This window comes from Ciconia boyciana, chromosome 6, assembly GCF_034638445.1.
Source record: "Ciconia boyciana chromosome 6, ASM3463844v1, whole genome shotgun sequence".
NCBI lineage: Eukaryota > Metazoa > Chordata > Aves > Ciconiiformes > Ciconiidae > Ciconia > Ciconia boyciana.
In genome coordinates, this window is record NC_132939.1 from 62085213 (window position 1) to 62192945 (window position 107733).

General features: G+C 44.8%; 2 protein-coding genes across 5 annotated transcripts; both read left to right on the forward strand.

The window, feature by feature from the left end:
- The first annotated feature begins 23157 nt into the window (after nucleotides 1-23157).
- Nucleotides 23158-83650, forward strand: CEP170B (centrosomal protein 170B). Of its 4 annotated transcripts, XM_072863894.1 has the most exons (19): nucleotides 23158-23277; nucleotides 24879-25014; nucleotides 37011-37100; nucleotides 40192-40270; nucleotides 42788-42846; nucleotides 44204-44342; nucleotides 53047-53148; nucleotides 54284-54760; nucleotides 57921-58684; nucleotides 60797-60985; nucleotides 61179-61287; nucleotides 62742-64517; nucleotides 67800-68049; nucleotides 70232-70391; nucleotides 74872-75015; nucleotides 76554-76642; nucleotides 77209-77302; nucleotides 78681-78732; nucleotides 79489-83650. In XM_072863894.1, exons 2-19 carry the CDS (start codon nucleotides 24910-24912, stop codon nucleotides 79722-79724), a joined length of 4914 nt encoding a protein of 1637 aa, XP_072719995.1. In that variant the 5' UTR covers nucleotides 23158-23277; nucleotides 24879-24909; the 3' UTR covers nucleotides 79725-83650. The 4 variants fall into 4 exon arrangements, with proteins under 4 accessions (XP_072719995.1, XP_072719992.1, XP_072719993.1 ...); XM_072863891.1 differs by lacking the exons at nucleotides 23158-23277; nucleotides 24879-25014; nucleotides 37011-37100; nucleotides 40192-40270 and adding exons at nucleotides 57005-57067; nucleotides 74277-74315 and having other exon boundaries at nucleotides 42794-42846; XM_072863892.1 differs by lacking the exons at nucleotides 23158-23277; nucleotides 24879-25014; nucleotides 37011-37100; nucleotides 40192-40270 and adding an exon at nucleotides 57005-57067 and having other exon boundaries at nucleotides 42794-42846.
- A 5196-nt stretch (nucleotides 83651-88846) lies between these two features.
- Nucleotides 88847-103102, forward strand: PLD4 (phospholipase D family member 4). Its single transcript, XM_072865176.1, has 11 exons — nucleotides 88847-88944; nucleotides 91930-92019; nucleotides 93667-93875; nucleotides 94566-94749; nucleotides 96143-96263; nucleotides 96631-96758; nucleotides 96933-97133; nucleotides 97530-97669; nucleotides 100223-100388; nucleotides 101423-101519; nucleotides 102848-103102. The coding sequence occupies exons 1-11, from the start codon at nucleotides 88930-88932 to the stop codon at nucleotides 103054-103056; spliced, it is 1560 nt and encodes a 519-aa protein (XP_072721277.1). The 5' UTR covers nucleotides 88847-88929; the 3' UTR covers nucleotides 103057-103102.
- Nucleotides 103103-107733: the final 4631 nt, after the last annotated feature.

Genomic DNA, 107733 nt, shown 5'->3' on the forward strand with positions numbered 1-107733 from the left:
CTGGAGGCGACTCCTGTCAGAAGTGAAGGAAAGATATCCCTTCAAGGAAGATGTTATGTGTCACCCAGGCAAGTGGATCACCATGGAGAGAGGTATTCAGTACCTGAGGGAATTAGCCATGCTGGAGGTGATTTATGATGACCTGGACAACAAGCAGTTATCCAAAGAGCCAGATGAAGTCAAGTGCACACGACCCACATGGTGGAAGTTTGTACAGAGCACACCATCATCGTATGCCAACTCATTGGCAGTAATGACCTGGAAAGACAGAGGGGGACAAACGGTGGATGAATTGCCTGTCCAACTTTGACAATACTAAGAAAGTCTCTCTTCCTCCCTATGGGCCTGCGTCTCAGCTGTGGAGAAACTGCCAGACATGCTAGCTGAGAAACTGTCCCAGGAGTTCCAACTATTCAAAGAGGATATGTCCTGCTCCCCACCTGTACAAAACAGTATCTCAGCTATTAGGAGTAAGCGTTCCTCTGCTTGAGAAAGAGGATACAGTGGGTATACTCCATGGGCCACGCTGTGGTTTTACCTGTGTGACCACGCAGAGGGCATGAGGAAGTGGGATGGAAAACCTACCTCAACCCTAGAGGCACAGGTACGTGAGTTGCAAGGAAAAACAATCACAGAAGGGGGTTCTTCCAGGAAAATTGCTGCTCCAGTTTCCAGTGGGCAGTTCCCCAGACAGAGTAGAAGGGCTGATCTTACTTCTGATCTTACTGAAGGGACTTCTGACTCATATTTACAAGAAGTGGGTAATGAACACTATGACCAGGATTAGGGGGCCCTGCCTCCAGCCAGGTGGAGGAAGGTGACAACCGGGTTTACTGGACTGTGTGGATTCGATGGCCTGGCACATCAGACCCACAGCAGTATGAGGCTCTAGTGGACACCAGTGCACAGTGTACCCTAATGCCATCAAGCTATACAGGGGCAGAACCCATCTGTATTTCTGGAGTGACAGGGGGATCCCAACATCTGACTGTATTGGAGGCTGAAGTGAGCCTAACTGGGAATGAGTGGCAAAAGCACCCCATTGTGACTGGCCCTGAGGCTCCGTGCATCCTTGGCACAGACTGCCTCAGGAGAGGGTATTTCAAGGACCCAAAAGGGTACCGGTGGGCTTTTGGTATAGCTGCCTTGGAGATGGAGGCAATTAAACAGCTGTCTACCTTGCCCGGTCTCTCGGAGGACCCTTCTGTTGTGGGGTTGCTGAGGGTTGAAGAACAACAGGTGCTGATCACTACCACAACGGTGCACCGGCAACAACGTCACACTGACCGAGACTCCCTGATTCCCATCCATGAGCTGATTCGTTGACTGGAGAGCCAAGGAGTGATCAGCAAGACTCGATCACCCTTTAATAGTCCCATACGACCAGTGTGAAAGTCTAATGGAGATTGGAGACTAACAGTAAACCATCATGGCCTGAACGAAGTCACACCACCACTGAGTGCTGCCGTGCCGGACATGCCGGAACTTCAGTACAAACTGGAGTCAAAGGCAGCCAAGTGGTGTGCTACAACTGATATCGCTAATGCACTTTTCTCAATCCCTTTGGCAGCACAGTGCAGGCTGCAGTTTGCTTTCACTTGGAGGGGCGTCCAGTACCCCTGGAATCGGTTGCCCCAGGGGTGGAAACACAGCCCTACCATTTGCCATGGACTGATCCAGACTGCACTGGAACAGGGTGCAGCTCCAGAACATCTGCCATACATTGACGACATCATCATATGAGGCAACACAGCAGAAGAAGTTTTTGAGAAATGGAAGAAAATAGTCCAAATCCTTCTGAAAGCTAGTTTTACCATAAAACAAAGTAAGGTCAAGGGACCTGCACAGGACATCCAGTTTTTAGGAATAAAATGGCAAGATGGATGTCCTCAGATCCAAATGGATGTGGTCAACAAAATAACAGCCATGTTACCACCAACTAACAAAAAGGAAACACAAGCTTTCTTAGGCATTGTGGGTTTTTGGAGAATTTTTTCCAAATTACAGTCTGATTGTAAGCCCTCTCTATCAAGTGACCCAGACAAAGAATGATTTCAAATGGGGCCCTGAGGAATGACAAGCCTTTGAACAAATTAAATGGGAGATAGTTCATGCAGTAGCCCTTGGGCCAGTCTGGGCAGGGCAAGATGTAAAAAAATGTGCTTTACACCACAGCCGGGGAGAATGGCCCTACCTGGAGCCTCCGGCAGAAAGCACCAGGGGAGACTCAAGGTCAGCCCTTAGGGGTTTGGAGTCGGGGATACAGAGGATCTGAGGCCCACTACACTCCAACTGAGACAGAGATATTGGCAGCATATGAAGGGGTTTGAGCTGCTTCAGAAGTGGTTGGTACTGAAGCACAGCTCCTCTTGGCACCCCGGCTGCCCGTGCTGGGCTGGATGTTCAAAGGGAGGGTCCCCTCTACACATCATGCGACTGATGCTACGTGGAGTAAGTGGGTTGCACTTATCACACAACGGGCTTGAATAGGAAACCTCAGTCGCCCAGGAATCTTGGAATTGATCATGGGCTGGCCAGAAGGCAAAGATTTTGGAATATCGCTGGAGGAGGAGGTAACACATGCTGAAGAGGCCCCACTGTATAATAAACTACCAGAAAATTAGAGCAATAAGCCCTGTTCACTGGTGGGTCCTGTCGTATTGTAGGAAAGCATTGGAGGTAGAAGGCTGCTGTATGGAGTCCTGTATGACAAGTCGCAGAAACTGCTGAAGAAGAAGGTGAATCCAGTCAGTTTGCAGAGCTGAAAGCCATCCAGCTGGCTTTAAATATTGCTGAATGAGAAAAACGTCCAGTGCTCTGTCTCTATACTGACTCATGGATGGTGGCAAATGCCTTGTGAGGGTGGCTGCAACAATGGAAGCAGAGCAACTCGCAGAGCAGAGGTAAACCCACCTGGGCTGCCGTGTTGTGGCAAGATATTGCTGCCCGGGTAGAGAACCTGGTTGTAAAAGTACGTCATGTAGATGCTCACGTACTCAAGAGTCAGACCACTGAAGAACATCAAAACAATGAGCAGGTGGATCAGGCTGCTAAGATTGATGTGGCTCAGGTGGATCTGGACTGGCAACATAAGGGTGAATTATTTATAGCTCGGTGGGCCCATGACACCTCAGGCCATCAAGGAAGAGATGCAACATATAGATGGGCTCATGATCGAGGGGTGGACTTGACCATGGACACTATTGCACAGGTTATCCATGAATGTGAAACATGCGCTGCAATCAAACAAGCCAAGCAGTTAAAGCCTCTCTGGTATGGATGGCGATGGCTGAAATATAAATATGGGGAGGCCTGGCAGATTGATTATATCACACCCCCACAAACCCGCCAAGGCAAGTGCCATGTGCTCACCATGGTGGAAGCAACCACCGAATGTCTGGAAACATATCCTGTACCCCATGCCACTGCCCAGAATACTATCCTGGGCCTTGAAAAGCAAGTCTTATGGAGACATGGCACCCTAGAAAGAATTTGGACAGCAGGACTCATTTCTGAAACAACCTCATAGACACCTGGGCCAAAGAGCATGGCATTGAGTGGGTATATCACATTCCCTATCATGCACCAGCCTCCAGGAGAATTGAACAATACAATGGAATGTTAAAGGGGTGGGACATTCAAACATTGGGATACACATTTAGCAAAAGCCACCTGTTAGTCAACACTAGGGGATCTGCCAATCGAGCTGGCCCTGCCCAATCAAAACTTTTACGCACTGTAGAAGGGGACAAAGTCCCTGTAGTGCACATAAAAAATATGCTGGGGAAGACAGTCTGGGTTACTCCTGCCTCAAGCAAAAGGCAAACCCATTTGTGGGATTGCTTTTGCTCAAGGACCTGGGTGCACTTGGTGGGTGATGCAGAAGGATGGGGAAGTCTGATGTGTAGCTCAAGGGGATTTGATTTTGGGTGAAAATAGCCAATGAACTGAATTGTATTATGTTAATTGCTATATAATAGCAATATAGGTATAACAGCAATATATAGGTCATCACTTTTATGGTTGCTATATGTCATATCAATGGTATCACAGCAAGAATCACCCAGATTAATGAAGAATGAACTTTGATGAAACCAAGCAAAGTGCAGTGGTGGTGGAACCAGAACTGGCTTCAGCATGCAACAGTCCAACACCACACACCATCTCTCCTGCCCTGAAGGACTGTTATAACAGATGGAACCCAAAGTGGTTCTAAATGGACTTCATTGGACTTCATGGACTAAAGGGACTCATGGACATTTTATGAACTCATGGACATGAACTAAACGGACATTTTAGATGGATGGCCCATAGACCAAGAGAATGATATCTGTGTGTATATATCAAAAGACAGGAGAAGTGGTGGTGATTAATTGGAATGTATCGGAAAGTGTAGGACCTGGATATGATGTAGATGGTATAGAATAAGGGGTGGATACTGTCCTGGTTTCAACTGGGATAGAGTTAATTTTCTTCCTAGTAGCTGGCATAGTGCTGTGGTTTGGATTTAGTATGACAATAATGTGATAACACACTGATGTTTTAGTTGTTGCTGAGTAGTGCTTACACTGGTCAAGGACTTTTCAGCTTCCCATGCTCTGGCAGGTGCACGAGAAGCTGGGAGGGGGCACAGCCAGGACAGCTGACCCCAACTGCCCAAAGGGCTATTCCATACCATATGGCGTCACACTCAGTATAGAAACTGGGGGGAGTTGGCTGGGGGGCAGCGATCGCTGCTCGGGCACGGGCTGGGCATTGGTCAGCGGGTGGTGAGCAATTGCATTGTGCATCACTTGTTTCGTATATTCTTTTATTGTTATTGTTGTTATTGTCTTGTTCTTTGCCATCCTATTAAACTGTCTTTATCTCAACCCAGGGGTTTTACTTTTTTTTCCCTGATTCTCTCCCCCATCCCACCGGGTGGGGGGGGAGGGGGAGCGAGCGGCTGTGTGGTGCTTAGTGGTGACTGGGGTTAAACCACAACAGCTGTGAAAACCTACTTTATATTTTCAGTACCAGTAAGCAATTTTCCTGTACTGGGACATTTTGATTTTCACTGCACTGTGAAAAATGGTGCATAATGAAGAGTGCAGCTAAAGATTTTAAAATAGCCATTACATGGCTATTATGCGTATTTATGCTATTATGGTATTATATGACACAAATCTAGTCCCCCTGTGCCTTATTTTTTCTCCTGTAAAATGGAAAAAAGGCTAATTTCCCTGCCTCAGAAGGCAATAAACCTATTATCCTGAGTGCTCAGATAAAAGGTGATGGGGAACAGTATAAATATTACAGGTGGGTGGACACGTGGCCAATGACAACATATTACCTTCCTAAGTCTGGACAGGAGAAATGATGCCATACTTTCCTTCCCTGCCCCACTGCACCTTAGTGTTTTGGCTTTCCTCAGCTAGCAAACTACCCCTTTCCAATAAAGCCATGGCACTGACACGGTTTCCTCTTGCCACCTCCTTTTGCAGAAAGTCTACTGCAAGCCTGACTCTGTGCACATATGTGAGCATGTTCATAGAATAGATCATAGATCATAGAACAGTTTGGGTTGGAAGGGACCTTAAAGATCATCTAGTTCCATCTCCCCTGCCATGGGCAGGGACATCTTCCACTAGATCAGGTTGCTTAAAGCCCCATCCAGCCTGGCCTTGAATACTTCCAGGGATGGGGCATCCACAACTTCTCTGGGCAACCTGTTCCAGTGTCTTACCACCCTCACAGTAAAGAATTTCTTCCTAATATCTAATCTAAATCTGCCTTCTTTCAGTTTAAAGCCATTACCCCTTGTCCCGTCACTACACTCCCTGATAAAGAGTCCCTCCCCATCTTTCCTGTAGGCCCCCTTTAAGTGCTGAAACCATCCTGTTATCAGGATGGTTGGTTTTTTTGGTTGTTGCTGTTGTCCGCTAAAAGCATATGGCAAAACATTACTGAAAACTTCTGCGTTAAAGGAAGGCAACGCATACACTCTGATTTGGAGAAGAGCAGATATTAGGGCAAGTAACATGCTCCATTTGTGCACAAACTTGAAAGGAGTAGAGAGGAAGGGTGAGATCAGGACAGCCACAGGTTAGATTAATCTCACCTCAGTGGGATGAAAGGCTTTCAAAGAAACTTTGAAGGGGTGAGCACTTACCGACATGGAAGCAAAGAGAAAATGAGATAACACCCAACAGAGCTTCCCCAAAGCCCACCATGCCAGCCTAACCTGTTAGTTTTCTTTGATAAGAGAACTGATCTTCCAGATAAGATCTACTGCATGCATACATTACCCATCTTGTCTCTCAGAGCAGTTGATAAACTGCCATTTGGGAAATTATGCATTAAGATGGGAATTAGTAGGAGTGTTTTGGTGGGGTAAGGAACTGGCCAGGGCAATGTGAGTAGCAGAGAAGGCCTTGGGGGAAACTGCTCGAGCAGTTCCTCAAGGAGACTGGGAAACCATTGCCAGTACAGGGGAGCTCGTGTGTGGGGCACAGATGGAAAGAGTAGGAGAAGGGAATGAAATTCAGTTGCTGTGAGCGTCAGCTCATGGACTAACAATGGAGTTTCTTCTGCAAAATGTGTGCTCAACGCTTGTGAACAACTGAGAAGAACACCTCAGTGCCTCCTCTGAGCCACCAACATGCCATGGCCCTGACGATGGTGTGTTCACTCCTAGGATGTAAGAAGGGGTGGGGATGTATTTCCAGAAGATACAAGTCCATGGTACAGGGGCTGGTGAGACTTCACCTGGGATACTCTACTCAGTCTGGTCCTCTGTGTGAAAGAAAGAATAATGTAGGAGGCAATGACAGAGGAGTGCTTGAAGCTGATGTGACCACCAAAAGGAGCAGTCCTGACATTGAAGACTTATCCTGGGCTAAAACAATGTGTTTTGCTCTTTTTTTTTTCTTTTTGTTTATGTGACCAATGTGAATTTTGCACTAGCACAAGCAAGGAGTATCCAGGGTGGGAAGCAGCAGCCCTGGTGAGGAAGAGGAGGGACGACTATTTCCAAGATGGTGTCGCACTGCACAGCATGGAGCATGCTCTTCCACCATCACTTCTTGTGCAAAAGATATTGGAGATGGCCAGTGGGGCCCAGTCAAGCAAACTGGAGCTGAAGAGGCCATGGCTACATCTCTGGCCACACCGCTGTGGTGTGGTGTGGTGCTGGGACCATGCGCTGGGGAGGGTGAAGGGACTGGCTTCTGGCTTCAATGCTGGCACCAGGCTCAGCAGATCCAGGTTGTCGCATGAGTAGCTGTGGCTGGGAATGAGCCAGCTTCTAACTCTTGGGGCTGGAAGACTGTCCTTGTGGGGATGAGTATTGGGAAGAGAAGCCCAGAGTGATTTTCAAGGTAGAGCCTGATCCATTTATATGTAGGGTGTTGTGATGTGGTTGCCTGAGGCTAACAGAGGACCAGGCTCAACCTGGGAGGTAGCTAAGCTGTATACTACACCTAAGGAAGTCTATGCTAAAAAAAGAGAAATGAGGAAGGGAAAAAGACCTGAAATTTGAGAACATTTGTTTTTAAAGGAAGGAACATGAAATACTGAGCAGCAAGAAAGTCAAATAAGGCAACTTTGAGCAACTGCTCTGAATTGAACTGATCATCTGTGTATCCCACGGTGAGTATGGCAGTCACAGGAGGGCTCATTTTAAGGCATTCCCTGGTGCTGTTTCACCTCTGTATTGCATCCTAGATGCAATCATTCCGGTGCAGAAGCAATTTCCATTTCTGTTTCTACCTCTTTACCTATACTGGCATCACTATGAGAGACAATTCCTCACCCATCTCCCTTCTTCACGCAGGCACAGTTTTCAGTATAAAAGGGATTGTGATAATTCTTGTATTTATTTTTGGAAGGGAAGATGGCTAGACAGGTATAAGCCACCCTTACACTCATGGGCTGCTTTACGATAAGTTTATTTAGCTTTCAAAAAATAAAGTTCACATTCTCAAAGATTCTTTAAGGTTGAGGTTTTCTTTTGATTAAGGATTCACTAGTGTATATAAATATTTATATATTTGTATTTAAAGCAAATCATTGTGGTATTCATGTGCTGCCCTGTACAGAATCAGTGTTGAAACAGCTGAAGGAATCACAGCAAAAGCAGGAACTTAGAAAGTCCGTTATACACAAGGGAATCTTAAAATCCCTTACTTAATTTAGACACTCTCCAAATTATTTTCTAAATATGAATATCTCCTGATGTGATCAAATATATGAAGGAACAACTCTACAGCCTATTACAAATCTTGGAGAGGACTGAAACCACAAAATGTTGAGCTCAGTTGACATAATACCTTTTATAGGTGAGTTTGGCAGTGCTACTTCTAACTTCCTCTCATAAACCCATTTTCACTTAGTTATATTCTGTTTAAGGCTTAGTCATTTGAGTTAAAACCCTCCATCCTCTCTTTGCCTCAGGCCCAGAACTGAAGTCAAGCTTCTTTTTAGTTATTTCTAAGAATGACTAGAAGGGAAAAGAAATGCTGGCAACCCACTCTCTTCGGAAACTCTAGCAATGTGCTGTGTTTCAACAAGATGGGGAGATCTGGCAGGAGCTTGGTCTTCATGCCTGCCTCTCTTCCACACCTGACCCATATTCCTCACTCAGACACACTCACATATGACCAAACGGAGATGACCAAGTTGCTACCTATCCTCCTTCTGCCATTTCCCATTGCCTGAGTCTTCAGAGCAGACTCAATGATCTTAAGGTCTTTTCCCTAAATGATTCTATGATCACGAAGGAGCAAAACAGCACCTGGATGAACCCAGAGCACCTGAATATGGCCCAGTCCTTACAGCTCAGGCTTCCTGTCCCCGTCTACTTTTACACTACTTCAAGTCATGACAAAGCAGGATTTCCAGAAAGCCATCTTCACTGGCATCAAGAAACTTAAGTAAATTCAACGTAAGGCAGGTGCTTAGCATGTCAAATTTTAAAATAAATGTTTCTTGTGATAAAACTACAAGTAAGATGAGTAAAGCCCCATCTACTGGGAGGTACTGGGCACATCTACTAGGCAAGGCAGGTGGCTCTGGGGAGCACATGCATAGCTTTTTATATGCAAACTTTCTATACCTTAAAGAGAACTGCTAGGCATACACCACAGTTTGGAGCTTACTTCTTTTGCTGTGATTTAATCAGGTCATGGAGCCAGGCACAAGATAAACATGTTCAAGCCACACAGATCTTGAAAACCAAAGCAGAAATGTTCATATCACCAAGGCCAATCTGGATTTTGCCTGTTCAAGGTGCCAACTGAATCGCAGATTGCTGAGTTTTGCGGACTGATGTCCTCCCATCTGCAGCTGGGGTTGTTCTGTGCATTGGGCATGTAAGTGTGTGTGAATATTTGCCCATGGACTTGCAGGGCTGATGGCTCACCTCCTGCCCTGCCTTGTCCCTATATCCTCTGGGTAACTTATTGCAATCCCACCTTGAGAGCACACAGACAACATTAAGTTTATACTGGCAGTGGTTTCAGTAGGACAGTATGGACAGGAGAGGCATTGCAACTCATGTATATCATGAACAGACACAGGTGGGGCCAAATGATGTGTCATTTGGTCAGTAGAAAGCTTCTTAATAATACTTGATCTAGATTGTAGAGCTGCTGCATAACAGTGGCGAGGGGAGTTGTAGCCAGAGTTATTCATCCAACTTTATGCAAAATCTTGCAACCCCTCACCACGTCCAATCACACCCTGCTGAAAAGAGCAGCGGCTTAGCTGCTGATCAAAACGGGTGTTGGATCGGGTGCTGGTGAATGCCGTATTTTCTTCCACTCTGTTTTAACAGGTAATGCCACCTGCAGCACTGACTGCTGCTTTGCTCCCTAGAAGTCGAGTGATGCTGCATCTCTGCTGCTTTCTTGGCATTTCTCTGCCTTTTGTCTTTCTAACCAGGTTTTTACCCATCCCTCCGACTACGCTATTTGCCCCATGCCTGATGCAGGAGCGTGGGCTCTGGAGTCACTTCTGTGTTGCTCTTTGGCTCCTTGGCTTCTGTCATTTTTGTGGAAACCCATCCTACCTTCCCAACATCCACCCCTGTCTCCCAAACCCAGCCTTCTAGCTATGCTGTCTCCCTTCAGGTCTTAGATATCCAGAAAGCTGCTTTTCTTCAGCAAAGGAGCTAAGCTTGATTTATAAAGTCTATGGTTGTGATCAGTGCAGGCTACTGCTGAACTTTTTAAGCCTCTCCTTTTCCCTAGAAGGCTTAGCAGTTGCAAGATCCTTTGTATTCACCTCGCGGGCTTGCTGAGCACAGCGATCGCGGTGGGAAGCCTTCCAGAGCCACGTTGCCTTGTGCATGACTCAACTCAGGTGAATCATTAGCGCTCAGTGCCAAGAAATCACAGTAATTGCATAAAGGCTGGAAGAAAAACTCAGTGCAAGCTGATCTATAACAGCCTTCAAATACAGTAAGCCCTTCGAATACAGGTGTCCTAAATCCCCTCTGCCTCCACCAGTACCAGGGAGCCCACTGTACCCCAGTGAAGGAAGGCAAAACGTGACCCCATGTGCCTTATATCTCTTCGGTGCAATATTGTATTGCAAATGATAAAAATTATCCTGAGCTCAAGGAGAGGCTGGGCAGATTCACAAAGGGCTGTTTAGTAGAGGGAAACCACACAGACCTGAGGAAGCCCCTGAGCTGTGAACGGCTGGCAGCTGGGTGATACCCAGGGCAAGCAGGTATTTTTTTTGCATTTTTCTCCAGGAATTCACTTTGCCTACGGCCAGAGAGGCACTGCTGCCTAGGTGGCCCCTTGCCTGACAGGGTATGGCCATTCCCAGGAAAGCTGTCGCTTCCCAGAGCACGCGTGAGCTCCTGGGCCTCTTGCTTGTCACGGACTGGCTCTGCCAGCGCGTGGCTGCCCGGGGTGGGAGCAAGGTCCCCGGGGCATCGGGAGCCTTTGTAGCCTGGACCTTCCTGCCTCGCGTCAAGAGCAAAGCAAAAGCTGGTGTGCTGCCCGAAACGCAGCTGGCAGTGCTAATTTTAGGTCAAGAGCTTTAAGTTTCCCTTCAAATAGCAAAGACTGCAGTTTAAACCTTTCCCTGAGCGCGGGGCGATGTGTGTCCCTGACAGGCAAGGACACAGCGTGTAAAAACTTGCCTCACTGAAGTCAGCAGGAGTTTACCCCTTCACTTGAACGAGGGGCTTTTCTGGGCATCCCCTACCTTTCCATCGCGAAGGAGCAGAGAGGTGCAGTCCCACACAGCAGTTGCAGTCAGGAAATCCTCCCGTTGGGAGCAGTGAATTTATGAATTTTCATGGTATCCATTAGTAGTAAGCAGAAGTTGCCTTGAGACAGGCTTTTTGTTAATTAACCTTCTGAACACGCACTTTTGTTTCTAAATGGTGAATGAATTTGGGGTTCAAAGCCTTCCCCACATGCCCCTGCTTTTTCTTTTTCTCTTCCAGATTAATGGCTTTGTAATCCTTCACGGATAGTAAAATAATTACCAGGAAGCAAGAGAGGTAATTACACAGAGCAGAATAAATGCAGGTCAGACCCTCTGCTAATGTAAATTGATTCTGAGGGATCTATTCCTACTAGATGAGGGTGTTCAAAGCCTGTCCTGTGCTTCTTCCTCCCCCAAAGAGGAATTTGGAGCGTAACTTCTCAGGGATGTGAAATCTCACTCTGTAAGGATGTTAACATCTCCATGTTTACTTCTTGGCTTTTTATTTTTACGCTGTCCAGCAAAAGCAGTCAGAGCACAGACGAAGCACTCAGCTGTGCTAAATATTCCCAGCATGACTGCTTTGGTGACCGAAAACCAGAATGCCAAACACTGAGCCTCTTGCGCTCCCATGGGTCCGTGAAGACGGACTGCGGCAGGCAGGGCTGGGAGGTTTCCAGGAGCGATGCACGAGAGGGCACGGCCCGTCTTCGGCCAGCGGGCGATCTCCTGATCTGAGAGGGTCGGAGGGGGACCTGGGGGCTCTGCACAGGCGCCGAAGTGGAGCGGTTCAGATCGACTTGCTTCTGCATCCGACCACAGCACTTGTCCCTTCTGCCACGGCCAGGAGAGAGGCCCCAGGGCTGAGCTCCTCCCCTGCACATGCTCTGGATTTCGTATACCTGGAGGGACCAGCTGCAGCCCAGTTATACGATGATATTTTTTCATAGCCAGCTGCAGAGGAGGCAGTGGTACAAAACCAGCTTCAGCTGGCACTTCTATAAACCGTGACATCCCCATTTTTTTAACTGGAGTCCGTTTTACACAAACCGCACAAACCACTCACCTTAGAAAAAGCAGCTGGGTGATGTTGGCTGCAGTGTCAGGACCTGGTTACACTTCTGTTTCTCGCTGAGTCTTTACCAAAGTCTGTATTTTACTTAAGACTTGCCAGTTTGTCAGTTCTTAATTTACTTACCCGATACTTTAATGTTATTAGTTATTGTGGTAATTCATAATGACAGTATGGCAAATGATCAAGCAATCTACAAAAGGCAAATATCTTACATCTATTTAGTAGCTGTTATCAGCCAAACCAAAAATTTAAGGAAAAGAGAAAATAAAGTTTCTTTCACAAGACTTTTTCCCTGTAAATCGTGTTGACCCCTATTATTTCCACTGACATTCTTCATTTGCTGACTCCTATACTAGTATTTCACTGCTTTGCCCAGAATTGCTAAGCTGACTGGCTTAGAATTACTTTGATTGCCCTAGTGATATTTTTTTAATGATTTGCCCAAAATGCAGCATTTCTCCAGTCCTCTAAAACATTTGCAGTCCTCCAAGATTAAGTGGGAGTGGGTCAGAGGTCCCTTGAGCCAATTCATTTCTTTTGTGAGGGTGCTAGTTGTCTGGACCTGTTAAGGTAATAATGTTTATCTCTAGTAATGCTGTTTAATAGCCTCCTTGGTTACTAATGGGATGGAAAGTGCATTGTCCTCATGACATCAGTGCATGATTCTTCTTGTTTCCAAGTTCAGAACAAAAATATTTATTGAACAACTCAGTCCTTTTCACATCATCATCAACAATTTTACCATTTCCACCTAGTGATGCAAGTGCTTTTGAAGCGAGCACCTTAAATGTAAACCAGAGCCAAATGCCAGCTTATTGCCCTGCTGTATGTCACGTACTTGTGACCGATTTAGGACCTGATTGTTCAAGACTGCAGCAATATGAAAATCCCACTGAAATCCTAAAGGATCTTCAGGGGTGAATTCAACCTTCCAGGATGTTGGTAGAGAATCATAGAATGGTTTGGGTTGGAAGGAACCTTGAAGATCATCTAGTTCCAACCCCCCTGCCACGGGCAGGGATCCACTAGATGAGGTTGCTCAAAGCCCCATCCAGCCTGGCCTGGAACACGTACAGGGAGGGGGCATCCACAACTTCTCTAGTGTCTTTGCTACTGCCTGCAAAATGACTTCAAAGATTGCAATGGGCAATGACTGACACAGCATACGGTCTTATCGATTTTGTTAAAGATAAAAATGGCTGCAATTCAAGTTTTAAATTAGTCTGAAAGGCAGCACAGGACTTTCTTAAGCCAATGACATTCTTAAATTTATTTTACAACAGCAGGCATCTTTAATACTATGTTTTTAAAAGCTGGTTTCTAGGCACCATCCGCTCTAAGTGCTTCTAATGTAAAAAATCAGCCGTAGTGCAGAGACAGAAGAAATGTGTTAACTTTGATAGCACAGCACAGAAATGGCACAGAGCCACAAAAGTGCACTGTGAGGAAGTGCCCAATGGCCAATGACATCATCGCTGCCGCTGTTAACGTCTATGGTCTATGACCTGATCTTGTGATTAGGGCTCTGAAGGTACCGACATCACTTCACGTGGGTTATGTTACGTCAGGTAGACTTGTGTCTTCCTGGACACTCTTGGGCTCAAGCTTCGTGCTGCTGTGAGCGGGGCAGTGGGAAGGGGGCCGCGTTCCTGCTGCTTAGAGGGTTCCTGGGGTGGGAGCACGCCGGCCCCACCAGTGCAGTGCCTTTCCTCCTACTCACTGTGTGGGGCTCTGTGGTGCACTAGGAATGATACAGTCACTCTCGTCCTCCGACTCCATCCCCCTTTCTTTTAAGGAAAAATGAAAAGCATGTTTTAAAAGATAGCTATTTGGGGTGGTTTTGGTTTGTTTTTTTTTTTTTTCTTTAAAGCAGGAAATGTCATCTCCTTGAAAGCTATTGTGCCCCTTACTGTTTGCAAAAGCTGATCTGTAGGGGTGAGGAAGCCTAAGACATACTTCTGTATGACTTGTTATTGTGCAGGGTGGAACAAAGACACCTGGCAAATAATTGGCCAATACACTAGTCAGAGTTCAAAATGCTTTCAAGTATTAACTGGAAATTTCAAAAGTCCCTTTGTGCCACCAGGACAGTATTGTATTGCTTTTTTTCCTCCCTTCAAGTACTTGCAAAAGACATTTGCATAAAGTTTGCTGAATTCACTGTGAAAGAGCATGGCGAGCTCTCTGCAGAGCGTAGTTAACCTCAGCTCCTCTCCTTGTCCAGACGCGTCCCGAGCAATCAGCTTATGGTTGAACAACAGATCATAAGACCAGCCAAACTACACACTGGAGAATTTCCTATTCATCTTCTCCTTGTGTTAATAAGATGACTTGTTATAAATGTGATCATTTCAGTAAAAGATGTTGCTCAGGTTTTTTTTCTGCTGAGCTATTACTAGTCCATCAAAGAAAGAAATTATAGACCACGTCATCAATCTTAACTATACCATCATCTCTCTTGCCTGCTCACTTTATTGTCTTCACAGTTAAATTCTAAGAAGATGTTATCTGCCGTTTACCTAGGGTCTCCAAGGGATCTGATTTTCAACCTTGCCAGCTATACATTAGCTTCTATTGAATGATTATTTGTATTAGAGGAGTGCTGACAAGCTCAATGCATAGTACAAAGAAAGTATTAAAGACAGTTGCTGATTCAAAATGCTTGCAGTCTACTTGGGTACCAAAGACGACAGGAGGGAAAATAGCTGCAAAGTGGGACAAGTCTCATGTCCCATCTGCTCTCAGTCTTGTACAACACCTAGGTGTACAGTCCTCAGCCTTTTTCTTGCTCTCCTTGCATTTTCTTTTACGCTTGTTTTTTCCTGACCATCCAGTCTCAACCACAGCACCACACCATGAGGAGAACCTCTTCATGGCATCTCTCTGCTGTGTTGGCTCCTCTGTTCTCCACTACGTGTTTGAGCCGATGCATATGCAGGCCCAAGTACTGAGAAATGTCTAATGTAGAGGGAGGAAAATAACCCTTGAGAATGAATGAGAAATTAAGATAAAATACAGTGCTAATGAATGTCTCTATTTAAATTCAACTCATGGTGAGTGGGTGGAAAGCTCTAGGATGTTTCTTCAAGATCCCAAGAGAAGAAATTTGACCTGTAGCAGCTAGTGGCAAAGGCAAAATGAAGCTAAACAGGACTGAGATGGTGATGTGCCATGGAGAAGGCTCTGCCCTGTGATGTGATGCAGAAGCTATTCTGCATGTCCCAGTGCAAAAAAGGATGGCTGCAGTCCCTCAGTGAGATTTAGTAGTGTAATCCATTCTCATCCCTAAGTACTCAACTGTTGGGCAAGTGTGACAAGCAGTGACTGGTGTTACAGTCACTGCGTTTTCCTAGAGGCACTGCTTCCTGGTGTTATCTGCCTCCTTTTCCCTCTGGAACCGGTGCCATGGACACAAGTTGTTGAAAAAGAGGAAACCTGCACAAATCTGCTGTGTCCCAGGGAAAGGAGAGGCATCAGCCAAAGCTGATGGCTAAACCCTCCTCTGAGAGGTCCCATGCCCTCTGATATTAGATCTGGCCAGTGAGCTACAACATCATCCTTGTGCCTGCAGCAGCCAGATGCAATCAGTTCAGAGTTAATTCTGCTAAAGCTTTTCCTGCAGAAAATGCAATTTATCCCCACACACTGAGGCTGATATTAACAATGGCAGTCAGATGGTGCTGTTATCTCCCAGCAGGCATCCATCCTGTGGGTATAGGTATTGAAAGGGCCCAGAATTTTATTCATCTCAAAAAAATACTGCAAGATAGTGAAACTCAGTGGAGGTGAGAGGTGTTCTGAGTCTCTTGTGGATAATTTAAACAAAGCAGCCTGTGTACATAGGGAGTACACACTTGCTTCATGCTCAGCAGATAACCAACACTGTGGTACCTCTGGTTCTTCTTCAGATGTCACTTTGCCTTCCTCAACCAATTATCTCACCTTCCCATGACTCATTTTTGGGAGTTAATTTCACCAGCATGGAAATACCCTGGAACCTGAGACTTGTCAGGAGTGTTGAAATGATACAATAATCTGTGCCCAGCTTACCTGAGAGCTTGTGTCAGTTGGGAACACTCCGTTTACCTGAAACGGATGGAGCTTCTACTTATAAAATCTGTGGTGAGAAGGACAGCAGCAAGCATGTGTGTGCAGTTAGCTAACATGCCTATTTTGCAGGGTTTTAAGATGATTTAATGAATGTGGAACACATGGGAGTTCATGCACCTGCTGACTAAAGAAGATTAACCCAAAGTATCCTGAAGCTTTTAAGAACTGGCATGTAACAAATCCCCTACTAATACATCTTGAAAATACTGCTCTGCTGGTCCCCTTCTAGTGGCTTTTATTCTCCTATGGTGCTGCTAATCCAACTGTTTCCCCAAAATAAATAAATACTGCCCTGATGAGTTCTTTTAAAATGCTCGGCAAGCATATAAATCTCCAACTGATGGCTTGTATGCTATAAATTACTAAAGCTGCCCCTACAGTTGACCCCATCGAAGCAGGCTGGCTTGTTCTGACACTGCTGACCTCTTCATCCATACTCATAATGTTCTCCCCCACCATTCTCAAGGGAAGGAAGAGCATCGCTGAAGATCAACACACTGGAATATGGATTTAACTTCACAGGACAGAAAATGGGTGAATCTCCAATTGATGTAGTAAATTATTCCCTGCAGGCCAGCAAATTATGAACCTTCTCTCCCTGTAAGACCTTCACCTCTACATTGGATGTTACTGTAGACATATCCTTAAATTTAAAGGGTACTATGATTTTTTTTTTAAAAAAGTATCTGTTAAATATTTCATCAAAGCTTTTCATCTTGCAGGCAAAAATTATAATGCAATAGAATGCAAGAAACCAAGAAGATGATAGTTTCAAGCAGAACTGACATTTTCATTAAACCGGAATGGTAGGATCTAGTATCGGTCAGCAGAGCAAACACTTGGCTGCAGAGACAATACCAAAGATTCCTCTAGAAATGCAACTGTCTACTGTAACCTAAAATCTCCCTTCTTTATTTGCCTTATTTATAAGGCCAGCAAAGAAAGTTCAGCAGTCTTGGATTTCCAGTAAAGTACATTAATTTGAACAAAACATATAGGAATGTCTTCTTTTTCACAAGTTCTCATTCACCTGTTGCTGAGTCTCTAAGTCTTGTCTTAGTAAGTCTCAGGCAAGGAGTAACTTTGTGCAGTTCATAAATCAGTGAGCTCCTGTTGAATGACAATTTCAGTTTTCTTTAGTGTAAACTGGTGTTAAATTCAAACGAGGATTTTCATCCTCTTCATGAATATCAACCAAATGGTCCCAGTAAACTAAATATCAAGAGGATTTTCCTAGAAAGGCCTGGAATTGATCCAATGGGATAAATTCCATAAAGCATCTTCTGAACAAGCAAACCCTTGGGACATCAGCTGCAGAGAATGTACTCCCAAAGGAAACCTTGGGCTGGGTCTGAAAACGTGCAACTGCGTGAGCGGAGTACTAGGGTAGAAGGAAGGAAAAGAAAAACACAAGTGGTTACTGGACCAAAACTGCTTAAGGAAATCTTGCATCTCTAGTATTCAACCAAATATTCTTGCCTTACCATTATAATAACAACCACACAGGAATGGGAGAAGGAATTTGCTCACGGTTTGGAGGGCAAAGTACAGCCCTCTGGCCATGCATGTTTCATTGGGTTCTCCAGGCCATGTGAAATCCTTTTTTCTGTCTAAGGAGGCTTGCAACCTTTCTCATATGAAATACGCACATACATGAAAATTAATTGAACAAATAAGAGGAAAAAACTGAAATAGAGATGATCTCAAGCTTCCCCTTGTTCCCATTCTCCCACACAGGAGTCCTCAAAACCCTGCTGCTTCTCTTATGAAACCAATCAACTTTCCCTGAGAAGCTATTTCTTTAAATGTGATATCGAAATAGCTCTGACTTGCCATAAGGTGATTCCTATTTAAGATGCCACACCATACAACCGTGTATCATCTGACCTAATCTCATCAGACAGCACGACATCATCATTGCTGAGCTTTTACTAATTAAAAATGCCAAATATGAGATCAGTTAAGTGTATATTTTTAATTCTTTCAGCAAAGTTTTATACCACACAAATCCTAGATGAGACATTCTGACAATGTTCATACTACACCAGCTCCACTCTTTTATTGCATTGATATTTCTTCCTGCCCCCCCTCGAGTTATGAGGGTCATAAATTAAAAATAGCTCTACAATTTAGGCTACATAATAAAAATAAAATAATTTCTGTGGCACAGCACGGGAATAAAACAGGATGACTGGAGAAGGCCATACTGCACATTCTGAAAAGAAGTGTTAACACATATAGGGTTTTATTTTAGTAAATTCCATAGTAGTAAAATTAAATGTCATTTTGGTACATGGGACTATATTGTGGGTAAAAAAATACAGGAAAAACTCTCCAGCTGGTAGAAAACAAGGATGCCAAACTGAAGCCATTTTGTGCAATGCTACTACACTCCAGCTAAGAATCTCTCTCTATAGCTGGTTGAAAAGGGGTTACAAATACTAGTCTTGTAAAAATCCATCTTGCAGAACCATCCAAATGACAGAGGCCTGTCCCAGTCAGACTGTATCTCTGCAAACATTTGTGCAAGTGAATAACCATGCACATGAATGCTCTTATTGTTTTCCAGTTGACCAGGCAGGATTGGGGCCTGTTCCCGGCTGCACAGGAGACGGGAATGTTGGCAACCAGCACAACTGAGATATTGGGCAGAGTGAAAGATTGATGCTTAGGCAAAGAGGAGGGGCAGATTGCTTTTGCTGGTCCAAACTCAGTTCAGCAACGTTGCTACACCAGTCTAAGTAAAATTTAGATAAACATCCATACTCTCGACAACTACCTAGTCATTTAAAAATCAATCAATCAACAAGAAACAAAAAAAATCAAGGGAAAGATTTTCAAAATGGCACTTAAAAAGGGCATATTCAGAAGGGGGATTATTTGCATTTTATGGTGATCCAGCTTATGCCGATACCCAGAACCAGTGATGAAAAGCTTTGGTCTCAGGCTCTGTAGGAAAGGGCTCAATCCCACACTTTCCATTGGCAGGCAATAGCACCATTAGCTGTATAAAGGACACAGGTTCAGACTTGCAGCGTCCTCTTGCAAAAGTCCACAGATCTATCCTGCTCGCATTAAAAATCAACACAGAAATCCTGATCCAAAGTAAGAACGCTGCAGGCATACACCAGGAGCGTACGCAGCTCCCTGCGGCGGGGCCCAAAGAACTGGCCTGGCTGCAATTTTGGCTTTCTGAGAAAGAAAGTCATAACTGAGAAGCAGAATTCATCTGAGTGCAGAAGGGGGTTAAGAAACCCTGCGTGACCGACTTGTGAACCTGTCCTGATGCATCTCAAAGTAAGTTAGCAAAGAGCAAATGAAATAAGCTTGGGGAATAGTGCCTGACAACTACTTCTACGGTCTCTTCGATGCAAAGCAGTCAGGGATTCACAAGCTGCACACGTGCCTGTGAACGTATGTGCACGCAGCTGTGCACACTGGATTTCAGCCAGCCTGTGACAAGTTTATCAGGCAGAGTTCACCTAGCAGTCCTGCACATCTTTACTTATAAACTACCCATCATGTGAATTTCTAACCAATAACCCAAATTATTTATTTCCCTTAGCACACGCACAGGGAAAACTGCCCTTCAGCGGTGAAGCCACATGCGATACCTGGATCAGAAATGACTGGTCTGCAACAGAAGCCTCCTCTGTAGCAAGATGCAGCAAAATGGTTCATGTTTGGGAATTCTGTCAAAAATCTCCCTTACATCAGAGCCTGGCAGAAAGAGCTTGATTTAGTTCAGCTCCTCTGGGGATGGTGGGATCTTTGTTTTGAAGCAGGGATCTAAAGTGGTTCTGCTCCAAGCTGTGATAGCTGTGGGTTCAGGGTGTCAGAAAAAAGGTATTTCAGTAGAGCTGATTCAACAGCTCTGCATACAGAAATCTGGCTTTCCTATAGCCCTGTGACCTGCTGTTATTCTTCTGCCTGGACATTTTATCTCACCTTCAGGCTCCTTGATACTGGGAATATGAGTGCTGTGGGACAGGGACTGGTCCTTGCTCTGCATCTGCACAATGTACAGAACAATGAACCTCCTGCCACCTCGTGCAGGGTCGTGCAGGTTACTACAGCCGTGGGCATGTCCCTTGTAGTTGAAGGTGACAGTGCTGTAGATTAATGGAGAGAGATTTGCATGATAAGCATCTTCTGTTGCAAACTTAGTGTGAGCTGCATTGTGCTGCTGCTGCACCCAACTTCTTGAGGTCTTTCCCAGGCCTTCCCTCCTCCCTGCGGGAAGAGATGGTTATAAGACACTTCTATAGTATCATATTTTCAAAGGCAGTTGTGTGTTTGATCAGCATTCAGCGTGAGCTAGAGCAGCCTATGGGTTGCAGTGGCTGCCAACGGGGCTTGTTCCAATAGGAAAAACCCTAAAAATCAAAGTACGGCAGTGCAACAGCTTCTCTTTCCCACAGAGGCACTCTCTTCCTGGGATTTAAAGACGACAGTATAGCACCAGGCTATTCTGCAGCTCTTAGTGCTTTGGGAGGGGTGAAGAGAAAGGAGAAGGAAGGACTCCGCTTATTAGCTTTCTTATTCCCTTTAGATCACTGGAATAAAATAAAGATGCTGTAATGCAGCATTCAGCCAGGCCCAGTGTATTGGCCTAAACTGCATCTTCAGTCAGGTCAGAAGACACGTGGTGGGAACAGGAACTATTCTTCTTCTCTATAAATAGTGAAGTACTGACTGCTCAGATAAATACACATGTATAAACAAATGGTAAAACCAGGCTTAAAGAGAGACTAAAGCAAACACTAACCTTTTTATAGTAACTTATAACAAAGATTTGCCTAGATGGCAGGCTTGTATAAAGAAGTAAATTATCCTACTTCCTTACAGCAGTATAGAGATGCTCTACAGATCAGCTCACAGAGCAGCCTCTCCAGTAAATAGATATGGTTCAGAAAGAAGTGAATAATATTTATAAAAACTTAAGCTATAGGTCAGTTAAATCAATAATAAAATATCACTCAATGACAGGAGAAACTGGCAAATATGGTGGAAATCCATTTTTATTTATAAAGTATTTCTTTATGGCAGCGCTCAATGCAAAAGCCTTCAAAGCTCCCCAGAAGTGGTGGCTGCTCGTCCTGTCCTCCTGCCTGGTGTCCGAGGGACACGGCGTGCTGCAAGGGTGTGGTGCTCCACTCCGAGGCGGTAGCAAGAGCACTCCAATAAAACACAGATGCTGCAGCCTCAGCCAGCTTTGAAGCCTTTGAAGATAATCACACCTTGAAAACACACTGGGGCATGATGTATTTGCCAGGGAAGCAGTCAAATGTTGATTGAAGAAGGCAGTAATACTATTAATGAAATAATAACAAAGTCCTACTCTCTTCAGAAAGAGGAAGGAAAAGAAGAAATGCTGTTTTCCTTCATCCTCCCTGGCTCTCCAGCCTTGCAGTGCATGACCCTCCCCATCACCGTTCCCAGGGGATGGGTCAGTCCTGCTGCTGCCTGGGCTGTGGTGACATGAGCCTGACTGGAAGCTGTAGGCTAGGAGCAAGGCCACAGAGTGATGCTGCTGTAGGACTGCCCCTTGCGAGTGGTGGACCGGACCTATGATTTCCATGCCATCAGACACTGTTAAGGTTATATCCTGAGCCAAAATTCTAGACGACAGCACTGAAGACACCTAGGGAAGCACCTGCAGGTCACTGAGAGACTATACTCAAATCCAATTGTACAGCATATAAATGCAAAGACATCTCTTCTGGCTGGAATTGGAGCCTGGGGAAACATCACTATAAACTTGTCATCTTCCTAGAGTCTTTCCTTAGCAGCCCATGCCAGCTGGAGCCAGGGAGCCAGTGTGTAGCTGCTGCTGTTTGCAGCTCCGCTGACTTCTGCAGGAGGTGGGGGCTCTCTTGAAAAAACTTTTGCATCGGCAAATAGTTGCATCTGTTATCACGATACTCAGTTTTCCTCTCAATGGGTCAAAAAGCATTTATTGCTCTCCATACTTACTGCTCTTGCGGAATGTTCTAGTTACCTACAAGAGAAAAGAACCCATAAAATGGCGCGTCCTTTCACAGCACCCATTTCAGGATCTTATTCCATGCCCACATCCCTGAGGTTAATTCAGTGCTGTCAACCGCCTTTAGGTACTGCCCTGCAAGAGGACCTGAGGGCTTCATGTGTAGGTGGATGGCAACCTACTCCCTGAAGCCTGGTGGAGAGTGAGGGAGAAGAGGCTGGTGCTGGGACCTGGGTTGGAGAAGAGGCTGGTGTAGGGACCTGGGTGGGAGAAGAGGCTGGTGTTGGGACTCAGGCGGGAGAGGAGGCTGGTGTTACGGCTTGCGTGGGAGAGGAGGCTGGTGTTACGGCTTGGGTGGGAGAAGAGGCTGGTGCTGGGGCTGGCTCCAGCGGCTAGAGGAGGCAGCATCTCCTGTCCCCCAACCTCGGGCTCGCCTGCTGGGCCTCCCAAGGTCGGAGACAGCCACATCCACATGACAGAGGTGTCGCGAGGCTCCCCTTACGTTCAGGGAGCCCCTCAGAGAGCCTGAAATGGGGGACGCTGAACCAGGACAGGGCTGTTGCCTCACCGCACTGAGGAGCCATGACCCAGATATCCCGTCAGCCTCTGTCACACCTGCCGTTCAGGTGCCGGGCTCCCGGAGGGCCAGCACCGGCCACGGCCCGAGGCCGGAGCCGGCCTGGCGGGGGGGCGGGCCGGCCCGATGGGCCGGGGCAGGGCCGCGCCGGCGGAGGCGGTCGGGCCGCGGCCGGGCCCGGCGGCTGGAGCCGCCTCCTGACGTCGGGAACCTGCCGCGCGCGGGGGCGGGGCGGGGCGGGCGCCGGGAGCGGCCCGCGGGGCAGGCAGAGCCGGCTGGCGGGGCGCGGCGCCCGGCCTGCCACCGCGCCGAGGGCCGCAGCAGGTAGGGCGGCGGGGGGCGGGCGGCTCCCGCCGCACCGGCCGGGCGGGGGCCGGGGGGGGGGAGCCGGGCCCCGGCAGACAAAGGGCCGGGCCCGCCCCCCGGGGGGGGGACCCCGCGCCGCACCGCACCGCAGCGCAGCGTACCTGGCCCGCCGCGGCCCCTCGGCGGCTCCGGCTGGGGCTGCCCGCCCTCCCCTCAGCAGCGAGCGCGGCCCGGCCGGGGCCCTGGGGAGGAGGCCGGCCTCGGAGGCCGCCCCGCAGCCCGGCTCGGGGCGGTGCGAGGCGGCCACGGGGCTCGGCCGGCGGCTCCCGGCTCCCCTCCCCGGGCGCTTTGTCGGGGAGGCGGCCTTTCCCCGGCGGGGCCGGGCGGCGGGCGCGGTCGGTCGCATGTCGTGACACGGGCACGGCGGCCCGTACCGCCGGCTCCCAGAGCGGCTTTGCATGTCCGCAGCGGCAGAGAGGGCGGCGGGCCGTGCGGTCCTTCCTCGTCCCCCCCCCCGCAGGCCTGCGCCTTGCCGGGGGGGGAGGTCATTCATCCTCTCCGCGGGTGTCACCTGCGCTTCCCCGGGGCCGCTGGGGCGGGGGAGGCCGGCGGTGAGGCCGGGGAGCGCAGCGCAGCCCAGATATAAAATTGAGATCTGCTTCCCTCGGTGCATTTAGGAATGCAGCTTCGATCCCGGGAGGTGGGTGAGGGGAAGGCGAGAGCCTGATGTGTGCCACTTTATTTTCCTTCAGCCAGGGAGAGGAAGATGCGATATTGTGGGGAGGAGAGGCCGCAGGAACAGGCTGCCTGCAGCCGGGCTGTAGCAGCGGCAACAAACAGGTGTGGCTGGGAGAGTTCCCGATAAGTGCCGCACGCCGCTGCTGCCCTCGCAGGTTACAGCTGCCTGCTCTTCTGCCTGTCGCGGGGGAAAGAGGGGCGGTGTACACCAAAACCCTGCGGTGGGAATTGCAGCCTGGGTTTCCTGTCTTGGGGTAGCAGCGTGGTTTGGTTTTTGGACCAGCTCATGCAGTGAGGAAGGAAGGAAGGAAGGAAGGATTTGTGGGCTCCCAACTTCTATCACTGTGGAAGTGGGATGAGCAATAGGGAGGCTGTTCTCCTCCCAGCACCGGTGTGACTGCTCCTGGGAGTGTACCGTGAAAGGTTATAGGAGCCAGGTTATGTCACCTTACTGATGTGCTGGTCCAGATCTTTGATGATGGGGGAAGCTCAAGCTGTGATTTGTGCACAGTGCCAGTGATGAGGAAATGTTCTGGAAAAGATGTCTTCCCCCGCCCCCCCACCATATTTCATCATTTCATTGATTGGACTCAGCTGTATGCTTCATTTTCGAAACAATCCTTTCTTCAGACCCTTAGTCTTACTTTACTGTGGGAATATTTCCAGGGCTGCAGAGCTCCTACACATGGCACATGGGCAGCAGATCCTGGCACACACTTCACAACCGCTTGTTGCCATGAGACATTTAAGACATGAACACAAAGTGCAAGAGGCAGCGCTGGGTCCCATGGCACAGGGAAATTTGGGAACTTCAGCTATGCACTGGTGTACTTGCACACTTCATTAATAGCTCACTGTGTGTTGTGGTTTTTTGTGTTTAGGATGTATAAAGATTAAGTGCCAAGCGCCAAAATGAGCGTGACTTCGTGGTTCTTGGTGAGCAGCACTGGCATTCGCCATCGGCTCCCTCGGGAGATGATATTTGTTGGCAGAGATGACTGTGAACTGATGCTCCAGGTAACATGGCTTTTTTTTTGTTGTTATTTCTTCTGAAGATGCAGTAGATGTGAATGTAACGCTGGGGATCTGTAGAGATGTTGCACGCTTTCTTCAAATGACATCTTTGAAAAGGAGCTTCCTTTTTTATGTTGAGTCTGCGGTTCCCATGAAGACTTCATATGTTTGTGAAAGTGCAAGTGAGGTTTCTTTCAAATTGCTATGTCATCAGATGGATAGGAGCTGTAATGGTGGGAGATTAATCAAATAGATTAACTGTCTTGTTGCTACTAGAAGTAGTAAGCAGAGACATACCATTGTCCTGATCTGTGATTATGCTGCTGTTTTTTGTAGCGTTTAATACTTGCACTGTTTACTAGTATGTGTGATTTGAACAGGGGCAGGGGTTTTTGTTTGCCTATTTTTCCCTTTAAGTTTGTTTAAATTGTCAGTGCTTGTATGTCTCACTGAGGTTTTTTTATCATGGTAGGAAATACTGATGTTTAGCAGAGAAACTCTAGCTGTTGTGGTGGGGTGAGTAAAGTGGTGACCTCTTCCCAAAGTAATTGTGTTACTTGGGCAAACTTGCAGCTTCTATTAGTGCTTCCCATACCAGTATGTCCCTCTGCTGGACCTAGTCCAACGTGTCTGAAGTGTCTGTGGTCTGATGTTTGACAGGATAATGTAATGGACGTCACTCAAAACAAATGGAGCTGGAATCCTGCAAAGAGCTTTTGACAGGAGCAGATTAGCTCAGGAATTTGTGGAAGCTCAGAATTAAATTAGAGTTTCTGCTAGACCCATCCCATGAGTACTTAAATGCAAAAAAATGTTTGATTGCACCTGCCTGTCCCCCTTTTGCCCCTTTACGAAGGTGGCAAATGTGCCTGTTGGTGGCAAAATTAGGAAGCTGCACAACAGGAACTCCCTCCCCTGTAGTTACGTCCTAAATGCTTTGCTGATGTTCTACCAGGCAGGCTGTGTCTGTAGTTACTGCAGGGATTTTGTATCATATGTTAGCGGGAGGTCTCTTTAGAGGGGTAGAAGCTCTTGTACGAGGTGTACTTGGAAGGCAAGGTGTTGTCTAGCTGTAATAACATGTTAGTGTCCACAAAAGGAGGGCTTGCAGTGTTTGTACTGCTCTGCTAGCTGGTAGTGCTGCAGTGGTAGAGTCTGAAGCATACTCCTGTTTGACAGCAAATCATTTGTTTGGGTTTTCCTGTGAATCACACTGTCTTTTATTTCATGTTTCTACATGTCTGACTGGTGAAGCATTTAAAGGTGGGACATTAAAAATGTGTTCTCTCGTGACCTGGAGGGATAAAACATACACTGTGGCCTTGGTTTACAGAAACAGCCTGTTTTAGGGTGCCTATCTTAATACCTTTTGAAGGTACTTGAGTTTTTTTTTTACTGTCAGGGTTCAACACTCTGAGAATCACATGTCTCAAGTTGTGCACCCTAAAATAAAAGTACCAAAAGTCATGCTTAAAATGCATAGCTTATTTCTCTGGTTATTTATGGGGTTACCTGGACAGCGTGGATTGTGAGCCACTCCATACCACATGGAATATTTCATGCTTCTTTGCAAGTCTGAGCTGGCTTGTCAGTGTTACGTGTGGACTAGCAACCTTGTGACACGCTACATTTGCCATGCTCTTTTCTACAAGGTAAATGAATTGGGATTACTGGAGGAGCCAGCAGTATCTGTGAGAGTGAAGCGGTTGTATTTGGCAGCTCATAGGTGGTGGTGGTATTAAAGGGGGTTTTCGTTATTTCACCAGAATGAAGGCTCTGGATTGTCTGTAAAAGCTAGCTGCTTATGTTCATGGGGTGAGTTACATGTGACTGTTTATAAACATATTAGTTTACTATCTCCAGTAATAAAGCTTTTTCTAGGATCACATGTAAGGTCTTATTTTGAACAGCACAGTACATTGTTTTCCTAGCCATTTGCTTATAAAGATGTTTTCCCGAGCTACCTTGGCCTCCAAATGAGATGACTGTAGTAAGTCTCAGTGCGGAGGAGAGACTGTGAACAGAGACTTGATATTCAAGCAAAGTTGTGTGTGAGCAGATGGAGGATGAGATCTAAAAATAGACTTTTTTCCTACTGTGACTGTCCATGTCACAAAATCGTTGTGCAGACTGGCACAATCATTTGTCTTGGGGAAAGCTTAAGAAGCAGGGCAGTTATCAGAGCAGATGGACAGAACTCTTGTGACAGCGTTCACACCTATAGTATTTCTGTGGTACTGACCCTGAAACTCTATATTCACTGCACAGTTATTTTGCTTATATATTTCAAGATATTGGCATTTAATCCCTTAAAGTGCACAACTGGGAGCAGACTGGCAGTGTCTGGGGAATGGACTGGATGACCTGGTCCGTGTTTTTTCATCTCTAAGACTGTTACTGTGTAGTGATTTCATTGTGATACGGTTTGTGGTTCCCTGTTGAGATCGTGTGTATTAGACGGTGCACAAACATATGACACAGATAACCCTTGTCCTGGAGACCTTGCAGTCTTGCCTTTCTCATTTTACTGTTTTAGGAGTGTCTTGTCTTTTGATATTTTCTTGGAACATGTTGTCTCAAGGTATCAGATCCCTAAACAGCAAAAAATGATGGCTTTGTCACCAAACAATCAAGCTTTAGTTTTGCCTGTGTTTACTTATTTCATACAGGTACTAGATTTGCTTTCTGGTTAACAAAGAGGTGAAGAGAACCAGAGTCTTCAAGCTTAAAATTAAGTAGGTTTGATAGTGGGGAAACATAATCTACCTTGAAATCTTCTATACCTACTAAGAGGATTAGAAATATTTTAAATGTTTTTGCAGCACTGTAAAGCTTCTAGTACAAGTAAACGTGAGATTTACATTGGGTTTGAATGTTAATGCATGGGTGAAAATGCCATGTAGCATAGCTTGGCATGCACAGCTTTGTTACGCAGAGTCAAGGGCTCAGTTCTGCCCTTTTTCTGAAGAACAGTGCTTGATTTCTTCAGCAGTCTTGCTGGCTCCCTTCAGGTAACAGCCAACAAACAGCAGGAGTGTGGAAATCTAGAGCTTCACTAACTTGCACTAGAGTGGTTTTTTTCTGTGAAGCTTGGTGGTGGTAGGAAGTAATTCTCTGAAAAGGTTTACTTTTTTGTAACGCCCCCCTCCCCCTTCTTCTTGGGGAAATATAGTTGCCATTTTTATCAGCTTTGATCATTTGCTTAATGTGATGGGTACTTACTCAGGGGCAAACATTTTGCAAACTCAAAATTTTAACTTAGCCATTAAAACCTTTCCCTCTGCCCCTAAACAAAGCCTCTTTTGCATTTTTGCTAAATGTAAATATTTAACAGAAGGGAAAGCTGGATCATGATTTCCCTGTTTTTGTTTGAGGGAGATATGTTTATTGGAAAATTTGGGAAAGCAAAATGTTTAACCAGTCCTCCCGTGCGTATTTCCCTCCCTTTAGAGCGATGATTTGGGCATGCTATTGTCCTGTGCTGGGTGAGGTTTTACATGTGGGTGTGAGTTATAGCAGGAGTAGGTGTGGATGGCATGATGCTTTCTGTTTTATGGCTTTGTCCTGTGTGCCTTTTAAGACAGCTAGCTTGACACTTCCTATCAGGAGATACTGTTTTCAATCGCTTATAACTCTGCTAAACTTCGTAACTGTTTGGGATGAGAGTTTATTTTCCAGGTGTCTGTTTTAGGCAGTGTGTTCTGGATGCAGTCAGCTCCCTTCTTTGGTCTTAACTGTGAGCAACTCTGAGAAAAATGCCATTTTCTTCATGTAAAATATTTAAAAGTATGTTTAACCTGTTCTTTGAAGTTCTGAAGTTCTGGCGTTGTAGAGCTGGGGGGTGATTTTTTCAAGAGTGAATGCCTAGGTCAGAGGTGATTTTTTTTTTTTTAAATCACACCTCTCCCCCCCCCCCCCCCCAATCAATAATCTAAATGTGTTTGACCAAGTTCCAGACGTTTGAAAAAAAAGTTGGACCTTGCATGTGGTCAGCAGGGACTTGCTTGATACTATTGTCTTAAGTCATGTTTCATCTGGGAGTGAGGTTGGTGAGGGGGATGGATTGGAGAACAGAACTGTTGCAGGCTGGGCAAAGAGGAACTAAGTGCAGGGATGCACAAGGCTGGGGTTTAGATGTAAGAGCAACTGTGCTAGATTAGATCAAGGTGCATCTAGCCTGGTATCCTGACTCAGACAGTGGTCAAAGCAGCTGTTGAGGAAAGTGTGAGGACAAGCCAAGAGTATAATGATACTTCCAGATACTTCCTCAACCTCTTGCCCTGTGTTTCAGGAAGCCAGAGGCCAGATCTTTGCATTTAGTCATTGGATTTCTACTCTATAAAACCTTACCAGGAGATTAAGATTTGTCTGAGCAGGGAGGCACAAGGAGTCTGTCATGTGCAGAGTGAGAAGAGGAGCAGCAGACCTTGGAAAAGTGGAGGGTGGATATAGGGCAGAAGCTGTTCAGTGTGGGGAAAGTGGGCATTACAGGACATGACTGCGGAGCAGCATCTCCCTTAGGCCTGAGATGGACTCAAAACTCACTTTTATTCTGGTGTCAGCAGATAGCTGTGAAAGGTACTAGCCAAGCATCTGTCACTGGTCCATATGGGACATCGCATGCTGCTTATGGTATCAATTAGTCAGTTCAAGTGCTAGGGGGCTTGCGAGCTGAACGTACAAGTTCGTTCTGCTGGTGAATTGGATAAATGGTTACTTGATACTGCTTGAATAGGCATTTCCCTCTTTTAGCTTGCTTTGGTAAAAAGCTAGGGAATTACAAGCATTCTAGGCACTGAAGGAACATTCTTATGGCTGCTAAATCAAGTGTTTATAACTGTGGAGCAGTTACGACATACCAGTGTGAAGATTGCCTGTGTAATCCTGCTTCTGCCCCTGTGTACATAGGCATGAAGATGCAATCTGTTATTGTGTCGTTACCGGATATTTTTTCCCCGCAGGATCTGTTCCATGTTTGGTACGCAGGCTGTACAGCGCACTCCACAAATAATACAGTGCGATGACGAACTCTGCGTGTATGTGACATCTGGTCAAATTAAGGTTTCATTGGCCTGACGTATCCTACCTTCCCCAGGCTGTACTTGATAATACGATGTCTCTCCTATGTAGTTTAGTAAGTGTATACGTAAACAAGTGCGAATAGGTGTGGTTTAGTTTGTCTAAAATATTATGCTGGGAGGAAGCAGACAGTGTGAACTTGGTAGATTATCTTTTTTTTGGTACGTCTAGGTGAATTCACTGCGGTGCAGAAGTCGTATCCCTCCATCACTCAGGTATTTCCTGCATTGGGAGCTCCCAGTAGAAGCCATGGGGAATCTCTGCTGCCTTTTGTGTCCCCATCTCCTTTCCCGTGGAAGCGTGGGGCTGGAGTGGGAAGCTGTAGCTGGGACAGGGTGGAGCCCCACTTGTGCTCTTTTGCTGCAGTTATCCAGAGGGTGTAAACCAGCACCTAAGTCAGTCCCTGGGCGTTGGGAATTGCAGTGATCCCGAGACAGTCATTCATTAGGTGTCACAAGGGAAGTAGGTGTCTTACAGGCAGAAGGGAAAGGATCTAGCCTTGGGAAGGCTCTGCTTTTTGACAGGTAGTGTTTCCAGGTGCCTGGGCAGCACCTGTGGGAGGAAGGATGCACATCCCGTATTTCCAGGCCTAGAGTTGTTTTTTTGGCTCTTGCCTCTCCCATTGTTTTCTGTTAATGTGCACTTGATGGGAGGATTACGACGTCTGACGAAATGTGGGTTGAGGAGGCTGGAGGCACGGCAGGACTGGCAGACCTGGGAGGGGAGTTCATTGCTGGAGGCAGGGTAGGGAGAGAGGCGATGGTGGCACTGCAGGCAGGTGGTTATTAGGGGTGAGAGGGCTGCACATGCCTGGCAAGGTGCTGGAAGCCTGGCCTGTGGAGGGAGGGTTTGCCCCTCTCTGGAGCGGGCGGGGAAAAAGGGGACCCCTTCCATGTCTGAGATCCTGATCCAGGCACTAGCACGCAGCTCGGCTGCGCTATAGAAATTCAGGTTTCTGCCCCACGTAGGATGGTGCTTTTCCATGCCTCCTGGGTGGCCATGTAAAATGAAGGGAAAGCCAGTGCATCTGTGGGCAGCATGTTCCCTGCCTGCGGTCAGGATCTGACCCTGGGTCACTTGAACCAAGGCTCAACTTTGGGAAAGGGGAACCAGCAAGCAAAAACCCATTCTACCCCAAAACAACGGGTTAAGTTGTTATGGGAACTATGCCAGCCTTCCAAATCCCTTTGCCAAGCTGTGGGATTACAGTTTCATTTTCCTGGGGGATTTCTCTCTTTTGTTCAGTGTCTTATTTTTTGCATGAATCCTGAGGCCCTGGTCCTGCCACAGATCCGCTAAACCCATGATCTTGACTGCAGCAAAGCTCAAGGCAGGAGCTTCTGCAGCATGGGAGCTGTAATGTGAGTTCAGCTTCAGGATGAGGTGGCTACACCTCCTGAAGAGACATTTGTCTGCTTAGGCAGAGTCATTTAGAAACCAGCAACACATGCTGCTGGGAGTGATCAGGCTGCCTCTTGTGGGGGTGTCTCACTTGCAACCAGCCTGGGGCAGGACAGAGCATTCACTAATATTCTGGAAAAGTACTGAAGTGGCCAATATACACAACTCTGTGAAATGCATCGTGGTGAAAGAGGGAGACCCAGTGTTCATATCTGTCATTAAATGTTATCTGGGGTTTTACTTTTGAGGAGCAAAAATCATATTTCAGGCCAGAATGTAAGGGATTTTTGTTGTGGTTTTTCTGTTTGGTGGTGTTTTTGGTTTTATTTTTTTTTAAAAGGTGGCTTTGCCTGTCTCCCTTCTAAAGTGGGATGCTGGGAGAGGTTTGTATTTCCTTACTGGGACACTTGTGCAGAGCACAGTACTGGCAGAAATGTAACCTGTTCACTATGGAAAGTATTTGAGCAAATGTTTATTGCATGCTGCCACCAGAATGCTGCAGTTATCTTGTGCCAGACGTGCACAACAGACTGCAGTGAGGAATAGGGAAACTGCTCTTGTTTTGTTTATTTTATCTCCAATACCACGATGTCTCACGGCACTGGCAGGGCTGAGGCCCAAATCTCAACCCCGAGCAGCAGGTTTTTGCCTATGGTAATTCTCCTGGGGAAGAAGCAGCATCTGTATCTACGTAGACAGCTGAGCTGCGTCTGCTCCCTGGCCCTGTGGGGAAACGCAGGCTGTCTGGCTGTATTTCTCCTCCTGCCTTCCTAAGCAGGTCTTGTTTCCTTGTGGGTTTTGCTTGGCGTCTCTGCAGCTCGTGGTTTCATCTTGGGTGCCCTGTTCTATGTATTAGACCCTTCACCAAACACAAAGCTCTAGGGTTATCTGCAGCACACGTCGCCAGCGTGATATGTACCTCTGTGGAGGCTCTTGTGTGCGTCTGAAGCTGCTTTTGCTGCTCCCATGCAAAGCAGGGGCTTTTGCTGATTTGATACATGCAATTTTGAGAATCACAAACGAGCTGCCTGGTTGCATGTCTAATTGGAGACTGATGATCCAAGATGTTGGTACTGGTGTGGGACTGGCAGACCCAGAGGTGCCATTCCTATCTGTGAATTGGACTATCTGTTTAATGTGATCTTGGTAGAAAGAAGGGCTATAAAATACCTCTGTCTTCAGATACATGCCTCATGTGCATTTTTTTCTAGTAGGTATTTAAAACATGATGCATTGTAGATAGTATGATGGAGAAGCAGGACAGCCTTATATTAGGAAGTGATTTGAATGTCTGGAAATGCAAGCCCTGGATGAGCTTACTGTAGTAACAAATCAGTGTCCATGTTTTCCCTTCAGAGAAGTGTAAATGTTGTTAATCAGAAAAGCACACACTGTGTTTTCCCAAGGGTTGCTTTCATTCGGTAACAGGTCCAGTGTTGGGACATGGTGAGAACGCTGCGTTCTTCCTTCATTCCCAGCCTCTCCGAGTGTAGCCTTATTTCTTGCCTGCAGATCACTAGTTGCTTAGGAGGACACCTCCCTTCCCTGCATTCTTTTCCCCTTCTCAGTCTTATCTCAGGTGCTCTAGCTCTGGTTTTGTTGTTTGGATCCAAGCAGAATCTCAGTGATCCTTGCCATAGCTTAGGAGTGCTGCTCACCCCATTGCAAGTGCTTTTCTGGTGAAACAGATTAATTGCAGGGTGTGCCAGTTATTTTCTGCTTTTGACATCTGGGTATAGGCACTTCAGGTTTTTTTAACACTTTATTGGAAATTAATTTTTTTTTTGTGCTTGGACCCCCGTGTCCCCTCCTGACAGATGGATCAGTCTTGCCTTTTGTTGTGGAGGTTGTGACTGATCATAAGCAAGGCTCAGTATTTGGTGCAAGTGTGCATTTAAGCTAGGGAGTCCTCTTATACTTGTGATTCAGTCAACTTAATTGCAGCTTTTCAATTAATAGATGCCTTAAAATCTTTCCAGTGGAGTTGCAGACCATTGGGAGCTCTGCACCTGTGGGCTGCTCTGCAATATGTGTCGACTCAGGCTTCTTAAATCACTTTCTGTGATTCAGTGGGTCATGCATTATAAACCACTGGCCTGCTGGGCTGAAGTGACTTCTGCAGGACTGTTCTCAGGCTCTGGACTGTTACCAGTCTGGAAACTGGTTAGTCTTTTCTTTGGAAGTGGGATTGAGGCAGTCTGCTCCTCTCTGAGAACAAAAGCACAATCAGCCGCTGGGTTGCTGCTGTCACTGCACACAAGAGCTGTTTATGTTAAATGTGACTGATGTTGAAATAAACCACACCTCGCTTCTCAAGTAAGAGTGACCTTTGGCAAGTCTGCATCAAAATAAATAAGGTGTGATTTTAGCTATTTTAAGTTGAGTTTCCTTGGAGACAGGCCCTTAGGAACTCCTGCTGCCAGTTCCTGTGATGTTTGCTGGTTTAACATAAAAAAAACTAAGAAAGTTCCTCTCTTCTCCACAAAAGCATGAAATTTCACAGAAGTGCGATCTGTGTAACAGTTTGCTGTCTTCCTGGTGTGCTCTTTAAAGAGATGCTGTGAGGTTGTATCAAGACTGTGGGTCAAGATTTTGCATATAATTTTGACTCCTTTTGCAAAGGGCTGTTGTGAACACAGCTGAAACTTCCTTGAAAGATGGGAAGTTTTGGCATAAATTGGTTCCTTTGGTGACCTCTTCCTGCTTTTATGTAGGGGAATATCATGCTGCTGGAATACATCTCTGCTCCCCTGTGATGACCCTTGTCTGGTTTGGGACCCCTGAGTGGCTGTAGTCAGCTGTTGTGAAATACAGCAGCCCAAAGGCTGTGCTGACTTACATCAGGGTCAGATCCAGGGCAAACTGGATTTCTGGGAGACAGCTGGTTCCCAGAAATAAACCGTTTTTTAAATGACCTGTGACTTGGTACCAGATAAAATCTACCCTAATTTTTTGTGTGGATTAGCTTTTTGGGGTAGGAGCCTTTCTACCCTTGGAAGGGGGCTAGAGGGATTGTTCTGCCTTTAAATTCTGTTAATCTTTAAATGAGTGTCTGTGACGTGCTGTAAAAAGCTAAAGCAAACACTGCTGCACCACTTAATCAGTGTTCCCTCACATCCCGTTGGGAACAGTGATGTCCACAATTTTGGGTAGCAGAGGGACCAGGGAAGACCTTGCATCTGTGCTGTGTAGGCAGGACCCCTGTGCACGGTTGTCTTTGAGTCTATCAGGATTAAATGTAGTTATATAAATGCCTATGGATGGGGAAAGGAGATTTCTACCCATAGTGTGAGTGGGGACTGTCTTCCCCCTCTGCTTTGTAGGTAAGGTGTGGTGAGCCCTCTAGGAGCCCCAGCCCAGGGGCAGTGCCTTATTGTTGTGGGGATGAACCCTGGGCAGGCAGGGCGGTGGTAGGAGACCCTCTTGTATCCTCCCAAAAGGTGTCGGGGCTGTGTGGCAGGTCAGGTACAACCCCAGCTCGTGTAGCATCAGCTGCTGCAATATGCGAGGCTGCAGCTGGAGATGTTCCTGTCCTCAGGGCCATGTGCAGAGGTGCAGGTCCTGGGCAGCATCCCTCAACCATCCTTACCTGGACCATCGTTCCCTTACGCTGCACATACCTGCCACAGCCACTTGGGCGATTGCAAATTGGACTGAGGGGCTGCATCTAATGTGAACAATAACAGAGAAGCAGCAGCTTCCTACTGCAGATGCTTAAGACCTGCCCTACCTTGAGGTCGGGACTGGACACCAAGCATGGGGATCGCATGAGAGCGAGGGGGTTGTGTGTGCCCCTCCTGGGAGGGCATTGCTGTGCGTCGCTTCCTGCGTTTAGGGCTTGGCGTAGCAGGAGATATGAGTGGGGTGTCCCCGACCACATTGTCTCTGCCTTTCCCTCCGGTTGTTGTTTGTTTCTTTGGGGAGCAGTTGTTGTCCGAGCAGCACCAGTTGGGCAGCAAAGCGTCAAGTACTGCCTCATTTTTCAGTTGGGACTCATGTGAGCTGACACCTTAAATTTAATTCAGCAATGTATGGATAACTATATTAGTGAGGCAGCTGGAGGCTTGGAGTCACCTGCCCCTTTCCTTGCTGCCTCTGCTTGCGGTGGCATGTCGCGAATGGTGTAAGGGACATCGCAAGGTGGAAGGACAGTCTTCTGGCCAAGTATGTGCTTGCTTCATACTGGTACTTCATGGTTATTCTGGAGGACAGGTCTCCTGGGCTGACATATGCTCTGCAGGTGGAGGAGGTGCCATTTATCAGCTGTTGGGATATTACCAATGTGCTTGACATTGGCAGGGGCAGAAGAAATTCCTGCAAATGGTAGCAGTTTGTCCAGAAAAAGCCTCTGTGTTTTCACCAAGGAATTCCTCTGAAACTATCTTTACTTCTGCACGCTTGCAAGGAAGCAGATAATGGCTTGCTGAGAGCCGTGCTGTGGAAACCAGCATGTTTATACTTGGGAAAAGGGAAGGACTTTTCACCGTGAAGTTGTTGGTTGATGCCCAGGAAGAGGAGGATTAGCTGACTTAGAGCCTGGCTCGTCTCCCTGCTCTGGTAGCACGCCCTACCCTCCCCTGGCCTGAGATACCAGGGAGGTCTCAGTGTCACGTGTGCGTGCTGATGGAGTGACCGGTTCCAGTGACTGGTTGAGGTCAACTGCAGCAAGAATTCAAGTTAGGAGAGGCAGTAGGTCTAAATACAGACAGTCTGGTGTCTTTGTAGCTGTAACATGCCATATTTCAAAATTTTTCCGAGATTTTGTTCTAATACTTCTTCCTCAGAAGTCTTATGCTATTCCTGCTGAAGTGTCATACTCTGTTTTGAAGATAAGGTGCGTTTGGTACTTGTGCCACTGGCTTTGCCACCATGCACCAAATCACTGTCCAGTTCAGTGTTCTCAAACCTAACTTTAAATTTGAATTTCCCTAGAGTTGCTTTCTTTTTCATCCCAAGTTTACTAACCTCCCTCCAACTTGGAAAACATCCTAGAATTTAAATCAACTCCAGGACATAATCCTGGGAACAGTATACATTGTTGTGAATAAGTTTGGTTTGTAACTGAAGAAAATTATTTTTTTCTCTTTGAAAAATAGGAAGAAATCATCCCAAATAGGAACATCCCTAGTGATGAGGCCACCAGCTTCAGCTGGTGAAAAATGGAGCTCTTCTAGTTTGCACTGGCTGAGATCCTGCCCCTCAGGCTTTCAGTTTGACTGGTTTTGTTTTCAGTGTGTATTGATATAATTTATTGAAATTATGGCATAGTCTTGACAGCCTTCAGTGATTCCCCCCCCTGCAAATAGTTTATTGTCTTCAGTGAACTGTTAAAACAACCATGGAAGTGTTTACTGTTTATCCTTCTGTTATTTATAGTAGTAAATAATATTTAATTCTTTCTGCTTTTCCCCTCTCTCCCCCTACCCCATATCAAGTTAGTTTAATGTCTAAATGTTGCTTTGATTAACGGTGTCTCTTATGCCTGACCGATCTCACATTCATTGTGCTTTCATTGCCAGTCCCGCAGTGTCGATAAGCAGCACGCTGTAATCAACTATGACAAGGAGAAAGATGAGCACTGGGTGAAGGATCTTGGGAGCTTAAACGGCGTAAGTAGCAAACCTCCCAGCTGATGGAGGTGAACACGCGGCGTGCTGAGTCTGCAAGCGCTTGTGCACTTACTTAATTCTACTGTTAGACCCTTTTGGGTCACTGCAACTGTTGGCATGAGTTAAGCTAAACATACATAATTATTTGCAAGGCCTGAGATGGAGGTCATGTAGCATCTCATCTTAGAAGAGAAAAGCTTTGGTGAATATTGTATTTCTTTTTCCCTTTCTTCTGGTGTCCTTTCAGAATGCTTCAGGGCTCACAAAATCATAGACCCTCTTGCAAAAGAGGAGGAAATAAATTCAGTCTCATTTTGGGGATGTTAACATTAAACTGGTGAAGATTCTGGAGCAGCTGTTCAGCATGAGCAGGGTGACCTTTTGGCAATTCAGTTGTCAGTGCACGGAGTGATTTATGGGATGATGAGACATTTAATTTCTTTGGGGAGAAACTATTTAAAACCACCTCTTTTTTTATAATAAAAATTGCTCTTTTGCCTGCCTTGAGCGTGGTTTGCGTGAAGACCGAGGGATAATGTGAGCCCAGAACAGGGAGCTGAGCCTGCCTGAATCTTAACCCTTGCTCTGGTCCCAATTTATGCAGTGGTGTTAGGCAGCTCGGTGAGGACTTTGTCTGCCCACCTGAACTCTGTGATTTTTAAATACACCATCGTAGTTAAAACTGTCCTAATGTCATAGCATGCCTCTCTTTTGGCTGTTTCTTCATACCAACGGAGCTATTCCTCTGCTGGAGCAGGTCTAAGCTAGATTCACATAACTGTCTTCTCAGTAGGGGTTTTACTGCAGTCATTGTTTTGGGCTTAGAAACAGAAGCCCTCCACCATCACAACCACAAAACCACAAGATGAACCCAGAAACTTGTACAAAAACAGTGGCTAAAGCAGACCTCAACTGTTCTGCCTCTTCTGGCATCTGAAAACAGCAAGAATGAATGTTAATCCTTTGCAGCCTAGTAGCTGAAGGCACAGAGCCCTGCTGAAATGGGAATATTTCCAGTAACTAGTCTGGGCTCTAGCTGGATCCCTGGTTCAAAACCTATGGTATTTAACTCATGGTGCAAAATAGCAGCTGAAAATTTTGCTTGCAAGAGGGGGAAGGCTTGTACCACTAATTCTCTTCTATCTTCACATGCTAAAGCATATGAATTTAAAACATTTTAATAATAGACTTGTGCTCAGAGGGACAGTGGGATAAAAGGAGTTATAGCAGTGCCTGTCTTCTGCAGCTGGTCAAACACACTTCTGTTGGAGAAGACTGTTGTGGCCAAACTGAATTTATTTTGTGTGAAAGAAACATAGGTCCTTATTTGAAAATTTTCATGAAAACTTGTTTTCCCCCCTGAAACTAAAGAAGTCACTTTTGAGGACCTTGATTTTGATTCCATTTTCAGAATTTGCTTTCATTTTGTATTTACTTTATGGCTTGTCAACAATGCATTATATAGCTTTGCTGGAAAATCTGGTTCATATTAATTGTCGAAATGTTTTGTATTGTTTTTATTATAATGTTCAGCTGATTCTGCAGTCTCTATTAAGGGTCTTTTGGTTTTGAAGGTAGCGTTTCTATCTGCAATAAGCAGTTTCCTTGGGTTATTTTATTTGAAGTAACCACGGACGAATAGGTAACAACATCAAAATGGGGTTTCTGGCAGACTTTTGTTTTGCAGAAAATTCAGCAAATAATTATTCCTGTTCCAGATCTGACTGTTGTGGGATTTTTAAATATTAAAAAATTTCATGCAAATAGGAATGCCGTGCCTTTTAAGCAGCTTCACTGCTTTTATTCTGAAATTACAGGCTTGTTCCCCAGCTCTTCTGTAAATTGCCAGGAAGCTGGGAGCTGTTGTCTGCTGAGGTTCTAGTTTCCTGCTCTAGCATTTATTTTTCCCCTGTGGTTAATACTTGGTCTTATCATGCATGTTTGGCTTGGCTGAGGTAAGAAGGCAGAAGGAGAAGACTGTGCCTCAGTGGTGAAAGCATGTAAATTCATTTTCTAGCATAATTTTGATTCATCAGAGTGTAGCTGCATTTGTATTGAGGCTATAAAGACCCAGCAGTGGGTTCCTGGTCTGTAAGGCTGGGTGAATCCCACCTTGTGAGGTAGGGTAACTCCTGGTGTCTGTGACTGCCCCAGGTGCAACGGAGTGCCTAATCCCCATCAGCACGCTGGTGCTTCTTCAACTGAGTTCCTGATTTATTTTTATTTGGCCTAGGTTATTACAAAAGTACATGGATTTATTTGTGAAAGATGTCCATGAGTGCTTGATTTGTTCCTCCGTTGTTCTGCGAGAATTGTTCCTTAGGGGGTCCCCTCGGAAAGCAAGCATCTGAGACATCCGAGACGTTTGTTCACAGCTATGAAGTACATTTCTTGCACCTTTATAAGGATAACTTAAGTTTCTTTGGGCCTCAGTTAACTGCCCGGAGCATAGGAAAAATGAGTATGTGAATCTTTTGCACGAGGCGCCTGTTGTACTGATATATGCTGTCATGGACAGTGTGGCCTCAGACATCATGGTGATGCCACTGCAAATGCTTGTGTTCCTGTGCATTTTCATTTCCTCCTTCCTCTGTGATAGGCTTTGCTTGTTAAATTATCAGGCCTTGGGGCTGGCACCAGTCGTCTTTGACATCCAGTGGAAAGCTGATTCCCAGCTCAGTAATTAGAGTCTGAGGTGCACCGTTTGCTGCTCTTGCTGGTTGTGAAGGGTGGAGGAGACCCGAGAGCATCTGAAGTTCCTAACTTCAGGCACCTCATTTACGTGTTCAAGTCGGGGACTAGAATTTCATTTGCAGTTGGTGGAAAGGTAAATCTCCCTAGAGGTCCCTTCAGAGTACCTTGCTTTGAAGCATAATTGGGGTGCTCTAACTTGCCCATGGGAGCTACTTGCTGGTGTTGATTTTTCTAGGGAATTTAGCTCCTTGCCTGGCTGACTTTGTGCTAGTGCACCCTGAATGTGTGCAGTGCCATTGACAGATGGGCATGGGTGCCCTCCAGGAGCCCCGTCCATCTGAGATGCATCACCTTGATACCCTCAGTCAAAAATCATTCCTGTGCTTCTTTTCTGCAGACGTTCGTCAATGACGTGAGGATTCCTGACCAGAAGTACGTCACCCTAAAATTGAATGATGTCATTCGCTTCGGCTATGATATCCTTCTCACCGAAGAGGGAGTGGGATGCGGTCTTTGATTGGGTTTTGTTCTGTTTGCTGCATGGAGAGTTAACAGTGCTAATTGTGACTAATGAGTAAGGGTGTTTGTTTTGCCTCCTGGAGCCTTTGGATGGCTCATAAGCTTTTGTTTCTCCACCATGGACCTGATTCAGAGCATATTAATCATGGTGCCTGCTTACCTTCATTGGACTTTGAATCAGGCCCTGCACTGGCAGTAGTGACTGTGGAGGTAGTGACTTTTTCTTTTTATTTGGGTGGCAACTGTAGCTGGTACCAGCCGGGGAGCAAACATATTTCATATGCTTTTGTATGAACTAACGTCTTCCTATTTTCTTGCATCCAACTTGTGTGTTTTTTGTTAATCGTTTCCCTCAAATCCTGCTAGTGTCTGCTAAAACACCTTTGCCTTCGTCCCTTTCCTTTTTATTCTGATGTGACTGTATGACTGGCTATAAGCATAGATGTTGGAATGCCTTTGTGAGCCTGCAGAGCAACAGTAGTAAGTAGAGGCTCCTATTGCTACCTTTTCATGTCATCTAATCCTTTTTTTTCACTTTGTTCCAGTTGCTTCTGTCTGCCAAACTTTACCCACTCAGGCTGAATTTAGAAGTAGCAAGTGTCTTCTCCAGGTTTCTTTTTTCTTTTGTGGAGAAATTTCAGTTAAAACAGTCCAGACATTTCTGAGAATAGAGGCAGAGACTAAGTTTTACCATTGGGGAGGGGAGGAAGTGTTTGGCTGGAAAACTTGTGTGCATCCTTGACCCCAAGGCCACATTCTTGTGCCTCTTGTTGTGCCCATGGTAATCAGTTTGTGCTTGGCCATGCTGTAGCCCTTGAAAGACTCCAAACCTTGCTGGAGCCCAGAGAGCTGAAGCAGCGAGGAGAGGCTGAGCTCCCCTGTTTTCCAGGGATCTGGGTACCTTGGCTCTAAGCAGTGACAGTGCAGGAGCCCTCACTGTTGCAACAGGGATGCTTAAATTGATGTGTGTGCAATCCTGGAAAAGAGGGTTTTCGAGGCCTTGTGTAAGATCATACTTTCGGTCTTGGTCTTGCTCTGTCTCTTGCTATTTTAGAAATAAGAAATCCTTGCTTCACAGTGGTATTTCTTTTTTTTCAAAGGGAGGTAGTTCCTGAATCTTTAAAAAAAAGAAAAAAAAAAAAAGGAGACAGATCAGTGTTTGAGCAGGGTGCAGTTGTTGGGAGTTCAGGCATACATGGGGGGGGGAAATACGGAGTAGCCCCTTACTGAGTGCTGCCCAATAAGAACACTGTCATCTGGGATCACATCATTAAAGGTGGCGTCTCGGTGCACTGATGAAGCCTGTTATAGTCCCATAGGCAACCTCAGTTCTAGCTTTTCTTGACTTTGCAACTTTGCAAATGTGCTTTTGATGTAGCTGGTTATGTGTCTTATGGTCTCTAGATGTCTGGGGAAACTCGTAGAAGATTTGCTGTGAACTCCAGTCTAGCGAAGGCATAAGCCACTGCCTAGAGAGTGGGTAGGTTTTAATGGCTGCGATACAGGTTTAAACTTTTTATAGAAAGCAATTCTGAGCACTAAGCAGCTGAGTTGAAGTGTTTAGTCCTGCAGCCCTTACATGGATATTCATGTGCAATGAATGATTGCATTTATGAATTGTAGAATTTATTGCCCTCAACAGGAAAACTTTAAAGAAGGTAGTTTTTAGAGTCATCTTTTTACTTCAGCTTAGTTGATATGGCAGTTACAATCTCTTCCTGTCCTTTGCTGCTTCAGTGCCACTGTCTTCAGCAGTGCTTTCTGTGCATACCGTGTTCAGCTCAGTGTGGATGGCAGCATCTCCTGAGGTCTCGGTCAGCTGTGCGCTGTTGCATAAGAGCGTTTGTCTCTTTTCCATTTACAGTTTCACTTACAGACTGTGAGGAGTTTCCCTGCTATGCCAGTTATCACTTGGTTTATTTTTAGTCTAACATTTTCCATCTTTCCTTTTTCCTCCCCTTTGCTTTGTGCTCTGCTGATTGGATTGATCATCATGACATTGCCAGATGCTTCCCTTTTTTTTTTTTTTTGTTTTTATGCAGTGTCGCTGAGGATTATTGCCTAGGCTCAACCATGCTGAACGCCTCCCTTCCTAAGAGGTGACGGCAGCTCATGACCTGATTTCCTTTTCATCCAGGAAACTGCAGTGGCTGAAAGGCCTTGCCAGGGCAAGAGAGCACCATAGTCCCAGGCATCCCTGCACAGAGCTGCTAGCGCTCCCCCAGGCTTCTCCTGCCTTGCTCCCCTTGTCTGCTGCCCTTCAGTTGGCGTGGGTCTGGCCAGCAGACATGATTGCACGCTCTCTTGCAAAACATGCACAACAAAGACCATGGTGGGATACAGCGCAGACAGCTTTTAGTATCCAGCATATTTTAAGCTGCTCTGGTTTTATGACATTATTTTCGTTCCGTGACCAAATGCTAGTTTTCTCTGTCCATCCAATTCCTTTGCCATTTCCTTAACGAGTTCTGTACATTCGAACATGTATGTCCTGGAACAAATTCAACACAAAGTCCCAGAAGAAGCATTAAAGGTAAGGCTGTCTGTATGCAGGTGTATTTTTAAAAAAATTTGCTAAAGTGCTCTAGGAATGGCCAAGTAGACTGAAATATTAAAATAGTCTTGACAGCAGTGAAATGTTCCATGATGTGAGGCTCTCCTTGGACTGGGACTTAATAAAACCTTCGTTTGAGGAGAGATACATTTCCCAGTTATCTCAGCTCTGATCTCTCTTATCCCTGTGCTAACATGTAGATGAAGTTATTTATGATTTCATGACTGCCAACAAAAAAGGTTACTAAAGCTGTAACGTATTAAAGAACGGTCAGCACATTAGCTTGTGGGTGAAGCACAGCAGAACTTGTTCCCTCCCAGAAGTGGAGCGCAGATGCCTTTTTTGAGCATGGTGACTTAGGCCAGCTCCATCACACTTCCTCCAGCAGGCTTAATTTATTAAAGTGAATTTATTAAAGTTTGCTTAATTTATTCCTGTATATCATCTCATTTTTGCCTTCAAGCTCCCGATTTTTATTTACTGAGCAGTCCTCTTATGAGTGAGGTGTTTTTTAAACAAAGAGTTCAGTAGCAGGTATGAAATATTCAAGCGTCCTCTTACCTAAAGCAGAAAAGCAACCCCCTCTAGGCAAGAAAGCTGTCATGTTCAGCTGAGGGACTGGGCTATCAGTGCCAAGCATCACCTCTTGGCTAGCAGATACTGTCTTTTTAGCCCTGGTTCCATGTTTAGGACTTGGAGAGGATCAGAAATGTACGAGCTAGAATTGGGCAAATGATTCATTGAACTTACTCAGGGGTAATCTGGATGGGTATACCTTTTTATTAATTTACTTGTAATAAACCCACTTTTAAATAGCTCATTTACTATGTTAATGTGGAGCCTGTTCTAAGGCAGAATCACTTTCCTAGCTGGAGAGAGGGTTTGGAGAGAAATAATTAAAATGTATTTTAATTGCCTTTGCTGAAAAACTGAGATAATGCAGATGAGCACCCTGAAAGAATTTATAATGTTGCTTTAAGAACAAAGGGGATTTCAGGATTTGAATCCTGAATGGAAAATGGCCTAAGTTCTGATTCTTCAGTTTATTCTTTAAAGGGTTTCCTAGTTAGCTGTTTTGCAGAGCTAAGTCACAGTGACCTTCTCGTGGACTAGAATTGTCACTTAATGTCTTCCAAATGGGGTATTTGAAAGCCTCTCTGCTGGCATTTCTGCTGTTCTGCAGCCTCTACTCAGGCATGCTTTCTTTTTGCTGCAGAACATAGCTGCGGTATTTGCCTTTGCGTGATCCGTTTGCGGGGAAGGGTTGTTTATCTTTTCCAATGGGGTAGGACACAGATCGATGGGCATCCTGCAACTGTTGCTTGTGTCTCTGCAGCATGAGAAGTACACCAGCCAACTTCAGATGAATTACAAAGGCACGGCAGTGAAGAGGGCGGAGCAGCCCATGGAGCACAGTGTCTACACTGAGTCCCCGCAAGCAAAGCTAGAGAAAGGAGAGAGGAAAGCAATTACAGGTACTTGCTCAGGAACCAGTTAATCAAGATTCAGAACAAAATGCAGCTTGAGCCCTGCACTGGGTCATGATTCTGACAGTACAGTGTTGTGGGTTGTGTCTAGGAGCAGTTCCAGAAGGGTCATCTCTCTAAATGTCTGAATTCCAGACTCAGTTTTTGGAGATTCAGCCTCCAAACAAAAATCAGCTGGCGTGATGGCTCACACATGCCTTGTCGCTGTGTGTGTGCTGGAGAACCTGTGGGTTGAGCAGGTTTGGTAAGTTCTTTGGCACCTGTCTGGTCTATTTTTAATTTCCTAATCGTGAGCTGGTGTTTGAACAGAGACGGTGACTCAGAGTAGAAAATGTATGGCTGCTGTGGCGTGGTGCTGGCAGGCAGGCAAGCAGAGAAGCAACAAGCCATTTCTTTCAAAAAGCCCTGTATGGTCTTAAATGGCTGTATTTCCTAATGTGCCAATATGTGGGATTGAAACTGACTGCCAAACTGGGAGACATTTGCTTCAGGTTCACTGTTCCCCAGCTGCAAACCTTTTCCATTTTAAAAATTCCTTCTGTTCTCCATTTCTTTACCCCCTGCTGCCGTCCTGTAAAGACCCTTTGTCAAACTTGTTTCCACCCTGTTCCCCATCATGATGGGCCAAGTCCTCCCCAGCAGTCTTGTCTCATCCATCTCACCCAGCTTCCTACCTCCTGTACATACTGCCCTGGCAGGTCTCTCCCCAGTTCTGCTCAGATATCAGTTGGTGGCTTTCTAGAGCTTGATGATGCACAGGAGGAACAAATACGGTTTTAAAGCATCCCAGTGACGGATGACTGCCAGTGGTGGTCTTGTGGCACCAGGATGGCAGAGCGATTGGAAAGCTTTAGGGATAGCAGAGAGACTGCCCACTGGGTCTGTTGGAGGAAGAAGCAGGGAGGTGAATGGAAAGAGGATGGGCGAGTAAGAGTGAGACAGCATCTTGGGTGAGGTCACCTAGAGATAGATAACAGCAGCTTTCTAGAAAAGTGTACAACTTTGGGTGAATCCATTAAGGCTTCATGATAAGTAGTTGGAGTGGGTTGGCTGACCTTAATCTCCCATGTATTGTCTTTGTGAAAATCCCTCTAAACTGACATAGTGTACTAAAACAGCATAATTTTTCTCCCCGGTCTCGTTGTTGCCTCCAGCTGTGCATGGAAGCACATGCACAGGCACCCACGTGCCCGACTCCCATTTTCCACACCGCAAAACCTTTCTTTGTGTTGCTTTGTGTTGTGTTGCTTCTTTGTGTCTGTTTGTCGCCCTCCCCCATGGATGTGGTGTTTGTGACTTTGCCTCACAAGCGTGCAGTTAAAGGGATGAAGTTGGTAATGATTAATCATGACACCGCGGAGGGTGAGAAGAGGTGAACCTCACTGGGGGGAGAGCTCCCCAGCTGCCTGTCAAGGGGCATGGGGTTCTTGAAAAGCTTTGCCAGTAACTGGGCCAGTTTGTGTTTGCTGCTGCCTGGTTGCATGAACATTCTAATTTTTATTCTTGCCACCTTCCAAAATACACGCTGGTTGGTTTTAACCTGCATAGCGTAAGCGGTTGATATTTGGAACATCTTCAAAGTCAGGACGTTGTTTGAGTAAAGAGTTAGAGTGACTCTTCAGCAAGGTGACCCATTTCTCTAGCGTGTGGTTCGCAGATCTGCATTTCTGTCGTCGTTAGTGGTCACAGACCATTGGTCCCAAGGCAAAAAGGGCTGTAAGAAGTTATTGGGGGCTAGTGCTGAAGTATGTCACGTGCAGCGGGACTGATGGATAGATACGAAAAAAATCTGAAGTGCTGCTAACCCCGCTGAAAAGATGGAGGAATTCAGGACTTTTTGTTGGAAGTATTTTGCTAGGTTGGACTGAAGCTTGTGGAGGGTTAAATCAGTGCCTCGCTCTCCAAAAAGCATCTCTGTCATGTGAGCAGAATGATCATTGGGTCTCTTTTTCATCTGCGATGTGACTAATTCACCTTGTCTTCAGCTGCACACATGCACGGTTTCTCCTTGGTTGCTCAGGGGAGTGGCAGCAATTTAAAATGATTAGTGTAAAGAAGAATGTAGTATTCTTACGGGGAGTGGGCTTGCTTAGTGGCAGCAGAAAGAGGCTTTGGGGAAAGAGCTGTTTTGCTAAGCCCGTAGGTATTTAGGAATTTGCATTGACTAATTAAAGCAAGGTCTGGGGTGACAAAAGCCTTTAGAAGGATCGCTTCCCAGGGCCCGGGTGGAAAAGAGGCAGAGGGAATGCAAGCTTTCAGGGAAAAGGTTTAACAAAACAATGTGAACAATTAGAGCTGCTTAGAAATGGGAGGAGGTGAGGGGCTGAGGATAAAGAGATCCAGCAGAGTGAATGGGAAACAGCTCAGCCATTTAGTCTTTATGCTGTTGAACTTGCAGCTTTTGGGTGTATGTTGCCTGTAAGCAGAAAATCATCAGTCTTTGTGAAATGTTTGAGGCAAGGAGCTGGTAAGCCCTGTGGGTTGGATATGGATATGAATAAGAAAAGTGCCCACAGTTCAGCTAGTTAATGCTAAAAATAGCCATCAGCTCTCATGTTTAAAGCCTTAAGTGATCAGGAGGCCAGGTACAGCCTTGAACTGCGCAGATTTTAAGACTGTCACAGTCCCCATCTGTTGCTACCTGAGCTGAGGTGTACTGAATGAGATAAGCTACTTTGTGGTCTTCTGTTCTCAGTGCAGAGCTAATCCTCAGGCTGATCTTAATTTATTTTTTTTTTAAAGCCCTCACAGGCTGATGGCACTAGATAATGCCGAATCTGATGACTAACCTCTGAATAACTGCTGCAGGCGTGAGTTTCCAGGGGTGGAGGCTGCCCGCAGCGTCCAGCTGAAATGGGCATCGCCGCCGACTGCAGGAGCAGGACTTGAGCTTCTCCTGGGATCTGTGAAACAGGCTCGCTTGCCGGGTTAGCATCGGTGTCATTAGGGAGTCCCCTCAACAGTGGCCGACTTGAAAGTCTTGTTGGTGTCCAGAGCTGAGGCCGGCAGGCAGTGTGGATGGAGGCAGTGGGAGTTGTGCCCAGTTGTGAAGTGGTTTCCATGGTCTTTGGCTGCTTTCCCCATGAGATCATGGTAATAGCTATTTACACACACAGCTCTACCCTAGCCTTTAATTTAGGGGAGTTGTGGTGGTGTATCTGCTTTTCGTCTGAGCGAGGGTGGTGGTACCTGCAGCATGTTACAGGTTTGACTATGTAATTGATACAAATAAATTTGTGATTATCAGCCTGATTTGAAAGCCTCTGGGAGTTGTGTATGTTCACAGCAGGTACAAAAGACCAGGGCTTAGGTTTGCCACACACATGTGAAATAAATACTGCAGCAGAGAGTCAGAGAATTGCTTTATGGTTATTCCTACTAGGTCTGACTTCTCTATTTTGGAGAGGAGTTAAAAAGCAGAGATGTAAGGAATTAATTTTAAAATGTTATAGCTAGATCATCTTTTTTTTTTTTCCCCCCAAGGCCTCTGCCGTAAGAAGCCTACTCTGCATTTTCTGAAGATGGACATTATTGGTATTAATAATGAATCAAAAATGGTTTGACTTAAAGCAAGCTGGATTTCTCATGCTTTTGTTATGACTTGCTGTAGACAGCTTCAAAGCTGCGTGTGCTTCTGTCAGCAAAGAAATTTGCTGTTGCTGTCTGTCTCTCTCTCCTGACGGTCTGAAGCTTTGCGAGGACCTGGGCGAAGCGCAGCCCTCAGTTCTGTCCCAACCACGGGGAGGGGACGCCTTCAAGGGAAATCAGACCCCTCTGCGGTGGGAGCTGCGTGCTCATCATGAAAGCTCTTCTGCCCACTCACTGATAGAAAGCAGCATTAATACAGGCTTTCTCCTTTCCCTTTCATCACCTGGACTGTAATTTTGGTCCTGCCTTTGTGGTGTTCTGTGTGATTCATTTCTCCGTAAATACATCCTTTGTATTGACACATCTCGTTTTGTCTCGTTGTGGTGCCTGTCTTTCAGGTGATCAATAGTTCTGTTTTAATTTAACAGGCCACATTCTTGTCAGACTTGTTAAACAAATAGACTTCCCTTGTTCTGTGCTAAAAGAGCCTTCATTTTTAGTTTTGAGTGACTGCCCCAAAGACTGAAATCCAGGAGCAGAACATGTGTATGTCAGTGGTCTTCCCTGTATTACACCGTCACCAGTAGCTCAGTATTTATCTGGCTGAATGCTTGTGCTGACCTCAATTCAGTTATCTAAAAGGATGGGTTTTGGGCTGTTTGCCTGAATTGATGAGCCAAGAAATATGTCTAAATGAATTTGCACCATCTGGGCAGCCTGGCACGGAGTGGAGAGAGGTGGTAATGAGCTGCCATCAATTGGAGGAAGTCTCATGTCATTAAAATGACCGAGCAGTTAGTTTTCATTGGTGTTCCTTGCTTCACCGCTGACTTGGACAAGCCCCGAGTCTCTCTGCTGTTGCAAGAGCTTCCATCTTACACTAAAATATAACAGACAGGTGGTGGCTTCAGGGTGGTATGCCTGTCTTGGGACACAGGCAGATGCGCTGCTCTGGATGCTGCAGGTTCAGGTTGAGGTTGCTACCTAAAATGCATCCCAGCTGGTGAAGAGCAAAGCCCCCTGGCACAACTGCATATGTAGCTGCTCCCTGGCCTGCTTCTGTCACAGCCATCTGGTTTAGCTGCCTTCCTATCATGCCTTCCCCCCCGCCCCTTTTTATACAATATTGTTGTGTTAGAGCTGGAGTGGGGAGAGGCGTCAGGTCGGTTGTGCTAGCAAATTAGAAGGGACAGAAGCTTCTGACATGAGCAGGGCAGCAAAGTCATGTAGCTCTTCTGAAGTCAGGGAAATTTTACTTTGGCTCAGGATCTGGCCACTTTCAGCAGTAGCTGAGAATGAGGGTGTCTGTGTCACTTGATAATGTTATTCAAAATGCAAATTAATGTGAAGTCTCAGTGGAAACATTAATTGCTCTTAAAATATTGAAACTGCCCCCAAATAGCAAGATACTGACTTCTCAGCTTCCCATCTGTGCTTTTTGCAGTCTTTAGAATGAAGTTCCAGTTTATTGTGGAGGCTGGGAGAGGGAAGGAATGAAAAAAAAAAACAACCAAAACCTGCACAGAAGTGAGCAGATGCGTTACACGCGCTGTAGCGGAGTGTTGCAGGTGGGGCCGTGTGAGCTGTGTCCTGCACAGGGGGGGCAGGAGGGACCTTCTGCCGCCATGCAGTGAGCACAATGGAGCGGCTCCCAGCCTGGAGGCCCCGGGTCGGTGCACTCTGCCCAACCTGATGCACTCTCTGTAGGTGCTCCTTGATGTGCCCTGGGGTTTTGGCTTTGTGCTAGCTTTTGTGAAAGGGGGAATTTGGGGAATTTCCAAGCATCTATTAGGGTTCTTTAGGGTAGAGGGGGAAATTTGAGAAGGCAGAGGAACTGGCTCATTATTGTTTAGAAATCTTTTTTTTTTCCTTCAGCTTTCCTTGTAATCCCAAAGTTCCCCATCAACAGAGAAGTCTGACCAATGTTGACTTGCTCCCCTAGCTGCCTTCTCCCTGTAGCAGGATAGTTCGTGGAGGACAAAGGCAGTAGCTCCTGTGTCCAGTACACAGGTGGGACACAGATCTTGGGGCTGGAGCAGCTTCTGGGAAGACGTCTGTCCTGCAGGATGGATGTGAGCTCTCTTAGCTCACTTCTGCCACTTTGGAAACAAAATTTTCTTGAAACAGATAACTAGAATCTTTTAGACTAGGGGGCCTTTGGGATCCTGTGAGGGGCTGGGATGTGCTGGATTGATGAGCTGTAATGAGGTAACTTCTTGCAAAGTGCAAGCAGTAACAGCACCTGTGCTTGGGAATGGTGCTGCTTGTGCAAGAGTTGAGTGCGAGATGGTCTTTGCATTTCATCTGTAGGGTAGTATGCTCAGGATTTGTTTCACCGGCAACTTAAAATAAACCACTGATGAGCTTTCAGAATTGATTATATTAATCTGGAACAAGTATCCAAAATCTCATGCGTTTCTTCAGGGTTGAGCCCTTCATTGTGCCTCATTGACCTTTAGGCATGAGTTACCCCAGACATAGCTGGCTGTTGTTAATGGATTTGTCCATCACCCAAAGGGATGGGTTCTCCTTCTCCCAGCCCTGACTGCCTCTTGGCCATCAACCCTAAGATCAATACTGAACTTCAGAGGGTAATAGATACTTCAGAGATAATCCATTGCAGTGTGTGCCCAAAAGAAGTGCCTGACATTGGCAGAGCAGATCCTGCATGGCTGGGGTGGGGGTCTAGTGGGCAAGTCGTGGCATGAAGAGAGGGTGGTAGGTTTCTGCTAGGCTGTGTGACAGAAGGTCTCAGCCTAGCAGAGACCAAACCCTACGTTTGGGTGCTTCTGTTCATTGACAAGCTTGGGAATAAGTTTTCTGCTTTGTTTTTTTTCCTTCCCCTCTCCCTGAGTGGTTTATCCATCCTCAGTTATGAAATGTATTGCTTGGCAATTCCAATTTATTCGTGGTGAGAAATGCTTCCTCCTTTGAACTTTCAAAGGCTGCCTACATAATGGGAACACAATTTATCTTCCATGCACTCTAGGCAGAAAGGAGAGTAATACTTTCAGCCTCTTTTGATCCTCAGCGTGAATGGAGGCAGCATGGTTAATTTTGAAACACGAAGAAGATCCCTTGAAAAGGGCCTGTGGGCTGCATCTGTAAAGCAAAATTTTTGCCTGTGGACTGTCAATGTATGAGCTTATATATCTCTGGAACTATTCTAGAAGAAAGCCATCTGAAGTAGTGGCCATTGGGTCTGTGTAGCTTTAGAAACAGCAGCATAAAATCAGCCTTATTTTTTTTTTCTTTGAATTATTTAATTCCCCTTCCTCTCCCGACTTCCCTTATGCTAACGACTACTTTCTGTCATGTCTCTATTAAAGTAGGGAATGCAAAATTGCAGGGCTGTTTGAGGGCTGCTTTACACAGAGCAGCATGTGGTTTTAAAACCACAAGCCGAGCGAGCAGCAGCTGGCGGTAGAAGCCTGGCTACAGCTCTGTAGCTGGAGCCAGGGTTTAAGACATGGCCGGTAAAGCGTGTGCTGATGGCTGTTATGGGTAGAGGCAGAAGCAGCTAACAAAACTGGAGCTTAACCTCAACCCCTGACCTATCCATGTGTCTCTATCACCTCTAGGTGAAAGAACAAAAGCTACTTTATTTGCTTCTCTTAAACTATTATAAAACATAATAACTGTACCACAGGTAAATTGAGGTGTATTCTTTTTACATGTTGCATAAACAGCAGCAGCCCAAGGCACCGCTGTCGTGGTTTAGCCCCAGCCGGCAACTCAGCCCCACGCAGCCGCTCACTCGCTCCCCCCTGGTGGGATGAGGGAGAGAATCGGAAGAGCAAAAGTAAGAAAACTTCAGGGGTGAGATAAAGACAGTTTAATAGGTAAAGCAAAAGCCGCACACGCAAGCAAAGCAAAGCAAGGAATTAATTCACTACTTCCCATGGGCAGGCAGGTGTTCAGCCATCTCCAGGAAAGCAGGGCTCCATCACGCGTAACGGTTACTTGGGAAGACAAACGCCATCACTCCAAATGTCCCCCCTTCCTTCTTCTTCCCCAGCTTTATATACTGAGCATGATGTCATGTGGTGTGGAATAGCCCTTTGGTCAGTTTGGATCAACTATCCTGACTGTGTCCCTTCCCAGCTTCTTCTGCACCTGGCAGAGCATGGGGAGCTGAAAAGTCCTTGACCAGTGCAGCAACAACTAAAACATCTCTGTATTATCAACACTGTTTTCAGCACAAATCCAAAACATAGCCCCATACCAGCCACTATAAAGAAAATTAACTCTATCTCAGCTGAAACCAGGACAACCGCCAAAACACAATCTTGTTTTGTGGGAGAGAAAACGAGAAGCAGTGGATCAGCTCCTTTGGGTACCAGTAGTTGCAACGAAGACCTGATCTTTCAGTGAGTGCTCTTTGAGCAGAGACAATGATAAAAGTCTCGCTCTTCTAGGGGAAGCTTCTCCATGAGAAAAACCTCTGTCCTGCAGTGACTCTGGAATCCACTTGGTTTACTTCAAGCTTTTGAGAGCAAGAGTTTAGTACTTCTTTATGTATGTGTAAGGAGATGGTTTTACCATTTTCCCTAAATTTGTAACCCTTCAAGAATTTCCTGTTGTGGGATGTGTGTCACTTAGAGTGGGAGTGGTGAATAGTTGGAAAAAATGCCTGGCCTCACAACATCTGAGTACATGGTGGGGCAAAAAAGGGCAGAGCTAAAGTCTTCCCAGTCAGAATCAGGAGAAAAGTCTGATTTTCACCTGAATTGCAGGTGAGTTGCAGACAATTTTGTGGTTGGTATTTTGCAGTCTGTCCTGCCAAAAATCTTCCGCTTCCTGTGAATAATGAGGCTAGAGAGGGCAAAAAGCCAGTATTTGGGAAGTGCAGCTATGAAAGACCGTGAAGGGAGGTGGAGTCAGCATCTTGCAGCAGAATGTAAAAAAGAAAAAAGGGGAAAAAAAAGAAAAGCCTGAATGTACTTATTATTATGTATAATTTGCTGTTGTTATAACTGCAATGTAACAGGTACATGATCTCATCTGACCCTGCTGTTTTTCCCTTTTTGGCATATGGCTGACTTCTGTGAACCTGGTAAACTGATATTTTATGTGTAAAAGTATTTGCTTATCCTCTTCCTAGAGACCAATACTTACCGCACCCCTCTTTATGGGCAGCCCTCCTGGTGGGGGGAAGATGATGCAAATAACAAGGAGGACAGAAGGCAAGAGGAACATTACTCAGGTAATGGAGGTGATTTGAGGTGGGAGAAGATGGGGGGGGACAAAATTTCTGCACATTTTTGATCTGTACTGTGTGAAGCTTTTTATTACCGCTTTTTTTGTACTCGTATTTGCACATTCCTACGTGTAGATTGCTGCCAATGAAACCAGCATAAGGGAAAACTAAAGTGTTTCCCCTAAAATATTTGAATGTTAGAAAATGGCAGTTGTGGAATAATTCAGTATGTGTAAGAGAGCCCTCACTAAGCTTGTTTGAGACCTAGTTAAACAGCAGTGCTGTATCTGTGATCTTATGGAGCCCACTTGAATAAACCATCCACTGTCTCTCCCAGAAGCTTCCTGTCTAAGAGGCACTTTGAGCTGATGCATTGACTGGGTTTGATTGATGTGGAAGCAATCTGTTTCTCACCTCATCACCCTTGGAAGCCATTTAGTATTACCACGCTTGTTGTTGTGATTCTCTATGCATGGAAGATGCATCTTTTTTTCACTTGTGCCATAAACCTGATGTTTCTATCAAGCATATGCTTTACTGCACAAATAATTTTTTTTATTTCAATGCACGTGCAGTGTATCTCTTCTCTAGCAGAGAGGGGTGGTGATTAGCAGCCCTCCTGAGAGGTTGAAATAAAGTAAGTGACCCTCCAGCCAAGAAGTTTGGGTACTACTGAAAAAATGTGTTTTTATCCCTGGTGATGTTACAGAATTAGGTGTTGATCCAGCAAAAACATACCTGTGATTAGCTTTGCACGCTCAAGCTTTTCCTTTGAACTGTAGAAAGTTGAGTAGGTGTGCATGTAAGTGAATTCAGCAAAGTGAAACAGGATATCTTCCTTCCAGATCAGCCCAGGCATACAGAAGCCTTAAAATGCCACCAACCACATAGGTTCTGCCAAACTGTACAACGGTGCGTGTGTGTGTGCTCAGCTCTCTCTCTGGGGAGCAATGGAAGAAAGGACAAAGTAAATGTAACAAATGTTGGTCAGACTGCAGCAGTGCAGTAAGCGCCGATTTCAGTGATAAGGCCAGAGTACAAAGCTGTCTAAAACAGAACTTGTATTTTTTCTTTAATCCATTTCAGCTAATGTTTGTGAATTTAAGGTTTTCTTGCCTTTTTTTTTTTTCCCCTTTTGTAGAAAGATCAAAAGAGATAAGCCAACATGAAGAGGAACTGAATGGTAATGTTTCTGCTTATAGAGATGCCCAAGAACAGTCTGTGTTTGCCTTCCGGAGAGAGCCAAGTTACTTTGAGATTCCAACTAAAGAATTTCAGCAGCCATCAAAATCTCCAGAAACACAGGTCCATGAGATCCCAACGAAGGATATTGATGCTGTAGTAGCCCCTGTTGTACAGAGTCATGCCTCTTTCACCATTGAATTTGATGATGGTACCCCTGGTAAAATAAAAATAAAAGACCACGTAACTAAATTTTCGCTCAGACAGAGAAGACCATATAGTAAAGAACCAGCTCATACAGAAGTGATGTCAGCGGAGAGCAAAGTGGCTGACTGGCTTGTCCAGAATGACCCAAGCTTGATGAGACGGCAGTCTCCAGGAGATGATGTGTACAGTACAAAGAGTGACCTGCCAGTTCATGTGAGGACGCTTAAAGGTGAGTGAATGTCTTGTCATATGGACGTAGTTCTCTGTTGGCCGTGCAAATGCAGCATAATAAAGGGGGAAAACCCTTCTCCTGTCAAGGAGAACTGGACTTAATTATCTCTGCTCCAGATTTGCAAGATGAAGAACATTTCTTTAATGACTGTTAATGGTTTTGAATCTGGCTAGCAGGCTCTTCATCTGGCCCTGAAGTCATGTGTGATGATAGCCTGAGGACACTCTAATCTGATTCCTCTACATCTATAAAGCCAGCTCAGCAGTAACAGTGATCGAAAAACAGATTTTGATTTTTTAAACGTCTAAAATGATTTCCATGTGGTCAGGCAGGCTGGTAAACACAGGTATTTCAGTGGATTTTCTTCTCTTGGCTTCTCCTAGCTGAAGGAATGACTTTTCTTTTTAGCTGTAGTCCAGAAGAGGCTAAGTGTGATCATCCTGATGACTGTAATGACCAGAGCCACTTGGTTGGATGACCACAGGTCCTGACACTGAGATTGGTGATAGAGTTGAGAGATATGCATGATCACCAATGGAGGAAATTGTTGTGCTTGTAGAAGAAGGTTTCTTCTCTTAAACGAAAGCTTCTCTGAAATCTTGCTCTGTTCAGAAACTTCAGGTTTCGTGAACCTGTGTCCTGTTAAGTGTGTCACTGTGAGGAATTCTTTGGGGATTTTCACAGGTCTGAAGTGTAGTTTGGAGCCCAGTTCTTAGTGCAGCTGGTGGGACTCACATGATTCTCATGCAGCTTTGAATATATTTTGCAAGATTTGGGCTTGCTTGGATGTCTCTCTTGGGCCATGCACTGAACAGCTAGGAGGAGACCACTGATTCCTGCATTCTCACTGCCTTGCAGGCCTCTGGAAAAGCTATCGTTTTGAACTGCAACTTTAACTGATTAAGTCATATTGAAGGTTACCAGACCTACTTGTGCTTGAGGTCCTTCTTAAATGAGAGCAATACCTTTTTTCCCTTAAAAGAGTATTTGCTTGGTCCTTGTTGGAAAAAATCTTATAATATGAAGAGTTTACCTATTACACGTCCAACTTGCTGTTTTGTGTACAGTTTTTTGAGAAGCCTCTACGGTCAATAAGGTCTCACATATCCAGCCCTGGGGTTTGGCATGGCATGGAAATTGAACTGTTTTGTTGTCATTGCTTGTTTCTAGTTCTTTTCAGTAAGGGACAGTGTTGAGGTGCCCTGCCTGATTATTTAGGGTCTTATTTTCAGTCTACTGTGACTGTGTGATAGAGGGTTTTGGGGTTTGGGTTGGATTTTTTTTGTTATTGTGATATCGGATTTTGTTGACTTGCTGGAGAACATTGTCAGGGATAGAAGTGTGCTTCACTTTGCTCTTGCTCTTGGAGAAAACTAGAGAGTTAGGCAGCTGCTGCTCATCCTGGGATTTTCCTGAGCGATGCACAGGAATACTAGACTGACTGCACTTGCCTCTTTACAGTCCATATGGCATGGAAAGAAGCTGAGGTAATTTAATGCATAATTTGCATATCAAGAAATCAACTCTTTGGACATTTGATTAAAACATACAGTGTTGGTGGCCTGAGGAGTTTATCCACCTCTGCTTTGGCAGAGGACAGGGTGTCATTCATCTGCGATAGCTGTGTAACGTGTTCTTCTGGCAGGGCTAATTTTGAAGATGTCTTGGAGGCTACCACTGGCTGCCTACCAGGATTGGGTCTTCAGGATCAGAGACGCCCACCATTGGGGTTCATTAGTAATATTTGTTCACTTTCAGGAACAATATGGTGAATGTAAAGCTTGGTATCAAGACTAGAGAGTTCAGGTCTTAGCAGCTTGAGGGGATGTGCATGGTGTTCTGCTGGGGCATCCATGGGCACGGTGGTGTTTTTCCTTGTGTCCTCACCGTTTTGCATTCAGCAGAGTTCTTAGCCAAGACCCTTTAATTTAAGAACTTTCCCTTCCAAGGACGAAGCTTATCAGCCCTCAGGGCACAATGCAAAGTTTGCTGGCTTCCTTCATGAGGGTGTTAGGAAGCTGTTCAGAGGACTGACTCCTGGGTTGAATGGATCTTGTATTAAATTCTAATCTTTCACAGTTAACTCAAGGTAATAAATGGTCTTCACCCATGTGTCTGGAGAACTTGCAAAGTAGGTTTGAGCAGTTTTCCTTTCAAACACGTGGTATTTTAGCCAGTATATCTTGCTGCACATTACAGTCTAGAGCGCAGAGACCTCTTTCCCCGTTCTCCCGATGACAGGTTCCTGGTCGTTGACTGAATCGTGTTGTGTGCCTTCACACCCGTTTCCTTCTCCAAAAAAAGGTTTGTTTTTTGTTTTACTTTTAACTTTTTGTTTAACTTACTTTCTGAGAGTCCTGAACTAAAGTGCTGAGGGGCAGGCATCACTGATACATAGAGAAGGTTGCAAAGATGGTTGTTGCTAACGTAAGTGAAAATAATTATAAACTTATTTTAAGCTTAGTGAACTCTAAGTCATGATTTAACCTTTGCTTGGCTGGTAATAGGATGGTGTAACTCATGGGGGTGTGATGATGTGATTCTTAAATCTTCAGGAAAAGTAAAGAATCCTGCAAATTCACCTTTCTGTTAGCTTCTGGTTTATCTCCCCCTTGTAGAGGGTGGTAATGTGGGTGCTCAGAGGTGCTTGTAACGCACTGATCTGGTCTTTCACTGTGGGGACTTGGTTTCATGGGATGCAGTGTGCAGGGTTTATTTACTGATCCTGCAGAGATATTTCTGCTCTGTAACACAGAGAACCTAATGAGGTGATCTTGGACTACAGTAATTGGGCAGAACGGGAAAATAATGTCATCATTTTTATTTAAATTAAAGAAAAGAAAGAAACAAAACATTAGGTATCTAAAACAATCAGTGTTACAAAATCAGAAACACGTGGGGTTGAAATGATTTCTTGAATTGTTTTTTAATAACTTCATAGCCAACCAGTTGTGAAAAGTAGGGTTAGGAGACAGCTGCTTTCTCTTTTATTTCATCTGATGGGATGCAATCCCTGTACCACAGCAGATGTCTTTGGAGTTGTTTAATGCTGTAGGATTTTTTTCTTTTAACTGAAATGATAAATTTCAGCTGGGAGGTAATGAGAGGGCCACAGCAATGAGAATATGAAAGTCAAATCTACATACCTTGTTTCCAGGCAGTAGGCACGAGGACGGGACACAGAGCGACTCCGAAGACCCCGTGGCACCCAAGGCAGAGAAGGAGACAACAACGGGCAGTGAACGTGCGACAGAGCAAACCCGTCTGCAGCGCCAGATGAGGCGTGATCCCCACGAGATGCTGCACAACAAGCAGGCCTTCGTCATCGAGTTCTTCGAGGACACGCCGCGGAAGAAGCGGTCGCAGTCCTTCACGCACAGTGCTCACTCCTCCCAGAGCGACACTGATCCGGGGCTGAAGACCAAAGTCGAAAAGCGCAAGAATGCCGTGCCAGCAGAGAAGCTGGGAAATGCGGTGCCGCCGTCCCATCTTGGGGCCCAGGCGGGCAAACCCAGTAACAGCTCCTCTGGCACCCAAAGAACTAGCTCCTTCAAGAGAGAGAAGACAGAGGATCGGATCAACTCTTCATCCTCCTCTGCTTCCAGAGCATCAGCCAAAACTTACGGGAGCATTGGGAGGAAGTCTAAAATGGCTCAGGATTTTATGGCTGAGTACTTGCGGGAGACTGCTCAGTCTGGGAAGCTGAGCGCTGAGAAACCAGCACCTCTGCCCATGCCAGTAGCTCCACGCGTGGTTATATCCTCAGAACCAGAGTCTGCCTCTGCTCCACCTCCGGAGGTAAAGTCTGCCCAGGGCAGGAGGAATGATGAGGAAGACAGCGTAAGTGAGACGGGCACATACACCATTGAGACGGAGTCGCAGGATAAAGAGGTGGAGGAAGCGCGAAAAATGATAGATCAGGTAAATGCTGCTTTTCTGTGCTTGGCCAGTGAGCTGAGGGCTGAAGGCTTGGGCTTCTGCAGCTTGTGCTGGAGGGCCTAACTTCATTAGCTGTTGCTGTGAAGGACTGCTCTCTTTTGAATTGGGTGCAGCAGGGGTTTATGGTTAGGGGTGGGAAATCATCCTGGGTGACCTGTGTTAAGGATAGGCTCTGACAAACTGTGAGGCTGGTCTTTAAAAAACCCCAACAAAACAACAAAATTACAAACAAAGAAAAAAACTACAGAGTGCAAGAAAGCAAGGGAAGCCCACAGCAAAGAGCTGCCTTGCTTCCAAAATGGGATTTGGATGCAAAAGTGTAAGAGTGGGCTTGCCACCTGTTTAGAGGAAAGACAACAACAGAATAAATCCGAGTTTATTTACTGATCCCCAGGATTGCAGGGTTTATTTACTGATCCTGCCGAGAACCATAGCTGGGAGCAGCTCTGCTCTCTAGGACTGCTCCCAAGCCTCTGCCTTGGCGTTGCATCACCTCCTGCCCACTGTTAGGAAGATGGGAGCTGCAGCCCATCACTGATGCAGCATCCCGTGGTAGGCCAGAGGAAGTGCAGGCCAAGGGCTGGTGCTCTTGATCCTTCACAAGCCTTAGTGGTAGGTGGTTCTGTATTTGGCTGTGCCTGGTTAGAAAGGGAGTGCTTGCTGGCAGGGCAAGTGGCAGCTAGTTGAGATAGCGAAGGGTACGGTCTAGAGCAGAGGCAATCCTAGATGGATCTGTTCTTGTTTGGATTTTGCAAAGTGAGTGATAGCCTAAAAACAAAACCCCAGAGATGAGGGAGAGCCTTAAAAAAACCCCACCCAACTAAGCAACCGCAGGGCAAACCAAAGTTTGGCTGATTTTCAGGTTTAACTTTCATCTGTGGTGTATTACGAAAACAAAACCGGCAAGTTGCTATGAAGATTTAGTGAAGTGTAAGCAGGAGGATGGTGAGGTTTAAAGGAAGTCTTAATCGAACCTGGCTTTAGAGCTTTGCATACAGTGTTCTGTGAGCCTGGATCTAGCTTCCCTCGTTTGTTTATTTATTACACTTGTTCCTTACATCTTGTTTGAAATGTGATCAGAAGCTTTCAGGGCAGGGTGTTTAAGCCACAGCAAGGCCCTAGTCCTGACATTAGATGGTTAATTGTTCTGGTGGGGAAATATGAGGAAAAATGCCATAAAAATGTAATTATTTCTGGGGAGTAGTCTTGGCAGCCATGTGACTTGGGCAGGCAAGCTGGCCAAGTTCTGCTCCTGACTCTGCTGTAGACTTGGTGCAGTGTAGACCTGCCCCTTGGGAAACAACTAATAACTGGACCTCAATGTGTCTGTCCAGGAAGCAAGATGATATGAATTCTGGACCTGCTGAGGTTTTGAGGTGACTCTGCTTTTTATTCCCCCACCATAGCACACACACTATTTTTTAATATAAGTGAGAGTGGAGAACTTCATGGCTATCTCTGCCCAGCCTAGGTACCATCCGTGGTGGCACCTTCCTCTGAACTACTTCTAGTCAGGGAAGAGAAACAAGACCTTTGGAGGCGTGGATCTTTGTCACCCCCTTAGGAAAGCCTGTTTATCTAAAGAGGGAATCTGGCCAGGTAGCTCAAACACTCACCCATCTCTGAAGTGCATCCTTTCCCAGGTCCTCATGTGGCAGTGCAAGGCTGCTTTGCCCAGCCTACTTGCTGCTACAGTCTGTGAAAGACCCTGGGGATGGAGCTTTCCCAGCTTTTTCTAATTCTCTGTGAATTACCTGATAAATAGCTTTCCTGACACTCATCCTAAATTTCTCAGGGATGAAAAGGGACTCCTTTTCAGTGAAAGTAACTACTGTTAAAGGCAACACACCGAAATAATGAGGGTGAGAGAAAAGGTGGGTGTGAGTGGGATTCTATGAATAAATGTATTTAAAGCTGCTACTGTGGAGTAGAGAAGAAAATTGTTTACTTAGTTTGTATGGAAGCGTAGGCAAGTGTTTCTGGCCCTTTGGGATGATAGTTTGTGTGTGACTAATGCTTCGTGGATTTGGATTTTGGGCTAATATTTTCCTGTTTTCTTGGTTTTTAATATTTCCCATGCAAACACCTTTTCAGGTTTTTGGTGTTCTTGAGTCGCCCGAATTTTCCAGAATCTCTTCAGCCTTTAGACCAATAATTAAAGGTGAAAAAGATGACTCTGATTCTCATCAGCATCTAATCAGTGAAAATGGCACTAGTCAGAAGTCACCCTTGCTCCAGGCATTTGCCTCTAAAGCTGTGAGTGGGTCTCAGGCTGATGCACAGGTATGGGCAGTCCAGGTGGATTTGCTGGGATGGTGGAGGTGTAGATGGGTTTTCTGTCTGGATGGGAATGTGATGCATAGATTGATTTCCATTTTGAGGAGACTGAGTGATGTGTGATGAGAGGAGAGATTTTTGTGTCTGGATTTGGTTCACAAACCCTCTTTCTGACACTGCCTTCCCCACCTTGTTGTAGATGTCTGCAGCATCTCAAGGGAGTCAGAAGTGGGTGTCTAGGTGGGCGAGCCTTGCGGACAGTTACTCTGACTCTGGATCTGTCTCTGGGCAGGGTGATGGAGGTGCAGGTAAGTCTCATCCTTACATTACTTTTTGAAAGTGGCTGAATCTAAGCCAGGTTGATGTGAAAAGCAGGAATTAAGGGCTTCTGTGCTTCTGGCAGTGGCTTATTGTCTGGTTTAGCTAATGTATTTGGGGATGGGAAGGACAGAGTGAATTGTTCCCAGTGGAGTAAAGATGGAGAGCGCCTGTGGTTTGCATTTCAGAGTCATCCAAGAAGTTCTTAAATGTTACGTTTGACGTGACTAAAGGGCACCTAGGAAGGAGAAAGATTGTAAGGGCCTTGGGTGTTAACTAGCCCCGAGTAGTGATTCTTCAGACTGCCTTATGATGCCAGATGAAAGCCCTTTGCAAGTTGCCTTGGACTTAATTGCTGACTTGTGCTTTTTTTGTGTGCTTCTCCTGTGTCTGGCTGTGCTGACCACTGTAGCCTGTTCTGGGGTTTGCTGTTGGGTGGCAGGTTTGTAGCATGGCGATCAGTGTAGAAAACTGGGTACGGAGGGGAGAAGGGGAGCAGGAGGACATCAGGCTCCCATCGTAACTGGAAAGACAGCTTACAGACCCTGGGGTCCTGTTGGTATGTGAGAAAGGGAGAAGAGTGCTTTGTTGGCTTTTGTAAATGTTTTCAACATTTTTGGCTGGAAATATTTGTCAGTATCCTCATGCCATCAACAGCTGTAGATAGATTCAGTAAAGATTAGAAGAAGCCTTTGTTTCGGAGGTCATTGCCACTGTTTTCACACTGTGTGAGAACGTGACTCCCAGAGTGTTTGAAATATTACCATAGTCAAATAACCAGTTATCCAGGTATTTAAAAGCAGTATCAGATATGAAGTCCTGGCCAGCGGCATGAGAGGAATAGAAGTGCCCTTGCTATGAATTGTGTCCATACTGATAAGCCCTCCCACACTGGGGCGGTGAGCTGTAATTCAGAGCCTCTTCATTGTTATAGGGTCTTTCTCCTGAGACTTTGCTGTGCGATATGATCCTATGAGAACTTGTACTGTGAAAAACACCATCTATTTAGTCAAATGGGCTATGTTGTGTAGAATGGCACTTAAAACACTGCATCACTGCAGTGATTTGTCTGATTGCTTTTCATTTCCTTCCCATGGTCTGATTTATGGTAGATTGATGCCAGCAATACCATTACCCTTTAAAGTGTGTGCTTGTACTGGGAGGTATATTATGGGAGAATGAATCTGAAATCCTACCTTGAGAGAGGGAAGGTGTTGAACACTGATCCAGCAAAGGAATTAAGTACAATTTTACCTTAAGTGTCTGTATTGATAAACCTGAGGGACCAGGCCCTATTGGTGTTCATGTTACATAAAAGCTTAGTTCTAAGCATGTGTCTTGAGTGCTTTTGTGGACTTGCACTTTGCAGGATTGAGCTCTTAAATAAATAAATAAGTGGTATAGTTGTACAACAGTTGATTCTTGTCCACTTAACTCTCTTCAGAAAGCAGTGTAGCCCCAAAACCCGGGGAACCAGAAAATGCTGTGCCCTTGAGAACAAGGCGCCTTCTTCCCCAGCTCCCACCAAGTGATAAATCGGACAGCCCCACGCCCACGGTCCTGGTCTGCCAGGAGTCCTACTCTGAGGTTACCAAGAGAACCATCGTGAAGGACCACTGTGTGGAAGCCTATGGCGATCCCAGCAGCCGCCTCTTCATCCAAGAAGACTTGGATCCAGATAGCCTCAGCGATGCCAGCAGATCTGATGATGGCTTCAGCACGGAAAAAGGCAAGAAATATAAAGACAATAAAATGCTAGAGCAGATGGGGGAAGAAACAAAATCAGAGAGCCGGCAGCCAGGAGCCTCCCGAGTGTCAAATGTGAGAGCTGTAAGTGAGCCAGTTTCTACTTCGTTCTACATTGGTGATGACAGCAACGATGTGGGGATTCCCTCGAAGCTCTCTCTGAGCATGTCCCATGCTCGAGCAGACAAAGATGGCAAGGGTCAGGAGTTTTCCTTCAAGTCTGCTGGCACACCAGTTCCTGGAAAGCCACCGGTCAAAGATGTTAGCGCTTATATTAATGCAGCAGGAAAAGTGGTTATTTCCCTTCACCAGAGTCTTCCTCAAGATCAGGAAAACGTGGCAGGAAAGGAAACATCATCTTTTGTTAGACAGGAAAGTTTTACCAAAGATAAATCAAGCGGTGGTGTTCCTCAAAATAAACTCCCGCATATTTCAAGTCACCCTCTGCTTAAAGACTTAGAGGCTGTTCGGTCAACCCGTATGGACTTTGGTCAGGAGACTCATCTTCTCCTTAAGGACACTGAAACTGCCTTGGCAGCACTGGAAGCCAAATTACTTGGTCAAAGCCAACAGCTGGAACCCTCGGAAACTGCTGGTCAGCTGGAAGACTCCTTGTCGGGGGACTCTGATGTGGACACCGCCAGCACGGTCAGCTTGGTGAGCGGCAAGAATGTCCCAATGAGTGCCCCAAAACGCAAACCGGTTGCGAGCTTGCAGAAGGAGAAATCTTCTTCCACGCCGTCCATCCAGGACCAGTGCGGGCAGCCCAGTGCTCGGGACAGGCTGACGGAGAAGCGGAAAACGCAAGTGCCGGAGGCATCAAACCGTGTGGAGGCTGCCAAACGCTTCCAAATGAAGCGGAGTGCTGGGGCTCGAGGGTCGCTTGACTTCACAGATGACGAGAGAAGCTCGAGCCTACCCTACTTGCCGGTCCCTGACGCGGTCGTGTCTGACCAGGAGCACTCAGTAACCCGGCCGGTTCCCAGAAGGAAACCTTTTACTCAGGCCACCAAAGAGGACCACAGCAAAACAACCTCGAATGTGCAGAAAATCCAGCAAGTTCTCACCCGCTCCAACAGTTTATCAACCCCGCGGCCCACGAGGGCCTCGAAGCTACGTCGTGCCCGGCTGGGAGATGCTTCGGACAATGAATGTGTCGATACGGAGAAAACGGCCTCCAACCCTGAAGCCACCGCTCCGGGCCCCAAGCAGTCCACAGAGACAAAGAAGCTCTCCCGGCTGGACATCCTCGCCATGCCGAGGAAACGGGCAGGTTCCTTTACGGTGCCCAGTGACTCTGAGACAGCGCAGTCGAGGTCGGGGTTTCCGGGCCGGAGTGTGGAGCCCTATCGGAAGATGGGTGTTTCAGGTTCAGAGGTTAGAGCTGCGGCGAGGAAAACAGCAGCCGCTGCCTCCGCGAAGCAGCCTTTCAGCAGGACCCGTTCAAGCAGCGTCAAGTATTCCTCTTCGTCCAGTAAGTGCTCGTGCTTTCTGTTTCTCCTCTATTGCCCTGTTTCTGATTTATAGGCTGCACATGGTTGCCAAGGATTGGTATCTCAGTAATACGAGTGCTGCATCGGTGAGTACAAAAGTCTGCATTAACGAGCAGTACGGAGGGTGAGATTTCTTGTGGGTTTGGAGGCAGCAGAGCATCTCTCATACCCAGTGAGATATTATTGTGGTGTTGTCTGTGAGGATATTGCAAATGGCTATTTTTGTTTTTCTTTTTTTTTTTTTCCAGTGACTTTGTTTTTTGAACAACCAGTTGCCATTTGACAAGAGCATGTTAGCCACTTTTCTGTTAAAAAGGTAGAATTTAGTGCCTTTCTAGTGCTACAAGGAATTCTGTCCTGTTTTTCTTTGACTTCTAAGATTTATAGTTTGATCCCAGAGAGCTTATAATGGTGTTGATGACAGCTGATGTCCCAGGTGGCAGGTTTGAAGGCATCTGAAACGGGAGAACAAGAAGTAAATGTCCCTGTGTGAAGGCTGTTCCCTTGTTGTTCTTGTAAATGCAGATGTGGAGCTGGACGCTACACGTTGATTGCCCCAAGAGATTCCCGCTACTGTGTATTTTCATTCACTTTTGCCATAGGTAAGGCAGGTGCACAGTCGTGTTTCACACGAGGCGGAGGTTTGCGGGCTATCTTGCCCTGTAGCTGTGCACTCAACAGACCCTTGCAGTATCAACATTTGTCATATTGAAATCAGCCTTTAATTAAGAGATGGAGACAGTGCAGATGACAACTCTAAGATGGTAATTGGTAATCAGAGATTGTCCCTGACACCTTTGGTCTAAGTCCCGGTCTATGCCTGTAGTCCTTGACGTACCATGGATGTGGCAAAGCAGATCTGTTTGCTCCTGTTTTTAGGAATGACGGGGGGCCAAAGGGACAGGAAGAACCCCTTTGGCTGGGCTTCTCAGGCCTGTTGAGAGTGATGCTATTTTCAGCAGATCTGTGTTTTTGTAAGGGGTCTTAAAGTTCTGGATGTGTCCTTTTCCTGTGTTTTCATACAGTTGAAATAATTATCCTTCTTGCAGTATTCATTTTTATTGCATGCTAAAAATGTTATTTGCTGCTTGTTTTGATTTGGATTGTTTTAGTGCATCTAGCTTCCCTTTTATTTTAATGATTTTTTTCTTACACATTTGTATATGCATGTAAATCAGAATGTGAATAAGCTAAAAGAGTATGTACAGTCTCTTCTCTTGCCTTTTTTGAGATGATGCTATTACTGACTTCTTGTTAAACAATAACAAAATTAAAGAAAAATAATGTGGTCAGAGTTTTCCGAACAGGAGGCACTCTTTGCACTCCGTCTGCCTTTGGACCTCTGCACAGACTTCAAATCATTTGGAGAAAAATGATAAGTGTTGGCCAGTTCTTAATTTAAATGAATTGGTTTTTGATTTCCAGAGCTCTGTAGCAGCATGCTAACACCTTTCCTTGTGCATAGTTGCAGCAGATGGTGCTAATCCTTTCTCTGAATTAGTTGCTCTTAAAATACTAACCTCCTAATTCCTTGATAGGATTGTGGACCTTGCACAAGCTTTAAGTATACTTCATGCTAAGTATACTTCATATTAAGTGTACTTCATGCTTCATCGTGCTGTACCAAGTGTGTGATGTGTGTTCCGATACTAATGCTATTATAGATATAGTGAATCAACACCTAGCACCCCGTTCCTGCAACAAAAGTGAAACGTTGATAAACTGAACCATTGCACTGGGCCATCAAGACATTTTTTAACACGATACAATAAACCTTGAAGGCATTGAGTGTCAAGCCGTGGGAGTAAGGAGGCAGATGTGGCTGATTTATTCAAGGATTTCTTAAAGTGTTTAGCTAACCACACTAGTTTCCAACTCTCCCAGTGGGAGAAAGTTAATCTCGCTAATGGAGGAACAGAATGAACTACCTGGCCATGAGAAAAGAAATGCCAGTAGATTGTCAGGCCATCTGAAATAACTTTCTGTGAAACGCACAGTAACATCAGAATAATGCAAGTTACCAGTTCTGAAAGGTAAGGGCCTGTCTCCCCTGCTCCTCTGTGTACACGATTTATTTAATCAGCATAATTTGAATGGTACTGAGGGAGTTGATTCTGATTTCCCTTGGCGTACAGGGATGGAAAATCAGGCTCTTTATTTTAAAATTGCAGTTCAATGACAGGGTGACCTCTTGATTCTAAACCTGTGTTTAAAAACAAACCAAAACAAAAAATCTCTGCTGATGGAATATGAGCAACTTTATTTTTTTCTGTAAACCAAGACATTTATATAGCTACAGCTGAGATAGCGATGTCTAGGGATTTTTTTTTTCACTATAGAGTAACTGTCTATAGTTTCTACCTGCATCTTATATGCCAAATTTGTTATTTTTGTTTGTATGATCTATGATGCTGGCTTAATTCGCTTGCAGTGGTTCAGCGTTATGATAATCTTGGTAACACAGTGAAGCTTTTAGGTGTTGTAATTTTAAATAACTCAGCTGGTTCTGTGTTTGGTGGATCTTCATTCTCCAGGGAAGGACGGAAGGGAATGAAGCGGTATCCGTAGAGAGTGTAGTGAGGCAGCGAACACTGGAAGCCCAATTTTCAAATAAGGACATCTCGATGCTTTCCATGCAAGGAGGACCTGGGTGTCTACAGAGCTGCAGAACCGGTTGGGATAAGTGGGCAGCTTCCACTTGGCTCCTGGGATTGAAGCCGGTCCTGACTGCGTGAATGCTCTTTCTCATAGAGTGTGATTAATGGTGAACTGTGAGGCAGGAGGCGAATGTGGGCGTGTGGACTTTTGCAAATAACACCAAGCACTATAGTCTGTTCTTCACTCAAACCCCTCCTTTTGCTTGTACTCGCAGCTAATTGGAAAGGTGTCTGTAGGCTTGAAAATTGGGCTCTTTTTAGAAAAGGACTTCTGTGGGACTATGAGGAGTCTGAAACGTGTGCTACTTATACACAGAGCTTCTGTGCATGGAAAGCCAAGTCTGTGGTAATCATTTACTACATTGGAGTTGTTAACACAGCCATTTTGCTTTTCCATTGGAATTTCCCACTCCAAATTTGTATGGTGAATGGAAGCCATAGAAGTGCTCAACTTTGAAATAAGCTCTGAGAATGTTCTGTTTAACTTTAAATCTGCACAGAAACTCTCCTTTCCTTATGCTCTTGGGCTAGTTTTGTGTTACCTTTTTGCCCTTTTGTAGTTATTTACTACTTTCCTCGGTCTGAAACCAATTCATTTTTTATAAGCATCAAGGCGGAGACCACAGGGTTCAGATTACACTTCTACTTCGGAGGAAGAATATGGCTCAAATCACAGCTCCCCTAAACACAAACGCTCCCATACTTCAACAGCCACACAAACACCAAGGATACGTGGCTCTGGGCTGAGCAAGCAGAAGCACAACGGCAGAGAAACGGATGACGATGAAGATTTTGATGACCGCCCTGACCCCTACAACTTCATGGCGCAAACAGCAGAGATAGCAGAAATAGCCAGGTGAGGTGGGGCTTTATGTATTGAACTGCATGTTGAAAATGGATTGAGTTTTCCTTGGTGTTCAAATCAATCCCAGCTGTGCAGGTAGAAAGAGAGGCACTCTCTCCTGTTGTTTGTGTGCCCTCCTTCTTCATAGCTTGAACATAGGCTTGTTCAGCCTTGGAATGTTTTCAGGAAGCTTTACAGCCTGTGCAAGGCTGTGCTGGTTGTGCCTTCTTTCTAGAAAATGCCAAGGTGCAGGGCATTGTATCTTGGTTTGTTTCTTGTTCAGGCTGTGGACAGGTCTCCTCTTGTAGCTCTAAGTCTGTCAAAAGATGTAACTGTCTATACCTGCTTATCTCTGCTTTCTGCTGGAAGTCACTGTGTGTGCATGGACCGGTTGGTGCGAATTGTCCTAATTCTCTGCAGAGGAAGTCAAATGGATTAGCAAGACTGAATATGTAAACTGTTGCAGCTGCTTTGCCTGAAGCCGGTGAGGGAGCAGTAAGCAGTTGCTGCGGGGCAGAAACCTCTTTGCTTGGCACAATTGAATCCAAACAAGAAAATCTCTCTGGGCCCTGTGTGAGTCGTCGCTTAGCTCGATGTCCCTGGATACGGGACCTGTTGTATACTGGTGGTCTGATGGTTGCCTGGAGGACCTCAGCAGTAAAGCAAATAGATTCTTTTTTTTTTGAGCAGTGGCATTTGAGGTTTGACATCTCTAATATGCAACTGTGTTATGCCAACTTTCCAGAAATACTGGTCTTCCATTGTACTGGCCATACTTGAAATACTTTTGACTGACGAAGCCATCTTCTGTCTGCTTTTGGTCAGCATTTCCACGTCACCCATATCACTTGCCGCACTGATCTCGAAAGGGCTTTTCTTGTGTGAACATTGCTGTCAGGCTGCTAGAAAGTGTGTCAGCCTTCAAACCAGGCTGCATTACCTGTACCGCATGAAGTGTGCGTGTGGGAGACGCTGGCTTCCCTCCTAGCAGCGTTCCTAGCACGGGAGAGTGCTTCGCGTTGCAGCAGCTATAAATAAATGGTTGCATCAGACTTGTCTGGCGCTGCACATTGCAGGGCTCGGTCACAGAGTCTGCTTTGTAATTGCAGTTCTGATTTCCGTTGCTGCTCCCAAATTAACCAGGGGAGGGGTTTAGAGGAGTCAGAGAAAGTTAAAAGGGAAAATGCCACTTCTTTACAGTAAGTGAATCACGTAATGGATGCATTCGGTGACAGCTCTATCCAAAGCAGCACGGATAGGGGGCACCTTAGGCAGATCAAACTGCTTTTTATTAGTTCAATTATGCATTTTCTTTCCAGGGAAATGTTTTGATGAACTGACAGTTTTATTACATTGCTTGGTTTTTCAAGTTAAAGAAGAAAGTGTCTTTCAGATGAAGCTAGCTAGCTGGAAGATTATTTTTTTTTCGCTTAGAAGCTTTTCTTTAGAATTACCACAACAGCTAATTTTGGTCTGAAGGGTTTTTTTAAGCTCTGCTAGCAACAATCCAGACACTTAGAAACTGTTTTTGACGTCTAGAGCAAGTAGAGCAGAGTCCTATAATCGTTGAGTGTTAACTGGACACCTCTTAAGGGGCTTGAAGTTTCAAGACCTGGTTTCTGAAAACCAGATCGCTCTAAGGTATGCTGTGCTTACCCTGGTAATTCCTCAGCCCTTCTGGAGAATATGGAGGCATATTTTGATTTACAGTCTATAAACCACAAGGAAGAAGGAAAGAGAATTTGAGTTTTTATTATTTAAGTAACAAAGAAGAAAGCTTTTTTCCTTGTATAGGCTTTTTAAGGGAAAACAAAGAAGTCCCAAGAAGAAAAATTGACTGTGCTCTATTAAAAAAAAAGAAAAAAAGTAGAGTGGATGGGTGAGTGAGCAATAACATAAAGCTTCTTTATGGATTGTCTCCAATACTTTCTGGTAGTGTGTAGTAACTAGAATTTGCTTTTTATCAAATCTCTACTTTGAAGCTGGGTTCAGGAGGGGAGTGGATTTATTTTGTGTGCAGCCAGAGTGTTCCTCGGCACCCTGCCAAGGCACCCCAAAAAAATGTGCTTTCCCTAGGCTCTGCAGAGGTTATAGTTCCCACAAACTTTTTGTGGTTGCTCTTTTTATATTTTATGAATATGAGGCTTGTTGTACCATGTGTCCTAATGGCTCTGCTGCATGCCCTGTGCTTTAGGCTCAGCCAAACCTTGGTGAAGGATGTGGCCATCCTTGCTCGAGAGATTCATGATGTTGCTGGAGATGGGGACTCACAGAGTTCATCAGGGACAGGACCAAGCACCTCCCTCAGCTCTGTGCCCAACACTCCTGCTTCCACCATATCAGCGAGAGAAGAGGTAAGATCCTGAATGACAGAAATCTGTCTCTGAATACTAGTAAGTACGCGGGGTACGGTTGTGGTGGAGGCCAGGGCAGCGTCCCCAGTTGCTGCAGCACTGAAAAACTCTCATCCCCTGTCCTCCTAAAAAACACCACCAGAAAGATTGACTGCAGTCTGTTTCTTTATTTTGCCCTCCTCTGTGCTACAGCCAGCCTTGCAAGAGGTGGGAGTCATATTATTTCCCAAGGATCTCATGGCCTCTAGTTGGACTTTGGTCCCTGAAGTTTGCATCTGAGGAACAGGATGGAGTGGGTGTGCTACGCTGCTGTGCCAGGGAGCCAGAACTCCTTGTTTCAGACAAGGCACTGACCGCATGCTCTGTATCAGTGGTGTATTTTGTACCTCTGCTTTGTCCTTTCTGCCAGGGCTGTTGAAACGCTGCGCAGGTATTAGTTGAATCCCTTCCCTCCATCTGCGTATTGATGGGTGAGGGCAGGGACTTGGCTCTCCAGCCAGCGAGGTGGGCAAGGAGGAAGGCAGTTAGCTTGGGAAGTGCTGTCCTCCAGCTCATGAGTGAACCTGTGGCTTCCTCCTGAACTGCATAACACAGTTTGTCTACACTGGAGTGGGGAGGAGAGAGTCGATTTCTTAACTTGGCTCACCAGTGCCACAGCGCAGGCACTCGGCTCAAACTTGGCTGCAAGGTCACCAGGAGGCCCCAGCTGCTAAAGCAAAATTGCCTTTGCTGCTGTTTAAATCCAAATTCCACCCTGTCTACCACCAGCATGGGCTTTAAAAAAATATACAACTCTGTCTGCTGTTCAGGTGGGCCTCTTGGTCCTCTGTTGTCTCTGACTGTTGTGAGATTGCAGACCTGTCCTATGCAGGGCTCGAAGCTGAGGACCACACCTGTTACCTACCCTCCCAGGAGAGTAGTTGGAGGCCCTGTGACCCTGCTGTGTTCATCACTGAAGATGCAAAGCAGAAGTTTAGGGAGATACCCAGAAGATCAGACGAGTGTGGCTGTGCTTGAGTTAAATCAAGGTCAACTGCAGCCTGCTCAGGGAGGGGTTTTTTCCTGAGGCTGTTTGGAGCCACAGTGCACATATGTTTCGCAATAACTTCAGGCTCTAAGATAAAGTGTTTTATTGCTTTGTTTCCTTGCGAGTGCCACACCTGCAAAACTGCCTTTTTGTATTACTCTCTTTGAGCAGTTAAGGTGACAAATCTACCTTACTTCTGACTTGCAGAAGTTTGCTGTGGGTTGGTAATGATCCGCTTCCTTCCAGAAAATCAGCGTACCTACTGTTTTGTTGAGTGCCACTGAAGGGTACGACCCTACGTCAGCTCATACAGAGGGATATCCTCTTCTGCTAGAGGAAGAACACCCGCAAAACACAGTGTTTCTACTCTGTGCAAAATGATGGGCCGCAAAGCACATGGGTGTGATGCTGAATGGCGGGATCACAAAGCTGGGACTGCTCAAACCCAGGCGAATTGAGGGTTTCTCTGCGACGTGGTTTTGCAGCGCTGCCGTGCCCTGTGTGGGACATGTCAGTCAGCCCCCTTGCAATAGCCAGGAGAGCAAATGTAGGCTGTGTCGCACTGTAGGTAACGCTGCCGGCAGTACCCACTGCTAGAGCAGTTTTTGAGATCTTACAGTGGTGTAAATAAAGAAGTAGTGGTAGGAGCCTGTCTGTGAAGACAGATCAGGAGTCATAACCTTTGGTGTGTTCAGCCAGTGGTGGCTGAAACCGCCATAAAGGCTTTTAACTAGACTCACTCCAAGTAGGGTTGGATAGCACCGTGATTTTAGCAGGGCCAGCAGCTGCGAGGCCATTTGAGTTACACCCAAAATGCCACCATGCATCAGTGGAGCTGTCCTATACTAGCGATAGCCAGGAACACGTTAAATCAGCAGGACTTTCTACTGGCGATGCTGAGATGTGGAGTTGAATCCTGAATAGCTTGGGATCCTGAAAGGTGCATCTTGGGGGTCATCTTATGAATGGGAGCAATATAAACTGATGTGGCTTTAATAAACACACATCTTGTCTTTGGAATGGGACTAGAGTCAGTGGACACACTTTCCTCAGTCTAGGTGCTGCTGAATCTGTGCCAAAATAATTATTTTGGCTTAATGCAGGGAAGTTGCTAGGAAATAACTGAAGATCAGTGTGTGTGATGCTAAGCATGTGAATTTTGTGAGTGTTTAATAAAACAACTTTATATTAAATATTCTAGGGAAGGCCATAGTGATGAGAAATAGCTACTATAGTTATAATAGTAATGTATTGAAACACCTGATAAAAGGAAGTATGTGAATAAGAAATGTTTGCTGTGTGTGACTGTCTCTTATACTGCTCTAGCTTTTGCAGTGTTGTATGCCATTCTGCTAGCTCTTGATTTTCTACTACTAAATTTTTATACCTATTCTAATGAAGTGGGGAAAAATGCAGGAAAAATAAGTACTGATGCTGGAATCACTTTTGAGGGTTTAATGCCGTACCAGAAGCTTCACTTTGGACCAGTGTGTGGCACAGCATTTCTCAGCCTCAAATGAATTGCTTTTTAAATTACTTTTATTACGAAGCTTGGTTAAAGATTAAAATCGTGAGTGTTCTCTTAAAAGTTGAGATGGAGCCTTAGATTTAAACCTTATTCTTCATGTTCTGTCCTTTCAGGTCCAGTGTTGGCTTGGATGTTTGCCAGGAAAGTTTTCAGTTTCCCCAGTGCATGTTTGGGGTGTTTTTGGTTTTTTTGTAGCCTCAGCTGTATAGTTTATATTAACCTAGATTCTTGGCATACTGAGCTGCTACAAATCAAGCAAAAAAACCCCCAAACAAAACAAACAAAAAAAGAGTTCAGCAAGGGTGAAACCTTAATGATTCTTTACCAAAGCCATGGGTTGTTTGCGATGCCTTGGGTTGCAGGTGTGTAGATTTTACAGGACCCAGCTTTCTGCAGAGCCGAGCAGTCAAACTGAAAGCTCAGCTGCTGCAAGCGTAGTCAAGTGGGTCATCCCAAATCACTGGCCACTTCTGAAAATTTTAGCCCTGCGTGAAATTCTTTTGGTTGGTCTTTTTTTAAAGTTGATAATGATATAGCAAAAACTTAAGACCCCAATTATGTTTGTTAAGTTGTTGTTCAGTGTACTCAGTATGAGTGTTGGTATGATGAGAGGAAATGCTTACGAGTGTGACAGAACAGAAAGCATGAGAACAGACCAGGTCACCTATGAAAATCTCCCTGTGATGGGGGACCAGGTGCTGTCCTTACTGTGTTTTCAACTGGTTGTGCTGAGAACTGCTGGACTGTAGGAATATCTTCCCTTCTGGTGCTGTTTCACCACTGCAAGCAGCCTAACTTACTGTGTCTGCACTTCACGAAAGGATGCTTATAAAAGGGAAGCGTATTAGCTAAACGTTTTGGCAGTTGTGCCCCTGTACCATAGTATCTCATACCTCCTGCCTCTGTATAACCCAATACTCTATGTATATACTGTATAACCCAACTCTGTGCTGTTGCATAGAGTGTAGGGAGCCTGGACCTTGGATGGCACATGGTTTCCTCGCAAGAGCTGTGTGCTTTGCCAACCAAAGAGCCTCCTGGGCTGTATGTTTAGCCCATTCGCTGTGCTGGGAGGGCTGCTGGATTTCACTCAGTACAGTCTGTTTTGAAGTAACTGGGGAGCTGCCCAAGACCGCCTCTGCAGAACTGGTTGGTGACCAGGACCTCCATGGGTTTCAGTGCATGCAGGGGGTGGGCATCGAGTGCTGGTCCTCAGGAATGTGCTTTTGGGAATGTCAACCCACAATAACCCCAAACCATGTGTTCTCTTTGATACTTGCTGTCACAGCCATTCACTAGCATTGATCTCTTTGTTTCTGTTTTAACGCAGATTGCTCGTAGATCTTTTCGGCTGGCATATCCATCTCAGGTGCACTTTCCATCCCATTATTTTTGTACCTCTGTCTTGTCACTGTTATTTTCCTTCCTTTCTTTTAGAGTTTTTGTCTGTCAGTCAACCAAACAGGAGTAGATGTCTTGCCTATTCTGTTCTTCCTGTTAATTATTTGCATTATCAGTGGTTTTGTATTGCTTTTTCATCTCTTCCATGTGTTACTAAATGGTTTCTGATTAATTTCAGTGTGGCTTTAATGTTGCATTGATATATTAAAACATAAGATATGGGGAAACAGGGCCTTTTTGAGTTTTAGCCTAAATTCAAAAAAGGCAAAGATGTACTTTGTGTTCAAGTCTCAAAATTATAAAGTGGAATAGCCCCACTGAGTTTCATAGGATGACTCCAGTGGGTAGATGCTTGCAGGATTGGGGTCTAGTAATTTGCTTAGGAACCCATACCTGTCTGAACAAGACTTAAATGAATCAGTGTTCCTCTGGGGCTTGCCTGAAAATCTGCAATACCTGCAGTGAGTGCCTGTGTGCCTCCTTCCCTACTAATTTTTAATGACTCATTACTCATTATTTCCAAGTTGGTGCAGCACATTCCAGAAGCAAGTCTGAACTACCAGAAAGTGCCTCCGGGATCAGTGGAACTGAAGGATTTTGACCAAAATATGAACGATAATAGAGAAGAGGATCCCTCAAGAAAAACGAGGACGAGAAACCGTGAGGAGGCAGGCCACCTTTTTCTTTACTTTATATATGATATTGCTTTAAGCTGCAGTATGTATACCTGTTCTTTCTAAGCTGCCAAAGGAGGTTACTCAAAAAAAACGGACTTCTCAAGAGCCCTGACTTGTAGGTATAGAAACAATGTTTAAAAAAAGAAAAAAGGAGGAACAGAATCACCCTTCTTGCCAATACTGTCTGGAAGTTTCTTCTCTTGTGTGAAACTCCATTAAAACCTGAGGCTTGGTCATTTGTTGTTTGGGAGGAGGCATTCAGTGTTGGAGCCCACTTAGGCTATTTCACTGCTCTTTTAAAGAAAAACACAAAAGTCTCAACTTTGAAATCTGCAGCACCAATGGTTCAATGGCAAGAAATCATGGCATGAAAACAGTTGTTCCTAATCAATAAAGGTACCTTATTTTTCTGCAATGGGCATGCTGGTTAGAGCTGCCCATAGAGCAGCAGTGGCAGGATCTGGACCTTAAGAGGAGTTTCTGCAGCTGGGCTCGAGTGCTGTGGCACAGCTGGCTTGCTGTGCCATGGTGTGCAGCCAGCAAGCCACTTGTTCTGCGTTGTTCCCTCCAACCTAGAAATCACTGGGATGATGCTAAAATGTGAGGAAGCCCGGCCTGAACTTGAGGCTGGGGATGGTGTTGGAGTGAGGGCTGTAACAGAGTGATGGTGACAGAGAGCGGAGGAGCAGGCTGCTGATGCAACACTCGGCTGTTGCTTCTGCTTGCTTTCTGCCTGCTGCCTCCTGCTGAGAAGGAGGAGCTGGGGCAGAGGCTCCGGGGAGGCAGTGCAGGCAGCAGGGAGAGCTGGGCTCCAGCACGGTCGCTCTGCTGCTCTGGAGAGGGAGTGTGACTCAAACAGGCTGATGGAGGGGAGCTTGGGCTGAGCCACTGGTACCGATCCCGTCCTGTGACTGACCTGAAGCAATCCCTCACTCCCCTGTAGAGATGTGCCAAGACTGAATAAAAGATGCAGGTTCAGAGTGCCCCCAGCTGATGTGGGCTTTCCTGGCAGAAGCCTGGGGGCTCTTTTGAACCACAGGACTTTAATATTTGGGGTTTGGTGGGGTTTTTTGTTGTTGTTTTTAATAGAGCAGAATGTAACGTGGTGGGATTATATGGCTGTGAAGGTGGCTTGAACTCATATAAATCACATCAGATGGTTTCAGTAAGACTGCCTGTGGGAATTCTTGCATTGTGATTTGGCTTTTTGAGGGTTTTTTGGGTGGGAGGTGCCTATGAGGCTTGGAAAGTCTTAAGCTTTTTCTTTCAGAAATGCTTAAATAGTTAACTTACTGCAGACAACTCTGTGTCTTTGTACACTCCTCAAGAAAAAAAATCTGAACAAGTTAGTATTAATCTTTTTGCCAAAGTGCTGCAATAAAGCTGCATGTCATCTTAATCTCCCTTGAACTTCAAATATCATCCCCACAGATGAAGATGTTTCAGTGGAGATCATTTACTGTAAAAATTTCCAGTTTTGTAATATGCCACTTCTGCTAAAAGTTCTCTGATCTGCCCTTATATTTTAGGTAATCTTTGACAATCTGATGTTGAACCCGGTGTCCCAGTTATCACATACAATCCGTGAAAATACAGAAAACCTAGCTGAAAAAATGAAGTAAGTAACTTTTTAGCCCTGGCCTGAAATGTTGACTTGCTGCTGAGTTTGTTGGCTTGCTACTTGTGGAAGATAATGCATTGTTGTCTTGGGAAGTCTTGTTATCAAGATGCAGGGAATCTAGATGTAGGAAACTGTGTGTGTAGTGAACGAGAGGTAACATGATTATTTGCTGTCTCTTTTCCTCATGTGTTTGGCCTTTAGAATTTTAATGCTGGATTTGTAATGCCTGTTGATGTTTTAACTTTGAAATGTTGCCTGTGCAAAGAGTTAGCAGAAAATGTATTCCTGTTGGTGGATTGTCTCCTCTTTCCTCCCCTGTCCCAAGGCTCTTAGAAAGCCTGCAAGTCACCAAGGCTTGTGAAAGCTCTTCAAAGCCTGTTGTTGCTCTAGAAGACATCAGTTAGGGAAGGACTTTGGATTGTTCCTAAATCGGCTGAAAGGTGCTTTGTCCGGTCGCTAATCCACTAATCTCCTTTGTTGCCACATCTTGTGATAATTGAGTCTTTTAAACAAGCAGCTTTTGGATGGCAATTTTAAGACCTGCTCCACTTCTTGTGCTGCAGGATTCTGTTTCAAAACTCAGAAAGGACCTGGGAGGAGATGGAGGCCAAAATTAATTCAGAAAATGAAGTGCCAATTCTGAAGACATCAAACAAGGTAAGACCATGTGAAGAAGTGAAATACCGAAGGCTTGTGTCCATGAAAGCTTTGTAAGAAACAAAAATAACAAGCTCTGGCCGTTCTCAAATCCATTTCTGAAATTTCTAGTCCATTTGCATGTGTTGAACTGCTGGGTTTTGTTGCTGTTTGAAGCTGGATGAAGTGAGTTCCTCCAGCTGTTGTGTTTCACCAAACTCTTCCCCTCTCCCCTTGTGATTCATCTTCAAAGACCCAGTCCCTTAACAGATGTTCAAGTTCAGGGTCATTAGGCCTCATTTAAACATGTACCAAAGCATCACCAACCATGTGGTGCCACAGCTTCAGTTGTAGACAGGTGTTTCTCATGAGTGTTTGTTTTCTTCACCTGTAACAGTTCGATAACAGGGCAATAAAAAAGCTTCAGCCCCAGGGTGGTGTTTGTGCTCTCATGACCTCTTATTGTTGTTTATGGGGACTGCCAGTAGGGATTTAAGTACAATAATGGACCCAGCAAATACGGTTAATGCTAAGCGTACATGTAACTATGCAGGACCTGTGTAGCTCAGTGCTACAGCGGTATATACATGGCCAATTGCTTTGTCTGGTCTAGGAGTTGAGTCTGCAAATATCTTCCTGCATTTGGTGTTAAGAAGGATGCAGAGGAGCCTTTTTACAGTTAATCTGGCTAGCATTTCAAATCTAAAATCCCCTGTGGCTCTGAACTGGGTGGTGTAGTAGCACTTGGTGAAATGATGCAGAGCAGAGGTCCCTGTGCACTGACGAGATGCACCTAGATACAAATCATAGAATCATGGGATGGTTTGAGTTGGAAGGGACCTTTAAAGATCATCTAGTCCAACCCCCCTGCAATGAGCAGGGACATCTTCAACTAGATCAGGTCGCTCAGAGCCCCATCCAACCTGACCTTGAATGTTTCCGGGGATGGGGCATTTACCACCTCTCTGGACAACCTGTGCCAGTGCCTCACCACCTTCATGGTAAAAAATTTCTTCCTTCTATCTAGTCTGAATCTACCTTCTTTTAGTTTAAAACCCTTACCTCTTGTACTGTCGCAACTGGCCCCTACTAAAAAGTCTGTCCTCATCTTTCTTATAAGCCCCCTTTAAGTACTGAAAGGTTGCAATAAGGTCTCCCCAGAGCCTTCTCTTCTCCAGGCTGAACAACCCCAACTCTCTCAGCCTTTCCTCATAGGAGAGGTGTTCCATCCCTCTGATAATCGTCATGGATACTAGCTTTGTCTTTTCTGTTAAATAAGCAAGGTTGGAACTGACTTTGAATGTTCTTGATCAGATAAGACAGAAGGAGTAAGACTAGATTCCTGTGTCAGCTGAGTATTTTGTTGCTTAATTTTCCATTCTCATGCTTTTGTTTCTAGGAAATCAGTTCTATCCTGAAGGAGCTCAGGAGAGTTCAAAAACAGCTTGAAGGTTGGTCATGTAAAATGTTCTTTTTGTCTCTCAAATGCCAGGAAGTTGCACAAAATAAAATAATGCAGCTTGATTTGCCAGTGAAAGCTGGGAAAGGATGCAGAAGTTTAGTTTGTTAGCATAGTGCTCTCTGACGAGTGCATATGGAATGAACAGTAGATTTGTCTTGTGCTGCCAATTTTTAAGAAAATTGTTGACTTTTGCAATGTGGAAGCTGTTGCTGTGAAAATGCTTTGTGGTAATTAGCATATTCCCATAAGATGAACTGGCAAAGGTCTGTTCTGCTGAAATAATATTTAGCAGCTCTTTCAGCCAATAAGCTGTGCTATGCTTTCTGGACTTGAATTTTGCACATAGAGCTCTGTGCAATAGAAAAGGCAAGACAAGCTCTTGCATCATCTAGAAGCTTAATAAAGACATATAAAAACATATAGGCATCATCTTGGGCTCCTGCTAAAAGCTTGCCATTTGGCTGCTGTAGTTTGTTTTTTCCAGTTTAACCAGAAAGTTTAATGTCCTTGTAGCTTCAGCTGGGGGGAGGTTTTGCTTGATAAAGCTGCTTAGGCCTGAAAGTATTAATGAAGAAAATATCGTGACTAAAATGAATGTGAGTACTGCCTACAGTTCTACTGCCTTCAAATGAAGGCAGCAACCTTCTGCTTAGAAACTCTGTTGAGTGCTGCTAATATGTCTGTGTATGTGTCTTTTTTTTCTTTTTTTTTTCTTTTTTCTTTTTTTTTCTTTTCTTCCCCCCAGTCATAAATGCTATCATTGACCCTACTGGAAACTTGGATGTAGTTGCCAGTAACAAAGCATCTTCTGCTGCAAAACAATCTACAGCCACTAAAGTCAGGACTGCTAACACTTCTGGATCCACACTGGAGACTTTGTCCCCAGCACAGATGAGAAACTACACACAGAAATCGAACTGTGGGTCTTCTAGCTTACAAGATTCGAATTTCATTCCAGATGGAGAGAAATATGTGATCTGATACAATATTTTGTATTGCTATCATATTGTAATCTACTGTTGCATTAGTATTGTGTATGAGTGGTTTGTGGACAGTTTGTGTGGAGCAGTTGTTTAGATTGCTAACACGTTGCACAAAAAACCCCCAATCTATGCTGTGAGGGTGAATGGAAAGTCTGTGTATGCCTTTTAAACAAAACTAGCACTGTGGAGCAGCACATATTCAGCATAGAGACAAACTGATTTTTAGAAAATTACTCACTTATTCTTCCAGTGTGCCATAAGAAAACAGGCTTTGCATATGCTCCCTTCAATACTGCTGAAGCTAAAGTGTTCTCACATTGGCCTGTTTATAATTATTCAGTTGTAATGCGGCGCAATTTAAAAACCACTTTTTTTGGTACTGTATTTGTTTTTGGTTTTGTTTGGTTGGGTTTTTTTAATTGTACAAGTGAAGCATTACAACTCTGTTGGAATCAACTTGCAAATCCAACAGAATGATTGTGCAATATCGTGGGTTTCTAGGAGAAACTCTTAGTACAGTTGTGTAAGAAGCCCTTTTCAGCGGTCCTAAAAAGGTGACCACACTGAAGTTGTGTATCATCTTATTTTCAGTCCAAAAACCAAAATAAGACAGAATAAACTCTTTGTTTTTCTCTTGGAAAGTGTAAAAGTTAATAATGGTATTAATGTAAAAAGACTACTAATACAGTTACTATTTTTGATGATGTTTCAGGCCCAAAGTTTTGGGTAGGTACAAAAAGTCAGATTTTACAGTTTAGCTTGCCAAATTTTCATGATTTTGGTACAAATGCTGTCTTTAAGCTGCCTTTTTTTTTTTTTGTTAAATATACAATCTTTTTACAATGAGCTATAAATGCTCTTGGCTGGGCCAAAGACTGAGATGTTTGCGTTTAGCTAATTGCTAAGAAAAAACATCTGTTCCAATGGCTCATGTAATAAACTTAATTGCACAGTTGCTGTGAACTACTCTTCACTTGACAGCACTGGAAAAAATAATGGCTTAAATGTAGCTCCACCTTTACGGCTAGTTCTGTTATGATTTTTTTTCAATGCAAAAGTGCTTGGAGACCACCATTCTGTGGTATTCTTCAGAAACTATTCAACAGTGTCAAGCACTTGGTACACTTGGGATTTTTGTCTGGATTTTATTTTTGGTCTGTTATAATCCTAGAAACACTAAGGATTATGTGCAGTTCACTGAGCAATTCCTTGTTTAAAAAAAGTTGGGTTTTGTATTCTGTCTTTCAGTTAAACTGCAAAACACTAAGCAATTTTTTGTTGCTTTAAGAACAAAAGTTTTGGTTTTGAGGGGACCTCTTCCAGACGTGTTTGCTCCCAGTTTTTTCTGTCTTGTATCGATTCCTTTTTCATTCTTCCTGGTCAGTAAACAGTAATCAGGTATATAAATTATTTTGTAGCTGCGGAGGATACGTTTACTGGGAAAGGTGAGCAGATGAGTTCCACTTTGCCCTCATACAGTGTGTAGTTTAACCAGTGAAAATGGTTTCCCAAGCTTGACTGCTTCTTGTGTGCTGACTTTATATTTTGGGGTGGGTAGTGGATTCCTTAGTTAGCTTCAGTAGTTACCTGAGCTTTTCTGCTAGAATGTTGTAACAGTGGGAACCTGTTAAAGTAATTTAAATAAATAGGGATGCTCACAAAGTGTTTAATCTTACTAGCAAAGACCATGATTGCTTTCCTGGTGAAGCCAGTGGGAGCTTTCTATCAATTTCAGCAGAAACAGGATCGGTCCCAAAATGGGAGTATGCCAACAGGCCGTTAGTTTCTTTTAAGCGTGCAAGATGCTGGCTGGTAAACAATAGGTGCAAATATCCTTCCAAGATTTCCAGTAGGTTATAAGACTCATCTGCTTGTGTGGAGATGCTCTTCCGTGAAGAAATCTGCTGGATTTCATGTAGATGAATGCAGAATAAAAAAAGAATTTGCCCTTGATGTTCTTCTGCCTGTAATATATGCACTATCTGAATGTGTTCATTCAGTCATTTATTCTGACCTGTCTTCTTGAAATACCTGACTGTGTCCTTGATGAATATCATAAGTGGTGGTATCGTTCCTGACATATGAGACACAATTTTTCAAGCCCTTCTTGTTAGGGTTTGAACTGACCAGGTGCTACCCCAACTCACTAGGAGTTGAAGGACCTTCACAGATAAGGTGTTGCTGTTAGTTTCAGTTTTGCTGTAGACACGTGAATTACTCAGACATCTGACTTTTATTTGTTACTCATGTTTCCACATCTTCATGGCTATGCTCTGGTGGATTTTGTTTCTCTACAACATGTCCTTGGTGGGACTTCTGTTTACTTCCACTTGAAAATTGCTTGATTCTTCTTTCATTCATGAACACATCAGGGATGGATTTTCTTCCTTGGTTGCCCTGTTCAGAACTTGAGAGAGAGCCCACAGACACCTTACATCCATTAAATCAACCTGCAAAATACGGTACCTCTTCAAGTGACTAATAAGGATGCAACAATCGGTGTCTGTTTATAATTTGGAAATGTGTGCGTGAAGGGGGGGAGAATGCACAGCTTGATTTGTTTTATTTGTGACTCAGCCAAACTATAAAACGCTTCTGTGTCCTGACACAATGTTCCTCTTCGGATCTTTGCATTTAAAACAGTTTTGCTAGTCAATGATGAAATGCAACATATTTTTTCTTGTATTCACTGCTTCTGAAGTACCCCCCATTTGCACTTGTCTGCTCCAGATAAGCCAAAGAGCTAGCCACCTGACTATTACTCCTTCGTTGATTGTTCATTCTTACAAGCAGTACTGTATGCAACCATGAAAACATGCCTCTCTGTGACTCCAGTGTGACCGTAACAGATGCGTAGCGGTGTATCTGGGTGGCCCAGGATCAGTGCGTAAGATACGTGTTGGCTTCCATGAGCTACAGATGGGCCTTGTGTTGAGCTTGGTAGGGTGACACTGACCTGTGGGTCACTCTCGTACCACGCTGCTTTCATGTGTTTTGTATCTGACTAAAGAAATGTAACGAAGGGTGGGATTTTTGAAGTCTTAGGGAAGCAAGTGCTCAGGTCCTTTTGGGTTTCCATACGCTTTGGGTGCCTGGCGCCATGAGCACCTTTCAAAATCCCAGCCCTCAGCTCTTCCACTATACTTGAAAACCATGTTCTCAGTTTGACGCTTTCAAATGTAAAACCTGTTACTCTGTTCTGATGGCGTGAATGTAGCTTCCTGCGAGAATGCCTATGAGCTTTGTGAGCGAGGACCTAAATGTACCCGCGGTGATGTCCTGCCGTGGTCGTGCTCCAGGAGAAAAGAACGTCTGCATCATCTTTAAGTATTTTAGTAAAGGTACAACTAGTGGAATGTTTACATACAGCCTACTGAAAAAGAGAGGAGACAAAAAGATAAAGTGTAAAGTATTTAAGTGCAAGATTCTACTAGTTTTTTCTTGTTTTGCAGATCACCCTAGCTATTTTTGAAGTTCAGTAAATGTGTATAACTTTTGCAAAGACCAGACAGAACTACCTGTTCACTTTCGATGTGCCCCGTGCTGAATTGTGCCTATTTCACTCTCTGCTGTTGTTATGCTGCTGATTCTGCTGTTCTCAACTGTTCACTGGATCATTCCATTTGCATGCAACACAAATGCAAGCTGAGCTGTCTGAGAGTAAAGCTGAAACACGTTTGTATAACTTGAATCGATTAATGACTTTCTCTTTTCCACACCCTCTTGAAATGCTGTGTATAATTTTGATTTGTTTTTCCTGCCCTGTTTTTTTTTTTTGCCACTTTTGTTTTTTTGAATGGTAATTTATTTTTGTTTGGATTATAGGCAGTATCTGTACATTTTGTTTCAAGGTGATATTGTGGACATCTTTAAAAAACCAAATTGTTATTTTATATAATTTTATCATAAAGTTGCTCTAATAAATCATTCTTTTATCATGTGACAATGATTCTGGATTTCGTGTGTTAATTTGGGGAGGAGTATGTGTTTGGGGGACTAAATTTTTCAACTGCCCATTTACATTGGTGTTAAGTACAGTGTAATGAAAGAATTATGAGCAACTGAAGACTCACAGTGCAACTGGATCTGTCCTGGTGACACCTATGGCTGGGGCAGATCCCTCTCTAATAGTACAGGAGTCCCTTTTCCCCTGCCCCCGTAGTTACAGGATTGAAGTCTGCAAGTGCCCATCACCTGAGGGTGGTCTTACTTCTGATTATGGTATGGTGATATTTGATTTACTTTTTAGTACTGTTTTATTTCATTGCCATGATTAACAATGGTAGTTAAATCCAGCCTGGATATGATAATTTCCCCAGCAGGTATGTGATTATAGAAAAACATTATTTACTACACTTTTGCTCTCACCTTATACATTTATATATTTATGTATGTATAAATATATATGTATATATTTATATATATTGGAGTTTATGTGTCTGTGAAATTCTTTTGACTTTTCCCTTCATTCCATCACTGTCCTCCTTCCCTCCTGCAGTTCTGTCTGACCTTTGCATCCTTCCTGGCACTTTTGAAATAACATTAATTCATCCTTCCCCTCTCCACAGCCTTCAGGTGCCTGCAGCCTCCCCCACCCTGCTCGGTGCCACATCGGACTCTGGCTCCACGTCCTCTGCATTAGCACAGCTTCCATAGGAAGTAGAACATGTGTAGCTGATAAAAGCTTTGCATTGCTTGCCAGCAATAACTAAAATGCAGGCAAAGGGGAAAAAAGAATAATATTAGTCCCTAACCAGGGTCAGTGGGAAACTTCCCATCCCCTGGTGAGCTTTGCATTAGGTACTTGACCATGAGACCTTTTATGCTTAAAGTTTTAGGGAGGGATTTTGTGGTGTTTTGTTTTTTTTTTTAATAAAAAATAAAAAAAAAATTAAAAATCTTCTGCCTCTCTTAAAAACCTTTCTTAAACTTAGTTTGTATATGCTGTGTCTGCAGAGAAGGCTTTTTGTGTTCTCTAAAATACAGGGCTGGGTTACACACTAACTATATTGCCTCTCCACAGGCTTCCCCAACAGTACTGAGTGGTATTTGAGTTGGGATGCTATGCAAAGCGCCCTTTTGAAATCAATAGTGCATCCACTTCATTAATTTTTAACAGTTTGACTGAATAAACATAAGAGGTAGTGGAACTGTGGCTAAAACTATTTGCAATGTAAGAAAGCTGCTATCTGGCAGAATTTAAAAATAAAGGATAGATGGCAAAAGTAGTGATCTCTGTGCATCTTCCTGCTGAGTGTTCAGCTGCAATCCTGCCTGGCTCTTCAACATCCTCATCTGCATTGGGAAATAGAGCCTGGTTTTCCACGTGTGTGTGTAGAAGGGAACACCAGAAAGCGTTGCCTTGAGCAGGGTTTGCAGGATCATTCTTTAGAGCAAAACTTTAAGTCATCAGAGAGACAGGTTCTCTCATTTTTTGACGTTGTGTGAAGATCTACCAATAGACCCTCATCTATTGGGTCCTGTGCACACCGTGCTGTGGGAGGACCATGCCTTTTTCGACAAGGGCGTTTGTGGACTGTTCGAGAGCAAAGCCCTGCTGGTCTCAGCTTTTTCTGGTGGGATGGGGTTGGCATGGGGCAACGGTGGTTTGGCTGTGTTGCTTTCCTCAGGAGGGGTACAACCATTTGAATGCAGCCTTGCAGATAATTGGAGCACACTTGATGCAGTTATCTAGAAAAAGTGTTTTATTTTAATGCATTGACTTCTTAGGTCTCTGAATGACATGGGCTGAGCAAGGGAAGCCAAGAAAAATCAACGTAAGAAAATAGTACTCACTAGGATTCTACTCTGCTTAAGCTTTTTTTTTTTCCTCCTCTGAACAGAAATCACTGAAAATACTGTACTTGCCAAAAGAATTAGTGCCAGAAAAGGCTTGTTCAGCAGTAACGCTTCTGCTTCTGTCAACATCCAACTCACAGGAACCATAGGAAGGAAAAAAAAGAAACAAACCCAAAATGTGGCATCCACCTGGCACTTGGGGACGCTTCATCGACAAGGAAAGATCCAGAGGCACGGGTGAAATTAGGTTTCAGCAAGAGGACCTGTGGCTTTAGCACAGCAGTGACCATGGACAGCAGGCCCCTCTCTTGGGTGGTACGTTTCTCCCTGCTAGCCACTGATAGCTGGGCAGGCTCGAAGAGGGTGGGTTGTAACACAGCCTGTAACCCACCTTCACCACAGGCTAAGCAACCTCTGTGTAAGCAAGAAAAATGTTCTTTATCTTCAGGAGGACGCGAGGATAGCAGTTGCATTGGGCCAGTGGTTACCTGGGTTGCCAGGTACTTTGTAAATCGAAGAGGAGGAGTGTAATTTTTGTAATACAAAGCCAGTTATATTCAAAGCAGACAGCACATACTGAAGCTTTTCCTGATACTTGCAGGTCATCTTTCCTGGGTGCGACTGGAGGGCGAGTGCCACACAAGAGGAGTGACAAGACTGAGACAGCAAAGGACTCTCTGCAATCCCTTGAGCTATGCAAATCACTGGGTTTTTTTTTTTTCTTTCAATTGAAATATTTTTCCAAACAAAATACAGCTGACAAGCATTTAATTTTAGGTTGAACAAAATGATTCCAAGTAAATGTTAAATATTTCAAGTTAAATGTTTCAAGTCCATGGTTAGATATTTTAGTGAATTTATTGAATTTTTTAAGAAGTGGAAATTGAGTAAATCTTTAAAAATATTTCCTAACAGAAGAATCACAATCTTATTTAGACTTTGAAATTTTCTCTGCGTTTGTCAGCTGAATCACTTCCCAATTCTTGACCTGAAATTACTTTTTTTTTCCCCCAGCTCATTTGAGTATACAATCTTTTGGCACAAAGTATAAATAGAGCATTTTTCTTTTCAAGTGTAAGGACCCTGGCTGTTCCTGCCTCCCATCCTTCTGTCGACTGTTGGTGTTCAGAGCCCAGCCGCCTAGTCCTCGTGAAACAGAAAGCGTAGTTTTGTAGTAAACTCTGCAGTGGTAGCAACGTTTTTATCTATTATTAGCTCTCAGAGATGAGAACGTGTTACACTGGCAGTTTCTTCTTAGTGAACCTCCCACGTAGGCATTGAAAGATCTTTCACTGTATCTTTTAATGCACCCTTCTAACAAACTGTAGTCCAAGCATGCTTTTTAGAAGGAGTACGTTAACCACAGCGTGGCATCCAACGGTACGGTGAGAGATGGATTTATGCTGTGTGTGGGATGGTGGCAAGCCAACCAGAGCAGCTGGTAGAAGAAGCCTTGTCTGAGAGACGGGGAAGAGGAGGAATAAAAAAGATCGCTTGTCTGCCCTGAAACTTGCCAGTCTTTTTTTCTTTTCTCCCTCCAATTGCATGAGTTGGTCAAATAAACCATATTCTCCCCACAAACCCACTTCAATCTTAACCTTCACAGCTGTGTCACTGCTAGAGAGATCAGAAATGCATAGCTGATGTTGGGCTGGTATGTGAGATCAGATAAGCAGAAGGAAACCAGGCCTTTGCAAGCTGGAGAGGAGGCAAACGATGAGATTAATCAGAGCTGTTACTGGTTAGCTGCCAAGGAGGAGGAGAAATACAATTCCATTTTCTGGAAGCTGCTCTTCCTGATATAACCCAGCCTCTCCCAGTTTGAACTAAACTGGTGATATTGGAGCAACTAGTGTTAAGTCCTGAACTTCATACAAATATGCTGCTGCTTGTGTGGTACGATCCTGAAGTCAGTGGGAGCTTTTGTGATTTACGTTGGCATAGTTCATGCTGGGATTTCAGTCCTGCACATAAACAGAGCAAGGCGGCTCGTTGCTAAGCTTGCCGACATGTGCAGCGCACACGCTGACTTGAACTCGTGAGGCACTTAGCTGCAGTATTTAGTTTGGATGCTCAGGTTCTGAAGTCAGCGGAGGGATGGGGACGCTTCCCAGAGGTGATTTGGACCTTTAGCATGGTGGCTCGCTGGGGTTGCCTCTTTTCCCTGACTGCAGACGAAGCCTTGGTCAAGCAGGATCCTGCCTTCAGCTTTCTGGTAACCTGAGTCTAAAGGGATGGCGGTAGCCTTTGCCTTGTTTTTAAGCCCTGTTTTAATACAGATTTGGGATGGCCCCAGTGAGAGGTGATCTGTGCACAGCAGTAAATTCAGGAGAGAGCTGGCTGGTCAGACAGGCATCCTATCTGCTCCACCATCATCTTTTCTCTCACTTCTGGCTTTCATTGAGTTACTGCTTGTGCTTTGACCCCAGGGGAAGCAGAGGATTCATGACACCTTCAGCTTCCCAGAGAAAGGCCTCTTTTTGCCATACCTGACCTATCCTCTGGCTCCTCTTAGCTTTTCCATCTTCAGCAGCTTAATACAAGGTACAATAAAGCCTCATGATCCTACTTGGCTCCCAGTTGTCTCGCCATTGTTTTTTTGCCCTACAGCAGCCTTCCTCAGGTACTGAACTAGGGAATTACATCCTTCAGTTCAACAGGATCAAGGGACTGCCTGGAGAATAACAGCAGCATTGCCATATTGAGTTGTGTTGACGGAGGTGAAGCCTTTGGATTTTTACAGAAGATATCGTTTCTTAGAAGCTGCCTCAAACTCAACATTGCATGTAACCTTCTTCCTCAACAACGTCACTGCAAATTCCAAATACCATTTGTTGAAGACAAAAGCTGTATTATTTCAAAGGAGCTAGTTTGCTCCTGATGTTTGCCCAAGGATGATTGGGCAGGAGAGCGCTTGCAAGGGTAGAGAGGTGGTTTTAGAGGGTTTGTTTGTCTGTTTAAAATGAAGCTTCTGGTGGGTTAAGAATGAAGCAGTGAGAACACTGCCATGCCTGGGACGCAAACTGCACCGAAGCTGAGCAGTCCTTTCAACCAGTGTCTTCTAGTGCTGATCTAGGCTCTGATCTCACACCACTGAGGGCAGTGGGAACTTAGCCATTCAACAGCGTTTGAACCAGGTCAGGCACTGCAGACAGTTATGCCAAACAGGTGGAGATCAGGACCTGGAGTCTAAGAACTGCGTCGCCACAACCAGATGATAATTGGGACTCTAACTGTCAGTGTGTGTTGTGAAACTCAGTGTTTAAGAGGAAGTAATCTGCAGCAGGAGGAGGAAAAAAACAGAAGAACCTGAAACAAATCTGCTGGTGAAAAGCATGTGTGCTGCCTCTTGTAAGTAGAGTTGGGAGTAACATCAGACTACAGTAGGACATCCACAGAGGAGGATGTCTTCCAGGATGGTAAGTACATTTGCCATCATCTTGAGAGTGCTGGGGGGTGGTCAGGGAGAGGTGAATGCACTTTGTTCATCTGAGGCGCTTCGGACAGCTTCCTGGGAGTGTATAGTGGCGTATGGTGAAAAATCTCATCCTTGTGTTTGCAATCCAAACTCTGAAACAGTTTGATGCTGGTGGAGAAAAGAATTACCAAAAGTTATTTTGGGGGCAGGGAGAAAGCAGCCTTAATGTTATAAACAACAGCGTCCCGTGTGTACTCAGTATTAGCTTGTGTTCCAGTCTGTGAAGCAAGGCTAAGTAGTGCTTGCATTTATTGCTCTTGGATGAACTTTAGTCATTGAAATTGGCAGCGAGTAAAGCCCTGAAAGCTTAGAGGGAGCCATAGTTAATTACTGACCAGCTACAATATTATTCTTAAGAATTCTGGTTGAGTCTGTGATGTTTTCTTTCTTGAACATCAAACTGCATATTTTAGCGCAGTTCTCATGACTTCTGTATAGCAGATACCTAACCCATCATCGGTCAAAGATATCAAGACAGACTTTGAACCAAATGGTAGATGACTCTATTATGGCACAGATGAGATCTGTTCGCTCTCATATTTTAAGAGAAATGCTGCTTTTTGAAGCCATTTTGTAACTGTTGCTGAAAAAGAGAACTGAAACAAGTTGTTTCTCACAAGCTCCCTCCTTCTGAAGCCATCACACGGCTTTAAGTGCATCTACAGCTGCAGTTCCTTACCAAGACACTGCTTGGGTCACCGAATGTGTTGTGGCGAGCACTTTAGCTTTGGGGGCAGAGGGCCAAGATGATGCCTCTCGTGCTCTGGTTCTGTGAAGAGAACCACCCGGGGCCGCTGGAGGGGCTGTTTGTTACTGGGTGTTACTGGTTGGGACAGCTGCTGCCAAAGCAGCGAGCTGCAGAGTGTGACCTGCAACCTCACTGCGCTCTCCTGGCCTAGGCTGAAGGGCTGCTGCTGTTGGTTTTCAATTGTCTTTCTCCTCCTCCTTTGAAAATCCCTTTGCCTCAGTTTCCTACCAAACTCCTTAGCCTCTTCTCTCTTGCTCTCTCTTCCTTTTCTTCCTACTAAGTTTTCTGGGTTGGCATTTGACCGCTTTCTCTCCTGGTGGTGGAATGACGTGTGTGTTGCTGTCGCACAGCTTTCTCTGCGTGGTGTGTTATATCCCCCCCTCTGCTTGGGCTGTAAGCTCTTTGGGGTAAGACACTGCGCCTTTGTACTGTGCTTAAAACAAGAACTGGGATTTCAGGGGCATGGGGACCTGACATTCACCAGGGAATGGCCAACTGTCCTTCACTGCTGGCAGCAGCTCAGTTTCTCCGGGGCTGGGAGAATGGGTGTTTACCTGCCAGCATTTATAACTATTTCTAGGGTAAAACTTGCATTTGAATCTGGGGGCAGCGTAAGGAAGTGCCAGTGAAAAGTGTGAGTAAAACTGGCTTGGAAAGTAGGCACTGCTGTAGTGATTACAGCTGATAATAACAAGCAGACCCTGAAAGGGAAACGTAGCTTTCATCTCTGCAGCTCTAGCATGCTTTTAAGTATGACTGTTCATACCTTTTCTTCCCTCTCCACCTTTCTCATTCTCCCTTGTCTGCTCTTTTACCTTGGGTCCTCTCTTCTCCCATCCCTCTCCGCATTCCCCCGGTCACTGTTTCAGACCCACCTCCCTTGTCTCCCAAGACATCCTCCACCTCTTTGGTTCAGCCCCACTAGTTCTTGTGAGTTGGGTCCCACAAGAAGCCTTTGGGGCTATGTCCGTGCCGTGTCCAACTCCTGCCTGTTCCATGCGGTCACAGCATCCGAACAGAAAGGTGGAGTGGGCAGGAGTTGGACGCAGCATGGACGTGTGTGGCCATGCTGCCTTACTGGCGTGGGAGGGTAGACACCATGAGCCCACCCAGTTCAGGTGACAATAGCTGCGAACATATGGCAAGATGGATGGGACAAGCCTGGCAGGATCCTTCCTACCTAAAACTTGTTCGAGTGTGGCCACCCACAGAGCAACTGCATATCTGATACCGTTACGTCCTCCAGGCTACAAACGCCCAGTGGCTCAGGGATAGGAAGTGGTAGTCTGGGGACTGGACAGGTGGTGATATCATCTGCTAGCACTTTTTGAAATCTACCATGCCCCCTGATGCGCTTCTTGCTTCTGAGCATGAAAAATGACAGCTGACTCCTATGGGGTAAATCCACCTCTGCCGATGCACGGATGATTCATGACCCATCGGGCATGTGCGAAGTTTTTGGTTTGACCTTTTGAGAAGGCAAAATAGGCAAGCGGCCAACTACCCCTGCCCTACCATCTGCTTTGAGTTTTGACATATTTTGGTATTTGCTGTTCTGGTTGCCTCCACTGGTGATAACACAAGATTGGAGCAATACTGTCTGAGGAGGAAAAGAAGTTAACTTATTTTCTAGTGTCATGGCTGCAACAGGGGGGAAGAAGAGTTTATATTTTGGCTTGGTCCCTGTCCCCTTAAGAGAGTCCCTTCTGGAAGAGACACGGGCATTGAAGACAACTCACAGGCATAGGAAGAGAGCAGGAGCCTAATAGAGTCACACACAGGATGACATTGATGCTGTACACTATCACCCGCGCCTTCTGCGCTTAATTATTGCTTGTTGGCAAATGTGTTAGCTTGCAACAGGACAAAAGTGGGTGTTGAAGGATAACTTGAAGAGGCAGCGATGCAGTTGTTTACACATTAATTACTGCAGTGATTTTTGTGTGTAGACAGCACTGGGGAAAAACTGCAGGGACCTGTCTCTCCCTCTCACTTTGGAATCTGTTCATGTCACTCAAGACGCATAATACAGTGAGGATGTTGCACAGATCTGTACTTAAATCTGAGAGCACTATATAAAGCAATGGCAGTAACCTGCATTTTTAGTCTGTAACTGGCTTTATACAAATGTTGCCATAAAGCTTTATTTTTCCCCTTGCATACATTTCTGTTTTTCAGATTGTGAAAAAAGCATTAAAAACATCCCTGATGTTTAATGAGTCCTCCAACATGAAATTAAGCGTGAACAATCAAAAAGACGTCAAAATGGTAATTATTGGGATACACTACATTCGCTTACAAGAGCTGAGATTACACTGACATTGCTGAAAAGAAATAACAGATTAAGAATTATTTTATTGCCCATTTTCGAAATCTGTGTAGGTTTCAAACCTATTTGTAAACAAGTGAGTGACAAAACCCTTATTGATTTATCCAGTGGGCTGATCAAACCTTGCCGAGAGGGAGTAATGTGGAGCCTAATCCTGCAGCCCTGGCTCAGGACAGTAAACCTTGCTCATACAAATAGCCTCACTTCCACAATTAGCACAGCTTTTATTTATTCAGCATGCCTAGAGCACCCGGACATCACGGTGTACAGCATTGTGACAGCCAAGATGTGACTTCAAAATAGATCTCTTACCTTAGAAATGTCTTCTAAAACCTGTGCGATGTTTAAGTCTTGCCAACATGTTCACAGAATGAAATGCAGAACCGTTAAAAATTGGTGGGATTTTTTTGCTCTCAATGAGAGAGAGAACAAACCAGAAGGCAAAAATTTAAGTAGATAGTCAGTTTAAAAACATTTTTATCATCCAAATCACTGCCTTAACTTGATGGCAGCACTGTAGATCTTGAGAAAAGCAGAGAAAATGAAAAGTAAGAAACTTTATCCACACAGAAACTGAAATAGATACTTTCACAGGCAACTGGTTTCTGTGCAATTTTCATATGTACCCTTTTGGGAGCTCACATTTATAGTTACAACCTCACAACCACTCCCAGACTCGGTTCTCCTGCCTGGAGGTTCAAAAGCTCAACTCTGAAGTGCACGTTGCCTATCACAGGGCGGTGGATGGTCCCAGCTCCCAAGAATTGCCATCAGGAGCCAGACAGGATAATTGTTGGGGGGAAATGGATCTGCACTGGTGACTGTCTTTTCCTCCTTAATATAGGGCAACATACAGAGCCGGGTGCTGTATGTTACAGCATGTAAGTGGCTGGACTCCAGATCTGGATATACCAGGTGGCCAGGCTATTTTTTTTTTTCATCTACGTTCAGGAAAAAAAAAAGGAAGTACACAAAAAGAGAAATGAAGCTAACTCACCGCACTGGAACGACAAGGAAATACTATTCACTTGCTGTATGGATAAATGAGATTTGTGTAGTTTCACTTAAGTGAGGTTTAAGTTAAAAGGCAAAACCAGAACATGTTCAGAAACCACAAAATGTCCTTCTGCTTCTGACAATTTTAGACTTGTGTTTTCTCCCCTGACTTCATGAACTTCCTCCTTATGGTAGCGCTGGGATTGATCCCACAGCTGATCTTGTGTTATGGATTTCCGTGTTTTGATTTTGGTAGAAATTTTGTTGAACACCCATTTGTCTTGTGCTAAAATAAAGCTAATCAACGTCAAACTAATCATAAGGTTTGGGAAAAAACCAGGTTTTTGATATGTTGGAACAGGAAAAATTAAACCAAAACTAAAATAATGGTCCTCACATAAACCAACCCCTGTGTAGCTTGTGGTCCTCACTTTCAGTGGTGTGTCTAAGAATAGTCTGCCAGTAGCTGAAAGTAGAACTACTATTCAATGATTGCGATTTACTCACCTGCAACAGGTAGTCATCCATTAGCTGGTGTATCAGTGACTCGGTGATCACTTAAATCTTCTCCTATTTGGATTCTGTTCTAGTTTCAAATCTTAGGGGCAATTTTGATACTTGGTCTTGTTGTCCTGATGGCTGTTTACTTCATGAGAGTAGACAGCATAGTTGATCCTGAGGGAGAAGAAGCAGTCATCAGCATTTACAAAGAGGTGGAGGAGGAAGAAGGACTCTATGGAGATCTCCCAGGAAGCACAATAATTGAGGAGGACACCAACAGGTCCAATGATTCCTGCAGGTAAGCCATGCCCAATGGCACATGGAGAAGTAATCACCAGGTGGAGAAATAGTTACAATGCTGACAATATCAGCATGGCTTTTGTTCTCTTCCCGTTGTATAATAAGTGATGAAGTACCACTAATGTGGGAAAAGTGGGGGTGTTGTTTAGGCACTGGGTCATTAGTAGTTCCCGTTAGGGGTGGTAGGGGCAGTATCGCAGCTCCACTACTGGTCCTGTGCTTCTATGTTCAGCATCGCTCTGTAGCTGCTCCACCACCTCCCGCCATCCTCCCCCTGTGGCAGTGGTGGGAGGCAGCAGAGCGACCAGTGGGCAAAGCAGCCCCTGCTGAGCTCACCCTCTTTCCGAGGCTGGAGGGGGCGGTGGCTGTTTGTCCTGGCAGAAGGTGGAGAGGGCACCAAAGCTACACCCAGCCCCAGGAGGTTATTCTTCTCTTCGTCTTTAGGATGGTAAAATTTAAAGCTCAGAACGGCTACGGAGAAGCCATTCTGCTGGATTTGGGAGGACAATGTACATATAGGCTTGGCTATAAATCTGGGGATATAGAGTACTCCCGGCTTGTTTGTCCAGCTCAGCTTATTTGCTTTTGAGGTTGATGTTCAAAATGGCCAACTGTACAGCATGACAGGGGCTTGCTTTCCTGCTTGGGTCACAGTCGCTTGCTTCACGATATACAATTGCCATTGCAGCTTTGAACTTGTGGAAAGTGTTCCTTATGACTTAGCTTTTGAGATAAATAGCACTGCAGCCAAACCCTTGTACCAAGCCTGGATGAGACTCCTTGATACAGCCCAGGAAAAAATTCATGTGGCTTCTTACTATTGGTCTCTTACTGGGAAGGATATCAACGTCAATGATTCATCTTCCAAGCAGGTAGGAGAAAATCAGTAGCGAATACATCTATGGTTGTATGTCTCATGTACATGTGGCAGATGACAGATCGACTGTGTGGTCTGTCTCCCAGAGACATTGCTTGACTCTTCCTGCAAACCCAGAAAGGTTTTCCGTGCTGGTCTGAAGCAGCACACCAACCTTCCTCCTCCAGTCAAGCTAGACTCCATCTGGGCTCTGTGCGTGTCTCTGAATATTTCTGTGCTGTGTTTTAAGAGCAACCCAGAGGTCAGTCTCAAACCCATACTCGCTTACCCTGCAGATGGTCAGCCTGTGGTAGGGGCAGCCAGTGGCATGGCTGAAGAGCCTACAGGACCCCACATACACAAGTGAACATGCCAGTTCCCACTGCCGAGCTGCAAGAGTCAGGAAGCAAAGTCTGCTGGACTTTTGACTGCATCAGAGGCTGCTTCTCCCCCATGTACAGACACAGCATCTGCATTCACTCATTTTGCAGGTGTCCCGAACCATGCCGTTGGACAACAGCTTAGGACATTCGCTCTCCTTTGCAGGGCTGTCCTCATGGGCACCCGGTGCAGCCAGGCTTCCTGCAGGGCCTCTCTGGCTCCACCACCAAAAGTAAATGACAGAAGCCATGGCACAGGCTCACTTTGCGACCATCCATCATGTTTAATTGTCCCTTGGCTCTCTTTTGGCCTGTGGCAGCTGGCAACCTCCCAGGCAATCCTGAGCAGAGTCTGGGGGACAGTATGGGCTGGGGACTGTTCTGAAAAGCAGAAGGGACGAGGCCACGCTATTTCAGGCAGGGACAGAGTTTAGTCATGTGTCAGGAACCGTGTTGTTTTCCGATAGACCAGATGCTGGCCTGTTTATTACTGTGGGCAGAGCCTCTGCCTCCCTTCTGGCACACCTTTGTCATTGTCCTCAATCTCTGGGACTGCTCTCCTTGTCTTCCTCGCCGGGTGGGTCTCGTGCTGTAAGCTGACTCATTTCCTCCACATGAGAAGAAGTAAAAGTGACAGATGTAAGGCTGAGCCCTGTCTCTGCTAAAGGGACAGCTCAGTTTAGGACAGTGTCTGTTACTTTTATGCTCAGAGAGAAATGATGCAGTGTATCTGTTGAACATCAGCATCCAACAGTTGATCTTGACTGGGGCGTTCACCTTTGAAGTCTGGAATGTTTGTGGTTGTACTTTTAAACCTTACATCTAATAGCATTATGCGATAGAAAATAAACTTTGATTCAAATATTGGATCAGAATCTTTGTTCCCTTTTTTCTCTGGTTGAAACACTGCTGAAATAGGTGAAATTTCTGACCTTTCTTGGGTTGGGGTTCTCCAAAGGAAGCATCCATTAGTAACACTGTACTTGCATATATTTTACAAAATATAAAAATTAACAACATACCATGCAGGGTGAAGATATTCTGAAGAGGTTTGAGAAATTACTTGCAGAAAATGTCTCTGTGTATGTTGCAGCAAGTATGCCAACTTTCACTACAAATTCAACTGACCTTGAGCTTTTAGAGGAAAAAGGTAATTATCTCACTTCAGTGATGTCCTCAGAACTTCAGTAATGCAAAAAGGCATCTGAGAGAAACTGGTGTCCAAGGCCTATTCTGGCATGGTGCTTACATGGGTTCACAGGACAAGCACTATGTGTTCGCTAGTTCATGATTTCTGTGTATGTTTGTCATACCCTTAAGGATTTTTCTGAAAGTTCACATTTTGTATATTTTTGCAAGTTATTGTATTCCCAGGAATGAGTGTTTGTGAATTTTGGTAGTTATTACCAGTTGCAGGTATCAGACACCCAGACGTGTTCTGGCTGTCAGGGGAGCAATATAGATGACCATCTCCATGCTGTATCTAAACTCTTTTTCCCCTCCCCATCTTTCTTCAGGGGCTCATGTAAAAAAGATTGATTTTGGACATTTGGCAGGAGGAGTGTTACATAGCAAATTCTGGATTGTAGACATGAAACACGTATATATTGGTAGTGCAAATATGGACTGGAGATCTTTATCTCAGGTAAGGTCCGCTGCTGCATATTCAAAAATCTGGGGGGAAATTCATGTCCTAGCACATAACTGAGAAAAATCATAATGATGTAAAATATTGACTGAGCGGGAGAAACAGCAAAGAAACCACTGGAGGTGGAGGTGGCTCTTTCTGGGGCGGTGACATAGCTTGCTCTCTTTGCAGGTGAAAGAGTTTGGTGCTGTGATATACAACTGCAGCTGCTTGGCCAAAGACCTCTGGAAAACATTTAGTACTTACTGGGATCTTGGACATGCTAATGCTACCGTCCCGTTCCCTTGGCCTCTTAATTATTCTACCCACATTAACAAGCATCGGCCTCTGGAAGTAGAATTTAATGGAATCTTGACAAAAGCCTATTTTTCTGTGAGTATGTTTTAAAATAACAAGATAGACTGTAAACTATGTTTAAGCATTGGCCAGAAAAGTTTCTTCAGCATTCCTCAGTTACTTGTGCTCCAGTTGGATCGTAATTCATTCAACAGGTTTCTCTGGAACTACTCAAGGAATAAGGGTTGACCTAGCTTCCGCTCTCAGGTAGTATGGCAAGGATGGGGTGAAGGTCTCCTTTAATCACCTGTGGGCTCAAGATATCAATGAGTATCTGACCCACCAGGACATGGAAGGCATGAGGAACGATAGTGGTCCACCTCAAATGCTTCGTGCTATTGTAATGAAAACTGAACAGATCTGAATACAAATGAATCACAGTCTGACAGAAAAAGGATGAAATCACTGACCTGCGTGTTTTCTTCTTTACAGGCTTCTCCTCCAGCATTTTGTCCAGAAGGTCGCACCCACGACCTCTTTGCTATAATCAGTATTATCAGTGAGGCACAGAAATTTGTCTATGTTTCTGTTATGGAATATTTCCCTACCAGCCGTTTCGTTCATCCAGAAAGGTACGATTTCAATCCTGAGCAAACCAGTTGACTGCACTATTTAAAGGAAAAATGTACTATTCCCCCCCTTCTGCAATGAAAATATTCAGAGGGGAGAGAACTGAGGCTTTGCTCTGCATTCACGACTGCCTTGTGGACTGTGCAAATATTGATGCTACAGGCAGGATGGTATCCAATACTGCCCTTGTGCTTCGCTGGCGTTTTAGAGCAGCCTCCTGTGCCCTTCACACAGCAAGAAAACTGTGAAGTGCCAGACTAGGGACAGTCAGGTACAGCTCCCTTCAAAATATAACAGAGCAGCTTTATGCATAGAGAGAGGAAGGGGAACAGCAGAAATACATCTGACATCAGACTGTTCAGAGAAAATATTGCTTTTCTCCCCTCTTCTGCTCCTGTTTCTCTCTTTCTGTTTTACTTCTGAAGACTCTTGACTTCTGGCTCTGCTGCCTGTCTGGCCTACTTGACCCATAGTTTAGAGGCCAGTTCTTAACTGTCCTTGCCAACCTCTGCAATGGTAGCTGAAACAGTCTCTAAAAGAAACTTCTGGGCTTTTATTTTCCTTTTTTTATAATTCCATCTAAGGACATCCAAGTTCCTGAAGTGTGCTGGGTGCATGCAGCAGCAGCTCTCAAAGAGAAGTGGTGATCTGGAGTGATCAAACTGTGTGTGGTGGACCACTGCCATGGTCCCAGTGGGCTGCCCAAGGTCACAGCAGAATTATGGAGCCTGTGCACATCAACTCAAATCTGAATAACAGAGAAAGTTAGTCAGTCATGGGGCAACCGTTAAGACTCCAAATCCTCTTAGATATGCTTGAATTAGGATGTTTACATGCAACCAAGTGCTCTGAGTATTATCTGCTTATAACATTTCTGAGTTTTCCAATCATCTAAATAATCTGACTGAGACAGAAGTTCAAGCAAAATAACTATGTACAACGTGGCTTGTAAAGAATAGGGTGAGCTCTAGGTTGTCAATTATACCATGCATCTTGTCCTCTGGCATGACTGCGTAAAACCTCTGTTGTTCAGCTGGGCATGTGTGTGTGAGCAGGAAGGGTGTAGGATAATAGATAGACACAGATGATTCCACTGTTCTTGACACAAAATCTCAAAGACTAGCTTCCACTTGGAGGATATTTTTATAAATCAAACAGCTTAGAAGATTTTCAGTTTCTATGTTGTACGGTTGAATCTCTGGGTTTCTCATCTCCTGCTTTTAGCTAAGAATAGGTTCACAGAAAGTCTCTTTTCCCCCAAAGGAATGAGTGTGTTAATACTCCTCATTCTTCATGTGAAGCCTTAATCCACCATTTGTGACATGTAGGGCCTGATCTGATGCAAACAAGAGTTTGAAAGGCCTAGGGAAAGCGGCGTGGGGCCTCGGGCTATCTCCACAGCAACCAGCTGTAGTGTAATGAATTGAGGCTGATTAGTTCAGGTTAGGTTCCTCCAGCAGCTGAGGCAGAGGGAACAAAGCTGCTGTCTTAATGCCTGAGTGTTAATCAACTAGAAACCAATATATTAAAAAAATGGAAACTGTTCAAAAATAACATTTCTAAATAGCATGTTTTTCCAAGTTTTTCAGGATCTATGAGTCAGCCTGAGCCTGAAAGCACATGGCCGGTCTGTTGATCACGATAGGACAGCGAGCGAGGGAGGATTTGAGAATTCAGGCCTTTGTACATAAGACCAAAAGGAATAAGTTAGGCAAATTAATTCATCATTGCTCATGGGACTGTGGACGAGTGCCGGACCTCTCTCTGTATCAGTCCTCCAATCTGTACTAAAGATGCTTGTCTTCCTCCGTGCAGCACTTGTTGGGATCTACGAAATGAAAATGCTGCGCGGGTGTTTGGAGTTATTAGTCCTGGGACATACATTGTCCAGCTCTTAGTGTTGTGTAGTTGGGTGAAGGATGTTAAAAATTTTGCCCTAAGCTACTGCCAACACAAATGTCAGGCAAATGGCCAGCCCGGTGTTCGCGGGAGCACAGCTGTGTTTGTTACTCGGGGGCACACGGCATACTAAAGAGGGCAAGGAGGGACGGGGAGGGATAGAGCCTGTCCATGCTGGCCGATGGCACAGGACCACTGTGGACACTAGGAAGGGTTTCCAGGGTCCTGAAATGGCCAAATTCTGCAAAATGGCTCTTAGGCTTTCCTCTGGGCTCTGCGCTTGTCCTTTTTACTTCATACTGTAGATTTGGCTTTACATTGGAGTTGCTATTTTAGTTTCCTAAGGAAATGAGCATGATGGCACCATGCTGTGTGTGTATCTGTGTACATGCACTTTACTAAGCTTTAAACTTTTTGATAAATTTCAACCCAATTTGGCGGAGACTGGAGGTCTCAAAACACACTGGGAAAAGAACTGGCTGGGTAGAAGGCAGAAATCTTATTTATACCTTCAGTGAAGGCACAAGTGCTTCTCTTACTAGACATCAGAGATCCCATCTGTGCACGGTGTCACTTGTATTCTCAGTTTATTGTCACAGCTTTCTACTGAACTGTTTCAAAAAGATCCCTTTTTCCACCCACCAACTTTTCTCCAGATACTGGCCAGCCATTGACAATGCTCTGAGATGTGCAGCTTTCAACTACAGAGTACAAATCCGGCTTCTGGTCAGCTGCTGGACCCACTCTGACCCAGCCATGCTCTACTATCTGAGGTCCCTGCGTGCTCTCAACAACCCACATGCCCACATCAGTGTCGACGTGGTACGATAAGAAACCTGGTTTTGGAAAGACGGCTTGAGGATACGGGCCACCCACTGATTTTTGAGTCTAAGCTGCCAGTCGCATGTGCAAGTAACAGGTTTTAGAGAAGCAGATTGTCCATTGTTGCAGCAACTGTTTTGGGTCCTTGAGAAAATAAGGCCCAAGAGATGACCTTTGAGGAAGCAGCTATTGCAAGCTACTGGTGGTACCAAGGGATGGGCCTAGCTGCAGCACTTCTGACATTATCCAAGCAGTTGCTTTTGCTGAGCACCATGACAGTAACAGTTTATATGACAACTTAGTGCTCTTCTCATAGACCTTTTCCTGTATGGAGTATCTTAAATGGGTCTAATTACTATCAGTTTTTTACAATTGAGAGCTCTGCTGACTGCCTATACAAATAGACCCATTTTTGAACCCTAAATATTACACACAGGCCATAGGCACTAGGCTGGAATGCATTGAGTGGGGTGGGGATGGTGTGGAAGCTCCCAACATAGTGCAGTTACCACAACAGAGAGAAATCACAGAAGCAAGGAGCAATGTTTTTTATCCATAAAAAAAAAAAAGGAACAGAAATGTAGATTTTTAGTAAGAGTTAACACAAAAAGTTAGGCATCATTGCCTGCAGTACCCCTCGTGTCTGTGATCAGCCCATTCTAGCACAAAATAAGAGCAGCAATCAGTGGTAAATGCAGATCTATTAAACAGCTGCCTAAAACTGCATTTAATTGTCTGCCCTGTAATGATAATAGCTGTGCCACTAATGGAACATTGTGAAGCAAACATTATCCTTATCTGGTCTCAATTGCTTATCCAATTTTATGTATACTGGAAGTACTATTTGTTAGTTTTCTTGGATAAGAGTAAAATCTCTTTTATGGTACATTTAATAACAGTGTGTGGAATATTCTCTTCTATTCTTTCTGTACTATTCTATTCTTTGAAAATATAGAAACTCTGCATTGTCCAATTATTCAATCTGTTCCTCACTCTGGTATTTCTATTTATGCTTTTAATTTCTCTCCATACAGAAACTCTTCATTGTTCCAGTTCTGAATCACACAAATATTCCTCATGGGAGAGTGAATCACAACAAATATATGGTCACTGATAAAGTAGCCTATATTGGTATGTACTCCGTTGTTCCAAACACTTACAGTATCTTCAGATCTATAGGACTGAGACTGAGATAAGATGGGCTGCAATATCAAAAAAGACCTCATTTTGCCATGTAAAGCAGATAAACGTATCAAAGTATACGGCTTTATCAGAATGTCTGCCCTGGGTAAAGAAGTAGAGATGTGAAGGGGAGAAAATAATGTAGGTCAAGTTCAGTAAGAGATTATTTCATATGATTGTGAACCATTAAGAACAGAGCATGACAAGTCTGAGTGCACAGCCCGTGACAAGCACAGTAGGCATTTCACAGACTGTGTGCTCAGAATGATGCAGCAAGCGCTGATGCTCTAGTATGTAACGTTATTGCGCTTTAATAAAAAGAAATTGCTGTGAGGAATTAATTCCATGCACTGTTTGCTGAACAGAATTCTAGGAATGGAAATGAGAAAACAGCGGTGTCAATTGCTGCTCAATTCCTGAAAGTCAGGATGGTGTTTATTTTTCACTCTTTTATTAGGATCCCTCCAAAAAGGGAATGTGAAAGGGCTCTGTCATTTCAGTCAGCTCATCCTCCAAGCAATGCAAACCAGCAAATAGCCTGATCTTCCAACGGGCTGAGGACTTGCAGTTCCAATTGCCTTTAATAGAACTTGTTTCCTACGGACTTGTCTTTCGAAGACAGATACGCAGATAATTTCTTTTCATGCCTAAGCACCTTCTGGAATTGACAGTATATTTTTCTGGCTAAGGTGAACACTAGAAGTGCTAAGTGATAAAATGCATATTTTTTCACAGCATTTGAGTTTCTGAATGGTGGTAGCTTTGGAAAGAGCCCTAGACAATGCCTACAGCCGGATTCCCAGCTTTGCCTGGTTTAAGAGCAGGCATTGCATGCTGGGCTCAGAACAGCTCCTGAGGATTTCTTGATCAAGGGTCTGGTTTCTCCTCTTGTTTTCCTTAACAAGAAAGAGAATTAAGTCCATTAAGGATTTTTTTCTTTAAACACAGAAACCCATACCAAACACTGGCTTTTACCCTCTTAATACCCAAATGCTGCACTCTATTCCCATATTTATAATTAGTAGATTCGTGCATCTCTGCCACAGGCTGTAAGGAATCCGATTGTTAGGAAGCCTCAGGGTTGCAGTTAATACTGACTTTCCGAAACCTGAGGTCTGGAATAAGAAGGAGGTGACCTGATTTTTTCTGGTCCTAATGAGATTTGCAGTTGTACAGCAAATCAGCAAAGCCAGGCAATGTGGACTTAACAAGTATGGAGATCAAGCAGAACACTGGGAAATGAATGTTTTCTAATTAGCTACTTTTCCATTGCATAGGGACTTCCAATTGGTCAGAAGATTACTTCATTAATACAGCTGGCGTGGGACTAATTATCAAACAGAACTCGACCAACCTGCAAAGAAGGCAACTGCCTATCCAGGAACAATTAAAAAACCTTTTTGAGCGAGACTGGAATTCCAAATACGCAGTGAATCTGGAAGATGTGCAGGGACAGAAAGACTGTAACTGGAGGGGCAGACTCTGAAGTGAATTGAAATATACATTTTAAATAGAAACAAAAATATATTTGAATCTTGTTCCCCAGGCAAAACAAGGAACTTTCTTCTTTATGTCTTTGTCAGAGAAATCGCTTCCTCGCGGTGTCCACACTGTTTGATGGTGCGAGATATTCTCATAGCTGACTCTACCTGCAAAACCATTAGTCAGTGTGTGACATTTCCTTTTTTGTGTGATTACCTCATCCCAGAGTTAATGAAATGCATACAGTGTTATATGACAAGCTGTCTGATATTAAAGCAAACATGGAAGATACAACCAGATCTTGGTTGTATCAGAGATGCAGATTATTATTGCTGTGCTATTTTATCTTAGGAAGCTATATATTTCAACTTTAATGTTCCATTAACAGTGTTTGCTTATATGTATTTAAGCATATTTTTAATAAATTCCTGGCCACTTTAAGATTTAAGCCGTGTAAGTAATCACCTACAATAGCGAGAGCAGATTTTTAAAAGCATTTTGGAATTAGAGGTAGAGGGAAATACCTGTATTTAACTGTTGAGACTAGTCACCAGAGTTAAATGCCTGGGATCGAAATCTTGGGGCCAGCTTCCAGCTCAGCTGCCCTTGACCCCTGAGTGTCTGGGGGTGTTTGAATGTCTGTGCGTTGGCCTCATGCAGCAAATAGGATGGGGGGAGCGGGGCAAAGCTGCTGTGTGAGTGCTGGTGTAGCAAAGGCATCCCACCCGCACTGTGGGCAGGGCTCGGAGAGCCTCCTTGCTCCTTTAGGGCTGTCCTGGTGCTGACCCTGACCAGCGTTGTGTCTCTGGGCTGCCTTTTCTTCTGCAGTCACACAGGGACCATAAACCTGAGCCATCTGGTGCCTTATGTCCTTACCTGCCGCTGTGTGGTGGCTCTGCCCTGGGTGACTCTCAGAAGTGGCAGGGAAGGAAAGCAGGGCACGTGCTCCAGCCATGGAGGAGTGCAAGTGACACTGGGCTGAGGGCCTGTGACCCTCGCCGGTGCCACGCACCTTTGCCTGACGTGGGAAATGGAGTCACAAAGTGACCTTTTTGCTTTGGGACTGATGTACAGCAGAGGCGAGAGAGCCCAAGGCAAAAGCCCAGGAAATGGCTCCACTGCTGTGGGTCAGACAAACCCCCTGTCCTGGCACTCCATCTCTGAGCTGTGAAAGCACAGAGGACCTCTCCAGCCCCAAAAGGCGTGTGGCAGCTCGTGGCTTCACTCCTGTCCTGGCAGGGCCCCGTTTAGTTGCATTTTAGCTCTGAGGCCATCTCTCTTGCCACAGACACAGCACTGGGTAGAGGGACTACAAGCTTCCCCATAATGGTGCAACCTCCCCATCCTCCAGAGGAAGCATTTTGGTGCTTTTGAATCCCTGCCCTGTGCCGAGAATGACAAAGGGACCTGCTGTGACCGTCTGTGTGTGGACTGATTTATATCTTTGTGAATACACACAAATCCCCATACAAATAAGGCCCCTTCCCCATGAGGTCCTTTGGAGATGATCCCAATCAATTTTCCATTTTTTGGTCTCCAGGCTGCTCCTTAGCTGTCTCTTCCAGACACTTCCAAGATTCCTTGGATTGTTTTATCCATCATTACAAATCAATGTTTGTTGTTATTAAGGCAGATTTTTAAGACATGTAGTTACATTTACAGATAACACCGAAATTTTGTGAGTATTCACATATGTGGAAACATACTGAGGAAGACGCAGGTGCTTTTAGCGCTCTCCTCCCCTATTTCCTTTCTAGAGGCTTCCTAATATTTTGATATTTCCATTCACTAATTAAAATTTCTGGCAAAGTAGAACCTCCCCAGCTGGTTTTCACTATCTCCATTTCATGGGTTTATTATTCTGTACCAACAAATACATCTGACCATGCACTGCACATGCACATTAATACTTGCATGCAAAAATGACATTGGACAGATTTTTCCCAGTGCAATGAGCACATGTGAATGGTGGGCCAGTTTGAAAATCTTTTTGAGAAGTTCAATCTTTAACCAACAAAACTATTTTCTATAGAGGAGCGTGCTCCTCTAGATGGCACTCAAAGCTATGTTTTCACTGGCTTTGGGGGAATAGATGTTGCAGGAATAAGAAGAAAACTTCTTTCTGCTTTACTTGTGAGCTCAAATCTGACAGTGCTGGATAAGTTGTTCAGCGGGACAGTTTCTAGGCAAGCTGGGAGACTTGTCTTCTGGTAATATAAGACTCATGTGAGGTAAGGTTCAGCTTAGAAAGGAAAAATTGGTGCTTATCAGAGTGCTCTTTTATTTTCTTTACTGGCATCTTCTGTGTTGTTTTTCCTCCACGTATGAAGGAGAGGTTTACGATTAAGACAATGAACTTGAGTTTATTTCCCTGGTTTCTTGTGAGGCTTTTTAGGCCCCTTCATAGCTTGATTCTCATTTACTTGTTCTCTGTTACAAAGGTAGAATATGGTGTAAATTACAACCAAGCTTTAAGTCCCTTAGTACTTTTCTTTTCCATTTATGAAACAGGGTAAATAACAGTTCCTATCCACCACCTATTGCTTGTTTCTTTCATTTAGATTGTGAATTCTTCAAGTTAAGGACTGCACCAAATGTGAGCTGGGGCCTCCAGTAGTATTCATTAGCATCTATTTATTATCCTTGGATGGGTTTTCTTGTTTGGTTGCAGGCAGTTCAGATTTTTCTCAGTATTGGTTTATCCATGTCTAGAAAAAGTTGCTGGTTTGGGTCTTGAGCATGGATACTCTCCTCTAACCAGCTCATCTGATGCACCTGTGTTACGATGGAGTTCAGCTTCAGTGAACCAGCCCTGCTTTAGCTGAGTGGATTTCATGCAGAGCTGCTGCACTGCTCTCCCGGCAGTCTCATTTCTGAGCGTGCCTGGTTTGGTGCAGTGCCTTGCGGCTGCAATGTGCTGACAGCAATGAAGATGACAGCAAGACAGAACCTAGCTGGCTCCACAGGTTTATGAGTTCTGACAGGACTGCAAAGTCACCTGGCTTCACACATTAGACACCACCTTGTTCCAAAAGCTTTAGTGTTATCTGTTTTCAAGTTTTTCCCCCCATTACCCAGGATTTTCCTTTTCCAGTTGTTCCAGATAAATCATACCTTTGTTGCTTTCATCCGGATACTGAGAAAACTTTTCATCTACCATTTATGCTATATCAATGTACACTTAATTTTTTTGACAGTCGTAAATATCTCCATAATCCCTGGAAGATAGCTCTTCTGTCATGGGCACTGACTCCCAGATCTCTGCTCTCTGCAGCTTCCTGAGGAGGAGAGGGAGGTGCTGATCTCTTCTCCCTGCTATCCAGTGGCAGGATGCATGGGAATGGTTCAAAGCTGCCCCAGGGGAGGTTCAGACTTGACATTAGGAAACATTTCTTTACTGAGAGGGCGGTCAAACACTGGAACAGGCTTCCTAGAGAAGTAGTTGATGCCCCAAGCCTGTCAGTGTTTAAAAGGCATTTGGACGATGCCCTTAATAACATGCTTTAACTTTTGGTCAGCCCTGAAGTGGTCAGGCAGTTGGACCAGATGATGGTTGTAGGTCCCTTCCAATTGAACTATTCTAGTCTAGTCTAGGCTAGGCTAGTCTATTCTTCTTCATATGTATTATCTCATTCAGGATTAATTTTGGCTGTCTTGCCTTTGGGATATATGAGAGGTCCTGCTTTAAATACAACAACGAAATAACCAAGCAGCAGAGATGTATTCATGTCTTAACAATGCAAGAAATTACCAGGGTGGGAGTGTCTTTCTTTTTAATGCATGTATACCTTCTTTGGCATGTCAAATCACAGTTGTAGGTTTGTTTGGCTGGAGACTGTACACAGATGTTTAGCTGAACAGCCCACTTTTTAAGATGTTAAAAAAATAAGTAGCAGTAATCAAGGAAACCTACCACAGTTAAAAGAACAACCTGAGCATCTCAAACTAAGTATGCATGTGGGGTCAGAATCAGCCTGTTGACAAAATGTCTATGTTCTGCAGGTTTGTGTCTCTGCTCCCTGCACCCTTTTGAGCTCTGTTCTTAGCTATTCCTGTGGCCAGACCCTTGGGTAATACCTTGTTAACCTGGTTGCTTTATCGCTAACATTCGCCTTTGCCAAAGCTGGCAGTAGCCTATTTGGAGGAAGATTCTATTGCTGCTTTTTTTCTCTACTGCTCTTCCCCTAACTATTTCATTTGTCTTTTAAAAACATCATAGTGATTATTGCTCTGTGGTTATTGCTGTCTCAGAGCTCAATTGTAATTGACTTGATTCTGTCACCTTTGCAACAGACTCTTACATTCAGTGCTGTCTAGGTGGATTCCTATTTGTGGGCCTAAGTAAATGGGCACTACCTGAGAAACATTTCATGTGAAGGCTGCTTTGCAGGCAGATGTGAGCTGCTGTTAGAATGGGATGTCCTTTTATTGCGTACATTACCTTTTTCTGGACTCCATTTTTCTGTCTTGATCACAATGTTTTCCTCAGTCCTGGTATATTCTGTTGCTGTCTGATGTGGTAATTTTGGGTTTATTGAACAATGACTTTTATACTTAGGGAAACTTCAGGGAAATGCTGCATGATCCAAATAAATGATACATGCCTAACACTTACGTGAACAGTCTCTTCAGAGATAATTAGAGTTCTTTTTAGAGTAACTGCCAGCAGTTCTGCCGCAAA

Bases quoted from the DNA above. Each gene is read 5' to 3' on its own strand.
- CEP170B (XM_072863894.1), top strand. From the start codon at position 24,910: ATGAGCGTGACTTCGTGGTTCTTGGTGAGCAGCACTGGCATTCGCCAT. The intron at 42,847-44,203 runs GTAAGGCTGTCT...GTGTCTCTGCAG, and splicing joins TCCCAGAAGAAGCATTAAAG to CATGAGAAGTACACCAGCCA. The intron at 68,050-70,231 runs GTGAGGTGGGGC...CCTGTGCTTTAG, and splicing joins GAGATAGCAGAAATAGCCAG to GCTCAGCCAAACCTTGGTGA.
- PLD4 (XM_072865176.1), top strand. The intron at 93,876-94,565 runs GTAAGCCATGCC...TTGCCATTGCAG, and splicing joins AGGTCCAATGATTCCTGCAG to CTTTGAACTTGTGGAAAGTG. The intron at 96,759-96,932 runs GTAAGGTCCGCT...CTCTCTTTGCAG, and splicing joins ACTGGAGATCTTTATCTCAG to GTGAAAGAGTTTGGTGCTGT.